Source organism: Eleutherodactylus coqui, chromosome 3 (genome assembly GCF_035609145.1).
Source record: "Eleutherodactylus coqui strain aEleCoq1 chromosome 3, aEleCoq1.hap1, whole genome shotgun sequence".
NCBI classification, from domain to species: domain Eukaryota; kingdom Metazoa; phylum Chordata; class Amphibia; order Anura; family Eleutherodactylidae; genus Eleutherodactylus; species Eleutherodactylus coqui.
In genome coordinates this window covers 43,345,765-43,489,943 of record NC_089839.1, presented here as the reverse complement: position 1 = coordinate 43,489,943, position 144,179 = coordinate 43,345,765, and the positions used below count along the sequence as shown (strand labels likewise).

General features: G+C 43.8%; 1 protein-coding gene across 1 annotated transcript; it reads right to left on the bottom strand.

The window, feature by feature from the left end:
* Positions 1-26,843: 26,843 nt before the first annotated feature.
* On the bottom strand, positions 26,844-137,998 carry KCNK12 (potassium two pore domain channel subfamily K member 12). Its single transcript, XM_066594487.1, has 2 exons — positions 137,444-137,998; positions 26,844-27,739 (listed from the first exon to the last, which is right to left on the bottom strand). Exons 1-2 carry the CDS (start codon positions 137,784-137,786, stop codon positions 26,844-26,846), a joined length of 1,239 nt encoding a protein of 412 aa, XP_066450584.1. The 5' UTR covers positions 137,787-137,998.
* Positions 137,999-144,179: the final 6,181 nt, after the last annotated feature.

Below are 144,179 nucleotides of genomic sequence, written 5' to 3'. Positions count from 1 at the left end.
GCCCGCTCGGAAGAAAAGATTCCGGTGCCGGAGGGGAACGGCGGGGGAGAGCAAGGGGGAATGGAGGGGAGATCTCTCTCTCCCTCTCTCCCCCCTGCTCCCCCCTGCTCACTGCCGCAACTCACCGCTCACCCGCGCTGGCACCCGAATCTTTTTCTCCGAGCGGGCAGGTACTCGCTAAGGACAATACTCGCTTGAGTAATTGTCCTCAGCGAGTATGCTCGCTCATCTCTAAAGGGAACCCATTGAAAACAGGGGCACATGATGAGAACATTGTACTTCCTCTTTACAAGTCACTGGTCAGATCACACATGGAGTATTGTGGACAGTTTGGGGCATCAGTACTCAAGAAGGACATATCAGAGCTTGAGCGGGTACAAGGGCGGGCAATTAAAGTAGTAAATGGAATGGGCAGACTACAATACCCACAGAGGTTATCAAAATTGGGGTCATTTAATTTAGAAAAAATACATCTGAGGAGCAACCTAATAACTATGTATAAATATATCAGGAGACAATAGAGAGATCTCTCCCATCATCTATTTGTATCCAGGACTGCAACAAGAGGGCGCTCTCTACATCCAGAAACTAGAAACATCTAGTTTCTTTACTGTAAGAGCAGTGAGACTATGGAACTCTCTGCCTGAGGACGTGGTGATTGTGAACTCGATAAAAGAGTACAAGACACCTTGAGCGTTACAATATTACATGTTATAGTCACTGATTACTTCAGAGGGGTCGTGGATCCAGGATTATTCTGACTGCCAAATGGGAGACGGGAAGGAATTTTTTTCCCTTAAATGAAGAAAATTGGCTTCTACCTCATTGGGTTGTTTTATTTTGCCTTCCTCTGGATCAACATTGGGGGGTAACGGGCTGAGCTGAATGGACATATACCTTTTTTGGGCCTTACATACTAAGTTACTATGTGACTTATATCTTGCTGTTGTCACATTGGCCGCTAAGCCTAATAATAGTCAGAGACTTCATGTTCTGTATAGAAAACATTTTGGTATCCTCACAGGCAGGATTACAATGAGAGGTAAAAAAATAAGAATAGACTTCTTTGCTCGTGCCACCAAAGAGTGTCCCAATTAAAAATACCTAAACATAGAGAGCAGACGTAAACCAAATAACCAGTAATCCATACTTTGATCCAATCTATGAATTCCATAATTACTTCAGAGCTCCAGTCCAACTTCTGTATTTTAGTGTTTCAAGTTTCTATTACCCCAGAGAGGTGTTGTCTTAGTATACCGCTTGATCCCACAAATACTCTTAAGCATTAGTCATATTCTTTTTGCATATAATATTTAGGAAAATGTATTACTAGAGATGAGCGAACGTACTCGTCCGAGCTTGATACTCGGGCGAATATTAGCGTGTTCGGGATGCTCGGTACTCGTAACGAGTACCACGCGATGTTCTGGTTACTTTCAGTTTCCTCTCTGAGCATTGCGCCCTGCAATAGGGACAGAAGTGGTGGTTAGGCAGGGAGAGTGTTAGCAGTGAGTGTAGGCTTCAAGAACCCCAACGGTCCATTCTAGGGCCACATCTATCCGTGTGCAGTACTGTCCAGGCTGCTGTTAGCAGTGTTGCATATTTTTTTTTTTTTCTCTCAAAACCGGCTGTGCAGACCATTGCACCCGGCATTAATACTACAGGGATAGAATTGTGTAGGCAGGGCCAGAAGACATACATTATTCATTGAATACACGCAGTGTGGCTTTTCCTTTGAAAAACAAGGGAAAAAATTGTATTTTGCCTGCCTCTGACAGTCCTCAGGGCTCTGGGTACGTGTGTGCTGCGTGCAGAACGTTAAAAAAAATCAGATGCAGCCAGCTACGTTTTACTGCAGGCTTGCGCCAATTTTTTTCCTGCATGGGAAATCCCTGATCTGCTGTAGCGAATAACTTTGCATCACTGCAGTTCTGTGACACATTTGCAGGGCCACAACACAGTTATTAAACTTAGTAGTATTCATTGAATACACGCAGTGTGGCTTTTCCTTTGAAAAACAAGGGAAAAAATTCTATTTCGCCTGCCTCTGACAGTCCTCAGGGCTCTGGGTACGTGTGTGCTGCGTGCAGAACGTTAAAAAAAATCAGACGCAGCCAGCTACGTTTTACTGCAGGCTTGCGCCAATTTTTTTCCTGCATGGGAAATCCCTGATCTGCTGGAGCGAATAACTTTGCATCACTGCAGTTCTCTGACACATTTGCAGGGCCACAACACAGTTATTAAACTTAGTAGTATTCATTGAATACACGCAGTGTGGCTTGTCCTTTGAAAAACAAGGGAAAAAATTCTATTTTGGCTGCAGGCTTGCGCCAATTTCTTTCCTGGCTTGGAAATCACTGGTAATACAGCATGCTGAGGGGTAGGGGTAGGCCTAGAGGACGTGGACGCGGCCGAGGACGCGTAGGCCCAAGTGAGGGTGTGGGCACAGGCCGAGCTCCTGATCCAGGTGTGTCGCAGCCGACTGCTGCGCGATTAGGAGAGAGGCACGTTTCTGGCGTCCCCACATTCATCGCCCAATTAATGGGTCCACGCGGGAGACCTTTATTAGAAAATGAGCAGTGTGAGCAGGTCCTGTCGTGGATGGCAGAAAGTGCTTCGAGCAAGCTATCATCCACCCAGAGTTCTGCGCCGTCCAGTGCTGCAAATCCGAATCCTCTGTCTGCTGCTCCTCCTTCCTCCCAGCCTACTCACTCCACTACAATGACACATGCTCAGGAGCGGGAAGACTCCCAGGAACTGTTCTCGGGCCCCTGCTCAGATTGGGCAGCAGTGGTTCCTCTCCCACCAGAGGAGTTTATCGTCACTGATGCACAACCATTGGAAAGTTCCCGGGGTCCGGGGGATGAGGCTGGGGACTTCCGGCAACTGTCTCAAGACCTTTCAGTGGGTGAGGAGGACGATGACGATGAGACACAGTTGTCTTGCAGTGAGGTAGTAGTAAGGGCAGTAAGTCCGAGGGAGGAGCGCACAGAGGATTCGGAGGAAGAGCAGCAGGACGATGAGGTGACTGACCCCACCTGGTGTGCAACGCCTACTCAGGACAGGTCTTCAGAGGGGCAGGCAAGGGCAGCAGCAGGGCAGGTTGCAAGAGGCAGTGCGGTGGCCAGGGGTGGAGGCAGGGCCAGACCGAATAATCCACCAACTGTTTCCCAAAGCGCACCCTCGCGCCATGCCACCCTGCAGAGGCCGAGGTGCTCTAAGGTCTGGCAGTTTTTCACAGAGACGCCTGACGACCGACGAACAGTGGTGTGCAACCTTTGTCGCGCCAAGATCAGCCGGGGAGCCACCACCAACAGCCTGACCACCACCAGCATGCGCAGACATATGATGGCCAAGCACCCCACAAGGTGGGACGAAGGCTGTTCACCGCCTCCGGTTTGCACCGCTGCCTCTCCCCCTGTGCCCCAACCTGCCACTGAGATCCAACCCCCCTCTCAGGACACAGGCACTACTGTCTCCTGGCCTGCACCCACACCCTCACCTCCGCTGTCCTCGGCCCCATCCACCAATGTCTCGCACCGCACAGTCCAGCCGTCGCTAGCGCAAGTGTTGGAGCGCAAGCGCAAGTACGCCGCCATGCACCCGCACGCTCAATCGTTAACCGTCCACATAGCCAAATTTATCAGCCTGGAGATGCTGCCGTATAGGGTTGTGGAAACGGAGGCTTTCAAAGCTATGATGGCGGCGGCGGCCCCGCGCTACTCAGTTCCCAGTCGCCACTACTTTTCCCGATGTGCCGTCCCAGCCCTGCATGACCACGTCTCCCGCAACATTGTACGCGCCCTCACCAATGCGGGTAGTGGCAAGGTCCACTTAACTACGGACACGTGGACAAGCACAGGCGGGCAGGGCCACTACATCTCCCTGACGGCACATTGGGTGAATTTAGTGGAGGCTGGGACAGAGTCAGAGCCTGGGACCGCTCACGTCCTACCCACCCCCAGAATTGCGGGCCCCAGCTCGGTGGTGGTATGTTCGGCGGTGTATGCTTCCTCTACTAAAGCACCCTCCTCCTCCTCAACCTCTGTCTCGCAATCTAGATGTGTCAGCAGCAGCAGGACGTCGCCAGCAGTCGGTGTCGCGCGGCGTGGCAGCACAGCGGTGGGCAAGCGTCAGCAGGCCGTGCTGAAACTACTCAGCTTAGGAGATAGGAGGCACACGGCCCACGAACTGCTGCAGGGTCTGACAGAGCAGACCGACCGTTGGCTTGCGCCGCTGAGCCTCCAACCGGGCATGGTCGTGTGTGACAACGGGTGTAACCTGGTGGCGGCTCTGCAGCTCGGCAGCCTCACACACGTGCCATGCCTGGCCCACGTCTTTAATTTGGTGGTTCAGCGCTTTCTGAAAAGCTACCCACGCTTGTCAGACCTGCTCGTAAAGGTGCGCCGTCTCTGCGCACATTTCCGCAAGTCCCACAAGGACGCTGCCACCCTGCGCACCCTGCAACATCGGTTTAATCTGCCAGTGCACCGACTGCTGTGCGACGTGCCCACACGGTGGAACTCTACGCTCCACATGTTGGCTAGGCTCTATGAGCAGCGTAGAGCTATAGTGGAATACCAACTCCAACATGGGCGGCGCAGTGGGAGTCAGCCTCCTCAATTCTTTTCAGAAGAGTGGGCCTGGTTGGCAGACATCTGCCAGGTCCTTCGAAACTTTGAGCAGTCTACCCAGGTGGTGAGCGGCGATGCTGCAATCATTAGCGTCACCATTCCTCTGCTATGCATCTTGAGAAGTTCCCTGCAAACTATAAAGGCAGCCGCTTTGCGCTCGGAAACAGAGCCGGGGGAAGACAGTATGTCGCTGGATAGTCAGAGCACCCTCCTGTCTATATCTCAGCGCGTTCAGGAGGAGGAGGAGGAGCATGAGGAGGATGAGGAGGAGGGGGAAGAGACAGCTTGGCCCACTGCTGACGGTACCCATGCTGCTTGCCTGTCATCATTTCAGCGTGTATGGCCTGAGGAGGAGGAGGAGGAGGAGGAGGAGGATCCTGAAAGTGATCTTCCTAGTGCGGACAGCCATGTGTTGCGTACAGGTACCCTGGCACACATGGCTGACTTCATGTTAGGATGCCTTTCTCGTGACCCTCGCGTTACACGCATTCTGGCCACTACGGATTACTGGGTGTACACACTGCTCGACCCACGCTATAAGGAGAACCTTCCCACTCTCATTCCCGAAGAGGAAAGGGGTTCGAGAGTGTTGCTATACTACAGGACCCTGGCGGACAAGCTGATGGTAAAATTCCCATCCGACAGCGCTAGTGGCAGAAGGCGCAGTTCCGAGGGCCAGGTAGCAGGGGAGGTGCGGAGATCGAGCAGCATGTACAGCCCAGGCAGTGCAACAGTCTTTAAGGGCCTGGACAGCTTTATGGCTCCCCAGCAAGACTGTGTCACCGCTCCCCAGTCAAGACTGAGTCGGCGGGAGCACTGTAAAAGGATGGTGAGGGAGTACGTAGCCGATCGCACGACCGTCCTCCGTGACGCCTCTGCCACCTACAACTACTGGGTGTCGAAGCTGGACAGTGGCCTGAACTAGCGCTGTATGCCCTGGAGGTGCTTGCTTGTCCTGCGGCTAGCGTCTTGTCGGAGAGGGTGTTTAGTGCGGCTGGGGGAATCATCACAGATAAGCGTACCCGCCTGTCAACCGACAGTGCCGACAGGCTAACACTCATCAAGATGAACAAAGCCTGGATTTCCCCAGACTTCTCTTCTCCACCAGCGGACAGCAGCGATACCTAAGCAATACGTAGGCTGCACCCGCGGATGGAAGCATAGTTTTCTCTCACCATCCAAAACGGGGACATTTCTGCTTCATCAATCTGTGTATAATATTCCTCCTCCTCCTCCTGCTCCTCCTCCTGAAACCTCACGTAATCACGCTGAACGGGCAATTTTTCTTAGGGCCACAAGGCTCACTCATATAATTTTTCTAAAAATTTTTTATACGTTTCAATGCTCTTAAAAGCGTTGGAACTTTAACTTGAACCAATTTTTCGTTAAACTGGGCTGCCTCCAGGCCTAGTTACCACTTAAGCCACATTAACCAAAGCGATTAATGGGTTTCACCTGCCATCTTGGTTGGGCATGGCCAATTTTTACTGAGGTACATTAGTACTGTTGGTACACCATTTTTTTGGGGCCCTCACCTACAGTGTAATCATAGCAATTTCTATGTTCTTCGCCTGCACTCATGGTACAGAAAGGTGTGTGGGGTTGGCCTACACTTTAGCTACATAAATGTAACTTGGGCCTTGGCTATACTGCAGCTACTGAAATGGAACTAAGACTGCGCTCCCACTATACTGCTGCTTCGGAATTGTTCCTGGGGCCTGTGTAGGCTGCTACTATTACTTAAATGGAACTTAGACTATGCTCCTCCTATACTGCTGCTTCGGAATTGTTACTGTGCTCCCCCTATAATGCTGCTAGTGATATGTTAGTGGGGCCTGTCCTAATGCTACGGCTGAAATGTTACGAATTCTGGGCTCTGCCTATACCGCTGCTAATGGTATGTCTCTGGGGTGTGGAAACAGAGGCTTCCCAAAGACATGATGGCGGCGAGGCCATTTCCCACCAACGCGGTTACTGTTAAGGTGCATATAACCACGGACACGTGGAGAGGACACGTAGTGCCTCAAAAACATCCCCCTCCTCCTCCAACAATGAAAACATTCTTGGCAAATGTCTTTGCATTGGTTCGTCTGGTGGCAGTCCAAGAATTTCACCTTTACCGACACAACAAGAGAGCCCCCCCACCATCCCCCCGCCACGGCCCACTTAATCCTGGCCACATTCCGAAAACCAACAAAATAAAACCGCGCTACTAGGTCCGCAGTCACCACCACATTACCACCAACGCGGTTACTGTTAATGTTTTTGAGGCACTACGTGGAGAGGACACGTAGTGCCTCAAAAACATCCCCCGCCACGGCCAACTTAATCCTGGCCACATTCCGAAAACCAACAAAATACAACCGCGCTACTAGGTCCGCAGTCACCACCACATTACCACCAACGCGGTTACTGTTAAGGTACATATTACCAGTCTGACTGGGGCATGCAGACACCTTGACAGAATGAATAGTGTGTGGCACATAGGTTCCCCATTGCTATGCCCACGTGTGCAGCTCCTGATGGCGGTGGCACAGGATTATATTTCTCATTGCTTCTGTACAGCATTGTGGGCTATCGCCCCACCACTTTTAAAGAGGGTCGCTGCCTAGCCGTGCCAACCCTCTGCAGTGTGTGCCTGCAGTTCCTCCTCATGGCAGACGCACTTATAAATAGACATGAGGGTGGTGTTGCATGAGGGCAGCTGAAGGCTGCGCAGGGACAGTTTGGTGTGCGCTGTGGACACTGGGTTGTGGTGGGGGGTGGTTGGTCAGCATGTAACCCAGGAGAAGTGGCAGCGGAGTGTCATGCAGGCAGTGATTGTGCTTTGTTGGAGGTAGTGTGGTGCTTTGCTAAGGTATGCCATGCTAATGAGGGCTTTTCAGAAGTAAAAGTTGTTGGGAGGGGGGGGCCCCACTCTTGCCGGTATTGTGGCTTAATAGTGGGACCTGTGAACTTGAGATGCAGCCCAACATGTAGCCCCTCGCCTGCCCTATCCGTTTCTGTGTCGTTCCCATCACTTTCTTGAATTGCCTAGATTTTCACACATGAAAACCTTAGCGAGCATCGGCGAAATACAAAAATGCTCCGGTCGCCCATTGACTTCAATGGGGTTCGTTACTCGAAACGAACCCTCGAGCATCGCGATAAATTCGTCCCGAGTAACGAGCACCCGAGCATTTTGGTGCTCGCTCATCTCTATGTATTACCATAGTCTAAAAAAAATAATCCCCTTTAACAGTAATTCAAACAAAGGCGTATTCCAATCTCAGATTTTTATGTCATAACTACAGGATACACCATAAAAGTCTGATAGGTATGAGTGCTACCTCTGGGACCCACAGCTATCTCAAGATGTAACTTCTTCGGCCCAGCTTCCTGTGTTGGCCAGGTGTGGTTGGAGGTACCAAAACAGCCAAGTTGACTGTCTGGCACTGTTTCTGTAACTCCTTTAGAAGCGAATAGGAGTTACGGAAACAGCATAGCAAAGTGAGATAGGCTGTTTTGCAGATCTAGAGTTATGGAAATAGTGTAGCTCACTGTTCCGTGCTGTTTCCGTAATCCCCGTTCTATAAGAGTTACAGAAACTATGTAAAACAGCCTTCTCAGCGGTTTCTGTATTCCTGATCATCCTAGCTGCCGTGTATAAAGAGGTATACCCATTGGACTACTTCTTTAAGATTAACCCCAATGTTGTAGAAATGTCAAACAAGGTGATGAACGATATTAATCTCCCAATGGACAAAATTTTTAAGGGTGGTTTCACATCTGCGCTCGGGGTTCCGCTTTCCTGCTCCGTTTGGGGAGCAGGAAAGGGGAATCCTCACGGTAGAACGGCTCCGTTTCAGGACGGAACTGAACCGTGCAGGATGGACCCCATTGACTACAATGGGGTCTGTTCAGTTTTGGCTCAGGTGCCTGATCGAATGAGCCAGATCTGTGACAGAACCTCTAGCCGGAAATTCCAACGCAGATGTGAAACTGGCCTAATTTATGTAGCCACATAATAATAAAACAAATTAGGAAGAGCAAATTCTCCCTTTTCTTTTGCATGTTGAAGATAGAATAACCCCATCCTCGGTCGATTCCCCTTCCAAATCAGTTGGAAAATCAAGGAATCCAGGAATTTATACATTTTAAATGGAGCCCAGATTGGACTACATTTGCAATAATAAATATCACCAGTGGCAAATGGACCCCATTGACTATAATCGGGTCCGTTCAGTTTTTGCTCAGGTGCCTGACTTTTGGACGGAAGAAAAGGTGCTGCATGGAGGATAAGTCATCAATGAAGAAAAGGGCAGACAATTCCTTTAAGTAAAGTACCTCAGGTACAGAATGCGGTGTCAGGAAAGGCAGCTAGGAGAAGTTGAGGACTGCTAGACAACCAAAGTTGATAAAGGGATGTGTGCTCTGCGTAGTCACGGTGTTGTGATGCAGTTCAAGGATGTGTGCTATGAGATAGAGAAGGAGCTCTCTGCAACATAAGGGCTGAGAATCATCTCCTGTTTCCGGTCCTGACTTGAAGAGTCACTTGGTACACAGTAGATTGCTACACTAGAAGGAGCACATGGTGCAACTTAGAACTCTTTGCAGAACTCTTTATGTTTGTGGAGGAGTACCGTGCTGCCTTACCCAACAGCCACGCTTTTTGTCTGCATAACTGTTGCTGTTGATTTATTCATCAAGAGGGTTTCCATACAAAATCTTACTGATGATCTATCCATAGGATACGTCATCAATAGTTGATTGGCTGGGGTCTGCTGCTTGGGATAGCTAATTGGGCACCAGCTGTCTTCCGCTCTGACCCCTGTGTATTGCAGTGCTGACGGTGGGCACCCGATGAGCTGATTAGCCGGGTTCCCAAATAACGGACCCCATCCGATCAACTATTTATCCTAAGGATAGGTCATCAATAGTATTTTGCCTGGAAACCCCTTTTACAAGGGGATCCTAGTCTACCACCTATATCGGATCCTAGTCTACCACCTATATCCCGCTAAGACCTCTCACTGTTCGATGACATACTGGGTAAAGACTATTCAAGATCCAAAGGCCTCCCTTGCGGTAAGGCAATGCCCCGATCTGCCCGAGGTCTCACCTGTCCCCGTGTTTCCTCCTTTCAGTAGTACAATCAAAGCGTAATGAAAGAAACATCAGCCAGTAAAACAATACACCTCTTTCTCATTGTTTTTTTTTTTATCTTTCTTTTTGTTTGTTTTTTTTACAAATTTCATTTGATCTTGTATCTCCTTAAATAGCACTTTTACAGCAATATGTTGTAATCATGCACGAAATAATAACCAATTATATGTGGAAAGCATTCTCTTAGTTGCATATTCATTCCATCAAGCACTTTGTGAATAGCAAACACAACAAAATAATAAATCAGATTTCATCTTTTGTACATCGTCAGATATCATAAATCCTATATGAACAAAATGAAGATGCTATAAGAAAAAAAAATATGTTTCCTTTACCCCAAGTAAATAGTATCTTTAAAAAATGTACAAAACAGCATTGCAGGTATTAAAAATGATATTTTGTGCTTTTGCATGCCGTTAGTAAGATAAGGACCTGATATTTAGAGTTCATGTCTTCCACACCTCTCTGCAGTAGTTGTGTTCTTTGTGACATCTGTAGTTATAGCAAAAAGAAAAAAATAGAAATACATCAAATATGAAATTCAATAAAATTGCATTCAGTTTCGAGTAGTAGGAAGTCCAAAGCACTGGTTCTTGCTGCTTGAATACCTGTTACACAAAGAAATATTATTGTCGTTTCATATTTGCGAACCAATTTTATTTCAATACTGAATATTTTACATTGTAACATCATTTTACTTTATCGTATGGAGATCTTAGATATTTCTTGTATTTAAGGTTTCACAGAAATAGATTTCTTGCAAAACAGCGCCACTCCTGTCCATAGTTTGTCCCTGGTATTGCAATTAAGCTCCACCGAAGTGAATGGGACTGAAATGTATTAATACTAGGGTTATAACTAGAGATCAGCGAGTATACTCGCTAAGGCACATTACTCGAGCGAGTAGTGCCTTAGCCGAGTATCTCCCCGCTCGTCTCTAAAGATTTGGGGGCCGGCGGGGGCGGAGAGTGGCGGGGGAGAGTGGGGAAGAACGGAGGGGAGATCTCTCTCTCCCTCTCTCTCCCTCTCTCCCCCGCCGCAACTCACCTGTCACCCGCGCCGGCCCCCGAATCTTTAGAGACGAGCGGGGAGATACTCGGCTAAGGCACTACTCGCTCGAGTAATGTGCCTTACGAGTATACTCGCTCATCTCTAGTTATAACTTTTTTACAACTTTTGATGCACTTTTGCTACTTCAATATCTTTTCAGAAAAGGTCACCCCAAAATCAAATTATTGGATATATGGATGTCTAATAGAGATGAGCGAGCACGCTCGGTAAGGTCAGTTACTTGAGCGAGCATCGCTCTTCTCGAGTAACTGCCTTCTCGTCCGAGCGTGCTCGGGGGGCAGCGGGGGGGGGGGGGGGGGGCGGCGGGGGAGAACTGGGGGAGGGACAGTGAGAGGGTTCTCTCTGTCTCCCCCCCGCTAACCACCGCCGCCCCCCGCTCACCCGAGCATGCTCGGATGAGAAGGCAGTTACTCGAGAAGAGTAAAATATTAAATAACAGTTAAATTCATTGTTTTTAGGCAAAAGTTCATCAAATTAGGATACAGGAATATGAGGTTGTAAAAAAGTTATAACCCTAATTATGACACATAGTAACATATTATGTCAGTTCAAAAAAAAGGCCTATGTCCAAACCCAGTTTAGCCTATTACCGCCCAATGTTGATCCAGAGGAAGGCAAAAAAACCCCAATGAAGTAGAAGCCAAGTTAAAGAAAAAAAATTCCTTCTTGACTCCACTCAGACATGACCTGTGGACGGGGGTGGCGCTGTTTGTAGGAAATGCAGCCATGTTTTTCTAAACTCATGCAACCTCTTTAACGGTTCTACTTTGCTAAATAGTGCCCAGCGTATTCCATACCATTCAATCGTGCGATATTATTTGAAAGGTAAAGATAATTCAGAATGCAACAATGTAAAACTAACATGCGCTTCATTAAAAAAGGAGCTGTAGACTTAAAGATCAACGCCAATTGCGTTTAGGGCACAGAGCCTTAAGGTGACATTTACAGGGGACCTATCACATCCACGTAGCATTATAAGTTAAGTTATAGTGCTGTTAGGAGGTGTTAAAGGGAGCCCGAAGATATTTTTATACTCGTCTGCTCCCACTATCCAGCAGTGTCCCCTTCCGAAGATCGTGCTGCGGTGGAAAATCGGACTCTTTTCAGAGTCCTGTGCATGTTCTCTCCTATAGACTTGTATAGGAGAGCGTGCGCAGGAGACTCTGAAAAGAGCCAGATTTTTGGGCGGCGTGCCAACGTCAGAAGGGGACACCGCTGGATTGCGGGAGACGGTGAGTATAAAAAATACATCACCTGGCCTCTTGCTACGTCCCTTAAAAACACCGTAACTTAGTTTATGCTGCTGTTGGGATGTGACAAGTTCCCTTTAAGAGTCCCTGCAGCTCTGCAGAAGGGTATTGTAGGCAGTCTATGTATGTCACTGATGGAATCCATCCCTAGAAGTAATGCTGTTATTGGACTATATCTCCATAATATGGCATCTAGTGGAATTCATACAGATGCAGCAAATTTTAAATTGGCTCCTAAAGCGACCCTCCAGCTGATCGCCTGCAGCGCTACATTCTTAAAGTAGTTGTACATCTTGGCACAACTGATTTAATAGCAGATAAAAAGCAACACAGCAGGCCCCTTATATGACTTGGCCCCTGAGGGCAGCAGTACCACCACTGTTGGCACACAGGAAAGCTAGGAGAGGCATGGATGGCAATCAATCAGCAGTGAGTAGCATGTAAGAGAGAGTCTGAAGTGGGTATTAGAGAAAAGCTGGTGTCATCTGCGTAATACTGGGTCAAGAACGCTGTCTTTTCTCCTTAGGGAGAGCACCTAGGAAGTGAGTAAGTAAGGAGACTTAAGGCCATTCATGCTCCTCTGGGTAATATGCAAATAAGGGAGATGGAACAATACCTCTACAGCATACCTACTGGAAGGCAGTATTCCTGCAAGTCAATGTTTGACTCTTTATATAAACCTTGCAACAATTCTCAGTCATTGTTACAAGGCTTGTATAAAGAGTCTAACATTGACTTGCAGGAATGCCGCCTTCCAGTAGGCGGCACTGCAGATGTATTGTTCCATCTTGCTTAGCTACATAATACTGGCAACACATATGTGATTTCTATAAACTAGGGTGGAATTTATGAAGGACACTAGAATTCTGCCATAAAAAAAAGTATATACTTTTGCGCAAATCCACAACTCAACTGATTTCATATAATTAATACCAGAAACTGTCCTAAAATATAATGCAAATCTACATTTGCTTTCCACCCATCCGGAGAATTGGGAGCTGCAGTGCTGGTTTAGCACTGCTTCTCGTTTGCTCATTTTTATCTGTATAGCAGCACTACTGGTCATCTGCTGTGCAAAGTAATGGTACATGGCCCTGTCAACTGCACAGCCAGTGAGCATGGGTGGAGCTGTGCAGGAAAAACCAGCGCAGTGGCCCCTTCATTCTCCTGTTTAAAGAGGTGTTCCCAGGATTAACTTTTATCACCTATCCTGTAGATACGTCATAAGTTTTATCATTGAGGGTATTACCACTGAGATCCCTACTGCAGTGGCATAGGAAGGGGGGTGCGGCAGGTGTGAGCCGTCCGGGGTGCTATCACTGAGGGTGGGGGAGGGGGGGCGAGAAAAAAAAAATTCCACACCAGGTACCATATGACCTTGCTACACCACAGCCCCACTTACTATAGACTCACTGCATCTCCTTGAACTGATGAGCTTGAATAGAGCCGAGCCGAACATGCGCAGCGCCACTCTATTGATTTCAGTAGGTTTATGGAAATAGCTGAGTGCTTGTACTCCCCTATCTGTGAAATCTTATTGAGACCGAATGGAGCAGCACTGCACATATTCGAGTGTCCATGTCATTCAAGCTCCTGGTAAGTGCAGGGAGGTTGCAGTGAGGAGGACAGGGGGAAACAAGACCACCATTCTCAGGATTGGTAGGGGTCTCAGTGGTGAAAACTCCATTGTTTAGACATTTATTGCCTATTCTTTGCATGTGTGATAAATGTTGATATTGGGAAAACCCCTTTAATAGTGTATAGGAGCTGAAAAAACCCTAGTCGAACCATCAGCCTGCACACTAATATGAAATATAAAGTAAGAAAAAAGTCTGCCACATACACGTGTTATAACTAGGGATGACCCGGTTGTTAAATATGATGCTGTAACTCTGGCTTTATGCAGAAGTGGAGATTTCTTAATGGAATTTTCTTTAATAACACATTAATTAGTGGAGGGGTGCAACAAATGGAGTAAGGCTAAGGTCACATGATCTAGCTAATCACGAACAGCAGTGACTGGTAAGACAATTTTGCTGGTAATGGGTGAGTGCAGCTTGACGACATGTGGTTAGCTGGACCATGTTACTTTAGCCATAAGATTCAGATGGGGAGGTGCTACTTTGAGTCTTTGACCCAGGTGCAGAAAAACCTAGCTACACCTCTGCCTCCACAGATCAGACATTTTATCAGTTATCCTATGGATAGGTGATAAAAGTCTATTTTGGTGCAACCTCTTTAAAATGACCCTCCACTTTTGGGACAGAATTCTGTATCTGGACCAGGGAAAATGGGATATATTTCCAACAGTTGTTCTTTTCTGCCGCCCCTCTGATCTGGGTGCTGTTTTTGGGCATCCAAGATCGCTGAAGCAATCGTCAGACTACTTAATCTCCACAGTGGATTGGCTTGTTAGCCAATAGCAAAAATACGGCAAGGGAATAAAGCCTCTGCTTCTGCAAACAAGCAGGAGCAGGTCGGGTCGTCGGCTGTCACACAGAACCGGAGGAGAGGGGAGAAGCCGTTTTTAACCATTTTGGCCTTTTCCTTCCTGGGTACATAGTGCTTAATGAATGCTGTGTACTGAAAAATGAAAACAGAAGTTTTAGTTCCACTATGCAACCTGGGGATCACGTTACCGCCAGGTGGCCCCTGGCACAACAGAGCTGCAGAATCCTAGTAGACCCTGATCAGCTTGTAAGTGAATACTGTCACTACAACAGGATGTTTTCCCCTGTGAATGGGGTCCTATGGATGTCCAATTTACAGTGGAAAAGTGTGAAATGAAAAAAAGAAAGACAATGCAAATGATCCCCAATGATGTCATGTGGGACATAGATGGCAAAAAATTAGTTACAAAAATAAGTAAAAAAAAAAAAAATACAGAATAAAATAAAGAAAAAATATATATAGAAAAAGAAAACAATGGCAACCAAAACCGTTACAATATGTGCCCTGTAATCCCAAACTACACAAATTATATATCAAAATGTCCAAAAGAAAACGAGGAACCCATTACTGTACTTTATTTTAGCACACATACTAATTTAAAAAACAAAACAAAACTATTAATTAAAAAAAACAACCGCTTTTTAAAACTTTTTCACCCCTAATTAAAACAAAAAAACTAAAAAAAAAAAAAAGATATACAAAATAGCACTATATGTCATGGGGAAAAAAACGCAGCAAAATTAGTTTCGGTAGCTGAAGAAAAAAAAAATAGGACAGTAAAACCACCACATTGGTAAAATCCCTAAAAACGATCTGGTCTTTAAGGGGTTAAAGTCCCAGTTAGTTAGTTATGGTCTCTTTTGTTCTAACTCAAACATACTCTTTAAATGTACACCGTGCAGTTTATTGACTCCCAGCATGCTTCAGTGCATGAGAAGTAAATAACAGGAGCCGGAGACATGAAATAATTATTTTAAGCCTTCGAAAATCACTCGGGCAAAAGTTGACACCCACCATGGAGGAGATCACCTGATCTGTCCCCGCCGCGGACTTAATCAGAGTATTGATGTGTAGTATAAATCTTTATGACAGGCCACAAATACAATTCATTTCCTCTTATGTTGCTGCTTTCTCCAACGAGTTATAAGCTGCATTTGCTCTGTGTCAACATTTTTGCTTGTTCGTATGCCTTAAATTAATATGTTAATGGAATTGATATTACATGCGATCCATTCGTCAAGCACCCGGCTTCATCATAATGCTTTTATCTCCTCTCCGTGACACAAGCGATAACATTAGTCTTTCAAGAGCCGTTGAAGAAAGCTGATGAAAACGGAAAATGGTCCAGAGGAAAAGCAGCTCTCAGCATTTCAAATGACCACGGTGGAATACTTAATGGGGCTCCGAACACGAAGGCGTTTATATCAAACATTTACTACATCGGAGAAAGGTTTTCTGTTACATTGTGTTCTTTTCTATCAATTTACACATACGATGTTTATATCTCCATAGATCAGAAGAAAATTGGTTGCTAGGATAAGTGAGGCATAGCAACATGTAGAAGAAGAATTGAAGGCCCCCATACATATTAGTGCTTAGTTGTCCAAACCAGCCACTAACGACAGGGCCAGTTGACTCTCTAATGTACATGGGGGCTGCTCAACTTTTTCCCAACAGCTGATATCGGGAGACAGAAGGATCGGGATATTTTATTTTCAGGAAGATAAGACAGTGCCAGAGTTGTCTGGCTGTGGCTTATCTCCCTAAATGCACAGGACTCGGCCGAGCCAAACATTCATCTGGAGAAGTTGGGGGAAACGGCCGTTGACCGAACGATCATTCAGCCAACAGTTGTTGAAGGTGTATGGGCAGCCTAGAGGGGTATTCTGGCGATGGAACTTTTTTCAGTTTTCAACTATTCACCGGATGAATAGTGATAACTAAATTGCTGGGGGTCCTACTGCCGGGACTCACACTGAATCCGAGAATGGGAGACCCGTTTACCCCTGTCTCACAGTTCAAGTTACAGTTTCGCATTACTGTAGTGGACAACGCTCACCTATCTCCCTGCGCAATTGAGGGGAATGCAGTGGATGTGTGAAAACTGAAAAAAGTCCCACTGCTGAAATATTCCTTAAATATTGGACCTACAGACAGACTTTCGTCCCACCATAGCTTCAGTTGATGCTTCTATATATTAACTCCTTCTGCTACCAGACATAATCTATCTATCTATCTATCTATCTATCTATCTATCTATCTATCTATCTCATATCTATCTATCTCATATCTATCTATCTATCTATCTCATATCTATCTATCTATCTATCTATCTATCTATCTATCTATCTATCTATCTATCTATCTATCTCATATCTATCTCCTATCTATCTACCTATCTCATATCTATCTATCTCATATCTGTCTATCTATCTATCTCATATCTATCTATCTATCTATCTATCTCATATCTATCTATCTATATCTATCTCATATCTATCTATCTATCTCATATCTATCTATCTATCTATCTATCTATCTATCTATCTATCTATCTATATCTATCTCATATCTATCTCATATCTATGTATCTATCTCATATCTATCTATCTATCTATCTATCTATCTATCTCATATCTATCTATCTATCTATCCCATATCTATCTATCTATCTATCTATCTATCTATCTATCTATCTATCTATCTATCTATCTATCTATCTATCTCATATCTATCTATCTACCTATCTCATATCTATCTATCTCATATCTATCTATCTATCTCATATCTATCTATCTATCTATCTATCTCATATCTATCTATCTATCTATCTCATATCTATCTATATCTATCTCATATCTATCTATCTATCTCATATCTATCTATCTATCTCATATCTATCTATCTATCTATCTATCTATATCTATCTCATATCTATCTATCTATCGCATATCTATCTATCTATCTATCTATCTATCTCATATCTATCTATCTATCTATCTCATATCTATCTATCTATCTATCTCATATCTATCTATCCCATATCTATCTATCTATCTATCTATCTCATATCTATCTATCCCATATCTATCTATCTATCTATCTATCTATCTATCTATCTATCTATCTATCTATCCAGGCCCAGGAGCTAAGCCGACTCCATCTACAGCAAGAGCTAGCTGTGATTGACAGCTGGCCTACTGCTGCAACAGCAGGGATTGGTGAGAACACCTTTTTCTGCTGCTAACCCATTTACATGCTGCAGTCAATGTTGATTGTGGCATCTATAAAGTTAACAAAGGAAGGATGCTCTCTATGTGGAATCATTGGCCCTCTGCCATAAAATCACAGAGGAACAATGGGTTGCCATGGCAACCAGGCACCAGTTAAAAATATGTGGGTCTGCCATGGCTTGTCATAAGCAGGAATAGTGATAATTCAATGTAATACAGAAGTTCTGCAGTGTATCAGAAGAACAACTTGAAATTGCAAATTCGAACCCCTTACAGGGAAAAAAAGATGTAAAAAAAAAAACACACCTAAAAAATAGTAAAAAAAAGCTTTTGCAGTTTCCCCATTAAAAAAATTAATAAAAAATTTAAAACACCACATTCCGTATCGTTGTATCCATAACAACTCCTACACTAAATTGAGCACAGTTTATTCCACATGGCAAACGCCATAAAAAAAGAAAAGAAACGGAGCCAAAATGTTTTGTTTGTTCATGTCACCTCCCAAAAACTGCATTAACAGTGATCAAAAAAGTTATATGTACCCCAAAATGTTACCAGTAATACTACAGCTTGTCATGGAAAAACCAGGCCCACACAGAGCTCCGTCTACAGAAAAATAAAGAAGTTATGGGTCTTTGAATGCAGCAATGCCCATATATATATATAATTTTTTTTTTCTTCAGAAAAAGACTTTCATTGTGAAAAAAATGAAAAAAAAAAGTAAAAAATATATAATTTTGATATTGTTGTAATTGTATCGACCGACAGAAAAAAGTTATCCTGTCATTTATACCGCATAAAAGTTATACATTATACTATATGTGCCCAAAAATGGTACCAATAAAAACTACAGCTCACTATACAAAAAAAGCCCTGGTGTTGATTGAAAGATAAAAAAGTTAAGACTTTTGAAAAGTGGAGATAAAAGTCCCCCAAATCATCGCTTCTTTAGGTTTAAAATAGGTTGAGCCCTTAAGGAGTTGAAGAAGTTGTTCCATGATCGCACAGCTTGGATTAGTTTTTTTTTACCCCAGGGATTAAAATCTCAATTTACTCCACAATGGAATGGTAAAATTTGATTCTATAAGGTAGGTACAGAAAAAAGGGTAATGCGTTTTGATTAGAGATGAGCGAGTATACTCGCTAAGGCACATTACTCGAGCCAGTAGTGCCTTAGCCGAGTATCTGCCCGCTTGTCTCTAAAGATTCGGGGGCCGGCGGGGGAGAGCGGGGAGAGGCGGGGGAGAGCGGGGAGGAACGGAGGGGAGATCTCTCTCCCTCTCTCCCCCCCGCTCCTTGCCGCAACTCACCTGTCACCCGCGCCGGGTGTATACTCACTCATCTCTAGTTTTGATCCCAAACTTAGCACCTTCTTCGGATGCCTGTTTCTGTACCTACCTTATGGAATAAACATGGGTTTTCCTGACTGGTGCCTACAGCTTCTACTTTGAGCAAATGGATATTGATATCTTCTAATGAGCCATCTAGAATGTAGGGGGCTTGAGTAAATTTGGATTTTAATGATACCCACTGAAGACAGCTCGGGTGAAGTCCTTGCCATAGTTGGAAAACGTACCATAAAGAACAATAGATTAGCGCCAATACACATGAACAACTACTACTGGCACTTCTTCAATATTGACTTCTACTACCTATTCATAGACCTACGAAGACATCTGTTGGCGGTGAATTGCTTTAATGAATGGTATTGCCATCCATAATGTCCATCTGACCAGATCTACGAAGAAGGACTGGTCACTTTACCTGCCATCAAACATCAGTAATGTATGGCCAGTTTCATTATCAGAGTGGTTGTTCTATAGGATCTGTATACAGACACGTATAGAACCCCTGATGGGGGTTAAATATCTGATTTTGTAAGAGCTGGCATGTCCCTCAGCTTTATACTGTTAGCACTGTCTGAACAATCACCCTTGTGCTATAGGCAGATGTGGCATGTTCATATTTGATAAACGGCACAATTTCCCACCTGTCACTTGGCATGATTGTCATTCCTAGTTCTTCTTCCTATACTTCGCTGCAGTTTACGCTCTGGCTTAGATTCATTTCATTACTGTGGAAGCTCACAGGCAAACGGGAACAAATCTCAGTATAAGCCCATACATCTGATCTGGAGTACCGCTGTGGGAATTTCTGTTTAGGGGCCCATTAACAGATGAAGGAAAGAGTTAGGGCGGATTCAGACGGGCGCCTAGGCAAATACAGGAAGATAGGTCCTGCCCTATTATTTTTTGCACATATAAAAACTACATGCGAAAAGGATAGGGCAAGTGCTATCTTTTTTCGCACATACGGTGTTTCCCTGTAAATAAGACAGTGTCTTATATTAATTTTTGTTCAAAAAGGTTTAACTTTTTTACATGTATAGCTGCCTGGACACTATTTAAATTGACTTTTTAAATTAACTGTTAGTAGGGCTTAATTTTGGAGTAGGGCTTATATTTCAAGCATCCTCAAAAAGCCTGATAAATCATTTTGCATCCTCAAAAATTCTGGAAAATCATGCTATGTCTTATTTTCAGGGTGTGTCTTATTTTCAGGGAAACAGGGTAGTATTAATGCACAAGAATCTTGCTAGCCAAAACAAAACCATTGAAATCATGTTTTGTGGCTGTGATTTTCATGGCCGCAAAACCTGACGAAATCACATTCGTCTGCCTTAGCACTAAGGGTGGCCATACATGCTAGATGCATTTCGGCTGGTCTGGCCGATCAGCTATGTATAAAGTTTTCCGACTTTCCTCAATGACAGATGTTGGCGAAGATAAGAATCGGGCAGTTTTATTCCAATTCCGTATGTTTTCTGGGGTTAAGCCACAACCGTAAGTATCTGTTATGGCTTTCTCTCCTCTCTGTATTTAGAACACACGTACGCTTGGCTGAGCCGAGTATATAAGTGTATGGCGGTGATGGGCGATATAAACTATATGGGCAGCCTAAGGGCAAAACACTTGGGAAAAATTAGCGCATGTACCGGGGATTTTTTACCCGGACTATTCAAACTGTGTTAAAGAGTGCGAGTTTTTTTTAAAAAGTGGGAAGATAGGACCTGAGCTATCTTTTTCGCATGTAGTATTAATGCATGAGAATCCCGATAGTGGAAATGGAACCATTGAAATCAATGGTTTCATTTTGTTCCTCGCGGCCGCATAACTAGACTAAGACATGCCAAGCTGTTTAACCCCCTTAGTCCTCCCTCACAAGTGCGTTATGGAAAGCGGCGCAATTTGAATCGCAGCGCTTTTCTGCATTTTACATTCAATTTTGGCAGCAGCATCGCTGGCATTTAGCATTCCTCATCATTGATGAGGAGCGCTACACACTCAAGAATAGGACAGACACCACTCGAAAATCATGGTGCTGAAAAGTGCCACGTTTGAGCGGCTGTCTACTGCTTTGTGAGAGGCTCCATTGAAAACAATGCGCTGAAAGCACAGCGCTAAGCTCTGTAAAAAGCGGTGTTTCTGACGGAGGCCTTAAAGGGGTTGTCCCGCGCCGAAACGTTTTTTGTTTTTTTTTTTGCAAGGGATGTGTTGAAATTAAAAAAAAAAATTTTACTTACCCGAATCCCCTCTCTGCAACTTCTTCCTTCTTTTCCTCCAAGATGGCCACCGGGATCTTCACCCACGATGCACCGCGGGTCTTCTCCCATGGTGCACCGTGGGCTCTGTGCGGTCCATTGCCGATTCCAGCCTCCTGATTGGCTGGAATCGGCACACGTGATGGGGTGGAGCTACGCGATGATACGTAGAAGGGGGCAGAGTCAGAAAGCCGCTCGTGCCCGGACCGACCAGAAGGGAGAAGACCTTTCTGCGCAAGCGCGTCTAATCGGGCGATTAGACGCTGAAATTAGACGGCACCATGGAGACGGGGATGCCAGCGATAGGGCGCAGGATTAAAGCCTCTGCTCCTGCAATCAAGCATGGGTAGGTCGGGTTCTCAGCTGTTAGTCACAGCCGAGGACCCGGAGGAGAAGGGAGAAGCCGTTCTTAACCACTTCTACCTTCTCCTTTCCTAGGTACATAGCGTTCAATGAGCGCTATGTACTAAAAAGAGAAAGTGGAAGTGTTTCTTCTACTACGCGACCCGCGGATCATGTGACGCCGGTTCCCCACTGTTACAGCCCAAAGCCGACGCCAACCAAAACTGTCACCATATACGACCTGTAATCCGAAACCATACATATTATATATCAAAACGTCCAAAACAAAATTAGGAACCCATTCCCATGCTTCATTTTAGTGTACATATACTAATTTTAAAAAACAACAACCATAAATGTTTAAAAAAAGCTTTTTACCGCCAATAGAATGGAAAAAACGAAAAAAAAAGTCAGTGAAAAAGATATTTAAAAAATAGACCTATATGTCATGGGAAAAAAACGCAGAAAAAATAATTTTGGTAGCTAAAGGAAAAATAAGGCAATAAAACCACCACATGGGTAAAATCCCTAAAAAGTGTCTGGTCCTGAAGGTACAAAATAGCCTGGTCCTTAAGGGCTCAAGCTTTAACCCCTTGAGTCATAAGAAAACCATGGAGCATGATACCTTGGTTGGAAATAAACTCAAGGTTAAAACATTACAAGCAGCCGTGTGGCCAGTCATAAGATAAATATTGGATCACCTACAGCTCCATTGCCCTACTAATCCATGAACTTGCTTTGGTAAGTCATTTCTTGGTTGGGACATGAGTGGCTATCCTATATGCCTGGCACTGCTTTAAGGAAAACAATAATGCTAGTTAGGTTAAAAGCTGACCTGTCTAAGCCTGTTGACCCTAAAGAATTGAGATGTTCTCATACATGTGATTGCCAGCATATCCCACCAACAAAATCCAATATTTAGAGTGAGCTTAAGGTCCCATTCACACGCCCATGTTATAGGTCTGTACAACCTGAAATACTGAAACCATAGAGGTCCATGGGACCACAATAAAACGGCTAAAGTGAGTCATGCACATTCGATTAATTTTGGTCAAACCTGTCAATTTTATCAGTACTGTCGGACCATCTACGCCTGGGTTCACACCAGGGCTATGACATTCTTTTGTTTTGCTCTATCCTATGAGTTGAACAACTAAAAAAAACAGGTACAGCATATTCACCGCTAGATGGACCCCATTCACTATAATGGATTCTGTCTAGCTTTCCGTATGCCTTCTAGTGTTTTACTGTGCAAAATAGTGCAGCATGCTGTGTCATCTTATCTGCCATTTTGTGCCAGATCTGTTTTGGAGGCTCTGAATGCAGATATAGCCTAATGTTTATGAAGGACTCCCAACAGCAGATATTGGTGGATCTTAGACTGTGCACTCACTACAGTGGGCCAGATGTTGAAGGCTCCATCTGCATTTGGGTTGGAGCCGCAATGGCTATAGAAGGCATAGCTTCCGTTGATCTCAATGGGAGAAAATCCTTTGATTACACTTCTGGCTCCGATCCAGTGCTATACCTTCAATAGCACTCCTGGCTCCAACCACAATGCAAGCTGAGATCAGGTGATTGCTTGGGGTCCAGAATGGCGGACCCCTGACAACCAACTACTGATAACCTATCTTGAAAATAGGTCTACCGTACTAAGAGGGATTGGATGCCCTGCATAACCCTTTGCTTTAGTGGCAACATGCATACCTGAGTGCTGCTCCATTCATATGGGAGGAATTGGGAACCTCATTCTCATCAGGGAATTCCAGTTGTTGAACTCCTACCAATCAGACATTTATCTCCTATCCTGGCAAAACCCCCTTTAAGTGTTGAGACACCCTTGGGCTTCAATCAGATAGAGACAATCAATCAGAGCTGCGATAAATGATACATTTTCTGAAGGTGACCCTCATACTCCATAGACTTTTATATATATAAATTTTGCAATTAAAACTATAAGAGAAGAGTAGCTTTCATGCCAGATGATAAAAGAATTATTCCTTTGAGATTTCTTTTCTCCAGCTGCACTGAAAATTGTTATTTTTAGCAAAATTAATTACAGAGTTGTGTTTTATGTTAAAACGATTGTGCTGACATGAATGTTACAAAGTGAATGTGACAAACATGTCATGAGTAGTTTGCAGATATTAGGTAGGAGGGAACAGCTTAATGATCAACAGGAACCTGTAACAGAAGCTAAAACTGCTGGTATTATTTCTGTAGTAATGCTATTTTATTTAGCAAATTTACCACGGTGGTGCACGCTGTGTGATAGATTCGGTGCATCCTGCTAGACACTTTTCTCATCCTTGTGCCACCTCTGGTTAGCTTATTTTAGACCAATATTTTGCGCCAGAATTTCGGTGCAAATTAGCATATTTTAGCCCTTTCCAATCCACTGTCTGACGTCTTCCTACATTCTGATTGAAGCTTGTACAGCTCCAAGGTCAGAAGATGTCCGACAGGGTATTCTTACCGTCTATTGCCAGCCACTCTGCTGTCGGAGCCTCGCTGGCTTACACACACTGGCTTTAGCCAGCAGATGGCACCGTTGTATAACAGCAAAAAGAGAAAGCCTTTTAGGAAACCCTGAATCCAAAATTGGATTGGAAAGGGTTAAAACTCCTCTAAGCTACGCCCCTTTTCTACAAACTTTTTAAAATAGACTAGTAAGCCACAAAAAGTGTCAAAACACATAATAAATCTGGCCAGTTCTTTGCTGTAAACTGGGTCAGAATCTTGGCTCTTAGCTTAGTAAATCTTTCCCGAAATATTTTTAAAATAGCCGTGCTATCATTGTTCAATCATATCAGGAAAATCAGACAAAGATAACCATGTACAGACTGTTTCAGGGTTTTTACCCCTCATCAGCCAATTGCTGGCTAAGTAAGAGGTCTATGATGTGGGTCAGGAGGAGTAAAGTTTCTCCTTAGGCAGAACACCTGGTAGGTGGGAGGCAACTTATAAGGCCATGCATGCTCCTCTGGAAAATTTATGCAAATTGTAAGTTCGAATAATGCCTCTACAGCGCCATTTATTAGGGCTTAGTCACACGGGCACATCGGCGCCCGTGTTACTGCAGGTAGAAGACGGTCGCACTTCAGGACGGACGTCTCTCTGCAGCACCGGAAGAAAGAACATGTGACCGGCTTCATTGCCGGTTATGTGTTCTTTCTTCAGCGCTGCGGGGATTCGTCCGTCCTGAAGTACAGCCGTCTTCTTCCTGCAGTAATGGCTCAGTCACAGGGACGCATCGGAGCCCATGTGACTAAGGTCTTAGAAGGCAGCATTCCTACAAGTCAATGTCCAACCTTTTAAGAAGCCTAGTAACATGACTTGGAACATAAGCCAAAAGTCTTCTCTAGAAGGTTACGATAACCATGTACAGACAGACTGTTTTGGGGGTTTTGCCCCTCATCAGTGTGCAGTTGGATGCTGGCTGGGTGAGAACCTATGATTTGCAGGAATGACACCTTTTAATAGGTGGCGCTGTAGAGGCATTGTTCCATTTTCTTATTTGCATAAATTTCCTATGCATGGCCTTGTAAGTCTCCTTACACCTGCTCAGTGCTCTCCCTAAGGACACACTTTATCCATTCTGACCCTTCTTTCTACTGATACATCCCCTATCAAATGGGTATTTTGCACATTTACTGCAAACATTTTTCAACATACATTCTATTGCAATGACATACTCAAGCAGAGATCTCTGTGACTCGTCTGTGTGAATGTGCATGAACTACAGTACTGAGATATGATAGGCACTTCTTTAGGAAACAGCATTACCCCCTTTAGGCACCAGAGCCAGTATGTGACTGTTGGCTCTCTACCTCTTGAGTGTTACGTCTCTAAGTGTGGCATTCAAATTAACGTATATCACTAGCAAATCTCTAATATACCTTAAAGTAAACACATCCCTTTACCCATAGGCCTTCAGAAGTTAAAATATACATTTTATAACTCAAGGCACATTGGTATCTTACCTTATTGTGTAATATTAGAAATGATGACTTATGCAAAAATTCTGATAAGTGTGGTGGGAACAATGGAAAAACTGATGTTGATGAATGGAAAGTATGCATTATATAAAAGGGAATGGTTGATACTTTTGGCCCAGAAATTAGGCACCTACCGTCCCAACTCCCTACTAGTGTGTCTTGATAAACTATTCCCTATATTCATGATATAGGAAAAATAATTAGGATTGGTTTAGTTCAGTTGAAAGTAAACTACCTTGTAGGTCAGGTTTTGGTTAAGGCTGGTGTCAACACCTGTAAGGTTTGGCAAATGCCGTGGCCAACCTCAAGACAAAGGCCACTCATTCTGCTTATACTCCCTCCTATGTATTCCTGCTACCTGCCAACTCAGTGGTCTTTAAGCTGTAGTTCTCCAACTGTTGAGAAACTACAACTTGAGCATATCTAGACAGCCACAGGTTAGAGATCAGTGGCCTACACCATGCAGTGCCAAGAAGTCTTTCGAAGCTCAAGTAGACTGCCATACATATACTAGTAGCAGATACATCTAAGTCAAAATATACACTACACACCGTCACAAGCTGTAAGTTGGCTTCATTGCATGTATTTATTTGTAGCGTAAAATATAATACTTTAGTCTAAACTTTCTTCTTGTATAAAAAGACACAACTTTGTATAATTCAGTCATAGGTTCTTTTTCATCTATGGCTTCAGAGGCACAACAATCACATTTTCAACAAAGCCTCTTTCATTGCACTCCAGCCATATCCTACATGTACAGCGGATATGAAGAATCTACAATGTGACTCGTCTTTCTTAAAGCTATGAGCAATTGCAAAAATAAAAAATAAAAAAAATAAAAAAAGATAGACATTCAATAGCAAGTGAGTATTTTTCACCTTCTCACAGTCAATTTAGCTAAACGACGTAAACATATCACGTTTTGCCTGAGAGGATAAGAATGATAGTTTCCTTTTTTATGCATGAGATGCCAGAAGATGTTGATGGAATGGGAAAAAAGAATTTTAGTACAAATAAATGGGTGTTTCAATGGTTTGGGGTCCAGGAAATTTTTTACCATTTTGAGCCATTTTTATTTAAAAAAAATGTTAATGAAAATATAGAAATTTGAAAAGACTCTACCTAGAATCACTCGTTTCTGCCAACCTATTGTTCATGATGGCTAAAGCTCCGACCCCTCCTGAGAAGCCGTTTTGTCTTGTGTTGATGCACACAGTTCTAGGGTAACCATTGGCTGTTTCAGATAACTGCTTCTGTAGTATGGCAAGAGAAACCTTATTGGATGCCGTAAGGTCTCTCATGGAGATCATCTCCCCAGACAACCTCCTTCCTTCTGTGTCACTATCATAGTTTCCTTCAGTCTCCATCGAGAACTTGTTCCTGCGAAAACGAGCTCCAGGGGTGATGGCATTTCGGCGTCCAAGACGCGGGTTGGATTTATGGCACTTATTACAGCAACGGCACCTTAATTTTTTTAAAATCCAGTTTAAAACTTGCTTGATTACAATCGATATGACGTTAAAAAGTGAGTAAATGCAACAAACTCCCAAAAGTATAAACATGAAATTTCCAAACCTGTATAATCCCTGATATTTGTATACAGCATTTTGGCTGCTTACCAAATCTCCAAATCCAATGGTGCTAAAAGTGACAAAACAATAATACAAAGAATCAATGTAATTCCACTCTTCCACTGGGGTATACATGGCTGATGCACAGCAAGAGAGGGTAATAGCAAAGATACCCAATATTAGCATAACATGGTAAACTGATGGCTTCCACCCAACAAGGCTGTCAACGTCTGATATCGATGAACCTCTTCGGACAGTTGGAGGTAGAAGCCCGTTTCTTCGTAGTCGTCTTTCGTGACAAGCTTTCATGACAAATGCCAGGAGCGATATTATCCTTTCCAAAAAGAGGTTGAAAAACAGTATTGTTCCAGCACATCCAAAGAGGCCGTAGAAGATGAGGAACACTTTTCCTAATACAGTGGCTGGCGTGGTCATTCCAAAACCTGTAATTGTAGTAAGAAAGAATTATATGTTAGAAAACTGTGAAGAATTTATTATCTTCACATGAATAAAACATTTATGTCAACCTGACTTTTGGACATTACTGGCATATCATGGCTCATGCTCTGAAGTATTAAAGTGATCCTCTAGTTTCAGGATGAAATTCTATCCTAGGACCGGAAAGGGTGGGGGTATATTAATGGTTGTTGTTCTTTGCCAGCCTTCTGATCCACCGGTTATGGGTATCATTTTTGGCTATCCAAGATGACCAGGCTCCTAATCCCCACATTGCATTGGATTACTACTGCACTTTACCTGACCTCTAATTGGCCATAACTGGTCATGTGACCAGTGCTGACTAATCGGACGGCAGTGCACATTGTGCATTAAGTAGTCAAAATATTGTTGTGGCCATCTTGGACGGACGAAAATGGAACCGGGAGATTGGAGGGACTGCCAAGAAGTTCAATTGTAGGCGATAGACTGTTCTTCCCCTCTAATACTGGGACAAACTTTTGAAGGTTCATTTTATTATTAGGTGGAGATGACATTTAAAGGGATCCTGTCACCAGATTCACGCTGAACGAACAATGCATGGAGTGAATCTGGACAGCTATGCTCATTACCCCCATTTATGTTTTATTCTGAAACACTGTGGCACTTCAGACTAAAAACACACTTTGAACTTTGACTTGGTTTTGAGCTCCAAATCATGGAGGCAGACTGCGCTGGCTTCGCCCTGCCCACAGCATGCAGACTGACAGCTCTGTTTTTGCTTGTATATAGGGAGAAAGCTGTCAATCTACAGAATGCAAGTAGGGAGAAGCCAGCATGGCCCGCCTCCATGACTCAGAGCTCATATCCGAGTCAAATTTCAAAGTGGTTTATTCTGAAAAGTCACAGCCTTTCAGAATAAAACATACACAGGGTAATGACCGTAGCTGTCCCAGATTCAGAACCTGGTGACAGAATCTCTGTAAAGTGAAGGCTTAACTTTTACATCTTCTAGGTCACTGACAGAACTCATAAGATTGGTGAGGGCTTGTTCCTCATGACCAAGGTCGAAAAGGTTCATAAAGTGTCAGAGGATCATCCAGCGAGTCCACACTCTAGCACAATAATGGGTCTCGAAGGTCCACCATAAGATAACTAGATTACAAGCTGACTTTGAAGACAATAACTTGCCACTTGGATCTTTTTCTTATTGGATGTTACCTAAATAACCTGTTAAACCTTACTGATGATTTGTCCTCTGTGTGCATGTGGATGTACACATATTGTAGATGGAGTCTTAGAATAATTTTCTTGGCTGGGTAAAGGAACTTCATCCCATCACTGCCTGTGACTCACACCCATGACTCTTTTGGAAACTATGGCCCTGATGGTAGCGTAGATAAAAGAATACAAGTTACCACTTTCAACATTTAAAAACGTTCCATTGAGTTGAATGAAGCAAAACTGCAACATCACGCACAACCCAAAACCAAGAGTTGTGCTTCTTCTGAAAAAAAATCTGCCATGTTTTTTATAATCTCATACCAAGGTATTTATCAAGATTGACTTTTATCACCTGTCCACAAGATGGATGTTTCAAGTCTGTTTTGTGGGGGTCTCGTTGCGTAGACCTCCACCAATCCCATGTTCCGCCCTCCTCCTCACTGCAGTCTTACTGCACCCTGTGCAATGAGGAGGGGGTTTTAATGGAATGGTGGTCGAGCATGCGAGTTGCCACTCTATTCATCTTCAATGTGACTGCCAGAGTTTGCTTGTACTTGGCTATTTTGATCAGCCCCATTGAAATGAATCGAGCAGTGCTGCACATGCTTGGTGGCTGCTCTATTCGGCTCCACATCGTGGGGGGGAGACAGTGAGCTTGCTGTGAGCAAAAGAGGAGGACATGGGATTAGAGATGAGTGAGCATACTCGGTAAGGACAGATACTCGAGTGAATATCGTTCTTACTGAGTACCTGCCTGCTCGCCCGCAAAGATTCGGGTGCCGGTGGGGAGCGGCGGAGGGGAACGGGAGGGAGATCTCTCTCCCCCCTGCTCACTTGTGCAACACAGCACTCACCCACGCCAGCACCCGAATGGGATCCTTCTTCTAGGGATCAGTAATGAGACCTCCAGTAATGAGACTTTTATCACCTATTCTTTGGATAGGTGATAAAATTCAATCTCGGGAATAACGCTTTAAGGCAGTATGAAACAAAGCGCAATAAGATTGGATACTCTGATATATGTGATATACGCAATGAACTCACATACAAATATGTCACTTAGTCTCTGATTGGTTAGAAAAACATCTCGTCTTGCAGATAAGTGGAAGGGATGATGATGACAGATCTGGTTAAGAACGTACATTCCAGTTTGTGTTGTTCTAGTTGAGGCCTGCACAACCTATGAGGAATAACCCCTCGGAACGGTTCCTTATGTTTCCGCTTACTCCTTTATAAATGCTCCATTCGTCTTTTACCGCTTTTTTTATTTTTCTACTTTACAGACAGAAGTGTAAACAGAATGAAAGTGACAGAGCTCGGCGGTCGCGGTAATGTGCCCGTACACTTTATTATTCATTGTGCCTTGAAATGCTGCTGTTGGCCTTGAAGGCGTAATGAGCTGGTTCTTCACCCAAATAATTTGCCTCCGCGAAGGACACACATCCATACAGAGGCCAAGAGTAATACTTGTTATTGTAATGTTCTCATAGTCCAGAGCCCATGGGAGCAGGCAGGTGACAGATTTTCATATTCTGGGGATTACACAAAACTCTATTGCACCTTTTAAAGGACACATATGGGTTCACGGGAAGAAAACGGCTACGAAAAACAGACCCATAAAAACGTAGAATGAAAATGACTAAAATAGAACCAAGTATTTTGTTAGTCATGAAGATAGAATTATACTTTATAAAATAGGAAAATAGAAGATAAGATCACACACACAAACTTCAGATCAGACTGGCTGTAAGGCACCTGACTGCAGCAGGAGCTCTCCCCCACTGCAGTGTCTGCTATGGGAGAACAGATAGGATAAACCCCACCCTCAGGTGTCTATAGCCAACAATCAAAAGGATCAGGAGAAAATAAGTACCTGTATGAGGCTGCTTTCACACCTGCGGCGGGGATTCTATTTTCCTGCTCTATTCAAAGAGCAGGAAAGGGGAATCCCCTGGCCGAATGGGTTTGTTTTATGACGGAAACCGAACAGCGCCGAACGGACCCCACTGAACATAATGGGGTTCGTTCGGTTTCCGCTCAGATGTGAAGACAGCCTTATCAAGAAATCCCTGCAGGACGTTTTTCGTGTAATCAGGGTTATGCGTCAATTCTGACTTTTTTGGGGGGAGATTTGCATTATGACATTTGTAGTATAAACGTGATGTTAAATGTAACTATCATTGTGGTTATGGCGATATTAAATTTACAGTATATAGTTTTTTGGCTTCACTGCTTTTGCACAATTAATACACCTTTTATAGACGATAATGGGCCACATGTATTAGAGTTTGTACGCCAGTTTTCTGACTTATAAAAAGTAACAATTTTGGTACACATGCCCAAATTATGACTTTTCAGGCATTTATGCCAGGCCATATTGAATGCTGCAGTAATTTCATTGTTTTCAATGAGGCCTCGTAGATATGCGTTCGATCACGGCGCTGGACGTCGCTTTCTAGCGCTGCGATTTTCGATCGCTGTCTGCTCTATTTTCCAGCGTTTAGCGCACCTCATCACCAATCACAATGATGGAATGTGTTAAAACACATTGTCGGGCCGAAAATAAAAGTAAAATAGCGGCAAAGCGTCGCAATCAAAATCGCGGCGTTTTGCCAAGTGCCTGTGTGAGAGTGGCCTAAGAGCGGCTTCAGACAAGCATATTCACAAATACGCACGTTTAGGCGCAATGTGATTGAAGTTGATTTGCGCGTGTCTGGGCATAGTCCTCTACTGCACATTCACATGCATATGCGGCACCTCCCCGCCCTGATTTAAGAGACTATTTAGCCTAATGAGGTCCAGCTTTGTTCTTTTCCCTGCGGTTTTGTGCAATCTTTCACACATCCCCTTGTCTATTGTGTGCACATTTGTGCACTTCTCATAGACTTCTATGGGGCTCTTTGGTGCGCACGTACACAGGAAAATAGAGCAAGAACTATTTTTTTGCGCACAACCAAATTGTACGCTAAAAAAATTGTTGACATCAATGGGTTCTATTCTATTCTATGATTGTGACAATGACTATTATTTTTTTTTTTAAGAATTAAACATTTTGTAAACTTTTGAAAAAAAGTTTTTTTTTTCCGCTAAACCATGGCAAGTTAAACGCCCAGGATCTGATTCATTTCTGATCCTGGCCTGCAGCATGGCGTAAGAAATACCCACTCCCCCGTCTGTGCTATTATTGCATAGTGCAGATATTGCATTTATTCAGTCCCGACGAACCCAGGTCCAAGTTGTGAGGAGCAACCAAGTTAAGATAAACCATGCTGTGTATTCAATAAGAAACATAGCGATTCATTCAATAGTGAATCATTCTAAAATGATTCATCTAAAAGCATCGTCCAGCAACATTTCATATGATTTTAATTGTGAATGACTTTGAGGAAATCGATGCCACCAAATGAATGCTAAGGCCAGGAGCTCGCTCCTCTTGCCTGATTCCCCCCCCCCCCCCCGGTTTTCTATATTTAGGTCACTGATTCCTTCTAATATTATGGAATGAATAATGTCTTAATTCACTGTCAGACATCCAGCGCTAATTGATCTATTATTTCTGGCTGCCTCGTTGATAGGAAATCTATAATATAGATGAAAAACTAAAATGTGGATGATTAAATTGCAGGCGAGGTTTGGAAAAGCCTTCTGTTAGATGGTGCAGGGCATTGTGATCTCATGTAATCACCTTTCTCATGCCGGATTTGTAAAGGATTTACTTACTGTATATTATGTTTTTCTTATAGTGTGATGTTTTGGGTTGGGTTACAAACATTTATAGCACCAGGTTATAAAAACTGGGCAATATGCAGGGGTGTACATAGAATAGAGGGGATATCTCATAGCTAAAATTAAAATGAGTCATATGATTCCACCCAGTTTTGCCACCCAAGACTGTTGGGTTTTGAGTTCTTCTTTCCTCTATGGACACTTCGCAACCCTTGGGTCATTTTTGTACCCACTTGTTTGCTAATATATGGAAGTGAAGGGTCGCAGGATGCAGCAAATAGAGGAACCAGAGTGTACAATATTTAACAACATGAAAATAAGCAATAAAATGATAATGGTTAAACAATCGAACTTGTATCTTCAATTTACAACATACTAACAGCTAATTGTTTGTGTCTCTACGGGGGTATACACCTAGCATTCTCATTGAAGCCGACCTCACTTACGGTTTGTTGTCTAGGGCAGTGTTCCCCAACTCCAGTCCTCAGGGACCGCCAACAGGTCATGTTGTCAGGATTTCCTCAGTGTTGCACAGGTGATGTAATTATCGTCAATGCCTCAGAGATTGCCACGGGTGTTCTTACCATAAGATATCCTGAAAACATGACCTGTTGGTGGTCCCTGAGGACTGGAGTTGGGAACCCCTGATCTAGGGGATGCAACTTCTGCCGACCACAGAGGTCTTACAGCATTGTCTTAAGGGGTTGGAAATGCTCCTCTGTGCCTCCACTCTCAGTCCTCTGGTTGGTACTGCTCTGGTACTTCCTCCCAGATGACTATGAATTTGCTCATCTGCCCTTTGTTCTTTGTGACCAGCAATCTCCTGGTTCCCCTAGTGTGATGCTGTCTCTCCTCTCAACCCCGCTGTCAGCAACTTCTCCAGCATACTCTGTCCTTGCACACAACAAGATGTCCAGGCATCATCCAGTCAACAAGCATCCATAGAGTATGTTCAGTTCTGCTGCACCAAAATTTAGTGCAAATTTTTGCACATGTGGTGATTTTGCGGCAATTTTTGGTTCATTCCTTCAGTCCACCTCTTTAGTAATATTACTCCTTAGGGGGAGTCCCTTACAAATTTGCAGTTGCTCTAGAGAGGGGTCCTGTACAAGTTTCTGCCAAGCCATTGCATATGGATGGAAATGACTAAGACTAGGCCCCATCTCTCCACATGGCCGCAATAAATCCCCTCAAGGCCGGTTTAGAATTTCTGCATCTGAAAATCTTTAACATTGAGCTAGTAAATAGTAGGTTTGCTAAGCAATAAGTCAACAAGCAATTTCATGTGTGAGATCACATTTTTTTGGGATTCTCATTAGTCAGAAAATCTAGAACTTGACCTTATGCTATGTTAGTCATAACCTGATCTATTTAGATTTAGTAGCCTGATTCATAGGTTTGGCTTCACATGCTATTTGCTGGAATATTTAGATACTACCGATACATTGATTGTGATAAAGGGAGAATTACAACCATAATGGAAGTTCTGATCTCAGGGCCATTGTAACCATAGAGCAAAGAATGCATCTGCTTTGGCTGCCTGGTAGTGGCACCACTTTCAACTGTATCCATGTCCTCGGGGAGTGGATACAGTTGAAAAATATTGAAAAGATTAAAAGGATTTTGTCATCAGGTTCATGCTGCCCGAACCACAGGCAACATAAACCCGGGGCAGGGATGCCCATTGGGCCCATGTGTGTTTTATTCTGAAATGCTGTAACTTTCCAAATACACGCACTTTGAAGTTTGACTCCGAGATGAGCTCTTGTCACAGGGGCAGGCTGGGCCGACCGCTCCCACCTGCCACAGGGGCAATGGCATACCTCGCCCAGGTTCATGCTGTCCGTGGTTCGGACAACATGAAACTGATGACAGAATCCTTATAAAAAAATAATAAACCACGATATACTCACCTTTTGTTTTTCTACTATCACTCCGGCCTTGCAGTCTCTGCTCACTTTTGGGTTGAGCGGCCATGTGACTGTTTAGACATGTGACTGCTGTGACCAATTACCAGTCTTAGCACTGTTGAAGCCTGTGATTGGGCACAGCAGTCATGTACGTAGTCACATGACTGCTTGAACTGAAAGTGAATGGAGACTGTGGGGAACCATATAGGGAAGTGCAACCTGCAGGGTTAGGTGGTATGAGTTGTTTTTTTTTGTAGGCACACAAAGTTTTGGGATGGAGGGCACAGGAAGACAGTGCAATGGGCGCTCATAATAACCAATGAACTGTGCCCACTAAGTATCAAAATGTATCTGTGATTTAACATAACCATGACATACTTAGATCTCACTACTGCCTCCAATCAAAAGGCCACAAGGGTCTATAGAGGACCCGATCCCACTCACTGCTATTTATCATGCTGAATGGTTATGAGACTCCACAGTGATTTAAGTTCCCTAACCGCTACTGTCGGTGTGAACGATGTGCAATATGATACTATAAAAAATATTCTAACTGGATTTCTCTTTAAGGATTGTTTTCCTACAGCATACATTTATGGCAAATAGACAGAATATGTGATAAATGTCTGATGGTTTGGGATTCATCTACAGCAATACTGCATAAGATCAGCTGCACCCAAAGGTTGCTGTAAATTTTGGTATGTTAAAAAAACAATATAAATCAATGTCCATGTGACATTTGCTTAAAGTGAATGCTCACCTTGTAACACTATGCTATTTTTTTTTCAATCATTTTCATTGGGTTTTATAATAAACAAAGAATAAAAGAAAGTTGACATATTTGTTGTGTTAGAATGGAATTTCTGTACATAAATATTTTAAACATGCGATGTGATGTTGAATAGTAATGTTCCTCCTTATAAAAGAAAAGAAAATAGTTGCCAGGTTAATGTAGTTCATCACTTGAGTACTAGAGATCAACTGTGAACCAGAAACTAGAAACTTATTTGTAGCACTTCAAGACTTTTATTTTATTTTAAAACATATCAGAATTTTAAGATGACTTTTCTGAATATGTTGCCTTGTATGCACATGCGTAATAACTCTATTTATGGCTATTCTGTGACTTGAAAATGGCATTTATCACCAGTTTTCCCAGGGTGCATACGTAATTTTCAGTTTTCCCTGAGCTGGTGGGTGGAGACTAGTTGCTCTAATGAATCCTTACACTGCACATGGAGATAACAGAATATCCTGCTCTCTAACTCTCTGTAGCACACACATAAATAACATCTTCATGGAGGGCAGTGTACAGCAGTGCTTAGTAATATAGATATGATTTCAGTCACTGTGCAGCAGTAATTCACTTATCATTCGCTGCAGCACATCCGTGTAAGTCTTTCCCTCCTCCCCCTCTCCTCTTTATAGACTTTTATAGGCAGTATGAGTCATCATTCTTCTTCACTCCTTCCCGTTATTCATCTTGTCATCTCTGTTATTACAGATAGACTTCACTTGATAACAGGCAGTGGATATCGTATTAGAAGGAAGGGAGAACCCCTAGTAGTCAGCACTTTAGAAGGATTTTTTTTTAGCACAGAAGCATAATTTTAGGCAAATACGGTGATTTGCACAGCTTGGGGCTTAGGCTGCATTCCCACGAACGTATATCGGCTCAGTTTTCACGCTGAGCCGATATACGTCGTCCTCATGTGCAGGGGGGGGGGGAGGATGGAAGAGCCAGGAGCAGGAACTGAGCTCCCACCCCCTCTCTGCCTCCTCTCCGCCCTTGTGCACTATTTGCAATGGGGAGAGGCGGAACAGGGGCAGGGCTAATTCTCGTAACTTAGCCCCGCCCCCGTCCTGCCTCCTTTCATTGCAAATAGCGCAGAGGGGCGGAGAGGAGGCTGAGAGGGGGCGGGAGCTCAGTTCCTGCTCCTTGCTCTTCCATCCTCCCCCCCCTGCAGATGAGGAGGACGTATATTGGCTCGGCGGGAAAACCGAGCCGATATACGTTCGTGGGAATGCAGCCTTAAGGACATGGCTACCTGAGGTCTGACAAATTTACTATAATTTATGCCTGAGATTGGACCCACATCTATTAGACATTTATGGCATATCCTATTGATATGCCATAAATATCTGCAATCGAAAAACCCCTTTAGGCACGACTAATATTTTCTTATTTGCCAAACCAACAAATTTTATCAGTACTTCTCAGTAACCAAAATAATAAATTATACCGCTGACACTAATTGTCTGTTGATTTATACCTACAAAACACATTGATGTATATTTGCGCCGCTTTCTGCCCTAGAAAAGTGAGAACTATGGTCACTATGGGCCAAAAATATTATCTCCATGAGACTATATTTTATAATCTCTTTAACCCTTTCCAATCCACTGTCTGACGTCTGAAGACATTATGATTTAAGGCTGTACAGCTCCGATGTTGGAAGACGTCCGTCGTGGTTCTCTTACTGTATATTGCCAGCCTCTCTGCCGTTGGAGTCTATCCAACGTGTCACCTGATGCAGTACTGGCTTCAGCCAGCAGATAGCGCTGTTGTATAATTGCAGAAAAAGAGTAAGCCCCCTAGGAAAACCAGGATATAAATTGGGTTGGAAAGGGTAATTTCCAGCCCTTTCCTGGGCTATAATCTGTAGGGCGAGAGGTGGCTGTAAACAGTAAATTACTATATTTGTAGCATTTTTGTTTTTTCATGGCTTATTGTTTGCGGTTTATGTCTCACATTGCTGAAAATGACTTAACACTTCTCTGCGCCACATATAAATACAGCCTGTTGGAATTATGACAAGAAAATTAGTATTATCACGTTTGGAAATGTCATAGACCAATGATGTGTCAATGATTCATAATTGAATCCAAACAAGTGTTCATAGAAACCCCTGAATGGTGTTAAGTACTTGCAACACAGCCTTTAATTAAGTTTTTATGTATATTTCCTTCCGACAACTAGAACAAAAGAGTAAAATCTATAAAATGTAGATTTTTTTTCCAGAATTTCTCTCTTGCTTTTAAGAGATTCCTTCTGAATCCAGAAATAAAACCAGTTATACAATTGCCATTATACTCTGCTGTGTTCAGCGAGATTTTAGATGTTGCATGAGAAGCGTAAACTTTTTCTCTGCTATCATATACCGGTCATGCCTAATATTGACAGCCAGAGTTTCTCCATAAATAGTCCCATAACTAGCCCAAAAATAGTACCGGGTGAAGGATTCCCACATGAATTTAGCCCCCAGTAACAGTTCCAGCTAGAGAGTGCACCCAAAAAATGTGACTAATAATGACTTGCCAGAGTGTGCCTGATATACAGTCCCAAGCAGAAAGTGCACCATATGGTCAACCAAAACACTATCCTACCAAAGGTAATTGGACAGCTGAGCAAAACATCTAAAGTAGCATTTATTTACATATGTTACTACTTAGTAGGGCCTCCTTTGGCCCTAATGACATTGAAAATGCTATAACATCTGATACACATCAGCTGATATTCCCCTCCATTCATCCTGGAAATATCTGGTGAGTTCTCTCAAAAAAGATGGACCTTGTTCAAATTTCCTGACCTGAAGTTCCAGTATGCCCCAAAGATGTTCAGTAGGGTTCAGGTCGGGACTCTGTGCAGTCGGTCCAATCGTGGAACATCCATATCCTCAAACCAAAGTAAAACAGCATTGGATTTGTGACAAGGTGCGTTGTCTGGTTGGTAGTATGGCTGACCATTCCCAGAGTATTGGTAGGAACCCAACTTTCCCAGGTTAAGATTTACCACCTGGTATTAGTGTTAGGACTAGAGATGAGCGAGCACCAAAATGCTCGGGTGCTCGTTACTCGGGACGAAAATTTTGCGATGCTCGAGGGTTCGTTTTGAATAACGAACCCTATTGAAGTCAAAGGGCGACCCGAGCATTTTTGTATATCGCCGATGCTCGCTAAGGTTTCCATTTGTGAAAATCTGGGCAATTCAAGAAAGTGATGGGAACGACACAGCAACGGATAGGGCAGGCGAGGGGCTACATGTTGGGCTGCATCTCAAGTTCCCAGGTCCCACTATTAAGCCACAATAGCGGCAAGAGTGGGCCCCCCCCTCCCAACAATTTTTACTTCTGAAAAGCCCTCATTAGCAATGCATACCTTAGCTAAGCACCACACTACCTCCAACAAAGCACAATCACTGCCTGCATGACACTCCGCTGCCACTTCTCCTGGGTTACTCCTGCCCAACCCCCCCCCCCGCACGACCCAGTGTCCACAGCACACACCAAAGTGTCCCTGCACAGCCTTCAGCTGCCCTCATGCCACACCATCCTCATGTCTATTTATAAGTGCGTCTGCCATGAGGAGGAACCGCAGGCACACACTGCAGAGGGTTGGCACGGCTAGGCAGCGACCCTCTTTAAAAGGGGCGGGGCGATAGCCCACAATGCTGTACAGAAGCAATGAGAAATCCAATCCTGTGCCACCTCCATCAGGAGCTGCACACGTGGGCATAGCAATGGGGAACCTATGTGCCACACACTATTCATTCTGTCAAGGTGTCTGCATGCCCCAGTCAGACCGCGTTTTTTTTATAAATAGTCACAGGCAGGTACAACTCCGCAATGGGAATTCCATGTGCACCCACAGCATGGGTGGCTCCCTGGAACCCACCGGCGGTACATAAATATATCCCATTGCAGTGCCCATCACAGCTGAGGTAATGTCATGTTAAATGCAGGTGGGCTTCGGCCCATACTGCATGCCCCAGTCAGACTGGGGTTCTTTAGAAGTGGACACATGCAGTTACAACTCTGTGTGGACCGACAGCATGGGTGGGTGCCAGGAAGCCACCGGCGGTACATAAATATATCCCATTGCATTGCCCATCACAGCTGAGGTAATGTCACGTTAAATGCAGGTGGGCTTCGGCCCACACTGCATGACCCAGTCAGACTGGGGTTCTTTAGAAGTGGACACATGCAGTTACAACTCCGTGTGGACCGACAGCATGGGTGGGTCCCAGGAAGCCACCGGTGGTACATAAATATATCCCATTGCATTGCCCATCACAGCTGAGGTAACGTCCGATTAAATGCAGGTGGTCTTCGGCCCACACTGCATGCCCCAGTCTGACCGGGGTTTTTAATACATAGACACTGGCAGGTACAAATCCCTAATGTGAAGTCCCTGTGGACACACAGCATGGGTGGCTCCCTGGTACATAAATATATCCCATTGCAGTGCCCATCACAGCTGAGGTAATGTCATGTTTAATGCAGGTGGGCTTCGGCGCACACTGCATGCCCCAGTCAGACTGGGGTTCTTTAGAAGTGGACACATGCAGTTACAACTCCATGTGGACCGACAGCATGGGTGGGTGCCAGGAAGCCACCGGCGGTACATAAATATATCCAATTGCATTGCCCTGCACAGCTGAGGTAACATCAGAAAAAATACAGGTGGGCTTCGGCCCACACTGCATGCCCCAGTCAGACCGGGGTTTTTAATACATAGACACAGGCAGGTACAACTTCCTAATGTGAGGTCCGTGTGGACCGACAGCATGGGTGGCTCCCTGGAACCCACTGGCGGTACAAAAATATATCCCATTGCAGTGCCCTGGACAGCAGAGCTAACGTCTGATTAAATACAGGTGGGCTTTGGCCCAAACTGCATGCCCCAGTCAGGCTCGAGTTTTTTATAAGTATACACAGGCACGTACATCTCCCTAATGGGAAGTCCATGTGGACCGACAGGATGGGTGGGTCCCAGGCAGCTACCGGCGGTACATAAATATATCCCATTGCAGTGCCCAGCACAGCTGATGTAACATTAGCTTTAATGCAGGTGGGCAAAAAATTAATTGGATTACACTGTAGGCGAGGGCCCCAAAAAATTGGTGTACCAACAGTACTAATGTACCTCAGAAAAATTGCCCATGCCCAACCAAGAGGGCAGGTGAAACCCATTAATCGCTTTGGTTAATGTGGCTTAATTTGTAACTAGGCCTGTAGGCAGCCCAGTTAAAATAAAAATTGGTTGAGATGCAAGTTTCAACACTTTAATGAGCATTGAAACGTATAAAAATTGTTTACAAAAATTATATGACTGAACCTTGTGGGCCTAAGAAAAATTGCCCCTTCGGCGTGATTACATGAGGTTTCAGGAGGAGGAGGATGAATAGAATACACAGATTGATGAAGCTAAAAGGTCCCCGTTTTTGATGGTGATAGAGAACGATGCTTCCATCCGCGGGTGCAGCCTACGTATTGTTTAGGTATCGCTGCTGTCCGCTGGTGGAGAAGAGAAGTCTGGGGAAATCCAGGCTTTGTTCATCTTGATGAGTGTAAGCCTGTCAGCACTGTCGGTTGACAGGCGGGTACGCTTATCCGTGATGATTCCCCCAGCCACACTAAACACCCTCTCTGACAAGACGCTAGCCGCAGGACAAGCAAGCACCTCCAGGGCATACAGCGCGAGTTCAGGCCACGTGTCCAGCTTCGACACCCAGTAGTTGTAGGGGGCAGAGGCGTCACGGAGGACGGTCGTGCGATCGGCTACGTACTCCCTCACCATCCTTTTACCGTGCTCCCCCCGACTCAGCCTTGACTGAGGAGCAGTGACACAGTCTTGCTGGGGAGCCAGAAAGCTGTCAAAGGCCTTAGAGAGTGTTCCCCTGCCTGTGCTGTACATGCTGCCAGATCTCCGCGCCTCCCCTGCTACATGGCCCTCGGAACTGCGCCTTCGGCCACTAGCGCTGTCGGATGGGAATTTTACCATCAGTTTGTCCGCCAGGGTCCTGTGGTATAGCATCACTCTCGAACCCCTTTCCTCTTCGGGTATGAGAGTGGAAAGGTTCTCCTTATACCGTGGGTCGAGCAGTGTGTACACCCAGTAATCCGTAGTGGCCAGAATGCGTGTAACGCGAGGGTCACGAGAAAGGCATCTTAATATGAAGTCAGCCATGTGTGCCAGGGTACCTGTACGCAACACATGGCTGTCCTCACTAGGAAGATCACTTTCAGGATCCTCCTCCTCCTCCTCCTCCTCCTCAGGCCATACACGCTGAAAGGATGACAGGCAAGCAGCATGGGTACCCTCAGCAGTGGGCCAAGCTGTCTCTTCCCCCTCCTCCTCATCCTCCTCATGCTCCTCCTCCTCCTCAACGCGCTGAGATATAGACAGGAGGGTGCTCTGACTATCCAGCGACATACTGTCTTTCCCCGCCTCCGTTTCCGAGCGCAAAGCGTCTGCCTTTATGCTTTGCAGGGAACTTCTCAAGAGGCATAGCAGAGGAATGGTGACGCTAATGATTGCAGCATCGCCGCTCACTATCTGGGTAGACTCCTCAAAGTTTCCAAGGACCTGGCAGATGTCTGCCAACCAGGCCCACTCTTCTGTAAAGAATTGAGGAGGCTGACTCCCACTGCGCCGCCCATGTTGGAGTTGGTATTCCACTATAGCTCTACGCTGCTCATAGAGCCTGGCCAACATGTGGAGCGTAGAGTTCCACCGTGTGGGTGCGTCGCACAGCAGTCGGTGCACTGGCAGATTAAACCGATGTTGCAGGGTGCGCATGGTGGCAGTGTCCGTGTGGGACTTGCGGAAATGTGCGCAGAGCCGGCGCACCTTTCCGAGCAGGTCTTACAAGCGTGGGTAGCTTTTCAGAAAGCGCTGAACCACCAAATTAAAGACGTGGGCCAGGCATGGCACGTGCGTGAGGCTGCCGAGCTGCAGAGCCGCCACCAGGTTACGGCCGTTGTCACACACGACCATGCCCAGTTGAAGGCTCAGCGGCGCAAGCCAGCGGTCGGTCTGCTCTGTCAGACCCTGCAGCAGTTCGTGGGCCATGTGCCTGAGTAGTTTCAGCACGGCCTGCTGACGCTTGCCCACCGCTGTGCTGCCGTGCCGCGCGACACCGACTGCTGGCGACGTGCTGCTGCTGACACATCTTGATTGCGAGACAGAGTTTGCATAGGAGGAGGAGGGTGGTTTAGTGGAGGAAGCATACACCGCCGCAGATACCACCACCGAGCTGGGGCCCGCAATTCTGGGGGTGGGTAGGACGTGAGCAGTCTTATCTCCTAAGCTGAGTAGTTTCAACACGGCCTGCTGACGCTTGCCCACCGCTGTGATGCCACGCCGCGCGACACCGACTGCTGGCGACGTGCTGCTGCTGCTGAGACATCTTGATTGCGAGACAGAGGTTGCGTTGGAGGAGGAGGAGGAGGGTGGTTTAGTGGAGGAAGCATACACCGCCGCAGATACCAGCACCGAGCTGGGGCCCACAATTCTGGGGGTGGGTAGGACGTGAGCGGTCCCAGGCTCTGACTCTGTCCCAGCCTCCACTAAATTCACCTAATGTGCCGTCAGGGAGATATAGTGGCCCTGCCCGCCTGTGCTTGTCCACGTGTCCGTTGTTAAGTGGACCTTGGCAGTAACCGCGTTGGTGAGGGCGCGTACAATGTTGCAGGAGACGTGGTCGTGCAGGGCTGGGACGGCACATCGGGAAAAGTAGTGGCGACTGGGAACTGAGTAGCGCGGGGCCGCCGCCGCCATCATATTTTTGAAAGCCTCCGTTTCCACAACCCTATACGGCAGCATCTCCAGGCTGATAAATTTGGCTATGTGCACGTTTAACGCTTGAGCGTGCGGGTGCGTGGCGGCGTACTTGCGCTTGCGCTCAAACACTTGCGCTAGAGACGGCTGGACGGTGCGCTGACAGACATTGGTGGATGGGGCCGAGGACAGCGGAGGTGAGGGTGTGGGTGCAGGCCAGGAGACGGTAGTGCCTGTGTCCTCAGAGGGCGGTTGGATCTCAGTGGCAGGTTGGGGCACAGGGGGAGAGGCAGCGGTGCAAACCAGAGGCGGTGAACAGCCTTCGTCCCACCTTGTGGGGTGCTTGGCCATCATATGTCTGCGCATGCTGGTGGTGCTGAGGCTGGTGGTGGTGGCTTGGTGGCTCCCTGGCTGATCTTGGCGCGACAAAGGTTGCACACCACTTTTCGTCGGTCGTCTGCACTCTCAGTGAAAAATTGCCAGACCTTTGAGCACCTTGGCCTCTGCAGGGTGGCATGGCGCGAGGGGGCGCTTTGGGAAACAGTTGGTGGATTATTCGGTCTGGCCCTGCCTCTACCCCTGGCCACCGCACTGCCTCTTCCAACCTGCCCTGCTGCTGCACTTGCCTCCCCCTCTGAAGACCTGTCCTCAGTAGGCGTAGCAAACCAGGTGGGGTCAGTCACCTCATCGTCCTGCTGCTCTTCCTCCGAATCCTCTGTGCGCTCCTCCCTCGGACTTACTCCAATTACTACTACCTGAGTGATAGACAACTGTGTCTCATCGTCATCGCCCTCCTCACCCACTGAAAGCTCTTGAGACAGTTGCCGGAAGTCCCCAGCCTCATCCCCCGGACCCCGGGAACTTTCCAAAGGTTGGGCATCGGTCACGACAAACTCCTCCAGTGGGAGAGGATTCGGAACCATTGCTGCCCATTCTGGGCAGGGGCCCGAGAACAGTTCTTGGGAGTCTGCCTGCTCCTCAGAATGTGTCATTGTAATGGAGTGAGGAGGCTGGGAGGAAGGAGGAGCAGCAGCCAGAGGATTCAGAGTTGCAGCAGTGGACGGGGCAGAACTCTGGGTGGTCGATAGATTGCTGGATGCACTTTCTGCCATCCACGACAGGACCTGCTCACACTGCTCATTTTCTAATAAAGGTCTACCGCGTGGACCCATTAATTGTGAGATGAATGTGGGGACGCCAGAAATGTGCCTCTCTCCTAATCCCGCAGCAGTCGGCTGCGATACACCTGGATCAGGAGCTCGGCCTGTGCCCACACCCTGACTTGGGCCTCCGCGTCCTCGCCCGCGTCCACGTCCACGTCCTCTAGGCCTACCCCTACCCCTCAGCATGGTGTATTACCAGTAGTGCAGAAACAGAACGCTGTAATTAAATGTGCCGCTTATTGGCCTGTGGTTGGAGGCTGACTTCGCTTACGGAACGCACAGCAGAGCCAGGAAAGAATTTTGCACAAGCCTGCTGTAACACTTAGCTGGCTGCGTATTAATTAGGACTACTACCCCCAGCACAGACGCAGTACACTGAGGACGGTCACAGGCAGCCCAAATAGAAAGTTTTTTCCCAAATTTTTTGGGAAAAGCCCACTGCCTATATAGACAGTATATCTCTTTCACTGTCCCTGCCTCACCACTACTGGCCCTGGACTATGTAAAATTACTGCAGACTGTTTCCCTCTGGACAGGATGACAGCGGTGATGTAACGTCCAATGCAGAGCCAGGAAAGAATTTTGCACAAGCCTGCTATAACACTTAGCTGGCTGCGTATTAATTAGGACTACTACCCCCAGCAGAGACGCAGTACACTCAGGACGGTCACAGGCAGCCCAAATAGAATGTTTTTTCCCAAATTTTTTTGGAAAAGCCCACTGCCTATATAGACAGTATATGTCTTTCACCTTTTTCACTGTCCCTGCCTCAGCACTACTGGCCCTATACTATGTAAAATTACTGCAGACTGAGGACGCAATGCTCTGCACGGCCGATATACAAAAAAAAAATGTGCAACACTGCAAAAAGCAGCCTCAGCAGTACTGCACACGGTCAGATGTGGCCCTAAGAAGGACCGTTGGGGTTCTTGAAGCCTAAAATAACTCCTAACACTCTCCCTATAGCAACTCCAGCAAGACAGCACTTTCCCTGAACTATGTCAGAATGCATCTGTGGCGAGCCGTGGGAGGGGCCGATTTATATACTCGGGTGACACCTGATCTCGCCAGCCACTCACTGCAGGGGGGTGGTATAGGGCTTGAACGTCACAGGGGGAAGTTGTAATGCCTTCCCTGTCTTTCTATTGGCCAGAAAAGCGCGCTAACGTCTCAGAGATGAAAGTGAAAGTAACTCGAACATCGCGTGGTGCTCGCCTCTAGTAACGAGCATCTCGAACACGCTAATATTCGAACGAGTATCAAGCTCGGACGAGTACGTTCGCTCATCTCTAGTTAGGACCCATCTGAGAGCTTGGTCACCTGGACGTTGGTATATGGGCCAATGTACTTCGATTGAATTATATACCAAGAACCTTGCATTATTTAACGTGGTTAGAGTATTGATTATAGGTGTGTATACCTCTGATAGTAAATTTATTTTGCGTGCTGCTGCCATTTTTGGTTTCTGCTTCTCTTGTATGTTGCAGCCATGGTTTAACGTGGACCTATATATTTCTATTGAGATATATTTCCATTTGGTAGTGCTGACCTATTTTACCTTTTTTTTCATTCCCAGAGTTATACCACATTGTCGGCAGCACATTATTGTCTAGAATATCAGGGTACACCTCCATGTTCATGGTTCTTGTCACTACAACCAACGAACTTAGACCATGCCACATACAATATGCCCAAACCATAACAGAACCTTTGCTGTATGCAACAGTTGGCACAACACAGGTAAAAGCCATTCCCCAGGCGTCCATCTAATTTAAAGATGGAGGAACATGATTTGCTACTCCACAGAACGTTCTTTCATAGCTCAACTTTCCAATGACAATGTTCCTTGCACCATTTCAGATGGGCCAATGTATTGCACTTCGTGATGGATGGCATAACCCATATATCCAATAGCATGCAGTTCCCGTCACAAACTATGGCTGACAGCTCCAAGGGTTTGCATCTTATGTAGCATGCTTAAGAGAGGTGACATGTTAATAAGACTTGATCCATTCTACTGATATGGGTGTCTAAATACTTTGGAAATGATAATGTATAGTCCTATTGGTTCTGTTGGAGATATACCTCCCCCTTTTCATCCCTTTAGGGCAATCCAGGAGGGCTGACAAGTATGTTTTAACATGTACTACAATGAGGTCCTAAACCAAAGGAAATACTGCTACAGTGCATATAGGGACATATGTGTAGGGTGTGCAGAGATAGCAGTCACACCCAGAACCTGGGAGCACTAGAGCTCCCTCTACCACACAAGAAGCCACCATCATTATAAATGATAGATGGGTGACTATTTGTATTGGGGCCAAGAAGCTTTACGTTAGACTTCTGGTGATATATATAATATCTACAAGGAAAAGTGAATGGAGAACAGGTTCTTGATGTGTCACCAGCTACGAAGAAATGGGTAGAGTGCCCGAAATTTGAATGTAATTAGCAAAGAATATGCCACTGAATATCAGGACCAGAAATTGCAAATAAAATTAAACCTGAGATAATGGACACAAGATTATGTGGACCACATATATCCCTGACCACCAAACAATAGCATGACTATATAGACTCATGGTGGCTATACACAGGCCTGCTGCTCTGCACCACATGCAGAAGGGCTCTTTGGTGCTAAATACAATTATTCCCCACTGACCACCTTCTCTTTCCTCCACCTAATTTGCCTACCTATTGGTCCCTACCTACGCAGGGCCACAACAACGCAACACTTAGTGCCATCACACGGCACACTACAGCCAACGGAAGATATGTTCTCTCTCTTTGTCCTATTTCAGTATGCTCTGTTTTTGTCTGAGTTTAAATATGGCTTTTGACCAGGCCGTAGAGCAACCAATCCTTATTACATTGCAGAACTTGTTTGGGACTAATTACAATGCTCTGGTCACATAGCTACTGGCTACCTCTCACTGAGACTTACCAGCCTCTGAAGCTCTCGCTTTCCTTCATGCGACCCTCTGAGAACGTCTGGCTTTAGCACCATTCCCACCACCTCTCTTTCCATCACACACGGCATGTCTCAGGCTTCGCTCCCTGTCAATCTTCAATCACTCTATCTCTGCCTCTGTTTCAGCCAACAGGTGTGCTCCTCGGTGGCTGACTAGACCCAGGCCTTCACTTAGTATAAAAACACATATAGGCACACATAAGGCATTACCCAAATAAAATAAAATGTAAGGTGGCTGTAGAGTTGTGCTAACCAGGTTGTGTTGAGCTGAGAGGTAGTTAGTTAGTCCATCTGGGATCAGTAGTTGCCTAGATATCGAATGTCAAAGAGCACAAGAAAAGTTGAACTCATGTAGTACTTGTCAGGGTGGGGATTCCATTGTTGGGTGTTTTCAAGGAGTGAAAGCCAAATATTCTGGGCAGACTAGGTACATGTACCATCCCCTAATTTCTAGTTCTTTCCATCCTTATGCTGTGGTGACCATGCAGACAACCAGAAAGCCAAACACTGTCCAGCAACCTTCTGAGATGGTGAGACTCTGTTCACAAAAATGGAAACAAATGTTTTCTTTTTGTTTTTTCTCTTTACATTGTTATTAATAGAGATTGAATGCAAATGCAAAGCTTTCCATTTGTATCTGTTATTTGCACCATTAACGGATCCATATTTTCTTTTGCACCTGCCCATCAGAAAACTAGAAAAAAATATTTACACTAAAAAATGGATCCATTTAAAATAGATGCAAATGGATGCCAAATTGATACAAGTGGAGGCTGATGTTTGCATTTTTGGACAGATCCATCCATTAAAAAAACTTAGACTGAACCTCTTTTTGTTTCAGGTTGGCATACGTTTTGGGATGTGTTACGGAATTGTAGAGAAATCCGTCAAAAGACAGAATCTGTATACAGATGTTAACAGAGCCTAAGGCTATGTTCACATGGGGAGGATTTGCAGCAGATTTTCCATCCAGGCTTTTCGCATGGAAAATCCATGACATTTACAATAGCAGAAATATGGATGATATTTTCAAAATTTTAGAGACACTTAAAAATATGCGTGGTGGAACTAGAATACAAATAAGAATATGTAAGACCTGAGAGCATGCATATACAAAAATATACAGAATGATATAAAGCAAATCGGTTAAAAAAACCCTGGGGAATTATCTTGTTCTGTTTCATCATTTCAAATATATGGATTTATTGAGTTTATGAGTCATGAATTAATGCATGGAACAAGCATGAGACAATCACTCATCACCATTCAGTCTGTGAAAGCAATAATAGAGATAGGGTGCTTGAAGAAATACATTAGATCTCAAGCATGAGTTTCCCCGGCACCCCCAAATCTCATATGTAACTTGCAGACAGCATAGTAACTCCATGTAGATGTTTATCTGATCTTCCAATCCTGGAAGACATCAGGGCTAACCATGGAGATGGCGCACTGTCCATGTAGCAGTTACTTCAATCCAAGAATAATTCATTCATCTCTTTTACCATCATTGAAAATCTTACATTCATCTTGCACAGCGTAGTGTAAGTTGGAATAATGCATCATATCACCATCTAGCATAGAGTGTTTAAACTTTATATTGACCTTTAAAAAAAATCTAAAGATTTTTACACATTCCAAGATAAGGTCTTCTAAAACTTTTCCTTGTAGTCTTCACCAGCCAAAGCATGATGGTCTTTGGACCTCATGAGTGATTAATAGCCATATAGAATGGAGAACACGCAAATGTGATATGAATAATGTGCTATGTCAAATTCTTAGCACCTGCCGTGACACCCCAGAGTCTACTAAGCACATCTGATGCAACTAATCAAGAGCTTCAGGTGTGTTTGAGATAAAACACATCAAATACCTGGGCTTGCTAGGACATTATTTACTGTAACGTTTGACTGCATGTTAGAAATATGGCTAAGCTAACAGAGTGGTCCAAAACACCAAGAGAATGTATGATTGCCTTGCACAAACAAAGAAAAGGATGCAAAAAGATAGCAAACGAACTGATTATTCTAAGAGATATAGGTGGAAGAATGTTTCGCCAATTCAAAATGAAAGAATCACCGGCTACACTAGCTGGATGTGGCAGAAAGAGGAAGCCATCATCGTCTGCCACCACATTCCTGAGGAGGCAGATGGTCAAAAACCCTCAAGTGACTGCAAAAAACCCGCAGCCAGTTTTGGTGGTAACAGGCATTGAGGTTTCTGTTTGCACAGTAAGGTGTCTGCTAAATGCTGAATGTCTCCATGACCAAACTGCAAGACGTACACTTCTAATGATGGAAAACCACAAAAAAAAATTGATTCCAATATGCCCAAATCCGTATAAATAAGCCCAGAGTTGACCATAGTACTGCCACTAAAAGCTATAGACTCCCCAGTAACAGTCCCAGTGGCCCCTGTAGGTACCATACTTCTACCTCTTCCGGTGCAAGAGCCCCTAAATTTGCATAGGAGAATATAATATGAAGTGATCAGTTCTAGATTTTGTCTGCAAAACCTGTGAAATTATCCAACTGGATACAAGCCATTTGAGAAGTGTAACTTGACTTAAGAAGAGCTGCAATATGCCTCACCAGTGAAGCCCACCTCATAGTTCAAAGGCCCATTTACACGGGATGAATGAACGATGCCCGACACTCGTCCCTGTGTGTACTCGCTCCTGTGCTATTGCACAGGAGCGAGTATCGCTGGCTCTCTGACAGAGCGACCAGCAGGGGGCTGGGACAGCAGTGGGAGATTTCAAACCCCGCTCTCCTGCCACTCTCCATTCACTTTAGACAGCGGCCGTTCAGTACTGAATGGCTGTAGTTCACACTGAACGATCATCTTTCAAGATTTTATGCAGCTTAAACAATGAAAGATGAGCTGAACAAAGACTGTTCAGTAAAAAAAGCAGCCATTCAGTACTGATTGGCCGCTGTGTTAGCGAATGGAGAGGTGCGGGGGAGAGCGAGGAGTGAAATCTCCTCCAGCCACTCTGCTGCGAGCCAATGATACTCGCTCCTGTGCAGCAGCACAAGAGCGAGTACATGCGGGGACGAGGGCCGGGCATCGTTTGCCCGAAATTCATCCCATGTAAATGGGCTTAAGAAGCACTGATATCAAAGACAATACAGTCACAATCCTCCTCTATTCAATTCTTGAGGGCATCAAGTTCAGGAAATAGTCTGAGAAAAGTGCATGTCTACAAATTGTGGGAATAGAATTAAGATATTGGAAAATTGGAGATCAACCTTATATTTTTTTAATCTAAAATAGGGATTTTCAAACTCTAAGGTTGGCCTCACTGGTGAGGCGCCACCCGGTTATTGATGAAGCGTGGCATTGCTCCCAAGTATCCTGGATTTATTAAAACATTTCTACTGTCTTAGGACATTATACTGCTGTTACAGCAAAAGTAATCTATCACACTTGCTTCATCGAAGAAGACAATCTCCTGTGCAGATTGGCACAGAAACAAGATGTTACAATAAAACTTCCTTTTTATGGGAATGCCATGTCAGAAAAGGTATTGCAATCAGGGGCGCAACTATAGAGGATGCAGGGGATGCGGTTGCACCCAGGCCCAGGAACTTTGGGGGGCCCATAAGGCCTCTCTTCTCCATATAGGGAGCCCAGTACTATGAATAAAGCATTATAGTTGAGGGCCCCGTTCCAGGTTTTGCATTGGGGCCCAGAAGCTTCAAGTTACTCCTCTGACTGCAATGATTGTAGCTGTTAATTAAGACTGGAGAAATTTATCAATTGATTTGCGCCAGTATTATTGAGAAAAGTTACAACTTATGGTGTAGCCATTGTAGCATCATTTAATGACCTTTCTTGACACTCATCAGTTTTGAAAAGTGGTGGAAAAAATTGTTCAACCAATGACTGTAAGCCCTAATTTGGGGAATATGGGGGACTTTTTGTGTTTAAAACTCAGCGCTCTATCTTCTGGAAGAGAGTTGTTTTGCATACTCTTTTTGCCCATGGGAAATTGCCCATAAGACTCCATATGTCAGCTGGATCTCCTCAATAAGAACCAGCACCCACAGAGCTGGGCAAAAGGCATCCCATCTAGTCAACCAGTAACTTGCTCTTCACTGACAAGGAGCAAGAATCCTAATACAGGTTCAACAAATAAGTTTCCGATTTGGCTTATAGCCCTAGTTATGTTTTAAGGCTCTGTTAAGACTGAGACATTGACTTAGTTTAGTTAGTTAGTTATCACGCTTGGACGACAAGGGCCCATAGTGCCGATCTAGAATGACCACGAACAAGAGCATTGTTCCATTTGGTGTTGATGTCAGAGGAGGTACCGTTGCCCATCTGTTGCACCCACGAGTGCCGCAGACGACCAGGGGGCCTCCGCCATCCGGCAGGGGGTCGTCGTTCCATTTTCCTAGCAATTGCTGCGGTTAGAGCCCCGTGGGCCTGAACAGCTTCTGACAAGCGTGCAACATGGCCAAAAAGTGCGAGTCGTCTCCTTGTTATTGTTTTTGTGATTGACTCAAGTCCTGTGCAAACCTGTGTCTCGCTGTTTCTGATGAAGTCAGACCAATGGAGACGGAGAATCTGGCGTTGGAATCGCATGTGAAAGGACTCCAGACGCTCGGTGGTTTGTGACAGCAAGGTCCAGGTCTCTGAGCCGTACCATAATATATGCATAACGCAGGTCTGGTAGAATCGAATCTTAGCCCTGAGTGTTATGTTCTGCCTCTGCCAGAGTTTATCCAGGGGCCTCATCGCTGAGGCTGCCAGCGCTATTCTCTGCAGGATGTCTGAAAGCACCCTCCCATCTGTATGCTGAACGGTGCTGAGGTACAAGAACTCACTGACAGCGTTGACTCTCTGGCCGTTTACGTATAGGTCCGGAGGGATTGCGTCAGCTCCTAGATTCTGCAGCTTGGTTTTTTGCCAGGAGATGTGAAGCCCAAGACAGGATGCCTCAAAATCGAACTGTTCCAATGAGTGTCTCAGATTATTAGATGTGACATCTAAAAGTGCAACATGGTCAGCGTAGTCCAGGTCGGTAAAGTGGTACTCTGGAAGAGTGACCCCATTACGTTGGAGAATACGCTGAAGAATCCAGTCCATGGCCCTGCAGAAGAGTGCAGGAGCTAAGACACAACCTTGTCGAACACCAGACAAGGTCTCAAAAACTAGCAGAGGTTGAACCGTTGATACGGACTTTGGTGGATGTGCCCTGATGAATGTCATTGACTTACAGGTACTTAAATTGTACCCTCTTCTCAGTGGTGCCCAGAATGTGCTGCCAAAGTAGGCAGACAATGCAACTGCTATGGGGCCCATGGGCCAGGGGCTGAATAGCCTCCCACTTTCCCTGAATTTCCAGCAGCACAAGTTTTACTACATCCTAGCTGCTCGCTCAGTCAGTGCAGGTTGCTTCTCCCTCCTCTCTCAGCAGTACTACACCGAGATCAGGAAGGAGAAGGAGGAGCAGCCTGCACTGACTGAGAGAGCAGCTTCCTTAACAGCTGGAATGTAAACGACACTTGTGCTGCTGGATATTCAGGACAGGGGGAGACACTGAGGGGATTGCATTATCTTGTGGGTCCACAAAGAGAAGACTCCATTACTTTGTTTGGCCACAGAGTGGGGACACCATATCTTCATGGAGCCACGGAGGCGACACTAGTCCTATGGAGGAAAGGGGGAAACAATAGTCCTATGTGGAGGCCACGGGTGGAAGTAGTCCTATGAGGGTCCACAGAGGGAACACTAGTCCTATGGGGGGACCACAGTTGCGACACTAGTACTATGGAGGAACCACAGAGGGGGCACTAGTACTATGGAGGCCATAGAGGTTGCACAAGTACTATGAGGAGGGTTACTGAGGGGTTCATTGGGGATAGTGGCAGGATAGTTATAGTGTGCAGAGACGAGTCACTGCTTGAGGAAATCTTCATGGTCATCTAGGTCCAGATAAAGAACAAAAACAGGCATCACCAATCAGAGAAGACACCGCCTGGAGATAACTGCACTGTAATCACTGTGTAGAGCTGGTAATTGACTATTATATGCATTATATAGAGGTACATTAGAGCTGAGCTACCCATCAGGTTATGAATATGCTGCATCAATTTTTTTTAAATTGGCGGGAGGCCCATTTGCAATGGGGTCCCATGTCTTCTATGTACACCCCTGGTAGTGCCCTAGCTAGCCACCTACTGGATATCCCTGCCATGTTTATAGGAATCTATATTATGCCATTCTTTGTATTGAGAAAAAGGTGTGCGTCTAAAGAAAACAGTAATGGAGACTCCTCAACACAAGAGTACGACACCTTATCTCCCGGGTTAATGTATGTAGCCGTTTTACTTTACTTGCTCAGAAAGGCTATAAAGGTACAGAAAGTACTCAACGCTTCCTTTATGCTCATACTGCATCACATTTCCTGTGAATCAGAGCTGATGTGCACAAATTGGCTTCAAATAAATTTCTACCCATCACTTAAGGGTCTCGGTAACCTTATCTTACCCAGCGGTTTATGTGCACGATGGATAAATGTCAGGGATGAAGCAATAGTTACACTTACAGCTGAGCTCAACCAATGTGTGACCTTGAGTAACACATTTATACTGCTTCACAGACTCTGATATGACTATGGTGTGAAGGATACAGGCAGCTGCTGCAAACAGCGCACGGAAATAGACATTTGCTAATTGGTTGCAAAAATCTAAATTTGTCTTGCTTTATGGCTTGCTTAATAATAAGCTCCTAAATCTACTTTATGTAAAAAGAGCTCCTCAATTACAGGTTGAGACGGAGGATAACATGGAGCGATGGTTGATCCTTTCCTGCCAGCACAGTATCAATGCAGCTCTGAGCAAAGACAGACTGGTTGCTAGGGAAATACAGATCTTGTAATTGTCAGGCAGCATCCATAGCAACCAGTAAGTTTTAGATTACTTTTTAGCTCAAGACTGGATTGGAAAAAAGCTTTTAAAAGTCTTGCCAGTGCTAAAGGCAGAGACATATTAGCTGCATCTGCTTCTGATGCCTTAGGGGACCAAAGGCCCCTTGTCACATCAAAACAGGACGCTCTGGATCCATAACCCTGCAATACTCACGGGCTTTGAACAAACAGACCGCAAGTGCACACAAAACAGTAGTAATCAATAAAGAAAACAGACACCAGAAACACTGTCCCTATAAACCCTTTACCTAGGGAAGGGACCTGACTATATGCAGATAACCCACCCTAACAAGGGCGAACCTGACCACACACCTTGGCCACTAGCAGGCCCTACGTGGGAGAGAAGAAAACCGCATAAAGCAAGATATAAACGACCGTAACTACAGTATTCAGCTTTGTGAAGCAAACAGTAGATCCAGAACGAATCTCTTACTTCTACCAAAGTCAAAGGAAGACTGAAAATAAACAGCAATGAGCAAAGCGCAAGGCCAGGCTAAAAAGACATCACTAATTACCCCCAGCTGAAACCAAGCAAGTCTCACCTAATATCACTCCCAGCAGAGCCAGAAGACAAAGAGAAACACGTACAAAACCTGTACCAGATTACTAGGAAGGAACAGATCCCAGAACCACTGCAACCCCCCACTGCTACGTTAGAAGCACTATAAATGGCATATGGTACAAGCGGGCCCTGTTACGGATTTTGCATTTAGGGTCCAATGACTTCAACCACCCAATCTGACTTTGAGCATGAAGAGACCTAAGTGCTGCACTGGGCAATACAGTGCGAGATGACTGTATGATGCCTGGAGGATATTGTGCATGAGTCCTATTCTAATTAATAGTCAGAAAATGTTTTCATCCTATTGCTTCTAGTCTTTGCTTGTACAAATAAGAATAGGGCTAATCCCTCTGCACTGTGACAGCCCTTCAGATATTTGTAGACAGCTATTACGTCTCCTCTCAGCCTTCTTTTCTGCAAGCTAAACATTCCCAGATCCTTTAACCATTCCTCATAAGAACTGATTTGCAGCCCGCTCACCGTCCTGGTAACTCTCCTGTGAACTTGCTCCAGTTTGTCATGTCTTTTTTGAATAGGGGTGCCCACAACTGGACACAGTATTCTAGTTGAGGTCTGACTAAGGAAGAGTAGAGGGGGATAATGACCTCACGTGATCTAGACTCTATGCTTCTCTTAACACATCCCAGAATTGTGTTTGCCCTTTTTCTGCTGCATCACACTGCTGACTCATGTTCAGTCAGGGATCTATTAATATATCCAAATCTTTTTTACATGTGCAGCTGTTTAGCCCAACTCTTCCCATTCTGTATGTGCTTTTTTCATTTTTCTTGCCCAGATGTAGGACTTTGCACATCTCCTTGTTAAATACCATTCTGTTAGTCAAGCTTTCAAGGCTGCTAGGCCTCTTCATCCAGTTTTATCATAAAGCCTGATGAAGAGGCTTAGTAGTCTTAAAGGTTTGCATATATAATTTATTGCCTTTTCATACAAGAGTATTCAGCATTACATAGATTGTTTCTAAGTAATACAGTACCACACTGTTTTTATATACATGTTTTATATAGTGCTGCGGTATAGCAAACACGACCTAATGTGACCGGTATCCTAATAAAACGAGAGCAGTAGTTCACCTGTACATCCGCTACTGTTCCACAGGACAATAAATAAGACCTAGAGGCATATTTTCCAATTACCGAAGGAAATCCCCCTGACCCCAGTGATACAACTTAAAATGTCTCTTCCAGTCAAAGTAATTGGCACATCTGCCAGTCTTACCATTCAGTGCAGATGTCTGTTGTAGGGCTGCAGACTCAATGTACTCCGGAGTTAGTGCAGGCAACATACCGCACTTATTACTGTATTGCTGTCTAAATCATTTATACTCAGGAATTGAAAACTATAACATAATACTTCCGCTTATAGCGCGATGCATAATACATCGTGTTCGGATCCCTTACTCAGCTTATCCTTGGTTATTCTCCAAGAAAAATTCAACCAAGTATTCTTTCTATAGATCCATCACTCTCGCATACCAATTATATTCTAGTAACAGCTATTTAATTACCTAATTACAGCTATTAATTATGAGAAGCACACTCGTTTTCATAATAATTAATTTGCTTACACAACACAATAATCATGTAGGTAAAGGATTCAAGCACACAGCAGAGCAAGGCGGCCGGCAATGGCAAACAGCGTTCTTCTGGATCTGTAGGCACACTGTGTACCGCCATATAGTGTCTCTGCGAGTACAGCAGTATTACATAAGAGATCTAAGCAGGCTATGGGTTCTATGTTATGGATCCTTACGGCTCAGATCTGTAATATAGTCATATGCATGATGCCTTACTTATGTGATGCAGTAGATAGACACCATTCATACCGACTCGTACAATGCAGATCTGTAATATGGCCATGTGCATGATGCCTTACTTATATTATGTGCTGGATGCATGCTACATTTGTACTACCCACGAGCTGCTCATGCGCCACAGATGCGCTGGACCCAGGCTGCCGGCTGCGCATGTACAACTGATATAGGAAACTTGCTGTGCATGTAAGATTCACACATAGGACATTGGCATCTATGGGATTTAGAGAGGGAGGGGGTTCTCATCTTTACCCCATCAGTACCCAGCTATCTGATTGAAGGGTGCCAATTATTGCCATGGCAGCCAAAGGCCAAATCATGTCTTCTGGGTCTGCTATGTACGCTGACCTAGTGTTGTCAGTTTCATCCCTGACAGTAATAGGCCTTACTGTCAGTGATGAAAGTGACAGTTCCAGATAATACACTGCACTATACAAGTAGTGCAGTGTATTAACTAAACGATTAAACAATCATATCTTCAAGTTGCCTCATGAAATGAGTAAATTGGGGTTAAAAACAATCAATAATAAGAAATATTATCACGTGCAAAAGCCCTACCCCAAAAAATGCATACAAAAATTGTCATTTTTCCGTCATTGAAGCGTTTGCAACTACCAGTGCTTTAGAATTATTATGTTACTCATTCCATACGGTCAATGCTGTTATAAAAAAAAAAGAAAACAAAGCCAGCGTTGCTGCTTTTCACCATCCTGCCTCACAAAAAAAAAAAAAAATAAATAAATAAAAAGCAATCAAAAAGTCCTATAGTATCCAAAATGATATTAATGCAAACGTCAACTCATCCCACAAAATACAAGCCTCACACGGCTCTGCAGACAGAATAATTAAAAACTTATGGCTCACTGAATATGGCGAGGCAGAAAATATTTTTTTTTCCTATGAAAAATGCTTTTATTGTGCAGAAGTAGTCAAATCTTAAAAAAACAACAAAAAAGAAATAAAACGATATAAATTTGGTAATTAGATTGATCCATAGAATAAGCTGAACCTACCAAATATATAGCGTGGTGATCGTCACGCAAAAAAATAACTAACTATTTCACAGTTGCAGGAAGGTAAATCATCAGCTCTGGTTTTGGAACGAGCCGCAGCCCAGGACAGCGCGGCATGAAGGGCTTAGACACACGGGCGCATCGGCGCCCGTGTTACTGCAGGTAGAAGACGTCCGCACTTCAGGATGGACGTCTCTCTGTAGTGCTGGAAGAAAGAACATGTGACCGGCTTCATTGCCGGTTATGTGTTCTTTCTTCGGCGCTGCGGGGAGTCGTCCGTCCTGAAGTGCGGCCGTCTTCTTCCCGCAGTAAGGGCTCAGTCACACGGGCGCATCGGTGTCCCGATGGCCCCATAAGCCCGTGTGACTAAGCCCGAAAGAAGACTTCAGCACCGCCGGCTCCAACGAAAACCCAACTTGATTTAGAAACTAAAACAAGACACATAGTCACTTCATTGGGCTGCACACGAAGGGCTCAGTCACACGGGCATTGTTACGCGCATAAAAACGTTCACACTGCGTGCGTAAAAAAAAAGCCTGGCCACAGTCATTTCCACCCATATGTTCTATCTTTTGTAGGTGCAAATTTTTGGATGCACGCAGTGTGAAAAGTTTTACGCGTGACTAAACGCGTGAAAAAACACCTGTGTGACTGAGCCCTAATGAAGTTTCTAAGGCCGGATTCACATGGGTGTATTTGCTCATTCACATGCACGTATTCATGCGCAATTCTGTTGCACCATAAAATAGGCAGCATGTTCTATTTTTCGTCGCATTGACGCAGGTAAATGAAAAATATATGAAACCGATTATGCTAATTAACCTTTTTAATGTACGGGATAGGGCCTGCTGAAGTTTTTTCTTGTGCGCACAAATGTGCATGATTTGCACTTGCAAGTGCACTTACAATAAAAAATGTAGAAAAACAGAACCTCTGATGCTCAAAAACGCATCTCAAAGGCACGTGCAAATACGTATATGCTCATCTGAATGCAGCCTAAGGGCTCCTTCACACGGGGGCTGAAATTTTCGGCCGCGCATGCCACGGCCACATCGTCCCCGAAAATTGCATGAACGAGAGGCAGCGGCGACTAAGCTGGCGGTGCAGAAGTCTTCTTTCAACTATGCCGGAGTTGCATTATTGTGTAAACCTTCGCTCCCAAAACACGCAATAAAAAGCGATCCCAAAAGTATAAATTTGATATTAACACAAATGTATCGACACGGAGAATAGGGCTAACAGATCATTTATGCTGCACAATGAACAGCGACAAAAGAAGAAAAAACAATGTCGGAGTGGCGGTTTTATGCATAGCTCAGCTTCTTTTTATTTTTGGAACATAGTCAACCAAAAGCCTATGTACTGCAAATTCGGTTTCACCTTAAGCGCTCAGTCACACGGGCGTTTTTACTTGCGTTTGCGGTCCACATCTATATAGAACCAATGCTTTTCAATGGCAACGGTCACATGTGCGAATTTTACATGCGTATAAAATTCGCACCTACAAAAGAGAGAACATATGGGTGGCAATGGACGTGGTCCCACACTTTTTATACGCGCGCAATGCGATCTTTTTTACGTGCGTAAAAACACCCATGTGACTGAGCTCTAATACTGATTGGCAGAACAAAGTTAACAAGTAGAGATGAGCGAGCATACTTGCTAAGGGCAAATACTCGAGCGAGTATTGTCCTTAGCGAGTACCTGCCCGCTCGTGAGAAAAGATTCGGGTGCCGGCGGGGGTGAGCGGTGAGTTGCGGCAGTGAGCAGGAGGAAGCAGTGGGGGGGTAGAGAGAGAGAGAGATCTCCCCCCTGTTCCCCCCCTGTTCTCCCCTGCCGTTCCCCGCCCTCCGTCGGCACCCGAATCTTTTCTTCCGAGCAGGCAGGTACTCGCTAAGGGCAATGCTCGCTCGAGTATTTGCTTTTAGCGAGTATGCTCGCTCATCTCTATTAACAAGTCATTTATACTAGGTGGGTAATGCAATACAAATGATGGAATGATGGAATTATTATGCATAAGCATCCGTTGTAACGGCGCCACAGTAGCGTAAAAGAATAGAAAGGCGCCCCGAGCTGGTAAAATAATGATGAAAGCAATTATAACAAAACTAAAGAGGAGAAGTGAAATGCAAAGCAATAGTATCAATATATATTGTGTCAACAGTGATGAAGTGAAAACCATCATTCAGCTGCAGCAGCGGGGTAATTGATGTCTTCGTACGGATACCTTTATGATTGTTTTATTAGTAACGGAGTTAGTGATTTTCCCATTCTTTCCCCAAAAAGTGACGAAGCCCGACTGTACTCCGCACATCTTACATACACCCCCACATTATAAATTGACATACCAGTAAGCCCCAGGGGCGTAAGTAAAGGCTCAGAGGCCCTGATGCAAAAGGTGAGCTGGGCCCCCCCCCCCCCCTCTATCTGTATCTGTACCCATACCTAAACCATGCTGCACAGAGACATAACTTGAAGCTTCAGGGCCCCAATGCAAAACCTGTAACAGGGTCCCCAACTATAATGCTTTATTCATAGTACTGGGCTCCCTATATGGAGAAGAGAGGCCTTATGGGCTCCCTAACGCTCCTGGGCCGGGGTGTAACCCCATCCCTCACCCTCTATAGTTACGCCCATGGTAAGACCCCAAACAATACAACTTCTTATACCCCTAGAGAATACCCTCAAGAGTGTTGTTTCTAAACTGAGCTCACTTTTGAGAGGTTCCACATCAGTTATACATGAAGGGACCTGTAAATGCAAGATGAACAAGAGGAGAAGCGGTGCCTCTGGTGTAGTCCACCAACACTGTGTAATTGTGTACTGATGATAAATCTACTTATCTTCTCTTGCTGTGACCTGCACAGCACTAAATCAGCAAATAATGAACTGACGGCAGCCGGCTACTCCACTCAACACACTGTGGTTGGTGTCAGGCAGTCAGAAGATATACAGTAGAACAGGAGCGAAGATTGGCGCACAACCAGGAAGGTAGGTATAAGCGTTTTTTTGTTTTCACCATGAAGATAAGCAGTGTATTTTAGGTTTGAACAGAACTCTTCTTCAAGTCAGTCATCAGTTGATGGAGAACTGACCCGACAAAAAGTTCTGTTTGAACATGAAACGCGTTGTTTGGCTTCTTGCTGAAAATAAAAATCAGCTTACACTTACCCTCCTGGTTTCCTTCTTGTGCGCCGATTGTAGTGTCTATAAATACAACATGGCGTCTAAAAAATATTCAAGCACAGTCTGCGCTCATTCCCTTCTGCATTACATCCATGCAGCGGTTTACATCCACATATAGGACACTTCTGTACTGAGGAGAAATCAGCTAACACATTTTATGGTGCTTTTTCTTATATCACGCCTTATGAAAATAAAAAACTTTTGGGCTAAATTTATGTGTTTTTGAAAAAGAGTTGTAATTTTCTATTTTCATGCCCCAAAATAAACAATTACCACTGACATCTGTAGGGTCAAATTGCTCATTACACTCCTTAATGATTTTTAAGGGATCTAGTTTCCAATATAGGAGTCACTTTTTGGCGGGGTCTACTGTTCCGGATACTTCAGGGACTCTGAAAATGAAACACGGCCTCCAAAATTATACCAGCAAAATTTGCTTTCCAAAAGCCAAATACTCTCCTTTCCTTTTGAGTGTACCCATGCAGTGGTTTATATCAAAATATGGGGCATTTTCATACTTGGGAGGAATTAAAGGGTGATCCTTCTCCTATTGCCCCTTGTTTAAAAAATGGGGCCAATCCTATGTGTTTTGGGAAAAATTGTAGTTATTTATTTTTTAAAGTCCAATTCTAAAACACCCTTATGGTCAGAACACTCACTATACCACAATTCTTTGAAGGGTGTAGCTTTCAAAATAGGGACTTTTTAAGAGATGTTTTTTTATGTTTTGGAAGATCAAGGGCTCCATAAACCTGAAACGGTGTACGGAAACTGTCCAAATAAAGGGGAACCCCAAAATACGCAAGATGCTCCTTCATTTCAGAGGCCCGAGTTTGAGTCATGGTTCATATTAAAGACACATGGGATATTTCTGAAAATTACAGATATTTAGTTTTGCTTATCTGCTAAATCTTGCTGTTACAGAAAAAAATGTATGAAACCTTGAAAATCTAAAAAAAAGAAATTTTCTAATTTCCTCTCTTTTTTGCTTTAATCCCTTTGAAACACCTAAAGAGTTAACAGACTTTGTAAATGCCATGTTGAAAACTTTGAGGCCTTCAGTTTTTGGAATGGGGTGATTTACATACAGGCTTCTCAAAGTCACTTTAGAGCTAACTTGGTCCCTTAAGAAATAGGTTTAGAAAATGTTCTTCAGAATTGGAAAAAGAAATCGCCCCTACGCTCAAAAGGCCGGATGGGTTTTCCATGTGCTGAACTATGTGAGTTGCACTGGAGAATCATCGGCGCAACTCATTCTCTGTCGCGCGAATATGGTCTCACATTTCTGATGTTCCAAAAAAAAAATAAAAGGATGCTTACAAAATGAGGCCACCAAAAAGTGGAGATATAGTAAATATTATTTGTGAACTATTTTGTGTGGCAGGAAGATCTGCCCAACAAGCAGAAAAATTCAGTTTGAACATTGCTAAGTTTTCAAAACTTTCTGTAATTTTAGAACTTTAAAAAAAAAACAAAAAAAACCCATATCAACCAAAATGTAGCGCTAATATAAAGTAGAAAGTGTCTTAAAAATAATTTCAGAATCACTTGGATAAGAAAAGCATTCCAAAGTTACTACCACATAAAGTGACCTGTCAGAATCGGTGTGCTGTTATATGAATATGGGAATGCAACAATTTGTTTTAGCTGAAGTGATTTAATAAAAAAAAAAAAAAAGAAAAATTGGGCTGTGTCCAAGAGGCAAAAACTGGCTGCGAGGGGTCATAAGTGTGCTTGATCTATAGAAGAGCATGTGCACACATCCAACTCCAAAGAGTCCTTCTGCATGCGCACAGCAACTTCATGGGAGCACAGTGCTGGAACGGGCTCCCAGTGAGTATGAAACATTGCTCTCCAGACTCCCATTTCCCTTACCTTTAAGCCCCATAATGTAGTTTAGGGGGCTCAGAGGGGATGACAGGTTCCCATTAAGTTCAATGTACAAACAATATGCTGTAAACTCTGAAGATTTCCCTAATCGTGGATGCTCACAGCCATAAATTTGCCATTTAACTCTAATATATATCTACTGTATGCCTCGGATTTGGAGCTCCATATCTGAAAAAAATGACTGCCATAAGGCCTAATTTCCACGGGCGGATTTCCGCCACTATTACGCGTCGAAAATCTGCTGCGTTGGCCCGCAGCTATTAGGTTCTATTGAACCTAATAGCGCAATGCTCATGGTGCGGAATTCCACCGTGGAATTCTGCCCCATGAAAGCTCCCGCAATCACCCGTGGCATGTTCTATTTGCCGCGGGCATGAGCGCAGATGGCTTCCATTGCAGTCAGTAGAAGCCGTCCGTCACGCTATCTTCCGCTTTAGCACAGCGGAAGATAGCGTGAAAACGCTTCCCCGCCCACCACCGGCTGTGCCATGTGACGCTATGGGCATATCATTTGACGTGGCCGGCGCGTCACATGACACTGCTGGCGCGTCATGCGGGACCTTGGGCGACGGATCCGGAGGTAAGTATGGGGTCTCTCTGGGGGCGCCGTGACGGACTGCACTGCGATATTCCGCTTGCGGAGCCCGTCACGGCCATGGGCACTAGGCTTAAAGGTCTAATATGTATAAAGAAACTAATCAGTACCGAATATTGAAACAATGTGAGTGCTAAACAGCGGACATTCACTTTAAATAACAAGACGGTGGAGCCCCTTTTACAGAGTGTGAGAACAAGCTCGAACATACAAGGGCTCAAAATAGGCACAAAAACCCTGAATACGGCAGCTTTCGCAGACGACATTATGTTCGTGATACCAGAACCGGAAACGAGCATCCCGAACCTAACGTCGCTATTAGAATACTTTGGCTCCGTATCTAATTTTAAAATCAACTATGCAAAATCCACCGTCTTAAATATCTCGTTGACCCAAGCAAGATATGACGCTCTCAGCTCCGGCTCACCCTTCGTTTGGTCTAATACATCAGTAGAGTACCTAGGGGTTATAATTACAAAAAAGACCGAAGACCTATACCATCAAAATTTTACCCCACTAATATCTCAGATTAAACATCTACTCCAGACATGCGATCTACCTTCCATTTCATGGATCGGCAGAAAAAACATCCTAAACTCCTACATTCTTCCAAAGATCCTTTATAAACTCAGAATGCTTCCAGTCGCCCTCCCCCAGGCTTTCTTTAAGGCTCTCCGGTCAGCATTCAGCGGTTTCACCTGGAGGCAGAGAAGACCCCGCCTGGCGTACAGCCTCATGATTAGGAGGAGAGAGGAGGGAGGGATCGGCTTGCCATGTGTCCACGACTACTACTTAGCTACACAACTAAATTATTGGCTAGAACTTAATTCCCCAGAGAAAGACGAGATTCTACATCTACTGGCACTGAACTCACATGGAGACACCCTACAAGAAGATCTGTGGTACCCTGACAAAAACCACTACAGGTCAAAAAAATTCAATCCCCTACTAAAAGGGCCATGCGAGGTATGGGATAAAATGAAAGCAACTCTGGCACCAGACCCTTCCCCAGTAGCCCCGCTGAGCACCATCAATAAATTGCTAGGGAGATCGACTCACGGTCCAATGAGAAGCCTATGGAAGACATTCGACCAGCTAAAAATAAAAGACCTCCAGTTACACACCCACAAAAAAGCCCCTGACATCATCCAATCGCTGGCCCCCAAGAAAACAATGTCATTCCTACAAGAAGCACATATAACCAATACATTTGAAGACTTTAAGAAAAGGTATAGATCCACTAGACCCGAAACCCTATTCGAAAAACTACTCAGCCAAGACCCCCCAAAAACCAAAACCAAAAGCAAATCAATTACTTACCTATGCAAAAAGATCATAACACCACCCGATGATTATAAACCCACTTTCATTAGGTCCTGGGAGGACGAGCTAAACGTGGCTCTCTCTTCCTCCGACATCAAGACAATTCTACAAACCGCCTTCGGCCACTCTCAGTGCATACTGCTACAAGAAAGCCACTACAAGCTTCTCGTAAGGTGGTATAAAACCCCACAGTGGCTTTACGCCTACAAGCTCTCACCACACGACAGATGCTGGAGGTGTAACCTTGGAGTAGGCTCCTACAGACATATATGGTGGGACTGCCCACAAATAGCATCCTTCTGGTCGGAGGTCGAGGGAGTCATAAGGCAACTAAAACCAGGACTTAAGGTAACAGAGGAAATGATATTCCTTTGGAAACCCTCCCCTAACTTCCACCCATTAAAAGACAAACTGATTGCTTTTTTGATAGACGCAGCAAAAGCCCTTATACCTTTCTTCTGGCTCCAAAAAACATCACCTACCCTAACCCAATGGAAAGCGAAGGTAGATTCAATATGTAATATGGAGGAGCTCTCAAGTTGGAACAAAGGAACACACGATAAATTTGCTGAAGTGTGGACCCCTTGGAGGCGGATTGCCTAGATTGGTAAGATATGGAGACCCCAGGACACACCAATATCCCGGGAACAACCCAAATTGTAATGGCGTCCTCCCCCCCACCTCCCGGACCCTACACTGGCCGGCTGGGTTGGAGGAGGCCCCAGACATTGAATTAAACATCAAACACTAACTCTAAGACCAACCATCCACCAAATCACGGAGCAGGAGATGGACACAGACCAACAACGAGGACTTGGATGGACCGGGGTGCCGGTGGAGTGGAGCTGACGCGGCGGAGACCGGTAGTACACGACTCAGTATACCCTCTCACTGTACCCCCCCACCCCTGCACTCCCCCATCTCCAAGCCTAATCCCACCCCCCTCCCCAACCTTCCCCTATCTCCCCCTCCCCCCCAGTGCTTAAGTTTATTCTCAGTGTTATTGCGTGATCAACCTCGCAGGGCATTCATTCGATGGAGACCCACCAGAAACGCGGATATAAAAAGAACTTACAAGAAGAGCTCCAGAGCTAATGCTGTTTAAATGATCCTCGAAAGTAGATGAGGTTCTGGCACCTACTTCCTGCGAGGAGGTTGATCCTGCAATTTGTTTACATTGGTTTATATCTGTTTACATTTGTTTACACGTGTGTTCAAGTGATAATAACCTGTTACATCTTGAAAAACTAATAAAAACTAGATTAAAAATAAATAAATAAATAATAATAAGACGGATTCATATAAAGTTTTGGCCTGCATGTTTTTTCATTGAAAAGAGGTCGAAAAAAATCTTCATCAATTCTTAAAGGGCCACTCCAGTGAAAACAAATGTTTCCATTCCTGCGCCCCTCACCTGATTGCCTGTCACACTCTGGAGGTCTCCTTTGTATATTTCCCTGTCACTTCCATCCAATATAGCCCTCTGTCTGATCAGTCACCATCTTGAGGCTGAGATTTTTTTACTTCCAGGTTTACATCAATCCGATCATGCGTCAGCACAGCATTAGCTGACTCAATACCATTTTTGCCTACTGGGGGACCGTTTAATTATCATTACTTTCTATATTCACCTAAACAAGCTACAGATCATAAGTATACAGTCAGGAGGATGAGCTGTGATCTCCTCTATTATATCTGTGTGACAGAAGCTGTGTGGTCATCATCAGTAACTATAACAGTAGTGCCTGTATCCCTTTGAAGGCCGTTTCAGTGGTAGGTGCATATAACAGCATCACACAGACTGAGAATCTGACTAGAAACTCAAAACCTAAGTATTGAGTTGGTGAGAACTGAAATCACATGACCATTTAAGGAAAAAGAGGCCAGGAGTTTTAACCCTTTCCAATCCACTGTCTGACGTCTAAAGACATTCTGATTGAAGGCTGTACAGCTCTAATGTCAGAAGACGTCCGGCAGGGTATTCTTATTGTAGATTACTGGCTGCTCTGTTGTCAGAGGGCCTCTCCAGCATGTCCCATAGTGCAGTACTGGCTCTAGCCAGCAGATGGCACCATTGTATAATGGCAGAAAGAGAGAGCCCCCTAGTAAACCCTGAATCCAAAATTGGATTGCAAAGGGTTAAACAGAAAGAAATAACTAACCAAGGTGACACCAGCTCACTTATATATACAGGGGGGGGGGGAGCTACATAATGAATGAATGAAAAAAGTCACCGGAGTGGCCCTTTAATGGGGTCTGAACGTGCAATCAACATGTTCAGTCATTGGGAAACTTTAATAGTTCTTAAAGTCAAATCAAATTAAAATTCAAAGAGCCGATTCAGGAAAAAAAAAATGAAATGATTGATCAAGCAATTACATTTAAATTACATTTAAATAAAACATTGTGAAATTAAAGTGCAGATAGAGTTCGGCAATCTGAAATGTTTCAATTTTTTTTTAGATAATTTTGAATATGTTCTATTTTCCAGACGCCATTTCCAAGTGACAGGAAAGCTCCGACTGAAGAGTTTAGGCATTTTATTTGATTTATTATTTATGATTGTTACTCTTCAGACTAGATAGTATGCAATCTATGCAGAGCAAAGAGGCTCCAAAGGGATAGTCAATTTAACTGTGACTGATGAAAAACCCACTCATATGCTGAACATAAAAAGTAATTGTGAATACACTTAATCAGTCAGGAAGGTTTTAGTAAGAAAACACCAAGATGTCATGAGTTATTTTTCTGGATATACATATGTTTAATTCATTGTTACATATGTAGTACATTCTGCTAAATTAAAACAATGGGGGGGATTTATCATCAGGGGAATTTGGATGCCATTTTCTGGAAGTTTTTCTTCCCTCCTACAGTTTAAATATGTGACAAATGTATCAAATGTTGATAAATTTGTTGAATATTTAATAAAGCATACCTAAGCTTTCAACTGTTTTCTAAAATACATCAGGTTCTCCTTACCCTCTCATTTGATGTTGTTTGTTCCCTGTTTCATGTCTATAGGTTCCGATTTTCAGGTGGTCTTCCTCATTTTTCTGCTATTCTGCTGTTTGCAATCCACTTTGGGGGTGTATAGCAAGTCTACTATTCTGCCAGTACTTCACTGTCTTGCAGTTACTTGCCCTAACGTCTCATGCTGTATTGCACTGTCTTTAGTCCAATCAGCAGGGAGGCAGTATCTGAATGTCCACCACTCTGCGTTCCCAGGATGACTCAGACATTCAGAGACAGTCTGGCCAAATAACTATTAAACCTACTATAATGTATGCTTCACAGAGTAGACGTAATTAAAATTAAAATTTTTATTTATTCGATTAAAAATAGGGCTCACAACAGACAAACAACATAGGTTTTCACGTAGATTTGTGACACCAATAGGAGGGGAAAAAGAAAAAAGGGGGGAGGGGGGTAGAGAAGGGGGGTACTGTATTTCAGAATCCTAAAGTATCCCCTATAATGAGGAAATAATATGCCCATCATGAACGGCGAAACGCGTTGAACCACGTACCACGAATTCAGTATCGCCAAATGAACCTTGAATTAATTTTTACCCAACCGTGACTTATAGTAACACTCCAGGTGGACAAAAATTGGTTCCCTCCTGGATGTTCGTTTAAAAACTCCTTCTAAAGTCCTCTGATCAGAAAACATTCATTGGGGAATTATAAGGGGGCATATTATTTTCCTCATTATAGGTCATACTTTAGGATTCTGAAATACAGTACCCCCCTTCTCTACCCCCCTCTCCCCCCTTTTCTCTTTTTTCCCTTCTATTGGTGTCACAAATCTACGTGACAACCTCTGTTGTTTGTCTGTTGTGAGCCCTATTTTTAATCGAATAAATAAAAAATTTAATTTTAATTACATCTACTCTGTGAAGGGCTCGAAATTTCAGTAGATTTGCCTGCCTCTGTGAAACTACTATAATGTATGGACACACACACACATATGCTGTAACAGCAGGAGAGGCAAAAATTTGTGAAGATCGTTATCATACTCTCTGCAGATCTGTCACTCTGCAGCCTCTGAGAGGAAGCAACCACCTATGAAGATAGCGCCTCCCCTTGTTGCTAATGAAACATTCCTGTGTCTTTGTTACTACAGAAGCTTTGTACCTAATGATAGAGAATGGATTGCAGAGAAGTTGGAAGGGAGACCCATAGTGGCAGCTACTTCAAATGTGATTTACAGTAGTACAGCAAAAAAACGTTTAAAGGGGTTGTCCCGCGAAACACAGTGGGGTTATACACTTCTGTATGGCCATATTAATGCACTTTGTAATATACATCATGCATTAATTATGAGCCATACAGAGGTTATTCACTTACCTGTTCCGTTGCTGGCGTCCCCGTCTCCATGGTGCCGTCTAATCTTCAGCGTCTAATCGCCCGATTAGACGCGCTTGCGCAGTCCGGTCTTCTCCTTTGCTGAATGGGGCCGCTCGTGCCGGAGAGCGGCTCCTCGTAGCTCCGCCCCGTCACGTGTGCCGATTCCAGCCAATCAGGAGGCTGGAATCGGCAATGGACCGCACAGAAGCCCTGTGGTCCACCGAGGGTGAAGATCCCGGCGGCCATCTTCACAAGGTAAGTATGAAGACGCCGGACCGTGGGGATTCGGGTAAGTACTATCTGTTTTTTTTTTTTTTATCCCTGCATCGGGTTTGTCTCGCGCCGAACGGGGGGGGCTATTGAAAAAAAAACAAACACGTTTCGGCGCGGGACAACCCCTTTAATGCAAGCATATTACAGAAATGATGAGTCTAACACAAGCTGGTAGATGAGCAGAAGTTGTCTGAAACGTTAGTGCCCCTTTAAATATGTCTAGTGATGTAAAGCCACTTTGTACACCACCCAGCTACTGCAATGAAATTATGACAAATTATGTCACATTTCATAAATTTCTCTAAAAAGCTTATTCCACTTAAACCCCGCCCCTTTTCTAGAACTTTTAAAATGTGGTGCATATCAATAATAAATTTATGTAAATGGATTTGCACTAAAATAAACCGCAAATTATACGAGAATTCTGTCATTACACCAGTAATAAATGTATCGCAATGCGTTATTGAGAGTCTCGTTGTGTTAGTTGATCTCTGAATATTTTACTTTTTTACTTTATGCTAGTTTTGTATAATTGGAACATTTTTTGTGTGTTTTCCAGCCTTAATAAAGGGAATGTATATGGCCTTATTGAGATGGCCATATTTCCCGTCTGTGTGGTCTCGGTGTATTTCGGACCCATTTTAGCCAATTAGGCTATTTACATGAGCGCTTTTTTACTTGGACCAGTGAGCCTTGACTTCTATGACTCCTATAATATTCTGCGAGATGCATTACAAATCTGTATGAAAAGATAACATATTTGGCTGGTCCGGTGTTTTTGAGAACAGTAGTTCTCTCCCCTCACAAGACTGTAGAAATAGTGAGATACTTTCTCCAGAAAACATCTTACATCTAAACGTATTTGCATAGAACAAGACAGCTCTGCCCCGTATCTACATATCACCATGTCAGTACTCCATTTGTAGGCGAGGCGATAATTATGATTCAATGGACACCTCGTTAAATTCAGCAGAACAAGCTGCCAAGATAAATCATGTATCTCACAAGGGCAAGCAGAAAACATGCTTCCATCAGCAACAGCGTGTTTTATATATTGAATCACAAGATACTGATTCTCCTTGCAGAGATCCAGCTGGTACAGAGTCTTGAGGGTAATTCCACCTGGGAAAACTTGCAAAACAGCTCTCCTACAAAGAAAACTGGAAGACTGCCTCTGTAGTGCAACCTATATTGTAGTTCAGTGTTTGACCCCTTAAAGAGAAGGAGGTCATTAAAAGACTAGAGATTACGTGCGGGAAAGTATGGGGATATTAGGTCACAGATGTATGGACGGGACAGGTTGTGGACAGCCTTGGAAGTTATTAAAGGGGTTGTCCAAGATTAAAAAAGAGTTTAGAAAGGGGTCCTCCAGTGTGAAAATACAATAAAGAGCTCATATTCACCTCTTCCCGCTCATCCCCCGCTGCCGGATCCGGTCTCCCTAGGGACATCTTTTCAGGCTCTAGTCAGCCTGTCCAATCTCCAAAAAAGCTGCTGCAGCCAATATGTCATTGGCTGCAGTGGCAGGTCTACAGACTGTCACAGGCTGACTGCAGCCGGTAAACAAACAAAGTAGCAGAGACTTAAGCTGTCGTTGGGGGATAAGCAGGGAGCTCTTTATTATGTTTCCACACTGGGGGACCTTTTTCCATAAAATATATTTTTTTAATCACTGACAACCCTTTAGTAACATCTCAAATTGGATTCTCTGGACAATGAGTAGTCATGGAAGGGGTTGGCAGAGGGGAGAGGCAGGAGAGTAATGGGGGGAGAGTTGAATTAGCTAGGCAACGGAGTTAAGGATGGATTGGAGGGGTGCAAGAGCATTGGAAGTGAGGCTGCAGAGCATGATGTTGCACCATTCTAGACAGGAAGTGATAATAGCAATTTTGTAGACTCAGGGTTGAGTAAAGATTGTATCCGAGAGATGTTTTTGACCAGTAGGTGGCAAAGGCTTGTATATGTGGTTTGAAGGAGACGTTAGAGTCAAATACAACTGTGGACCTGTTAGACTGGTGATTGTGCCCTCCATTTCCCCGTTCATTCATAAATTACACATCTACTACAGTGCAGTGTTTTCATCTATTGAGTAACACTGCACTGTAGTAGATGTGTAGTTTATGAATGAACGGGGAAATGGAACGCACAATGCATTCCACTCAGAGGAAATGGTGACGTATGTGGTCACGGGAACCAAGCCCTCTGACGGCGGGGAGTTGGACATGGAACTAGCGTCTGCCACAAGCTGGGGAAAGTACAAGTGTGCTTTTATTTGTGTATATATATAATTGTAATCTATATACTATATGTTTTATATACTTGAGAAAGGCAAATGGAAATTGCCGAAACGCGTTGCATTAAAAATTTTAACCCTACATAATACAGGTCTATGGCTGCTTCACTCTGTACTCTGGAGCGCAGGGATCTTTTTACTACAACGAGTGGATCTTTCTTGGCCCTGAGTGGGTACATTCCCCAAGACGTCTCTCCCAGAAGTTGGATTGTGAGTCAGAGATGTATATTTAAGGAGATCCTAGATTTGGGTGTCGTGGTTTCTCTTGCCAGAGAAGTCCACCGGGCACAAGGTGAGTGCATAAAGACCAGGTTTCTGGTTGAAACGTTGCGTATGGGAAAATAAACGTATTGGATGTTTTTTGCACCACTGGATGCTGCCACTTTACTTCTATTTCTGCTGTCTCTGGGATCTGATCCACATCCTGGTGGCTGTTGCATCACGGACTGTGTCGCAGTCTTATGGCTAGAGGAATGCTGCCTCTGCGCAAACACTTGTTCCAGGTGAATGCATACCGTTCATCCGCTCCAGGCTATCCTTTTCTTCTGGTTTATGTTTTGTGATAGCAAGGCGCTTATCTAATGTTGTTTGTTTAAGTCAGAAGCCAGATTGCATTATTGATTGTACCACACCTCCTCCATTCATCTAGGCTTCTGAATAGCAGTCCAGTATAAGATGGCCACATACAGAGGGGCATGGGACCCACACATCATCATGCTGCAGTATGCCTGACATCAACACACGTACCGATACTGGCCATAGGCAGTGAGCGCACTGTGCTTTAATGGTGAAGGAAGGATGATGTATGGGTCACATGCCCCTCAAGATGCGACCATAGTATGAATGCCCAGAGGAGGCAAAAGTCTGGCTGAGCAGAGGCACATAACTTCAGCAATAATGACACAGAGCACATTTTCAAAAATTCTGTATGAGTTAGGGTCCCCTTAAATGAGCCAATTATATCGTTTGAACAAGTGAGTGACATCATCGCTAGCTCATTTGCTCTCGTGCAATCAGTGTATACAAGCAGATACAGCGTTGGCTTGGTCAAATGAGAATCGTTCAGACTTTCACATTCGATGTATAAGCCAATGAGAAGGACTGAATGAGCGCTGTTTAAACTGAACGATAAGGGAATGAGCCAACGATCACTTTTATGGCTGCACAAAATGAACAAAAAGTGAACTATTATCATTTGCCGTTTGGTCATTGGCCGCGTTTAGACTCAACTAATATAATTCGCTTTTACTCATTTGAATGATTTTTTTGAACGATAATCGTTCCTTCTGAAAGCACCTTCAGTGCCAAAACGTAGCAGTTAACACTTATTTATAAAGACGCCAATAAAAGCGGCTAACCTCTTTAACTCATTCGCGCTATATGACGCACATTTATGTCATGCAGCATCGGGGTATGTATCAATAGAGATCGTGGGATGACCACTTCATACAGAGCGGGCATGAGCTGTTTATTACAGGAGACACCCGCGGGCAATAACTGCAATCGGCCACGCGGCCAATCGCGGCTATTGACCCTTTAACTGCCATGAATGATATTCAGGAGTCCCGTACGGCCCCCCGATGTAAGATCGCAGAGAGCCGTGCGGGTGTCATGACAGCCGGGGAAGGCCCCAGGGCTGCCTTAGCAGACTGCCTATCAAGCCGTCCCCGTGGGGTGACTTGATAGACTGCCTGTCAGATTGCAGTATGATGTAATGCTATGGCAATACATCATACTGCAGGAGTGTTCAAAGCATCGCTAGTTGTGGTCCCCCAGGGGGGTCTAAAAAATAAAAGTAAAAATCAGATCAATAAAATTTTACTAATTGTAAAAAAAAAGTATTAAGTTTAAATCACCCCCCTTTTGCCACGTCTATAATAACAAAATCTAAATCATAAAACAAAAATACATATTTGGTATCGCCGCATCCATAAAAGTTTAATCTATCAAAGTAGCACATTATTTACCCCGCACGGTGAACGTCATCAGAAAAGAAAAGAACACCAGGAATGCACTTTTTCAGTCACCCTGTCTCCCAGAAAAAATGCAATAAAAAGCGATCAAAAATTTTTATGTATCCCGAAATGGTACCAACATAAACTAAAGGATATCCCGCAAAAAATGACCCCTCTCTCAACTGCATCGACAGAACGATAAAAAAGTTATTGCGCGCACAAAATGACCTCAGAAAATAATTTAAATAAATTAAATGTCTTTGAAAAAAATAAAAGTAGTACAGCAAAAAAAATAAACTATGCAAGTTTGGTATCGTAGTAATCGTACTGACCCATCGAATAAAGTTATCATGTCATTTTTGTTGCAGTTTGTGCGCCGTAGAAACAAGACGCACTGAAAGATGGCGGAATGTTGTTTTTTTTTCATTTTACTCTACTTAGAATTTTTTAAAAGTTTTTCGGTACATTATATGGTACAGTAAATAGCTCCATTGAAAACTACAACTCGTCCCGCAAAAAACAACAAGCCCTCATACAGCGACGTTGATGGATAAATAAAGGAGTTTTGATTTTTTTAAAGGGGGGAGGAAAAAACGAAAATGGAAAAAAAAGGGCCGCGTCATTATGTGGGTAATGCCATGTTACAAGGCGCCATAGATGTTAAATGGTAGCCCAAAGGTACCTTTACATGGGGCGATTATTGTAAAAGTAGCCCCTTTATTTACAAGTGATGAATCTAGAATTGTCATGATTGTGCTTTATGTTGCATTTGTCGAATACTCTAATGATTGTAAGCCTATGATTGTGTCCCCTCCGCCCCCAGGTCAAGGGCTCAGTGCAATGACAGATGTCTTCCAGTTGAGTTATCTGCTGTATTTGTGATTTTTCGGCACCTTCCTAACCTTGTTTCTGACAGATTATTATGTATTTAGCTTAGTATAATGCCCTGTAATAAAATCCACGTGATTTATGTGTCAGGTTCTTAAATTCTGCATGGCACACTGAACGGAATGCAAATATACCTCTGCGAACAGCTAATACAGAACTCAGGAAAAGCCAACAGGTGTCTATGCTGTGCAGCGTAATACCGCTGAATGTAGGCTCTTGGAGGGGATTTACACATGTTTAATCTTCTAAAGCTGTCATTTAATATTTTACATAACATATCAATGGAACACTTCAAAGGAAGTACAAATCCTAATCTATGCGTTAATCCAGAAACGGCTTTTCCTGACATGAGGGGAGTCCAACAACTACTGCCTTTTATCAAGCTTTTTATTTGTGGATTATGGTAAATGCGTCTATCAAAAAAAGTTACATTTGTTTACAGGAGACTTTTAATGAAATATCAGCTGTCGGTCCATCCATCTGTCACTCAGTTTTCTAAGACAGCATCTCAGTTCATGCAAAGTTTAAAAGTTGGCATCACGATAGGGATCTGAAGACTACTAGAGCGGATTAGGTCTGCGGAACCCAAAAATATCATTTTTAGCATTGAGAGGAGTAAGCTATACAGAATGAATGGCCGCTTGATTAGAGAAACCCATCACGTTGGAGCTCCTTGGCCTTCGGAACTGCAGCTATTTGTCTTAGTGTTCATCTACAGGTATCAGAAGACGCAGGATGTGCTAAGAAAACCTTTCTCACACCATTACTCCGCCACCAACAAACTGAGCTGGTGTCACCTGATAGAAAGGGGTCATCGATTCATGATGCTTACATCAAATGCTGACCTCCTATGAAAATGGCAAAACAGAAATCTCAAATCATCTGACCGGACTATGTTTTTCCACTGCTCAATAATCCATTTTTTTGCGCTCTTTTGCCCACTGGAGTCTCACCCTTCTGTTTCTCTTATACAGCAATAGTGCTAGAACTGTTTGGCTGCTGCTATAACCCATTCGTGCTAAGGAAAGATCAGTTGTTTTTCAGGCGCTTTAGTTGTAGCACCGGCATTATATTTAACTGCAATTTGCTTTACTGTGTACCACCACCTGTTCATCAGAACAATTCTTGACATCCTCCTCTGACCCCTTTCATTGCAATTTACCTCCACAGGATCTCCTTTCACTGGGTGTTTTTCCTCAATCACACCAATCTCTGTATACTCTCCACACCGCTGCACGAGAAAACTCCACAAAGTTGGCAGTGAAATCCTGGATCGGCTAGTCTAGCACCGATAGCCCTTGATTTTATAGTGCACTTTAGGGTCAAGGGTTTAATTTCTATACAGGGAAGCTCATAGTAACATAATATGTAAGGTTGAAAAAAGACGTATGTTCATCCAATTCAGCCTATTACTCTCCAATCTTGAGCTCCCGCTCACGAACTGCAGGTTGCAAGTTCAATCCCTGCTTGGTTCAGGTAGCCGGCTGAAGATTGACTCAGCCTTCCATCCTTCCTAGGTTGGTAAAATAGGTACCCAGCTCGGTGGGGGTGGTAATTAAAAAATGTCCTGCTGAAGGCGCTGCAGAATAAGTTGGTGCTATACAAATAACAAGATTTCTTGTAATTTTTCATTGATCCAGAGGAAGCATAAAAAATCCCCAATGAGGTGGAAACCAATTTTCCTTATTTAAGGGGGAAAAATGTCCTTCCCGACTTCAATCTGGCAATTGGAATAATCCCTAGATCAGCTCCAATTCTGAAAGGGCAGGTGTTTTTAATAAACTGGGCATTCGATGTATAAACCTCTAAAACACACATGCAAGATGTTGTATATTTGTAGATGCTTAACCCTTTCCAATCCACTGCCTGACATTTTCCTACATTCTGATTGAAGCTTGTACGGCTCCAATATCAGAAGATGTCCAACAGGGTATTCTTACCGTCTATTTCCAGCCATTCTGCTGTTGGAGCCTCTCTGGCGCACACACACTGGCTTTAGCCAGCAGATGGCAACGTTGTATAACAGCAAAAAGAGAAAGCCTTTTAGGAAACCCTGAATCCAAAATTGGATTGGAAAGGGTTAAACATCACCTCCAGTATGTCCTGTCTTATGTGTTGGCCTTTAGACTTCTCAATGGTGTATTCAATATGTTAAGGTCAGGCTCACATGACCGTGTGAGCCGGCGTGCTGCACATGAGAGTCTTGCGCACTAGCATACTTCTTGCATGAGGATTGGCGGCATGCAGCATCTTGGCGTGTATGTGCACATAATACGCACCAGGATAGTACATGTTGTGTATTACATGTGCAAAAAAAAAAACGCTGGTGTAAGTGGCCTAATAGAAATCAATGGTCTGTTGGCATTGCGTGTCATCGCTTTGTACTCTTTTCCCTTTGACTCTTCCAATCATAAGTATCTTTTCTGAAATGCTATATCTTTATATGATATGTCTAAGACAGGATAAACCTTCGTTCTACTGACTGGTGCTTCACAGAAAAGGTCTGGATAGAGTTTTCTCAAAAGTCTTCAGAATGCTCCCCTGGGTCCAGGCTCTGATGCAATAAAGAGCCTAAAAGGACTAGCAGAAGACAATACAATTTGGAATTGACTTTGGACCAGTTACTTGAATTGGAGCAAGTTCAGAGAAGAGTTACCAGGATGGTGAGTGGTCTGCAAATCATGTCCTATGAGAAACGGTTAAAGGATCTGGGAATGCTTAGCATGCCAAAAAAAAGGCTGAGAGGAGACTTAATAACGATCTACAAATATCTGAAGGGCTGTCACAGTGCAGAGGGATCAGCCCTATTCTCATCTGCACAAGGAAAGACTAGAAGCAATGGAATGAAACTGATATTAGACAGTGAGGGTGATCAATGAGTGGAACAGGTTACCATGGGAGGTGGTGAATTCTCCTTCAATGGGAGTCTTCAAACAGAGGCTGGACAGACATCTGTCTGGGATGATTTAGTGAATCCTGCACTAAGCAGGGGGTTGGAACCGATGACCCTGGAGGTCCCTTCCAACTCTACAATTCTATGGCTCTATGACTTGAAGGAAATTCAAGTCCAACACTGGTAAAAACCAAAGTTCAAAGTCTTGAATTTTTATTGTATCAATTTCGGGTCTGTAAAGAGTCACACAGTCACAGCCCGGGCAGTTTAGATCTTGGTTTTTATAACATCACCATTACAAAATAGTCATATGCTTGTAATTCCCAGAACTTGATATTACATTCGTAATACTGAGGTTTGATATAAAGAGAACATAAAATCTGAAAGAATAGTTAGAGAATGTTGTCTATAAACTGGGCATTATATAATGAAATATTCATGAAGCTAAAGCAAGCAGTAAACAGCCGTGTTCCACATTCTACACGTCCTACAAGCACGGACAATAGTGTGCTGCGGTGCCATTAATGACAATAGCCATAGGGATATATATAAATGATAAACAGAAGTCCCTTTCTTTTCACAAAGTCTAGAATTCCAAATCATTTAAATGTTTCCGAGGAAATGCTTTAGTGGTTTTTCTCATGTTTTTATAACTTTTAAAGCCACGAGAGAAAAAAAAGACCATCTGGCAGGTTTGGTAATTGAAGGAATAAATTATAGCTATTGTATGGGAAATCTGCTGCGGAGTTTCAATAGTACCGCATACATTTCCTATGTTGGTTGCTGCTTGAACTGATATTGTCCACCACAATGTAACAGTTTTGCTGGAGTGTCGGGAAGAAATATATAGATATGATACATGGAAGTGAGGCTTTGATTCTCAGTCATTCAATCTTCTATTGATTCTCAGTCATTCAATCCACAGTACTAAGAGCCTACTCTTACAATTTCTATATATATATATCAAGTAGAGGCAAGAATTTGAATTTCCTAGACCCTAATGCAAAACGTCTTACAGAGCCGCCATCTTTAAAGTACATCTTCCCACTTTCTTTTTTTGCTTGTACCCAATAGCACGGAGTTTGGAATGTAAATAAAAAATAACTTTTCACTAGTTTAGGCACAAATACACTTCGTAGTGGCAAGAGTATTTGTGCATACGCCAGTGTGGAGAAGCCCTAAGGGTTAGTACTGCTAGACCCTTCTAAGAAACAGATAATATAATTGACTTCAAAGGGATTGTCCAGTTGTAATCTACCGATGGCTTATCCTCAGGATAGGTCATCAATAGTAGATCAGTTGGGGTCTGCCACTCAGGACCCCCACTGACTAGTTGTTTGCCAGGTCATTGTGCTCATACACTGAGCTGATATCTGCAGGAAGTAGACAGCTCTGTTACTACTGCAGTGGCCAGGCTTGGTATTGCAGGCATTGATTTCAATGGAAACTTGGCCTGTAATACCAAGCCTAGCCTAGCATAAGCACACCAGCCCAGAGTACAGCTGATCGTCAAGGGACCCTGGTGATGGACCACTACTGATCTACTATGGGTCTTTCCTCCCCACTTTCAAAAAATCAAAACTCTTAATTATCCATCAACCTGGCTGTCTGACGTCTTGTTTTTGCAGGACAAGTTGTAATTTTTAAGGGTACTATTTAATGTACCATGTAATATACTTAAAAAAAAATGTAAGTGGAGTGAAATGGAAAAAAAGCTCAATTTTGTCATCTTTGGATGGGAGGTTTTGCTTCTACGGTGTACACACTGCAGCAAAAATGATATGATATCTATGGGTCAGTACGATTACTGGGATACCAAATTTATATACGCAATCTGGCATGCAATGTATCAAGATACACTACAGGCATGGCTTGATAGGCAATCTCAAATGTCAGCCCTGGGGGCTTTTAGAAGGGGGGCCGTATAAAGGTTTAACAGCTGCTATCAGCATACGTGCTGATCACAGCTGTTGTGGATGGGTGTCACCTGTAAGAAACAGCTGGCACCAGCATTGTATATTGCAGGATTGGCTCCCAATCCCCCTCTATGCAAACCCTAAACCTCAGAGATTTAACTAAATGTATAAAATTAAACCAGTATATCCTGGTTCCAGGCATTACGCACATAGGGTCTAGGCTCTTACATCTTACAAGTTATGGAACATGAGCATAAAATATACAGAATCACAAGTAGGCTCAGACTGGCCCACAATGGAACAGGTGAATCCCCCGATGGGCCCTGAGCCAAGGTGGGCCACCAGACCCCCTCCCCTTTTGCCCGCACAAGATCTACACATATTGGGTGAATGGGAATCTACCAATTCCTGGTTGCTGCATTCTCCATTAGAGATGAACGAGCATACTCGTTAAGGACAAATACTCGAGCGAGTATTGTCCTTTTCGAGTACCTGCCCACTCGTGAGAAAAGATTCGGGGGCCGGTGGGGGTGAGCGCTGTGTTGGGGGAGTGAGCAGGAGGGAGCGGGGGGGAGAGAGAGAGATCTACCCCCGTTCCCCCCCGCTCTCCCACACCGCCCCCCCGCCGGCACCCGAATCTTTTCTCACGAGTGGGCAGGTACTCGAAAAGGACAATACTCGCTCAAGTATTTGTCCTTAACGAGTATGCTCGCTCCTCTCTATTCTCCATACTTCAATGCAGAGAGGGCCACACACAACGGCAGCCATATTTCTATTGAAGTATATGGAGAATACAGTGGAGAAGAATTTGTGAATGGGGATCAGGTAGTAATTGCATGTAGCAGCATAGTGGGTCCCCAGAATGAATTTTACTGGTGGGCCCGAGATAACCCAGTGCGACACTGATCACCAGATTAAGGACCTTGCTATCATTACTCCCACGTAGCTAACCTGACTCACCACTGGCAATACACGCAGTTCTAGCGTACGGCAGAAAATGTTCAGTAATGTCCTTTGAATTGAGTCACTCAAGCTGATTAGGATCTATGGCGGTAAAAGTCCGCAGTCCATCCAGGCAGGTAATGGTCCACTTGTAATCCTCCCTCGATGTTTCTGTGATTCAACTCATAGCTTCTAATTTAGTTTTACTGTTCTGTTGCTGGCAGACTCTCAGCTTTTATAGACAATATAAGTCAATATCCCTTCTACGGACAACAGAAATGCCGGTTCATAGGACAGAGTGTTAATGTACAAGTATCCCGAGCTTCTCCTATACTGTAAATCTTATCTAATAGACTCAATACAAGGACAAAAGAGAATGTATCACCTGAGTTATTGTACTTATTAAAACCAGATTCTGATAACTGTACTTTTTTTCTAATTTTTTCTGATTGTAGATTTTCTGTACATGACTATGGGGGCGCCCATATTGCCTGAGCTGCTGTTAACAGTCGTTAGAGATATGCTTTACAGCAGCCTCATGGGCCACAGGAAACTGTAATTGCAGAAACAGTGTAGTGCAACCCACTCATCTGTTTCCATAGCTTGGGTGACTTTGGCCGTCATGTATAAAGGAGTATTGCCATCTTTTTGGGACTGCTGAGTCCGGGATCTGATTTTAAGGACTCCTTCACACGGATATATGCATTTTTGCAGATGCCTCAGTGCAGCATATTTGCACTATGAACGATGCTTTTTTGCACGCATATCGGTGTATTTTACTGTACTTTTGGTGCTTTCAGGGCATGGATTTTTGCGCACAGGACACATTCACGTCCCGATTTAAATGGCTATTTAGCCTAATGAGTTCCTGATGTGTTCCTTTTTCCGTGGAATTGCGTAATGTATTGTGCATCCCGTTGTGTATTGCATACCTCCCTATAGACTTCTATGGGGACCCTTGGTGCACAACTGCGCACAAAAGTAGAGCATGCTGCCTTTTTTTCTACACATACAAAATGCAATTGCAAAAATGTGATGTGAGCAAACCTGCTGAAATCGGTGGGTTTTATTCTTTGCGTATTGCGCGCAAATACCATGCATGCAAAAATACGCTTGTGTGGAATAGCCCTTACACTCACTTGCCTCCCTTTTCTTTTGCTGTCCGCCTAGAAAGCCGACACTCAGCAGGTGCATCGGACTCATCTCTTCATCAATTGTACTATATGTGACCCTTTGGTGCGCAAATGTCCACAAAATAGAGCCTGTTCTATTTTTTGCCCACGTGAGAAATGCAGACGCAAAAAAAGAGAATTGAGAATGAACCCATTGATATCATTGGGTTTTATTCTCTGCGTATGGCGCATGCAAATAGGTCTGCGTGAAGCCACCCTTGCAGCTAGCTAACAAGTACCATGAAAACATGACAGCAATCTGATTTTCCACTCCATGTTCAATCTCTAAGCTCTCCGAAAGAAAGGACAATCATACATGAGGAACATGGTGAATAACTGTGAGATTACTATAGAGGACCTGTAGGGTATAAAGTCAGAGGGGCTGCTTGCCTACTAACAAAGTTGCATCCTGCTGACTCTTTACCATTTCCCCCCCAAACTTACCTCCCTTTACCCGGATGTTTTTTCTTAGGTCCAGCTGTGAATCTGTCATGTTGACAGTCTCCATCGCCATCATTGGCTGATGTCGGACTCTCAGTCAAATCCAAGGTCACCCATTAAACATGAGCGGTGGAGACTACCCATTTGACAGATTCACAGTGTCGGGAGCTGGACCTCAGAAGAATCCATCCGAAGGGAGGGAGAAGAGGGTATGAAGAAACTTCACTTACTTTACACCATGAGAGGTGTAGTCTTTAAGGTGACTAATTAAATTGCCAGCTATCAATAAGATAGTAATTTACTCAGATAGATAGTGTTTCTAGTCAGATGTGAAGATGATGTGGTGGAATATGATGAGTAAATGATTTTTTAATTTCAGGCATTTTAATGATATGACTTTCAGTTCAAAAATATGTAAGATCGTAAATGCTTTTCTGAGCTATCTGCCATAATATGTCTGTCCAATTAATGCGTGTCTTGGCTCATATCTTCCTGTGCTGAGACTTTCCGGCCATTAACCAGCTATATTGCTGCAAATACTGCAATTAAAGGCACTTTTATTTAAGTCTATATATGCAATACGATACAAAGTAATAAGGTGTTCCATTAAATGGTGTAATCAATAGGCAGGATAGCAGGTATAAAAGCTGCTCTGTGGTCCGGCATTTGGGACGGACCGACTCACCTGCAAAACAGGTGTTGGTGGTGAGGGGAAGTTCCAAAGTAGACTTTTATCAGCTATCCACAGGATAGGTGCTAAAAGTCTGATTGGTGGGGGTCTCAATTCTACCCCAGAATGGGGATCCTATGTCCTGCTCTCCTCCTCACAGAATACTCACTACACCCCCAACCCCCAGAGTGAGTAAGAAAATGAATGGTCGCAATCTTCAATGGAACTGCTGGAGATAGCTGAGTGCCAGTCAGCTCCATTGAAATGAGTTGAAAGGCACCACTGGTGGGCAACTGCCTCTCCATTCAATCTCCATGTCACTACAGGTGGGTGCAGCAACTTTGCAGTCATAAGAAGAGGAAGGATGTGGTACACTCCGAATCAGTGGGGGTCTTAGTAGTGAGACCCGCACTGAACAGACTATTTTATCTATCCCGTCGATAGGTGATAAAAGTCTATTTTGGTACAACCCCTTTAACGACCATTATGCATGATGTAGAAGAAAGAAATGAAGTGTGCACGAAAAGTCGAGAAAGTTCATAGTTGGCTAGCACCTTTTTGTGTGGTGTAATAATGCAGCTAAATGTGGGGAAAGTGAGTCCCCGTCAACTGGGGTAGAGGGTGGCAGAACAAATGACCCTTCTGACAAGTGCTACAGAGAGACAAAGTGAAGAGTCCAGTCTATTTTGAAGAAACGTAGAACCATTTGGTCTAATCCCAACAGGTTCCCAAGGAACGCTCACTAATTGCTGACTCTGCCAGACTACGTTGTCCCAGTTGGTGCAACATCAACCTTCCAACAGGAAGTTCTTCCACAATAATATCAGCGAGTACTGATAGCGGCCATATGGGGTTCTGGTGCCTGTTACTTACAAAGTAGAACTTGCACTACAAATAGAGAGTGCTCTGGACAATTCTGCAAAACAGGTCAAATCTCACCTTAGCCTATTCTTGATCCAAGTAGGGTTACCGCTGTTGACCACTCTGCTTCTCTAGCAGTAATAGTTTGGAACCCTTAAAATTAGTTTTGACCAATGACCTCCGCCAACCTTGATGGTTTTCGGTCATAAGAATTAGATCTATAGGTTAAAAGTACGTCACAGAAGGGGAAACAAAAAATTAAAAACAATCACAGAAAATGGCCGTTACTTCCCCTTCTGTGACGCATTTGTATTAGTGTAGGGACCCACTACAACGCAAGGAACCGTGAAGTAGTTAGTGGGCTCATGGATCTTGGCCAGCATTCAACTAATGCCTTGCATTTATTATCTATCATTCACATGCAGTGTGGCTTTAGGACTCCAGGGGAAGCCCAGGGTGGCAGTACCAATGTGGTTCACTGTTTGAAATGCAGGGCAACCCGCCAAATTATCATGGCGTCATTAATAGGTTGTTGGTCTGCATGGTGAACTACATATATCAGAATGGTCTGGCACCCTGTATCCACTATGTGTGGGAGTATACACCAAGCATCCACCCCCCTCATTATCAGGAGGCAGTGTGAGTGGCTGTCTCATCGGTGCCCTCACAGGTGTTATTGGCTCCTCCATTTGGTAGTCAGCTACCTGCATGGTGAGAGGATGCATCTATATGCACTCCTCAGTCAGTAAGTAACGGACATTTTCTGTGATTGTATAGGTTAAAAGTAGAAGCAAGTCAACTTTTATTTCAATTTAATAGAAGTTCAGTTCTTCTGCACCGTTTTACCAACGAGGTTCTGAATTGTAAATTCATCCTTTTCTACAGTACTTAAAGTTATTATAATGAGGCATATATGAAATGATGGAGTCGGTATCTACATCTGCCTACACACTGAATGCGCTGTATATTTTTGTTGAACTGGAAACTGAAGATTCATACAAGAAACATTACTTCTTGAGCTGATCTTGCAGATAATGTAGCTTCGCTTTCCTTACTTATCCCTTTCTATAATAGATAAAACAAATGGAAGATTTTTCTGAATTGCTGCTAGTGTAGGGAAAATTGTGTCACGATTATACACTAAAAGACACAGGTCCTGAGGCGAGACTTGATGTGTCTTCGTCTCCAATACTTAACCTCCCAATGTTGAAGGGGAGCACAAGATAGACAGAAAGATAATTACATTTATAGAGAACCGTGTAGAACTAGAAATGAACTAGCTACTGCATTTCCATCTATTTGACTTATTAAGGTCAGATTTGGCTTACACACAACAAATGTGTGGGCTGAACTGATATATATGGCCTCTATACACTGGCCACTTTATTCGAGCTTCTGGACTTATCACAATTGGAGCTTCCCTTATGGAAGGTATGTGACCCTGGAGTGCAACATAAAATCACAAGACTAATTCTGTGTGGATCCATTTCAGTATGAATCCATATTGGAACGGGGAAATTGAGAGATCTGACTAACTTCCATAGTGGCCAGGTCATCGATGCTAGACTAGCCAGGGCAAGGGTTTCAAAAACTGCTAACTTTGTGAGATTTTCTTGTGAAACAGTGTTGCAAGTCTTTCGAGAATGGTGTGATGAAGAAAAAACATCTATCAAAAGGGGATCCTATGGAGGAAAGCAGTTTATTGTTGAAAGGGGTCAGAGGGAGATGTCAGGATTGTTCTGATGTACAGGTGCCGCACATCAAGGAATACAATGTTGGTGCCCCAAGTCATCATATCTTAGATTATACCAGTAGATGACCAGTTTAATTGCTGTCTAAGCGAAACAGAAAAGCAAGGCTCCAGAGGGCAAAAAAAGCACAAAAATTGGATCACTGAGCAGTGGAAAAATATCACCTGGTCAGATGAATCCAGATTTCTGTTGCACTGTGCTGATGGGAGGGTAAGAATTTGGCACAAGCAGCATGAATTGGTGAACCCTTCCTGTCAGCTGTTCAGAGCATGTCTGTACATTAGTCTTATGTAGGAAGCTCCTTGTCTGCATGGACCGATATTCCTGCAGAATGATTACAGTTAAGTGAAATCTATGCCACAACGAATTGCTGTGGTTCTGAAGGTTAAAAGAGGTCCAACACGCTACTAGATGTGGGTCTATAAAAGGCGGCTATTCAGTATATTTACAGTTTCTGTTTTTCTACACTTCAGTCCGACTGCTGCTTCAACTCAGACTCCTTCATGCGTGACTAGTATAATAATTAAAAAGAACACATTTGCTGTAGTAAATTGATAACATCATGTTTACCGTATATTAATATATAATATTTTTATTCTGAAGGTGGAGTTGAGGTCAGTACATTTTTTACTAACTCTACTCCACCCAAACCTAACTCTGACTCCACAGCCCTGAGTGCAAATTATAACCCAATCATCATAAGAAATTCCAAGCTGCATTGTCACTCTTACTGATTGTGTTCACTTTTGGTTATTTTCTGGAAGCAGTATGAGTGGGACAACATTCCTGGCTTGTTAAATTAATGTTGAGGTAATACTGAGATGCTGCAAAGTACTACCCCTTTAGCTAATGAAGAAAACCTGGCCCTTCCTGGTTTATCCATTTGGAGATGAGAAGGCTGTCTCATATTTTTATTGTCCATGAGGAAGCAGGATGGATCTAACCTGTTCCGGGGCATATCTTTCTTTAGGCGCCCATTGGAGAGTCTATAGTGGGAGTGAAAGAAAAATGGCTCAAGGTGCAAACGACTCTAAAGAATGGTGATGATTAGAGATGAGCGAGTATACTCGCTAAGGCACATTACTCGAGCGAGTAGTGCCTTAACCGGGGAGATCTCTCTCTCCCTCCCCCCCCCCTCCCCGCTCCCCGCCGCAACTCACCTGTCACCCGCGCCGGTCCCCGAATCTTTAGAGAAGAGCGGGGAGATACTCGGCTAAGGCACTACTCGCTCGAGGAATGTGCCTTAGCGAGTAAACTCGCTCATCTCTAGTGATGATGGTAAGATATGAAGATTTTATTATATGAGGTGTAAAAGCAGCAGACAAATGCATTTTGAGGAAAAAAACTCTTTTTCAGTAATTGCTGGGTTATAACATGCTGGATGGCTACGGTGAGTACTTAGGATGCCATGCCAGCATAGCCAATAGGCAAACTATAGGGAGAGAACCAGGCTGTAGGTGTGGCTCCTGGTATCTGAAGTATCAAGTGTTCACATGTCAGTTTTTTACAGGTGCAAAATACTCGCACCTGCAAAAGATAAGACATGCGTGCGCGGGTAAGGACCGTGCTACGCGTAACATTGTGTGATGTTACATGGAGTCCCCTCATCACTGAACCCTGTGACAGCACTAAAAATCCCTGCCTCCTGGAACTACTGCTTCTGATTGGCTGAGCGCTGTGACCAATCAGAGGCAGAGCTCAGCTGTCATTCAATGACAGCTGTTGCAGGGGATTCTTTTGTCCCCGCTGCAGTCCCCTTATTACTGAACACTGTGACAGTGCTTTCACAGTGTTCAATGATGAGGGGACCTTTCTGGAGCAGCTGCTCCAGAACCACAGAGCTTCTCAACTCTCCATAACCACACTTGTCACACTCTTTGTCCAACGCTTTTCCTACCTTACACCACTTTTTTTAGGGCAATACGCTCATAGCAAGAGTGTAAACTCAACAATGGCACCAGTTAACCCTTTTGGCTAACTGCATCACATTCCCATCTTGTCTTGTCAACTTCGCACTTTCTAGTCAACAATCTAACTTATTGGCAGGAAAATTAATGCTCTATAAACAGTAGACTAGCTACAGGCTGTAGAGGTGCACTACAGAGAATGGCCTGTAGGGAGCAACAGACAGGCATTCTGGTGCCTGAGAAGAGGGAGAACGCGCATAGGTGTGGTCAAGAAGTTGGATATAAGGGTACATTCCTGCTACACCCAGGGAGATTTTGGCTGAGAGAGCCAGAGAAGACCTGTGCAGCAGAGCTAAGCTGCTGCAGGCCAATGGCCTAGGAAAGGCCAGAGTCCAACAGGGGTGACCACCCTAACCTCAACACCCAACTCTGTTTATGTTGGTTGTACTGTGAATAAAGACTGGCAGGAGCCAGGTTTAAAGGAAATCCGTGTCTCCAGAGAGTACTTCTACATGGTTGGTGCCCATTCCGGTCTGAGAGTTGGCGATCCGCAGGCAAGTGCACCCCGCTTGCTTACAAGGCCGTCATGGCATGTTATTGCCCTTGTATTCTCATCTTGGGTGAAGCCAACTACCGTCTGGATCACCATCAATAATGGCATCAGGGGCCTTTACTCCCCAGCATTATATTGGTTAGGGTATAGTCTAAGTAAATCTCTGAAAATCACATTATCACACAACAGGATCCCTGTTGCCCAAAGCATTGTGCCACACTCTATTAACCAATGAGGGCTCCTCCACTCCTTACACACATGCAGGGGACTCTAATTACATTTTTTCTGGTCGCGGCAGATTTTAATGGCCTTTTCTTTCAAGGTCGAAAGTTGGTTGGCACACAGTACTTTTCACTACAAAATGAATTACAAAACCATCCACCTTAACATAAAGTGGAAGAACAATCAATACATTCTGTTTAGGACAAATAAGTTACTTACTTAAAGATATTTTTTGTCTTGCTCACCTCGCCAAGACAGTCCCCAGATAATACACCTTGAACATCTATTTTTCTTGATTGTAGATAAAGACTGTTATCTAGACATTCGCAAGCCAAATGCAATTCTTAAAGCCTCAATCCTCTCAAAACCTTCAAATTCAAGCATTTCTCGGATTAACCCTATTACTCCATTCCCTCTATATGTTATATTTTAGTAATCTGCCCAGGAAGCTAAGGTAGAATTCAATCAGAGAATCAATGTAAGTGAAGTGTGGCACTTTCTGGGCATTATGCATGCAACTTTTAGATCTATACGGGCATCACTATGCTATGTTGGCCTTATATGGTTTTATTTAGACATATGATGACAGTAAGTGGGGAAGTTGGCCATATTTGGGTTAATATAGCATATATGTGAACATTCAATGGCCCTGATATCTACTATGTCTGAGCAATGTTGATACACCTAGCTATGGTACAATTTAATATCTTTGATTATCTTGGTAATAATTGGAAACTGTCCAACACTGACTGACTGAGAGCTATTTGCATAATTGAGCATATTTACTCAGACTGGCATTTATATGCCAGTCTAAGCATAGCCTGTGCCCTTCAAGCAGCAACAAATGTAGTAAGATCCGCATGCCTCATAATACATTTGTTTCATCTGGTAGCACCTCTGTGCTCCACATGGGAACCTAATCCAGCTAGTTTTTTTGGTACCTACTCCGGTTTCTGGCATAGATCATAGTAAAAGTGATTGGCCATGTGTGGCAACACCCTCCAAATCCTGTGCCCACCCACACAGTATGTACTTCACTTTATTCTTTCTAATTGGTTAACACTTGGAGTGCTGAGGTCTTTTATGATCAGACCAGTGACCATTTTCCCCTTTCTAGATAGGTATTTTTATGAACATTACTAATTCTCTTTTAAGTTATGTTTTTTTTCAAACTGAACAAGTCTGTTACATAATGGGTGAGGACCTACTCTGCCACTACAGATTTGACTTGTGTCTACTGTTGAGGGCTGCACCTCAGAGTCTCCTGGTTTTCACCATCTAAACACTTTTTGAAGGCTCTGGTCTGCAGGGCCCCCAGGCTATTACCCAAAGAGTAGTTTTGGTGCAGTGGACTGGAGGGACAGGCAGAGATGTAGTTGATAAACAATCCAAGGTATGGACAGATGGAGTCCATGAGAGACAGGTAGAGGATTGGGGCAGGTGGTAATCAGGCAAATCTTTGATCGGGGGCACTGGATGATGGAAGGCTGAGTGGTCATTTTAAGGAGTTTATGGACAAATATTGTTATTGTCGTAAAAGACATCTCTTTAAAGGAGATGTCCCGCGCCGAAACGGGTTTTTTTTTTTTTAAACCCCCCCCCCGTTCGGCGCGAGACAACCCCGATGCAGGGGTTAAAAAAACCACCCGCACAGCGCTTACCTGAATCCCGGCGCTCCGGTGACTTCTCTACTCACCGCTGAAGATGGCCTCTTCCTCCGTGGACCGCAGCTCTTCTGTGCGGTCCACTGCCGATTCCAGCCTCCTGATTGGCTGGAATCGGCACGTGACGGGGCGGAGCTACACGGAGCTACACGGAGCCCCATAGAGAACAGCAGAAGACCCGGACTGCGCAAGCGCGGCTAATTTGGCCATCGGAGGCCAAAAATTAGTCGGCACCATGGAGACCAGGACGCTAGCAACGGAGCAGGTAAGTAAAAAACTTTTTATAACTTCTGTATGGCTCATAATTAATGCACAATGTATATTACAAAGTGCATTATTATGGCCATACAGAAGTGTATAACCCCACTTGCTGCCTCGGGACATCTCCTTTAATACTTGATGGAAGAGAGACGATACAATAACAGCATTCCATGCAGTGACCTTTCTGCTACAACGTAGTCTGGATATAAAGCTGTACCAGAAAATAAGCTGCATTTACAATTTTAGCTGACATACTAATGATAATGGGAGAAGCAAAGACAATGTTGTGCCCGAGTCTCTGCTCTTTTATGCTCTTGTCTTTTACTTCCTCTAGAAATTAGAACTGACTGAAGTAAATAACACCACATGATGTAACTTCAAACACTGAAACTGTTCCCTAATGTTGTAAAATACTGAGAATCTCAGCAGAAAAATGTTTACCAAGTGAGACAAGTCAAGGATTAGTAAAAAAAATGTTGACTCTTGTACTTCCAGAAACAGCGCCACTCATGTCTATGGTCTTTGTTTGGTATTGCAGCTTAGCCTAATTCAAATAAATACCGGACACATCCCATGGGCAAGAATAGTGCTGTTTCTTGGAAATAAGATCCCTCTAATCCTATTCTAATCCTGGCCACCCAATTCATCCATGATAATATAATTTCACAGTTAATGGCTCTATGATTTCCCCAGTCTTACAAATTTTCTGATATAGATAACATTTGTTTCCAAGCCCTTACCACTTTCTATCACCTCAATAACATTTCTCAAATATGTTTTTTCCTAAATCTTGTGTCAACAAAAATACTAGTACATTCTCCCATCTTGACTAATGCAATGGCCTTCTGTTACCTCTAGTTCTTACATAAACTCAAGAACTAGGTTGGGACTTGTGAGCAGACATAACCCAACGACTGACAGACCTTCAAAACACTCACCTACCATACCTGCATGCATAAACAGATAGAGTTGCTACAGTACGTAAGAGGTATTGGTTTGTATTTTGGCTAATATAGTTAAGCCCACGAGCCTGCGACAAGGGTCCTCGTTATCTCGTGGGTCCTTACTCTCACAAGACAACTCCCTCCATGAATCCTGCCTGCAAGCTGTGTGATCCTTCCAATAGGTATGGCCCCATGCCAAAGTCTAAGGACCTGACTCGCCCTAGATGGTAAACGATCCAAGCAGAACATGGCACAGTTCCCGCCAACACACAAGGGAATGCATACCACATGGAACAGGACTGTTCACATCACATGTCCAGCCATCTGCAAAGACACACAGACATGTCACTGTTCACACCAATACACCCTGAACAGGACTGTTCACCTCATGTCTGGGCACCTGCACAGACATGCAGAACACATCACTGTTCACACCTACGAAACAACATGCATGAATGCAAAAACAAGGGTATTGTGAGGGAACTGAGCAAACCATTACCCTCAAGCCAGAGGGGCTAGTATTTATATGCAGCAGACTGGTGGAGATTGGCTGGCTAGAGAACTTCACACCCAGCCAACTCAAACGTCCCACACCTGTGGCAGTGCACTCTTGGAAACCCATAGAACTATAGGTCCCAGGAGCACAACCTAACACTTTCACTTTGCATTTCAACTAGCACTCTTGCACTCTTCCAATCCATCCTCAACTCTGCTGCCCAACAAATCCACCTCTCCCTTCATTAGTCTTCTGCAAACCTGTTTGTAAGGACTCACACCAGTATGTAGTTTTGCCATAGAGAGGTATTGGGAGAGATCACACGAAATCATATTATAGGCCAATATTTGGTACAACCGAACTGAGCATGCTCATTGAACATTCAGTGATTGATGCTGTGATATAAAAAAGACATTTTTTCCTGTGTAGTAGCTGCGCTGCTGTCAGAATGAAGACTGGGTTACGTAACTGTGTTAAGTTAATATATAGTGTCTAGACAATCGAAGGTGAAAATCCAGTTGTTTGCTCTTAGTTCTGTGTTCTTAAATAAATATTGTATATTTTGATTACTCCATCTGTTGCATCATATCCTGGGCTTTGCACCGCCATACCCCAATCCATAACACTTTCACTGGCTGTCCATTGGCCAATTAATTTAGTTCAAACAATTATTAATGTAATAGAAGGCTGTCCACAATCTGCCCCCTCCACACACCTATAACCACAACCTGTCCACTCCATACATCTATGACCACAATCTTCCCCCTCCATACATCTATGACCACAATCTGCCCCCTCCATACATCTATGACCACAATCTGCCCCCTCCATACATCTATGACCACAATCTGCCCCCTCCATACATCTATGACCACAATCTGCCCCCTCCATACATCTATGACCACAATCTGCCCCCTCCATACATCTATGACCACAATCTGTCCTCTCCATACATCTATGACCACAATCTGTCCTCTCCATACATCTATGACCACAATCTGCCCCCTCCATACACCTATAACCACAATCTGCCCCCTCCATACATCTATGACCACTATCTGCCCCCTCCATACATCTATGACCACAACCTGTCCACTCCATACATTTCTAACCTAATATCTCCCCATGCTTTATCTTTAATTCTCAGAAGACTTCCTTCTCTGCTCTCTTTTTATCTACCCCTCACACAATTGTCTCCAGGATTTCTTCTGTGCACCCCTATACTCCCTAACTCACTACCCTAAATTATTAGACTCCCCCACCTTTGAAACCTTTAAAAGCAACCTGAAAAAGCACATCTTCAGAAAAGCTTACTGCACAATCCATAATAACTCTGCTGCCAGAATTACACTAATTTATTTTCATTGTTCTTGTTTTTTGTCTAAGGTTATGTATTTAACCCTTTCATATGTACAGCACTGGAATTAATGGTGCTTTAAAGTAGATACGAATTAATAATAATGTACAGATGTAGCAAATAACTTGACACTTTCTGCATTGAATACACAGTTGCTGCAAACGTTAAATTGTCACTCAACATAATGAAAGCCACTGAAACCACCAGATTAACCCCTTAACAATCGCCTATACACCTTTTGATGGCGGTTGTTAAGGGGGCTTTTCTGATGCATGTGCCTTTTACAGCGCTGCGAGTCCTTAAGCACTGACTGGCGAATAGTTGTGTCGGAATTTTGACTATTTTTGTACGAACAGCACAAATATGTAGATTGTCGGGACAAATGCCATTGTCAATACTTAATGTTGTAAACAATAGTGGCTCTATTGCAAAATCAAATTGTTAATATTAATGCTGCAGCTTGTGTAATGGGAAATCTTGCCCGTAAGCGCCATTTCTCATAATATACATCTGTTTTGAGCCCCATCTTGCAGTTGGAATTTAGAGGTAAAACCTTACCCTAACATTACTATTAGCAGATATAACAAATTGGGAAGGTGTCTTTCTCTGTACCTGCCACTTTATTTTTTGCCATATCTCTATGTGCCACGCTACTCCTGGGGCCTTTTCTAAGTTGAATGCTGCCCGATGATATAAGTTGTTCTGCAGGCCTAACCTTAGCATAATTACTTTAAGTAAGCTACTTATACTTAAGGCCCATTTAGACACAACGATTATCGCTCAAAAGCCATTTTTTCAGTGATAATCGTTGTCTCTAATTTGCCCATCTTTCACCTTTCAGCCAAACAACGATTTTCGGTTCTGCTTAAAAACCGTCCCTCAGCAGAACAGCTGATAAGCAGGACCGCACACTGAGTCTGCTGTCCATGGTGCTGAAGTCACTGGCTGGACAATGGAGCTAATTACAGAGCTCAGACTTCCTGCTGAGTTTTGTAACAGCTACCAGGAGCTCATTTGCATGAAAATGAAGCTAATAAAGTACTAATGGCAATTAGTGCCTATTAGTACTTTATGCAAAACGATTGCTGATCTTTCAACCTTTTGAAAGATATCTGTGTGTGTAAAGGGGCCTTTACTATAAAGATTCTGTGCACTGCTGACTAATATGAATATAATGATAGTCACATGACCAGACCCATGCTGCGCAGTATAGCCAGTCACATGACTGTCATACACTGTTTTTGCCCTTTGACTCTAAGGCCAGATTCACACAAGTGTATGCTTTTTTTGCATACCTGGCGTTGCATATTTGCATGTGCAACTGCATTTTTTTTGTACATTTTGTGTGCAAATTGTGCACATTTGCATGCACAAAAGAACCCACCACCACGGTCACCGTACTATAAAGTGGCTAATTAGCCTAATTAGCTTCAAATATTCTATCTCTCTACGCAAATGCGCAGGAAAATAGCACAAACTGCATATTTTTTGCACGACGGAATTGCGCATGTGAAATATGTGCTTGTGAACAAACCCATTGAAATCAATGAATTTTATTTAGTGCATACTTGCACAGGCAAATACGGTCCTGTGAGTCCAGCCTAAGGCTATGTTCACATGGGGCGGATTTACTGTGGAATGTCCGCAGCACATCCACAGCTGAAAGACCGCACTATTTGGGGCCGCAAGACATGTTTATTTGCGCGCGGCAAACAAAGACTCATGGATTGAAATGGTTAATTAGTCTTAATAAGTTCCAGTTGCCTTCTTTTTCCTGCGCAGTTATGCAGTGTTTCACATATCTCCTTGCGTATTGTGCCCACATTTGCACATCCCCATTGACTTTCATGGGGACCTTTAGTGCGCAAATATACAGAAAGATAGAACATGCTGTTTTTTGGGGGGGGGTTTTGCACGACTGAAATGTGCGCTCAAAAATACACCCGCGTGAAGCCAGACAAATAATTGCAAATTGCACGGAAGACGCCGTATGTCAGAATGATGGAAAAGCAAGTAGAATGTGTTCAGACAAAAGGCGAACACGTTTTTGTTCTGCAGTCGCTGTGTTATTTCGCCAATAGTCATCCCTGCGGCACAGAAGGAATGAGATTCAGTGTTAAACGACACCATTTTGCCAGGGTCAGATGTCGGTCAGCGAGACGTACTGATTCAGTGATAGATAGACAGAGATTCCTGTGCGGCCGCGGTGCGAGTCGCGTCCTTGTCTCTCTGGAGCAGGCCTGACAATCTCGACTGACATGGAGGTGGAGATTAATCCACATATGAGTGGATTAAATCTGGAAGGGTCAGATGCAATTCACTGGAAGAAATCCGGCATTTCCTTCGGGGTTATATAACCTCTTCTCCTTTTCTTAGTCTTTTTGTAGATGAACGTTTTATCTTCATAAGCACATTTGTAATTCATATTATATCCTTTTCCTTTGTAATGCAATATTTTAACCCGTTAGAGACCGCCATACGCCTTTTTACACTTTTTCACTAATTGGCTTTAAACCTGCACATACAGGCAATGGCTTAGCTGACTACTGACAGCCAGGCTCCTGCTCTAACAGCCAGTAGCAGATTAACCTCAGACCCTGGCAGCTGAACCCCTTACTTGCCACAATCAATAGCAATTGCAATATGTAAGCAGATGACAGGGGGAGCGGACTCCTTCTGTCACCAAATCGGCACCCTGCAATGTGATCGCAAAGTACCAATGGGATCCCATAGCAGCCAGAAGCCTGATAAAGGCCTTCATTTCTGCCATGTAACCCAGCCTATTAGACTCCGTCCTCTGCAGAGTCTAATAGGCTGCTGTCATAAGCTTAGTAGTATGCAATACATAAGTAATGCAGTGTACTATCCAAGCGATCAAACAATCGCATCACCTTCAGGGACTAAAAATTAATGACTAAATAATTTGATAAAGTTTAATTTAAATTTTAAAAAAAACTAGTTAAAATATCAGCTTTCAGCCACAAAAAATTTTTTAAAATGGATAAAATACCAAAAAATGTTTATTAACAAAAAAGCAACATAAACTAGGTATTACAGTGTCCATAACGACCTACAGAATGAAAATATTCTGGTATTATTTATCTCACTTGATAAATTCCAGAAAAATAGTTTTCAAAATGTTATGTCAGAATTGTTATTTTTCTTTTGTTAAGATAATAAAAAATGCAATAATAAGCAGCCCAAAAGTCATATGTACCTTAGGGCTTATTCAGATGACCGTATATTGGCCGCGTATTCATGCCGGCCAATATACAGCGTCTCTCTCTGCAGGGTGAGAAGGCCGGAAGAGCCGGGAGCAGTGCTCTGAGCTCCCGCACCCTCTCCGCCAACTCTCCACCTCCTCTCTGCCCCTCTGCACTATTTGCAATGAGGGGAGGCAGGATGGGGGCGGAGCTAATTTCCGGAACCTATTGTGAAAATCACTTGGTCCGTCAGGCACAAAATAGGCTGGCCTCTAAGGGGTTAATATAAAATGAAGTCTCAAATAAAATTATGTCGACGGCAAAAAGCAAGTAATGGACGCCCCTTTAGAGATGTGGTGGGTCTTCAGGTGAACTCATAAAAAATTTGCTTTTCTAAGATTTATGTAGGTATGTCATCCCAGCATTCAAGGATATTTCCACCTCAACAATTAGGAATGGGAACAGATTATTAATCATCTCTTAAATGGGTATTGCAGCACTAAACTACTGATGACCTATTCTCAGGATACCATAAGTCATCAATTGTTGACCGGTAGGGGCCCGCTGATCGGGATCCCTGCCAATCAGCAGATTGAAGTGGCTACGGCACTTGAGTGAGCGCTGCTGTCACTTCAACCCATACTAGGCACAGCGCTTTACATTGTATAGTGGCTGTGCCTGGTATTGCAGTTCAGTACCATTCACTTGAGAGTCCATGTGACCAATGAATATAATGTTTCTTGAATGAGAAGAGGCTGCCGCAGTCGAGTGTCGTGCCCACTTCAACTGGTGTTCGATGCAAGTTGAACCCAAACCTCTTGGGCACAACTCACAGGTACCACAAGTGTGTGCCCAGCTTTAGCCATTTCAGAGCCTGTTTGTTGCATTTTTTGGCATTGAAAGACCATGAACGTTCTTATATTTCCGTGAACTAAATAACCTGTGTCGTTCTTAGTTTTTCATTGACATGCTCCAGTTTTTATAGGTATCATCCTGGTGTAATACGTCGATTTTTATCACTTTGAGGGCTTAAATAAATGAGCGCATGTGCTATAATGCTCGCCACTATGGAGCGTATTAGCACCAACCGGTCTATAGTGCACGAGTTTGAGAAAAAAAGCGAGAAGATGGGTCCAGCCCCTCTATCTTACACGTAGCAAAGCTACGTGCAAGAAAGATATGGCAAGTTCTCTCTCTTCTAGTACATAGTATTAACACGAGAATGCCAATACTGAAAACAAAACCATTGAAATAACGGGACAAATATACACCCATCTGTTTAAGACCATACTACAGTTTTTTTTAGGTAAATTGAAAAAAACAGCATTTTTCTTTTCCGCATGTAGTTAGTACTATGTGTGAGAAAGATAGAGCAGGACCTATCTTCCAGCTTTTTTTTTCCCAAACTCGCGCGGAATAGCGCAGAGATTGAAAGGTAAAAAAAAACAAAACAGATTTCCATCTTGTTCATGTGAAACTACGTAGCAGCGAGCCCTCACTTGGATATTATGTTTTTTTCAACACAATTTTTTTATGTGCTCCTATGGCCACTCAGATAATACTCTGCAATACTTCTGTATTGCAGTGTATTATCTCTATTCTTTTACACAAACAGCCATGGCAACCCATTGGCCATCTCCCATTATTTTTTTGGGTATTCACTATGCAATATAAATGCCATAGTAATTTTTTAAAGAGAGCCAATGATGTGACAGAAGGAGCTCCCTACCTGGGTTAACCGCTTAAAGGCATTGCCAGACCTTGCCATCTAAGGAGTTAACAGCTCCAATTCCAACTATTGCAGCAGGATAGCGGTTCAGCTCCTGACTCATACAACCAGTATGCCGTAAGCATGTGGAACTTTGCCTTAAAGGGGTTTTCAGTGCAAAAACTATTAATGACCTTTCCACAGGATACGTCATCAATAGTTTATGATCTGGGACCCGCTGCTCAGAATACCCATTGATCACCTTACCCTCTTGCAGTGCATCGAGCCGGATGTGCATCATAGGGGTTGGGAGCGGAAATACCCTAGCTGTCTTAACTAACTCCAATTACATTCAATGGGAGCTGAAGCAGATATTACACTTTCAGCACTTCTGCCTCCAACACAGGGGACGGATGCAGAAGTGTAGAAGCTGCTTCAATTTCCATGGTTTTAAATGGAAATAAAGCCAGTTAGAGTGTTTCCGCTCCTGTTCCCTATAACGCACGTCTTCAGGCGATTGCTGAGGATCCCAAGCCGCAGGTCCTCACTGATTAACTACTGACCTATCCTGAAACTAGGTCAGCAATAGTTTTTGTCCTGAAAACTCCTGTAAAGCTTTCCTGCTTATGATATAACTATATATCACAGTGCAGGGAGGAGTTAAAGGGCTTTTCAAGGAATATGCAATGATGTAATTCTTAGGCCATCCATGTGTGATCAGTGAATGTCTGATCCAAGGGACTACCACTGATCACTTATTAGAGTACTACAGGTCCATTACTACTTTTCCATACCCAGTGATGCATACATTTCTATGGATGTGCCTGGTATTGCAGCTCAGCTACATTTTCAGATGTACATTTTTAGCCATGTTTAACTTGACTATGATAACTTTCTGTGACAAGTTAGCTGAATCCATTGAAAAGCTATTGACTGTCTTATATTGACACAACAAAAGTCATTAAAAAGCAATAGAAAGGGCAAATAAACTATGATATAGAAAGTTATTGTAATGCATTTTTGTTAGTCAAGTTAAACTCGGCTACATCTATAGCAAACCTGACATTTCACGCAATACATACCATCATGCAGCTAATTAGAATTTGACATTTTTAATGGCTTGTCATGTGCTAAATGTCAGTTTAAAGTTTCCTGAATCATGGGACATAACGTGCTAAATGCCATGTTATACCTCAGTGGTGCGACGCAATGAGTGATCATTGGTTAAAGGAGATGTCCCGCGCCGAAACGGGTTTTTTTTTTTTTAACCCCCCCCCCCGTTCGGCGCGAGACAACCCCGATGCAGGGGTTAAAAAAACCACCCGCACAGCGCTTACCTGAATCCCGGCGGTCCGGTGACTTCAATACTTACCGCTGAAGATGGCCGCCGGGATCTTCTACCTTCGTGGACCGCAGGGCTTCTGTGCGGTCCACTGCCGATTCCAGCCTCCTGATTGGCTGGAATCGGCACGTGACGGGGCGGAGCTACACGGAGCCCCTCTCTGGCACGAGCGGCTCCATAGAAGAAAGCTGAAGACCCGGACTGCGCAAGCGCGGCTAATTTGGCCATCGGAGGCCAAAAATTAGTCGGCTCCATGGAGACGAGGACGCCAGCAACGGAGCAGGTAAGTATAAAACTTTTTATAACTTCTGTATGGCTCATAATTAATGCACAATGTACATTACAAAGTGCATTATTATGGCCATACAGAAGTGTATAGACCCACTTGCTGCCTCGGGACATCTCCTTTAAGTTATGGAGAATAAGTGATGGGAAACAAAATTGAGATCAGAATTATCAAAAGCTGTCATAACCTGGACTCTCTTGCTACTGAATGCTGTCAGGGTGAGTTGGTCCACTTTCCATGGTTTTTATGGATCTACATGATTATTTGTTAAACCTGTTATGGAGCCATTTAATCCCTTGGCGACATGTGATGTGCATGTTTGTCACATGTGTGTATAGGTACTATGGACCGGGCTCAGCACCCACCATTATATGGTGGGTGTTGGCTGTGTTCTGCAGCAGATTCTTGTCTGCAACAGCCAAGATCAGAGATCAATCTAGATGTTATCCGTCAGCTGCTGTCGTCTCCTGACTGGTTAGACTGAGGGAGGGGGGTTTACTCTGGGACACAATAATGGAGTGCTAAATGTTTGTCATGGCAGATGGAGACCACGTGAAGACCGCCAGGCCTGTCATTGTCATATAGCTATGATACCTTGTCTATGGCAGTGCACAATAGGATGACAGAACAGGTGAGGAAGCAAAGTAAAATGTTAAAAAAAAGTTTTTAAAAAGTTGGGAAAATAAAGCAAAACAATATTCAATAACATTATACAACTGAGATCCTTTCCTGGTATGTTCTGCATGTCTCCACATGTTGAGACTGCCTTATGTTGATTAAACCACTCCCACATATGGGAAGAGGCAGGGTTTTCAAATAGGCTTTCTAATTGGCTATAGTATTTTACCAACTTTACCTGCAAAAGTGAATGGCCAATAACATAATTGTGTTAAAGTAATCACTTAATTTAGGTGATGCTCAAGGGGTATTTTAGCCTTATCAATCAGGTATGCTTAATTATTATTCGATGCATCAGAGAAGAGAACAATGAGAAACACTTAAGTAATGTTTCCAAGCTGTATTATTGTTTCAATGCCAGAGGTTATATAGTGTGACAACTCCCCTCAGTCAACAATTGAAATTCTACAGTAAGTGTGATACTTTTCTCTTAGTAAAACTTTACAAAGGTTAATTATGACAAAGCTGCATGCTCAGTGTCTGACACCCTGTTAGTCAAACAATGTGTCTTTTGTACACCTACTTCTTGCTATGCACAAATATTATTTGTTTCTCTACTCATCCTGTCCTAGTATTTTTTTAAGATCAAATTAATCACACCCATGTCTGTGCCTTGTTATATGTATGTGTGTGTATATATATATATATATATATATATATATATATGTATATATATATATATATATTCATGCCTCTTCTGATCTATTTAATTAGGCCTAAAGAAGAACCCTGAGTAGGTTCGAAAGCTCACTATAAGATCATGTATTTTTGTTAGCCATTAAAAGACATCACATCTACAAGATTACTTGGTTTCCCTTGCTGAGAACAATCACATCAACCAAAGAGTAACAGTGTAACAGCGAGTACTCACACAAGGATTCCCCAGAAGTATTTGTGTGTTTTTGGAAGGGTTCAGTTGGCGTGGAAAATGTGGTGAAACATCAAAAGCTAATCAGCGCTTGTTGAAAGGTGCCCGCTGAACAAGTGCACACCTCCTGCAAAGTTGGTGGCTAGTTGTTGAAATACTGTTCACACCACACAATAATTAGGTCCCCTTTACACGGGCATTTGTGTTGTTGTGCACTCCTTAATACAACGTATTTGCGCTATGTACAAGGCTTTCTTGAGCACGCCTCAGCATATTATACTGTACTTTTTGCACACACAGAGCATGTTCATTTGCATACATCCCATAAATGCACCTATTTAATCTGCTTATTTCTATAATTTTTTGTCGCTGTAGTCACAATAATAGCGCAGGAGTTTTGTATGTGCCGTATGTTGATAAATCTTCCCACAATATACTAGAATACAGAACGAAAATGTCTTCAACACTCCATTCACATTCAAACGACTTCACCAGCTGATAGGTTGTAGCGCTGTCCCACTGACCTAATGAGGAAAGACATCTAAATAGATTTGCTTTACTGAGGAGCAATTTGGACAGTTGCCATAACCATTTTGTATAAATACATTCACAGCCCATTAAATAAAATCCCTCTGGTAACCTACTAATTATCAGGTCCCCACAGAGGTCATGAGGTTTACCGGCCGCAGCTGGCAGAGGACACTTCATCTAATGTATGATTAGGCGGAGGTTTATTTAGAGGAAGTATAACAGACTTGTGTAATGTTCAGCAAAAATAGTATATGGAAATGATTGGAATACACTAAAGCTGCCAAAAAAGTGAAGTAAACCTGAAGTTCACAGTTTCACCTTGCGCCAGCTACGTGAACCACGTGGGGATTGAACCTGCAACCTTTAGGTCGTGAGTGAGAGCTTAGGACTGCATTTCTGCTGCCTTAGCACTCTGCACCACATGAAGCTCTTTTTGTACACAGACACACATGCAAATCATCCTCGTTCATAGCACATATATGCTGTGCTAAAACGTGTGCATTTGCGCTAATGTGAAGGAACACTAACAGTAGAGTTTAAAGAAACCTCCATTCTCCATCATTGAGGGTATGTTTACACATAGTTGATTTTCATATGGACCCTTACCAAAATCTGCAGCATGATTTGCACTGCGGATTTTAGTGAGGATTCGTACCAAAGGGTGCAGATTTCTACACATTTTTTATGCAGATCCACAGCTGATTTCACCCTTTTAATTGAAGGAAGGAAGTCTGCTGTGGCTTTGTGTCAAAATCCACATGAAAAAGGGAAAATCTGCACTAATTCTGCTACATGTAAACATACACTTAAAGGAATTTTTCAGGTATTTACTATTGATGACCTATCTGCAGGACCGATCATCAATAGTGGAATGGCAGGGGTCAACCGCTTGGGATTCCCACCAATCCACTGATACTCCATTATTATTATGTATACAGGGTGTCAGTGCAACTGAGCTGGATATCTGCATTGAGGACCAGGAAAGAGGAGTTAGATACGCCCAGCGCAGTATTGGGGCAGTCAACCCACCGACTCCATATCTTGGTGAACTTGGCAGGGCATTCCCTAGCCATATATGTCAATTTATATAGATGGACAACACTGTTTAACTCACACAGCCAGGCAGCCCTAGTGGGTTTTTTGGGATGTTTCCAAATAAGTAATATTATCTTTTTAGCATATAAAAAAAGCAATTTGAATAGGGTGCGTGCTGCCGCATCAACCGGAATGTCTTCCACAAGGCCAAAGAGACAGATCTTAAGGTGTAGGATACGTGGCGCTCCCAGATGTGTCTCCATGAACTCAAGAACATCCCTCCAATAAGCTTGTAAAACATGGCACTGCCAGAACATTTGCATAGTTGTGCCTGTATCCATCAAACACCTTTGGCAGTCTGAACTAGGAGATAAGCCCATGGTGTTTAGATGGCTAGGAGTATAATAGACACTATGGAGGAACTTGATTAGCCTGTCTCTGGTACTTATTAAGGGAGGCCCAGAGCCTGCCAAAAGGCCTCTCCGGACATCTGAGTCCATGTCTGGTATATCCAAGCACCATTTTTCAAGAGCCCTGTCTCCCAGTGAAGCAAGACTATGCGTCAGCTGTCTATAGAAATAGGAGATCAGCTTCAGAATATTAGCCATCTGTACCAACTCCTCCAGTCGAGTCAAGACAAGGGGGATACTCGGGCCCTCAAATTGGGCTCTCAGGGCATGACGAAGTTGGATATACCTAAATAGGGAGCTACTAGGGAGGCCAACACGTGTCTGCAATTGTAAAAAGGTACAGAAAATGCTACCTTCAACAACATCTGTGAGGGTAGTGATCCCATGCTGTCTCCAGAAGACTATATCGGGCATACATTGCAAGTATGGGAGGTTGGGGTTACACCATAGAGGTGTATGAGGAGACCACTTGGCTGCCTCATCAGGTATCAAATGAAGGGCGGCATTCCAGATTTTGAGAGTCACCCATATGGGCGCAGGTAGGGCACTTACACGTGAGGTCGGGACCCTTAGTAATAAGCCTCTCAAACTTTGTTCTATGCCCACCACTCTGTGCTCGAGTCCCACTGGGTTATAGTCGGTAGACGACAGCCACCACCCCAGACATACCAATTGACTAGCCAGGTAGTTATAGTAGAAATGGGGAAGGTCCAACCCCTCTCCATCCGTGGGCAGGCAGAGAGTTTTCAACTTGATTCTTGGGGTGGAGCACCGCCGTAATATGTGAATGAGTATTTTATGGACAGCTGTAAAGAATCTTTTAGTTATCATGGTAGTGGTGTTCTGAAATATATATAAAAATTTGCGTAATAACTTCATTTTAATAAGGTTTATAGAGCCAACGAGGGTCAATGGGAGTGAAGCTCATCGCGTTGCCATGTCTCTTGCCCAGTCCAAAAGTGGAGCAAGATTATCTGTGTAAAAATGGTCAGTAGATCTCCAGACCACTATTCCCAAATAGGTGACGCTATCTGTCAACTCCATGGGGCAGGGGGGGCTAGTGATACTGCAGGGGGATCGACCGCCAACAGCCCAGTTTTATCCCAGTTAACCTTTACTCTGGAGAACTCTCCATAAATGTTAAAAATTGAGAGCACTGAGGCTAAGGAGGATTCTTTGTCTTGCAGAAATAGAAGAGTATCATCCGCGTACAATGCCACACGCTCTTCATGAGTTCTCAATTGGAACCCCATGACTGCCGTTGACACTTGAATCTGTATTGGAAGCAGCTCAATTGTGATAGCAAAGAGGGTAGGGGACAGAGGACAGCCCTGACGCATCCCTAATTTGTTGCATCTTTAAAAGGGAAGAATGGTCGCCAGAAACATAAATAAGATGGATGCTGTTCAAATCTCCTGACCCGATGCTCCAGTTTGTCCAAAAGATGTTCAGTAGGTTCAGGTCGGGACTCTGTGCAGCCAGACCAATCGAGAAACATCCATATACAAGTTGTCTTGTTGGAAGCATGGCTGACCATTCCCAGAGTATTACCACATTGACGGCAGCACATTATTGTCTGCATCTTCATGTTCATGGTTTTTGTCACTACAACCAACAGACTGAGACCGTGAAACAACCCCAGATCTCCGCTGTACTCAACTGTTGGCACAACACACGCATTCTCCAGGCTCCTCCACACCCAGGAACTTCCCTCTGATTTGAAGATGGAGCAGTGTAATTCATCACTCCATAGAACTTTCTTCCATTCCTCAACTGTCCAATGATGATCCTCCTTACACCCTTGTAGACGGGTTGATGCATTGCGCTTTCGAATGAACGGCTTGTGTGCAGCGGCATAACCCATATATCCAACAGCATGCAGTTCCCGTCAATCCATGGATACAATCCATTCAACTGATAGGGGTGTCCAAATACTTTTAGCAGCATAGTGTAGTTCCAGCACTGCTTGAAAGCATCATCATCCGAGAACTAAATGGAAACTTACAGATTATTTCATTTTCTTAGAGATGAGCGAGTATACTCGGTAAGGCCCATTACTCGAGCGAGCAGTGCCTTAGCCGAGTATCTCCCCGCTCGTCTCTAAAGATTCGGGGACCGGTGTGGGTGACAGGTGAGTTGCGGCGGGGAGCGGGGGGGAGAGAGGGAGAGAGAGATCTCCCCTCCGTTCCTCCCCGCTCTCCCCCGCCTCTCCCCGCCCCCAGCCGGCACCCAAATCTTTAGAGACGAGCGAGGAGATACTCGGCTAAGACACTACTCACTCGAGTAATGTGCCTTAGTGAGTATACTCGCTCATCTCTAAATTTTCTCTATGGCTGTATATTAATTTCAACTTTGCATAAAGAATATGTATGTATTACTCAAGTTCCAAGGTTTACTACGGCAAAATCAGTATTTCCCTCCCTTTATCTTCAAACTGCCCTACTTGGCTAGACATTTCAAAGAAAAATTTATGCAGACACAATTTGGACTCATTTAATATTCAAAATATGATAGTTTCTTGGCACAAATGACACCAGAAAACTGTCTTACATGCTTGCACCACATTTATCATGTGTTTTTGGACATTTTTGGACAGTTTTTCCAACTTGTCCGAAAAAGCGACTTGGCCTAAATTGCACCAAAAATTATGCCAAAAATTTTGGTGCAATTTTTGGCATAAACCAGGCCAAGTAATAGTCTAAACTTAGACTAGACAGTCTTAAAATTGGGGAGATTTATCATTCAATGTTAGTAAATACCCCCCAGTATATCTTTTTTCCAAGCTGAATGGCTAAGTAACAATCTGTTTTACACGATGAAACAATTTTCTTTTTATGTGTCTGAGGTAAAAATAGATTCTAGGTCACATCGGCGCGTAGCAGTGGCAAGTTAATGTGCTTTATTCAAAACAATAATATCATCCACAGCGGCGGATGATCTCCTCTAGAGGGATCTTCATCAAAGCAATCTACACACTAGTTACAGTCGTACTGAAACCTGGCACTTCTGTGCTGTCAGATTACTTTGTGCTGAGTCCTCTACCAGAGAGATGGATGGTAGGTGTACAGAAGAACGCAAGCGCTACTCTACATCAATCATAACGCTTCTCGAAATCTTTCACTCATGGAGAGCTTTTTTATCAATCAAATGGGGTTGAAATGCAAAGTTGGTACGGAGCAAACAAGAGAAGAACAGTCATAGGAAAAGAAGGCTAGAATATACGATAGCAGGACAAAACTTTTCTCAGTTTTTTTTTTTTAAACTCGTTTTATTGAAAACATTGTATTTTGTACAACAACTGAATAAAGAAAACTTTTGGTTACATCATTAGCTCATTATATTCCTAACAAGTGTTTTAGTACATTCTATTGACATATTCCTTTGTTACATTTTCCTCTGGTAATATAATTTCTTTGTGGTGTCGGCGGAGGGTGTGTTCCTTTGTTAGCCCATCTAAGTGTTTCTAGGCATCACTGTTCTCAGCAAATTATGGAACTGGTTCTGTGTGTACACCGTACTTGATGACCCACACCATCTTTCCCACACTTTATCGAATTTTTCAGGGCATTTTCTATTTTTATATACCATTTTTTCATATGGCAGAACGGCGTTGACAATGCTCTGCCACTTTGTGAGTGTCGGGGGGCGCCTGTCCATCCAGCGTAAGGCTATTGCCTTCCGGGCGTAAAATAGAACCTTTGTAAGAAATATCCTGTCATGATATTGCCATTGTTCTTCGTCTAAGATCCCCAACAGGCACACTGCAGGATCGTGTGGTACTGGTATTCCCAATATTTGTGTTAGAAACTCTATAATCTCTCTCCAGTATGTCTGAATATCTACGCAGTTCCATATCAAATGGTTGAAGTTTGCATTGGGCATTCCACATCGGTGGCAGCGGTTGGTGGTTATCCGATTCATTTTATGAAGTCTGCTCGGTGTTAGATAACACTGATGTAAGATATATAGTTGTGTTAGTTTGTTATTTGCCGCCGGTGATACTGTGGTGTATATGGACATGGCCATTTCCCAATCCTCACTAGTGAGGGTGGGAATAAGTTCTCTCCATCTCTGCATTACTGTCATTGGTATGTCAGGGATTTTAGCATGTAGTAGATGGGTATACAGCACTGAAATCAGGCCTTTGGGTCCTTGTGTTCGCAGTACCCCTATCAATGGATACTGTGAAAATATTTGTCTAGGTCCTGGAAACTGTGCGGTCAGTGCGTGTCGGAGTTGCAAATATCTAAAAAATCCCGCCCTTGGGATCTGGTATAGCTCTTGCATTTGTTCAAAGGAAACCAGTGTTTGGTCCCTATAAACATGCTCTAGTGTGGTAACTCCTGAGTTTATCCAGAATTGTTTACCTGGCAAATTCACCAAGTGTGGTAATGCCCTGTTGTCCCACAGGGGAGTCTCCAAGGGGGTGTTCTCTTGTCTTGTTAGTGATTTGCATATCTGCCACACGTTCACTGCCAGTCTGTGGACTGGCAGCATTTGTTTGGTTATCAATTTTGGTTTTTCCAGGAGGATCCACAACGAAGTCTCCTCGAGGAAGTACATGAGATGGCGCTCGGAGTTAGGGAGAAGCGCACCCGACAGCCAATGACGGAGATACCTGACCTGTCCCGCCAGATAATATAGTTTAAAATCTGGTAACGCCATACCTGCAATTTCTTTAGGGCGTTGTAGGGTATCCAGTCGTAGTTTGGCTCTAGAGTTTCCCCATATGAATGACGTTATTAATGAGTTAGTTTTTTTAAAGAATTTCTGTGGTATAATTGTTTCTGTATGTTCTAGGCAATATAAGTATTTAGGGAGTATTATCATTTTTATGAGGTTTATTCTGCCTGCTACAGATAGTGGTAGGGTGCTCCAGCCTTTCAACTTTTGCTGCAGAGTTGTCAGCAGGGGGGCAATATTTAACTCGAGGCTCTGGGTGTGTTCTCTGGTGATATATATACCAAGGTACTTAAATCTGGGAGTGATTTGTAAGTTACAAAATACATCCCCCGTCTGCCATCCCTCTGATCTTAGGGGCATGAAAGCGGATTTTTGCCAGTTAATGCATAGGCCTGAAAAAATTCCAAACCTGTCTATTAGAGATACGGTCAGTGGTAGGGTGTTTCTAGGGTCTGACATATACAATATTATATCGTCCGCATACAAGCCTATTCTATCCTCTCTGGGTCCGATTTGAACGCCTTTGTATGAGTTGTGTTGTCGAATTCTCAGGGCTAGGGGTTCGATTGCAATTGCAAATAGAAGGGGGGAAAGTGGGCATCCCTGTCGTGTCCCCCTGTGTAGTGGGAAGGAAGTGGAGACCAGGCCGTTTACCGTTACCCTTGCGGTCGGGGCTTTGTACAGGATGGTGACCCATTTTATAAACGTTTCTCCAAACCTGAATTTACGCAGCACCTCTATCAGGTACTGCCACTCGACGGAGTCGAACGCTTTAGCCGCGTCTAGTGAGGCCAGGGCCCAGTCTGCTCTCCACCTCCACCCCACCTGTGTGATTACCTGTGTTCTTCTGATATTGTCCGATGTCGATTTACCCGGGATAAAGCCAGATTGGTCCGGGTGTATAATTTTCCCTATTATTTGGTTTAGTCGGGTCGCTAGTATTTTAGTAAGGATTTTATAGTCCGTGTTTAATAGGGAAATCGGCCTATACGAGCCGCACTCCTCTGGGTTTTTGTCTGGTTTAAGTATGAGAACTATGTTGGCCTCTAGCATCGATTCTGGTAGGTGATGTTTATCCAGGATGTATTTGTATAGGGTAAACAATTGTGGTATTATTTCTTTTTTGTAATGTTGATATATTTCCACTGGCAACCCATCCATTCCCGGAGTTTTGTTTTTAGCCATCTCATTTATTGCTTCTTCAATCTCTTCCACTGTTATGGGGGAGTCAAGTAGGGACCTATAGTCGTCTTGTATTTCTGGAAATATTATGTCATTTAAGTAGGTCTCTAGTTCTGCCGCTGTGTAATTTACCCTTGATTGGTATAAGTCTTTGTAGAATTGCTGAAATCTATCTAGGATTTCTTTCGGGTCTGTAAGCACTACTTCCTCGGTTGATTTAACTCGCAGTATGGTTGGGGGAGCGGTTTCCTGTCTCGCCATATAAGCAAGTAGTTTACTGGATTGGTTTCCTTGTTCAAAAAAGGACTGTCGGGTAAAGAATAGATTCCTTTGGGCTTTCTCTTTCAGGTATAATAAGTAGTCTCTGCCTGTCTGAAGCCATTTATCTCTTTTAGTGTCTATAGGGTCAGCTATATAATCTCTTTCTAGTTGTTGGCATTGCTCTGCTAAAAGTTCACCTTCACGTGCCGTGGCTCTTTTGACAAATGAAATTGAGGACCTTAAACAGCCTCTAAGGTATGATTTAAATGCCTCCCATACTAGATTTATGTCTCCATGCGTCTCATGTGCCTCATAGTATATTTGGATCTGATCCGGTATGCGGTCATTAGGTCCAAATAATGAAAGCCAGAATGGGTGCACCCTTGGTCTCTTGATTGTGATTGGGCCTGGGTTTTTAAGGGTCATACGTATTGGCGAGTGGTCTGAGATACCTCGAGGTAGGAACTCTATTGAGTCTATTTTAGGGAATAGTGAAGGGGACCCGAATATATAGTCTATTCGGCTGAGAGCGTGGTTGTGGGCTGCATGGCAGGTATACTCTTTTTGCTGCGGGTGAAATGTTCGCCATAAGTCTAGCCAACCCGTTACCGAGATAATAGAGGCCAGGCGAGTCTTGCTCGCATCTCCCTCCCCCCGAGCACCACCCCCAAATCTATCCAAGGCGGGATCCATCACCATGTTCATATCTCCCATACAGACAACTGTTGCGTCTGGAGAGAATGATGCAAATTGGATGCCGTCTGCTAGAATGGTTGTTGTTGCCGGCGGCGGGTTATAGTAACATAGTAGGACATATGGGTCATTGTTAATTTTAGCTCTTACAAAAATATATCTGCCCTCTGTGTCCTTCTTAATCTGTTCCACCTCCCATCTAAGTGTTCTTCTTATTAGTAGAGACACCCCCCTGGAGTATGATGTGTGGTATACATGCGCGGACCATTGTACCCATGGCTTCAGTAAGACTTTTGTGGTTTCAGGTGTAAGGTGGGTCTCCTGTAAGCACAGGATGTGTGGTCGCCAGGAGCGCAGCAACGTGTTCATCGCTGCCCGTTTCCTAGTAGACCCCATGCCCCTGACGTTCCAGGATACAAAGACTATCTCCGCCATTGGCTAAGAGATGTTAATCTGATCCGGATACTATTCCCCATGTTATTCTGCCCGCCAGGCGACCCCCCCCGACACTCAATTGCATTTTTATCATCTATCATGTAACAGTACTTCAGCACATTTTCAATATCATCATAGAGCACTTGATGCATACAACTTAAAAACATTTTGATAAACTACTATCAACTGTAACTCTCAATCAACCTGTAATTAACCAGATTCGAAGATTATCTTCTTTATCACATACGTATTCGTGGCAACCTGTATTTAGGGGGTACCTACATAGTATAGCTTATTACAAGACTATACTTGTGGTATTGTTGTGTTGTTAAATCAGTTATGTGGACCGGCATTGGTTAGGCTGTCATTTTCTGGGTGGGTCCCCTTAAGGATAGGAAGCATATGGGGAGGGGGTTCTAAATCACCCCGCAAGACATCGACGAGGGGAATCGGCGGAGGAGGAGGATGGGGGGGGGGGTTAAAACAGGTGAATCTCGCCGGGGCCGTAGAAAGGGAAGGTTTGTCATCTTCTCCTGGGAATCGTAGATTACTTGTCTGCCACAGATAAAGAAAGTCTCGGTTCTGTGCCATTTGGCTAGAGTGTTCTTGTGGCGTGTTTAGAGGATAGTCACTAGTGTGCAGTTAGGAACTGTAAGGGAAATGTTCATCTTTGTGTATTGGTCTCTGCACCTAGAGAGGGGAAAATAAATGGTTATGTATACATTACGGCCCTTCTGGTCGTCGTCTGGTGTTCAGCCAATTTCCTGCTTCCGTTGGTGTGGAGAAGAAGCGGGCACGGTCCCCGTCGATCACCCGCAGTCGAGCCGGATACACCATCGAGTACGGGAGCTGCAGATCTCTTAGTTGCTTTTTGACTCCGAAGAATGTTGCTCGCTGCTTTTGGAGATCAGCTGAGAAATCCGGAAAAATGGACACTGTGGCGTTGTCATGTCGCAGGGGCCCTCCCTTTCTGGCAGCTTGTAGGATTATATCCCTGTCACGGGAGTTGAGCAGCTTTGCTAGTAGGGGTCTGGGTGGGGCTCCTGGTATTGGTGGCTTCATGGGCACTCGATGCGCACGTTCAATAACAAAGACTTGCGATAGTCCAGCATTGGGAAAGAGTTCTCGAAGCCAGCGTTCTATAAATTCTTCAGGTCTTTGCCCCTCGGCCCGCTCTGGTAGCCCCACTATGCGCAAATTATTTCTTCGCGACCGATTTTCCAGATCGTCTGCTTTTTGTCTCCAGTATTCAGCTTTCTGCGTAAGATCTCGTATTGCATCTGTCATTGGGGCGACAGTATCATCTAGGGTAGATATTCTGTTCTCTGTGCTGGCAACACGTTCTCTTAGGTTTTGGAGATCTTGTCTCAGCAGACTCACATCCACTTTAACTTCATCAATTTTGCTGGTGAGCGTGGCTGTAGATGTTTGTATTGCGGTCAGAAGCTGTTCAGACAGTTGTTGCAGCGTTTGCACAGTTCCCTCAGTTGGATCTGGGTTGGTATGCTTTGTTGCTGCAGCTCCCGCCGCAGCGGGCGCAGCGGGTTCAGGGCTGGGCTCCTTCCGGGTTTCTCCTCTTGCGAAGACTTTAAGTTTGTCTGCAGATGAGCTTTGTCTAGTGGGGCCCATGTCGCGGTTGTTTGGTTTTCCGTTATAGAAATTGAATGTTCTATAGGGGTCTGCTGCTGCCCCTGTTTTGCCCCTTCTCCTGGTTCTCCGAATTGTATGGTGTTTAGTCCTCTTGTAAGTGGAGGGGGGGGGGGGGGGAGGGCCTCCCTCTATGTCCCCTTAAATGTGTCTTCTCACTGCTTTGCTTGCTAGCTGCGCTTGTTCGCTTGATGGTCACTTCGCTGCGGGTCTGAGGTCGTTGTGCGCTGCGCTGCCTGTGCCTTCTGTGTAATTCTAATGTCTCTGTCCTCTTCCCTTTCCCTGCAGCGGTGCTATATTGGGCCCGGGGGTAGCTTTCGGCCCTGTTTTAAGGGCCTTTCTGTTCCGGCGCCACACGCAAGATGGCCGCCGCAGCCGCGTTTTCGCGGTCTTTTCCCGCCAGCAGCTTTTTCTATGTCCACCTCTCGGTTATACCTTCCGGATCTCGACCTTCTCTTCCCCCTCTCCGCACAACTCCTTACCGCGCCCGGGAGCAGTGCACTCTGGTGTTCAGGGCCCTGCACCTCCGCCTCTGCCCCTCACAAGATGGCCGCCGGAGTCGCTGCCTCTCGGACTTTTCTCCCGCCGGCGGTGCCCGCTATGTCGGTGTCACAGACGTCCCTCCGGGGGGTCTATCCGCCTCCTCTCTCCCCCCTCTCGGAGCAAAGTCTGGCTCGGAGTCCCCGCCGCTCACCGGTGTCCTCCGCAGTACGTCCGTGGCGGCTATGGGTCTCCGCTCTCCCCGCTGCCGGTACCTCAGCTGCGGCCGTCCGGGAGCGCCGTCAGGGGCTCTATCCTCTCCTCCCTCCGCCGGTGCTATTCTGGGTCAGGGGACCCTCAGGATGTCTTCAGGATTAGGGTTTTTTTGCCGGTATGTGGAGGAGCGCTCCTCACATGCGGCCGGTCAGATTAGCTGCTTGGCCACGCCCCACTTTTCTCAGTTTTTAATTTGGAAGTTTTACCTTTTTTTACTTTTTCATGTTTTTTTTTTTTTGTAGAACTGATCTTATTTTTGTGTACACAGGATGTCAACAAAAATACCTTTCCAGGGGCAAATACGACCCTTCCAGCATTGCATGAGGGTATGTGTGTCGAGCTGTTTGTTCCATGGCTAAAATAACCAAAGGGAATCAGTTTAACACCTTAAAGACTAGAGTGTTTCCGTCCTAAATAACTAGACACTTTTTAGTGATTTTACACATACGGTGGTTTATGGCCTTATTTTTTTAAACTAGCCTGCTAAAATCATTTTCACTGTGTTTTTTTGGTCACATACAGGGCTATTTTTTAGTACCTTTTTTACATTTACATTAAAATAATGTATAGGAATAGGATCGCCAATTAGTTTTGGATGTTTTGATATTTAAAGGGGTTGTCCCGAGGCAGCAAGTGGGTCAATACACTTCTGCATGGCCATAATAATGCACTTTGTAATGTACATTGTGCATTAATTATGAGCCATACAGAAGTTATAAAAAGTTTTATACTTACCTGCTCCGTTGCTGGCGTCCTCGTCTCCATGGTGCCGACTAATTTTCGCCCTCCGATGGCCAAATTAGCCGCGCTTACGCAGTCCGGGTCTTCTCCTCTTCTCTATGGGGCTCCGTGTAGCTCCGTGTAGCTCCGCCCCGTCACGTGCCGATTCCAGCCAATCAGGAGGCTGGAATCGGCAATGGACCGCACAGAAGCCCTGCGGTCCATGAAGACAGAGGATCCCGGCGGCCATCTTCAGCAGGTGAGTATGAAGACGCCGGACCGCCGGGATTCAGGTAAGCGCTGTGCGGGTGGTTTTTTTAACCCCTGCATCGGGGTTGTCTCGCGCCGAACGGGGGGGGGGGTTTAAAAAAAAAAAAACCCGTTTCGGCGCGGGACATCTCCTTTAACTTGTATGATCTCGAATTACAGGACAGATATGGTGACGATTTAGGTAGGTGCGGGGTTTGGGTCGTTTTCTTTCTTTATATATATATATATAGATATAGATAGATAGATAGATAGATAGATAGATAGATAGATAGATAGATAGATAGATAGATAGATTATATATATATTTATTTATTTTTTCTTGTTAATTTTAATTTGTAAGTTTTTTTTTTCACTTATTTTTGTAACTTTTTTTAACATCAGTTATCTCCCATGATGTCATATAAGACCTCTGGGGGTCATTTACACAGTGTCTTTTTTTCACATTTTCCCCCTGTAACTGGGACATCCATAGGAGCTCCAGTTACAAGGAAAAACATAGTGTGATATTAGTCAGTGTCAAAGCTGTTCAGGGGTCTAAGGCCCTGCAGCTCTGACATGCTAGGGGTGAAGTGATCAAGTAATCTCCAGGTCCCATGCAGGAAACAGCAGTGTAACTTCCTGCACTCTCTACATTGCACTCATTGAGCGCTATGTAACCTGTAAAAGAAAAAGTAGAAATGGTCAAAAAATGCTCCTGTCCTCTACTCTGGGTCCTTGGCTTTGTCTGGCAGCCAAGAACTCAACCTGCTTTTGCTAGATTTGCAGGAGCCTAAATCCTGCGCATTTTTACTATCAGCTGGGATTAAAGTCCAGGACCAAACACTATATTAATATTTAGGCCTTAGTCAGACGGGCGTTTTTTCGCGCATTTGCTCATGCACATGCGATTCGCGCATATATAGAACCAATGATTCGCTATGGGATCGGTCACATGTCCGCTTATGCGATAAATTATAGGACACGACGAATCGCAGATCGCGCCTATCTGCGTTCTGCGTTTAATGTGCGCACCAAAATCATTTACTGCAGCTAGCTGCGTTTTTTCGCTGGCGAGCACGCCGCACTGTACTACCGTCATCTGGCGAGTGCATAGTCTTGTAGGATGTGAGAACTTGAATGAAATGGCAAAGGCTGACAAGGTGCTCGTAATATGGAGGCAACATCTTATCCATGCATGGCGAAAATGGTGCAAAAAAGTCCCGCAAAACTAAGTTCCGGCCAGTCCAAGTTTCATGCGCATTTTGATGCGCACGGCGATTTTACTCCGGTCAGACAGGCATTTTGCTGCAACGATAAACGCGGCTAGGTGCAGATTTTTCCCGCGATTTTCGGGCCCCGGTCACGCGATTTGCAGATGCGCATCCGTCATGCGATCCGCAAATCGCACAAAAAAACGCCCGTCTGACTAAGCCCTTAGAGCGCTTAGTCCTTAATGGGTTAAGACGAATCTGCATTATATTGTGTTTATTCATTGGTGGCAATTAAAGGTTGCGACAAATTAATTAATGTAATCAGAGAAATAAATTGGTCAACTAAAGAGTGATATTTGCAGTGTAAGGCCTCCTGTCCACCGGCGGAGAGATACTCTACGGCAGATCTCGCTCCTGCTCTCTGCGGGAGCTGTCGCCGGGAAGCAGGGGAGAGCTGACGGCTCTCTGCACTGAGCCTATCTGACAGATGGGCTCACCGCGGAGAATCGCGGCAAATCGCAGCATGCTGTGATTTAAATTCCGCGAGCGGAGAATCGCTATGATTTTCCGCTCATGGATAGCAGGGCTGCGCTTTCCATAGTAAGTCTATGAAAAGCGTTTACTGCATTCCCCACAGTCGGATTATCGCCACAGGAAAGGCAGTGAAAAATCGTCTGTGGACAGGAGGCCTAAGTCAGCGGCAATAGATATATTTTTCTAATATCATGCACCCAATGCTACCTCCCACATGCTCAACATGCAGAAGATGCCGCATGGTGATTTGACTGGTACATTTTATGGACCAATTAGGCTTTATTCACCCACGATGGATTGTGTACCCATTACAATGTGCACCACTGGGTAGAGCATGCTCCAAATAGTACATTTGTACTATAGACTTCAAGAGAAATAGCCACATAAATGCTTGGCCACCTGTTCTTGACTGGATAGGATCAAAAGACCTAAGGCCTTCAGGGAGGACAGGTGGTAGAGAGGACTGATGACCAAAGGCATGTGCCCTCCATATAACCAGACCCTTTCTATCCATCAATTGGAAATTAAGCTTTAGCCATACGTGCAGCAATAGGCTAATAGAAATCTTGACCCAAATGATATATTCTCTCAAGGAGCTCTCAGGGGTAGTGCTTCTCCTTGTGGAGACTGCCAACTAGTGTAGGGACTCTTACAAGCAATACTGCTTGGGAAAAGATATGCAAATTAGCTTTCACCTAGAGACAAAATTGACTCAGTAGAGCTACATATAGATAATCACCCAGTCTTTCAACGAGCCCCGATTGGGGATGATTTTGTATCTTAGCCAGGGCAGTGTGTCCTCTAAAAACCATCTTCCGTTTTCTTCCTTCTGGAAGTAAGTTCATTTGCATATTTCAAGGAGATATTCTTTGTTGCAAGTCACTTGGAAAATGGCTTTATGCTACTAAAAGATAAACACTTTCCTGATGTCTGTACGGTTATTTATTTAAGCTTTTTCAGAATACATGTGTGATATTACAAGGCAAGGTTAAGTAATTAACTTACTGATCTCACATAGTGCTTTATTATCACCCATCAATAAACACTCATTTCTTCTTTGTGAACTTTTTTCCTGTCTAGTGGGTTGTGTAAGGAAGATACAGAGCTATTATGCTGAGAAGTGCAGGGAATTAACAAGGTAATGAATATTCCCATGAATAATCATTGTGAGGATCCATTATGCACAATGCCTTAATGTGTATTACAGAAGAACCCAGAGCCCTGGGTCTATGAGTGGGTGGTTTACAGAGACATAGAAGATGAACTTACTTGGATGAGGAGTTCGTAGGCAACAGCAACCCTCAATTATCCAGGTTCGCTTATAAAGTATAACACCTTATTCAGGTTTCTTGGAAGAGTAGGAACACCTCCGTTTTTTATTCCATGGTTACAGGAAAAAACAGAACAGGAATCATAGAGCTCTGCAACGCGTTTCGGAGGGCTTCTAAACAGATTTGCCTCAAGCATGGAACATAGTGATATAAAGACATATTATCAGTAAGTAATGATACTTACAGCTGAACAACAGTGCGTGCATCCATGCCCACAACCAGACGAATGCACGCGCCAACACATGACTGGCCGATAGTGCATGACTGCCAACAGTGTTCTTGTGCACGAGCTCTAGAAGTGGTGGATCAAATGCGATCGCAAGTTCATGCGCATGCTCTGTTATGCAAGCACACTGAATGGCTATTGTGTGTGTGCTTTCCTATTGAACCTGCATCAATATTGACCCTTTAATGCTATAGGACGTACAGTTACGTCCTGCAGGTTCGGGGTGTGTATGAATGGGGGATTTCAGGTTGATTCACTCCATACAATGTGAATGCCCACTGTCGCTTAGGCCTCATTCAGACGAGCGTGTTTATGTGCGTACATAGGTGCGCACAAAACTGCGCGTTCACGTATGTGTCAAAACACGTGAATGCAGGTCTGTGCTCATTGCTTTCATTGCGGTGGAGAGGTGAGTGTATATATATATATATATATATATATATATATATATATATATATATTTGTTTGTTTGTTTTTTTTAATTTCTTTTTACACATACCAGGGATGATTTTCAGGGAAGGGCTTATATTTAAAGCCCTTCCCCGAAAAATCACTGCAGTGGTTGCCTGCATCCCATTGTTTTCAATGGGGCCGTCGGGAGCAGCGGCGGCCCCATTGAAAGCAATGATTGAACATCGTGATCCTCTGTCACACCTGTGACAGCTGTGGCAGGGGATTCTTTACTCCCCGCTGGGAGTGCCATCATTACTGAACACTGTGATAGTGCTGTCACAGTGTTCAGTGACAAGGGGACTCCCCGCAGGGAATATTTACATGTACCACAGACCTATGTTGCATGCATGTCCTATCTTTTGCAGGTGCGTGCATTTGCATGCCTGTAAAACACGGACATGTGAACACACCATAGGAAACCAATGGTTTTAAATAGAAGCGCGGTTTTGTACGCACATAAACTTGCTCATCTGAATGAGCCCTTACAGCAGATACCCGCCAGCAACAGCTCCAATAAGCAGCGCCGCCTATGGTATTGCATCATATTGCAGGAACAATCAATTTATTAATTATTAAAAAAAATAAAAGGTAATAAAAGATCACCCCCCTCCTCCCCAGTTGAAACTGAAAACCTCCAGGACTTTTGTCTGGTTCACTGAGGACGTACCTGGATCTAGAGGAGTCCGTGTTCTTATAGGGCTCCTCTTCGAAGTAAGTCTCACTGTCACTACCATCAATAGATCTAGATTTTCTGTGCTATCCAAACTGCTAAGGAACGCAGGGTTTTTTCTACCTTCATGAAATCATGCTGGTCTGTCCGTGGGCCATCCTATATAACTAGAATGTCATCAATGAACAGTATGTAGAGGATTACATGTGGGCTAGTAAATTTGTATTCTTCAAATGCGCCCATATAAAGATGTCATTTTCTTATACAATGAGTGTATATTTCTCTAATTCCCATATTTTATGATCAAAATCAAGTTCACGCTTATAACAGCCTGATTTTAATACATCACTGCAACCATATATATTTATCTTAAATTTCACGACCATTTTTAGTCTTAATTTTCAGTTTGACTAGTTTTATATAAAAAAAAATTATAAAAATTTGTCTTATATATTTTTTAGTTAAATTCTGTATTTTATCATTTTATATTTTTTATTCACTTTTATGTTTACTATGTATTTTATACATATTTTATATACACATCTTTTATATTTTCTATGTCATTATTTCATTTTATCTTGTTCTACTATGTATTTTTAATAATTTTCCACTTTTTTTTATCTTTAAGTTTTACCATTACTTTATTCTTATGAAATGTACCGTACTTTAGATCACCTCCCCTCTTTCTTGACATGTTTTAAAAACTTGAGTAATTCAAAACGAGAGAGATGTATATGTGCGTGTGTGTGTTTTGCTCTGATTTAGGCCGCCTGCAGACAGGCGGGTCAGAGGATTCTCGCCGCAGGACCCGACCCGAGCGCTTGCAGGGACCAGCATGTACTCACCCGCGCCCGCCGGCTCCGGCTGTTTGATGTGCGGACTTGCCGGGCAGCCAGCGCATGCGCAGACCAGAGCCGGCGGCGAGTGAGTGACATTTCTGCGAGCCCCGCACAGAAATACAGCATGCCGTGATTTGTTTGTCGTACGATATTTCGCACAGCCAAATCGCGGCCATCTGCATAGGATTGCGTTTGTTAACGCAATCCTATGCAGACTTCCAGCAGCGGAAATTCCGTGGGAAATCCCGCTGCGGAATTTCCGCTCGTGTGCAGGCGGCCTTCAGAGCAAAAACTTGGGTGAAGAGCCTTGCTCTCAATGGGGCCGCTGCTACCGCCGGTGGCCCCATTGACAGCAATGGCCTGCCAGAAACCCCTGCAGTGATTTTTGGAGAAGAGCTTTAAATATAAGCCCCTCCCTGAAAATCATCCCTAGCTCTAGTAAAAAATATATACTCACCTGTCCTCCGGGGCTCAGGCGTGTCTAGTCGTGGTTTGTTCTCCCTGCATTTTTAATCCCCACCTGCTGAAAAGCCTCAGAGCTGTGCAGGGAGAACAAATGGCGGCTAGACGGCCCTGAGCCCCAGGAGACAGGTGAGTATATATATTTTTTTATTTTTTTACTATAGCTAGGGATGATTTTTAGGGAGGGGCTTATATCTAAAGCCCTTCCCCGAAAAATCACTGCAGGAGTGCCGGCATCCTATTGCTTTCAATGGCGCAACGCCATTCCCATTGAAATCAGTGGGAGAGCTTCACGATTCGGAGCGAATTATTGGCTTTTCCATTCATTTCAATGGGGAAAATTGATTTGACTTACGAGTGTTTTGGGTTAAGAGTAGAGATGAGCGAGTATACTCGCTAAAGACAATTGCTCGAGCGAGCATTGCCTTTAGCGAGTACCTGCCCGCTCGAGACAAAAGGTTCGGGTGCCCGTGACGGCGGGCAGGGAGCTGCGGGGGAGAGCGGGGTGGAACGGAGGGGAGATCTCTCTCTCCCTCTCTCCCCCCTGCTCCTTCCTGCTGACTGCCGCTACTCCCCCGCGCCGGCACCCGAACCTTTCGTCTTGAGCGGGCAGGTACTCGCTAAAGGCAATGCTCGCTCGAGCAATTACCTTTAGCGAGTATACTCGCTCATCTCTAGTTAAGAGCTCTGTCACGGAACAAATTAAACTTGACCCAAGACACCACTGTATACTCTATATAGGTATATATTACATATGTATTACTATTATTGTGTGCGGTTCAAAAAATATAACATCACAAACAAATTAAGCCTTATATATTACTATTGGTGCTGGTTCCATAGAAAAGGATTTATGCAATAGCCATCTAGTGTGTGTAATAGAGCATGCTCACGAACTTGCAATTGTACATGATCCACCACTTCCAGATCATGTGCACACAAACACGGATTGCAGCCATGCTCTTCTGGCAGCAGACCCTTTGGAGTGAGTGGGCTTGCGTGTATATGTCTGGTCATGGATACGGATGCACACGCTTCCGGTCATTCAGCTCTAAGTGTCACTTATAACATATCACTATGCTTCATGTTTGAAAAAGGAGGCAAATCTGTTTATGACCCCTCCGAAACATTTTACATTTAGTTATTCCTCTATTGTTTGCCTTGTATTCATGGAATACAAATCAGAGATGTTCCTACTGTCCCAGCAAACGCCTCATCCAAGTAAATGCATCCTGTATTTCTCTGTAAGCCACCCACTCATAGACCCAGATTGTTGGATTCTTTTGTAATTTGTTTCTTCCTATTGAATGACAGCTGAGAGCTGCCCCTGATTGGTCCCTGCGCTGAGCCAATCAGAGGCAGCACTCATTCCCCCATTCATGAATTCATGAATGGGTGAGTGAGAGCTGCCTCTGATTGGTGAGGGCTGTGACCAATCAGAGGCAGCCCATTCAGCAGGCGGGGATTTTAAATCCCCGGCTGCTGAATACTACACAGAGCAGTTCAGGAGAACGGCCGGCCGGCCGCGGCTGAACTCCAGCTGCAGGGACAAGGTGAGTATATATATTTTTTATTTTTACACATTTTAGGATGCTTTTCAGGGAAGGGCTTATATTTTTAAGCCCTTCCCGAAAATTCATCCCGCGCTCGCCGGCAGCCCATTGCTTTCAATGGAGCCGGCTGTATTGCCGGCTCCATTGAATTTTAATGGGTTGGACAGCGCTCCTTTGATCGGGCCCGTTCTACCTAGCTGTAGATTTTTTGGCAAATCGTCGGCCCCAGTCACGCGATTTGCGGATGCGCATCCATCATGCGATCCGCAAATCGCAGCAAAAAACGGTCGTCTGACCAAGGCCTAACAGCGCTGTTCTAAATTTCTTTTGTGTAGTTGCCATTCAAGGCAGTAAATGCAATGGAATGACTCAGATCTACGGCTGGCTTCTTGAATGCAAGCCCCCAAGGGGTGTTACTTTTTCACATGTGTGTCGCAAACATATAGTAGTATGGAGTAGGACCAGGTCTAAAATTATAATCGCTAGTCCAAACTGTTACCACAACCTGTCCCAATTACTCAAAATTATACCTACAGCTTCAATCAAAATTATTCAACTTCCATCTTTGGTGGGTTGTGAAGAAGGCAATTGTGGCACGCAAACCCAATAATATGAGGCCACTGCTCACGAGGAATGGGCTAAGATTCCTCAGGAATGCCGACAGAACCTGGTGTCTGCCTATGTATCACTTTTATAGCAGGTCATAACAGCAAAACATGCTCTACTAAGTACTAGAGATGAGCGAACGTGCTCGGCCACGCCCCTTTTTCGCCCGAATACTGCGATTTTCGAGTACTTCACTACTCGGGTGAAAAGTACTCGGGTGCGCCGGGGGGCGAGGAGAGGCGTGGCGGCGTGGGGGGTAGCAGCGGGGAACAGGGGGGAGCCCTCTCTCTCTCCCTCTCCCCCCCACTCCCCGCTGCAACCCCCCGCGCCGCCACGGCGACCCCCGAATTTTTTCGCCCGAGTACGGAAGTACTCGAAAATCGCGGTATTCGGGCGAAAAAGGGGCGTGGCCGAGCACGTTCGCTCATCTCTACTAAGTACTAAAGATGCTTGTCATGAAGGGTGTGAATCAGGGGTGTAGGTAAAGGCTCATGGGCCTGGGTGCAAAGGTTTATTTTGGAAGTGTAACTTAAAGCTCCTGGGCCCCAATTCAAAATCTGTAACAGGGCACCCAACTATAACGATTTATTCATAGTACTAGGCTGCCTATATGGAGAGGACTTATGGGCCCCCTAAGGCTCCTGGGCCGGGGTGCAACCGCATCCCCTGCTTCCCCTATAGTTACGCCAGTGGTGTGAATCATTCTGAAACAACATTAGACCTTAAAGGAGGTATTATGTGTTAAATTACATAATTTAGGCTGCCTGTCCACGGGCTTTGTGGTATCCCGCGGCGGAGATCTGCCGCGGGATACCGCCGCCCGGGAGTAGGAGCCGGCAGATGGATCTCCGCTGTGAGCCTATCTGACAGATGGGCTGACTGCGGAGAATCGCGACAAATCCCAGCATGCCGCGAATTGCCGCCCACGAGCGGAGAATCGCAGTGATTCTCCGCTGGTGGATAGGGGGGAAGCGCTCTCCATAGCAATGCTATGGAGAGCTTTCACTGCATTCCCCATGGCCAGATTATCACCGCGGGGAATGCAATTCAAACCCGCCTGTAGACAGGCAGCCTTAAACTTGTTGCACAATATTTCCCTAATAAACCTAAAACTGAAAAACAGGATTCATATGAAAATATATAAAACAGCTCAAAAAGTCACATAAAAAACTTTGCAAGATAAACAAAAACTTTTAGTCCAAAAAATGTCTGGTGCTCAATGCATGGCATACAGTTCCATGACTTTGAAGCATGACGGCATCTTCCTAATCTAAAGTATGATTAATGGGATCTGACCACTAAAGCCTTACCGATCATATTAATGAAGGGGCCTGTTCAGACCTCTATAGGATATAGCGAGATCCTCGTTCATGCACTGTGTCAGGCAATGAGCTCAGATGAATCTCAGCGCCATTTTTCTTTAATGGGTTTGGACTGCAATACCGGATATCATTGCATGGACAAGATTGGCTGTGTCGTCCATAACTTCAGTGAGCGCTGCAGCCTCTTTGTTCTTGTGATTAGTTGGGATCCACCCTCTGGGATATACCATCAATTTTTCAAAGGACAGATACTCTTTAAATCACTTGAAGAAAAGGCACTTGTGCAAAAGGAACCCTTAGATAATCCTGGTTCAGGAAAGGCAAAAAAAACATTAAAAAAAGTCATTGTTGAACTTAGCGGAGATCAGCCTGGATGAGCGATCACATAAGTAGTTCTAAAATTGTAAATAGCTTGTTATATAATGTTTTCTTCTCTGAAGACAGCAGCGTGTTCAATGGCTTCATAGCTCTTCCAGCAAAGAAATACTTTCACTCTTGCTCCTCCTTTTGCTGTGATCTTACAATAATTATTTAATATACATGAATCAATTGTGTCCTTTCTTAACCCCTTGAGTGGCACGCCCGGAAAATTTCCGGGGACGAGCTCCACTGCTCATAGCAACATAGCCCGGAAGATTTCCGGGCTATGTATCACTATGGGAGCTGCAGAGCACACTGCCACAAGCTGTGACAGTGTGCTCTGCCTGCACAGACCCACAGAGAACAAAGCAAGGGCTTTGAAAAACCAGCAGAAGATATTGCCGACATGTCGGCAACCTCCTGCTTTGTTTACAGGTTGCCATAGAGATCATCGGCTTGTCAGAAGCAAGCGGATGGTCTCTGTGGCAGGGAGAGCTGGTTGTTAGCTGTCAGAGGACAGCTAGGTACCAGCTCTTACAGCAGAGATCAGAGAAAACCTCCGATCTCTGCTGTGTTAACCCTTTACATGCGGCAGTCTATGTGACTGCAGCATGTAAAGGGCTGTCACTGCAGCATGTAAAGGGCTGTCACCATCGGACCCCCGGAATGTGATCAGGGGTCCTGATGGGTCCCTGTGGAAGTCCCCTAAAGGGACAAAAAAAAATAAAAATTAAAAAAAAATTAAAAAAAACAAAAAGGAAAAAAATTATTAAAAAAAACAAAAAAAAACACTTGACTCCCTTTACTTTGTAAAAAATCAAAAATACAATCACACATGTGGTATCCGTGCGTCGTAATGACCCAGAGAAGGAAGTTAATACGTTATTTAACCCCTTAATGACATGGCCCCTTTTTTTCTTTTTTCCCCATTTCTTTTTTTCCTCCCCCCTGTTTAAAAAATCACAACTTGTCCCGCAAAAAACAAGCCCTCATATGGCCATGTCAATGGAAAAATGAAAAAGGTATGGCTCTTGAGACGCAACTGCAAAACTTGTTGAAATTCAATGATTAGACCATTTTAAAAAACCTGCCCTGGTGGGCACGACAGGGTGGTAGGAAACCTGCCACTCAAGGGGTTAAAGGGCTATTCCAATTGTTAACATTCATTGCCTATACACAGGTCATAAATTATAGACCATGGGGCTGACCATTATGAAACCCGCTAATTACTAGACTAGGAGACCACAGTCCTTCTGTTTTCCTTACCAGCACATCTGCAATGTGGAGTCAGGGTAGTTGAGGGTCAAGCAGGAGTCAAAACCAGAATGTAAATAAATGGAGGCTTTGTCACAAAAGGCTACAGGAGACCCAATTGCTTAGGCATTCCCTATTAGAAAAAGATGCCTAATAAAGGAGGAAGTGGCTGGGGATTGGTGGGGGACCTAATAGGAGTGCATACACTGTCGCTATTATAAGAGGGACTAGTAATTATTAGGAAATTATAGTACCAGTGTTTCTGGTGGTGCATTATGATCCCCACACATCACACACACAGCTCTACTACATGCATCCTGATGCACATACATTACACACACAGATTGGCTCCTCCCACAGCAGTGATGTAATCGCAGGTCCTACAGCCCACCAGATCTCTGTGGTGGCAGTAGGTCAGTGTCTTCTGTCAGGACCGCTGAGTTGTGTCTGAGATAATAACGGCTTACCGTATATACCGGCGTATAAGGCGACGGGGCGTATAAGACGACCCCCCAACTGTCACCTTATACGCCAGTATTCAGTGGAGAAAAAAAAATAAATTTTATTACTCACCTCCCACGGCGTTCTGTCGCGCTCCGGCAGGATGTCGCTCGCTCCGGCAGGCTGTCGCTCGCTCCTCGTCCCCGCCGCAGCATAGCTTTCTGAATGTGGGGCTTGAAATCCCCGCTTCCAGAAAGCTAATACACACGCCGGCAGCCATGACATCATTGAATGGCTGTGATTGGCTAAAGCACACGTGGCTTCAGCCAATCACACTATTCAATGACATCATTGAATGGGTGTGATTGCTAACACGTGCGCCTTCAGCCAATCACAGCCATTCAATGATGTCATTGAATAGTGTGATTGGCTGAAGCCACGTGTGCTTTAGCCAATCACAGCCATTCAATGCTGTCATGGCTGCCGGCGTGTGTATTAGCTTTCTGGAAGCGGGGATTTCAAGCCCCGCATTCAGAAAGCTATGCTGCGGCGGGGACGAGGAGCGAGCGACAGCCTGCCGGAGCGAGCGACATCCTGCCGGAGCGCGACAGAACGCCGTGGGAGGTGAGTAATAAAATTTTTTTTTTTTACACTTTTTTTTTTTTTGTATTACCGGCGCATAAGACGACCCCCGACTGCAGAGCAGATTTTTCGGGGTTCAAAAGTCGTCTTATACGCCGGTATATACGGTAGTTGTATTCTCATTTTGTTATTTTTTTCCTCCCCTTTTCAAGAGCCCTAACTGTGTTGTTCTTCTGTCGGTCAGGCTCTGTGTTTTATGTATCCTATAAGAACTGCGACTAGTCTGCGGCTTTGGTGGCAGGTGAACCATGGCAGTAGCGTGCCATGACAGTATGTAACAGCTTGTACACTGTTACTCCATGCAAAAATTGCGCAAAAGGTACAGTATAGAGACAGCTGAGCACTATCACTTGCCCTATCTATTTTTCCCACAGGGGTTATGAAGCAGCAGTCACCATGCTTTGCCATGGCTTCATACTATTCCTCCCTACTTCAGATGTACTAGTGGGGAGTGAAAGGGTATGGAAAGGGGATAAATGTTAACATCTGGAATATTCCTTTAATTTTTTGCAAGGCCGATTGATTTCCACTATGTCTTTTCTCATAATTGAGGCTTGCCATGTCCCTTATCAATTTTGCTGCCCTTGGCAACTTGGCATACTTTATATCAGATGGTGCCCAGAACACTCAAAATATGAGCACACTCATGCTCTATAGCATAATGGCATAGTCTCTACTAGTCTTCTACCAATTTGAGAAGCAGCAAAATAAAGTATCGCAGTGAGTTGATACAAATTATAAACTCAGCTGTACTACCTAAAATAAACTTAGCTGTGGTACATCTGCATAGACATCAATCTATGGTTTGCTATGAAAGCATTCATTCAAGCGAATTTACAATATTTCTGATGGACAAGTCTAATAAAATGGAAACATTGCATACAAAATTCCTTGAATAATGTGCAATGAGATATAAATAAAACGTGTGATTTGCATTGAGACTTGAATACAAGGCAGTTCATAAGTGTATTCATCTACTAATATTGCAATGCAAGGGGCACATGTACAGTATAGACCATTCAGCTGCTGTGGGGCCCCTGTTGAGTGGAAGACTCATTAATCTCATCCTCTTAGTTAATGGATGACAAGATCCTATGGAGGATTCCCTTCTCCAGAGGAACTGCATAATTAATAGGGAAAAGGTTAGGGCATTGATCGAAGCAGGGCCAGTTCCAGCTTTATGTGGGGCCCTTAGTCATTTATAGGTCCTACTGAGCCCCTGAGACATTTAGAGCCTTTGCTGTACCCCGAACCATTAACTTCCTACTGTTTCCCAACTCATTTTAGGAACATCTGTAGTGCCACTGTAATAGTCAATTGTATTGGCATACAACCAATTTCAAAGAACAAGGACTGGATTGATGCCATCCCTGAGTGAACCACCTCAGGCGCAGTGTGCCCCAGCATCTTCCCGGGTTTGCTAGTTTACACCAGCCCTGGGACGCAGGGTCATGAAAAAGATGCAGAATAGTCTATTCTATCTTGGCCAGCACCACAATAGGGGGCCTAGTTTGATCTTCACTATGGGGCCACCCATTATGATCTGCATATTTTTGAGGTACCCTTCAAACAAAAAGACATTGCAAAAAGTTGACAGCCCTTTTCAAGCCCCGCAGCTTTTTACTTAATGCATGATGTTGCATCATCTTATCCATGTCTTGTGTCTATTAAAGAAATAGAGGAACAGATTAAACAGAAGACTACATCAGAGGATTGGGGTCTGGTTATAAAGAAGATAGAGACCTCGCTTTCACAATACAGAGAGGATATTGAGTCAGTGAAGCGGACTAAATGGTTCAGAGACCTGGACGATTATGAGAGAGGCAAAGTATATGGCTGGCATTTCACGAAGGGCAATTCGGAGACACGTAGATTTTAAACGCAACAGGAGACTGATAAAAAGGAGACAGGACCCGGACACAGCCAATTTTGGCTTTACATCTGCTGGGTCTGAATCCACCGATGATGCCATGAGTGATGTTAACAAACAAGTTGTTTTTTTAGGTCAAGGAGCAGCGGGTCGTGGAAAGAAGAAAGAACACGCAATAAGCCCCTACGGAGAGGGGGCAGCAAACATCACAGGAGAAGGAAGAGGCCTGATCAACAGAACGACACGCTCCAACAACAGATGGACACAGTTGGATCCCAAGTAAATCTAGTTGTGAACATTTCCTCTCGACAGTTAACAGAGGTAGAACATGATGTATTGTGTAAGGGATTGTCATTTTGTCCGACCCCAAGGATTGATTGGTTTGACCTGGATTTGGACCTCAGGCGCTTTTTTAGACGTCTGAGACTCAAATCCTTTTTTGCACATCGGACATCAGAGCCGATAGGGTCTTCTCCTGATGCGTCGCCCCCCTCCTCTGAAACTTTTCGGTTGGTGGAGGTGGGACTACGCAACAGAAGCCGGTTCACACCTCCATCCACGAATTTTGCGGTGGAGACATTTGTGGAATTAGTTAACCGTGATGTCCAGAAATAATGCCAGTATGGGTCTAAAACTGTATGTAAACAGAATTTGAAAAAGAGGGAACGTGAGGCCCTGCGGGCCCTGTCTGTGGATGAGTCCATCACCATCAAGCCAGCGGACAAGGGCGGGGCGGTGGTGGTGATGGACTCATCCACATATGAAAATGAACTTCTTAGGCAATTAAGTGATACTCAAATATATGAGTTGCTACCCGGGGACCCTACTGCACAATATCAAGCATCCTTGTGATCTATTTTGATGGACGCCCTAGCGGAGGGCAATATCGACCAGGCACTCTATAATTTTCTGTATATGGAGTTCCCCAGTGTCCCTACATTCTATGTACTGCCAAAGATACACAAAACCCTGATTAATCCCCCAGGACGACCGATTGTGTCGGGACGGGGGTCTATGTTTTCTAATATTTCAATATTTTTGGATAAAATCTTAAATAAATTTGCAATATCTGGCAGGTCATACATTAGGGACACTGGGGACTTCCTGTCCAAATTGGACAACATAAAGGTGACAGGACATGTTATTTTGGCCTCACTAGATGTATGCTCATTGTACACTTGTATAACACACGAACGAGGTATAGATGCAGTACGACATAAAATTTTGCATGTAGGCTTTTCAGTAGAGAGTGAGTATCTCATTTTGACATTGCTAGAGTTTCTTCTATCTAGGAGTTACTTCGTGTTCCTGGACCGATTCTACAGACAGTGCCAGGGGACCGCTATGGGGTCGAATGTGGCGCCGACATATGCAAACATATACATGGACATGTTTGAAGAACAACATGTGTATACGTCGGCCCACTGGCCCCTGGTGGTCTCCTGGCACCGTTATATAGATGACATCTTCTTAATCTGGAGGGGCTCAGAATCGAAGTTGTCCTCATTTCATGATGAATTGAATCAGGTTCGTCCGGAACTCAATTTTACGATAAAGCACTCTTTGGAACATATTGAATTTTTGGATGTCCTTGTAACCAGAAAGGATTAAATCAAATGTGATAAATATCTGATGAGGGGATATCCCGCGGAGTTGGTAAAGGATGCGGCAGACAAGGCAAGGACAGTAGATAGGCAGACATTATTTACATCCAAGGATAGAAGGGGACAGCTTGAAAGGATACCTTTTGTATCCACGTATAGTCCGATTAGTAGGAGGATACAATTTATCCTCAAGAAACATTGGCCTATTGTGGGTTTGGACAATACTTTGGAGGAATTCCTCAATCCTCCGCTAATGTCATATAAAAGGAGTCAGAATTTGAAGGACAAGCTTGTCCATTCTCTACATAAAAAAACTCAGACTAACACACAGCCCATATTTGCCCCCCTTAAACCTGGGAATTATCCATGTCTCAATTGTGTTGCATGTAGCAACATGGTGAAGGGAGATCGCTTAAAATTTTAGATCGCTATACATGTCTTTCTTCTTATGTAATATTTTTAATTACATGCCCTTGCGGGCTACAATATGTAGGAGAAACGATCCAAGAAATAAGATGCAGGATCGGACAACATAAAAGTACTATACGCACTAACAAAGTTGATCTGCCCATCCCGCGCCATTTCCACGATGTCGGTCATTCTGTATCACAATTGAAATTTGGTGTAATCGATGGAGTGCCTCCATCAATTAGAGGTGGTGACCAGGTTAGTGCACTGAAGAAAAAAGAATGACGCTGGATTCATTTATTAGATACATTACCCCTAAGGGTCTGAACCAAGAATATGACTGTGGCCCATTCTTGTAACCAGCTATATCCTGTATCAGCATCTTTCTCCTGTTATATATATATTTTTTTTAAATGTGGATTTTAATTGTTTTTTTGTCTTTTCATAGATATAACGTGGTCTCTCCGACATGGCGACCTCCGTGCCTACCTCACGTCTCATCAATTTATCTACATATATGCATTGTATGCTGTTTGATATTTGATATATAAATTGCATTTAGTCATTTTTATTTTTGCATATCTGTATAGTATCTAATGGATAATGTGTGAGCATATATGCTTTTATGAATATCTATATGTCTTACTACTGATTTGGACATGTGTGGCAGTACTTTGGAGCGATCTCCTAGTAGATTTTCTAAATACAGTGGTTCCTTGTTGTAATGATGAGGTAATATTGCCTTTTGGAGGCTCTGTTGTCTGCCGTCCATGTACAATAAAGTTTGTTGAAAGTCCCTGGACAATAAAGTTTGTTGAAAGTTCCTGGATCAATAGGAACTATCTCTGATGCTGCACAGCTGCAGTGAAGTGAATGGAGACGCTGGACTGACACGGAGGCGCGCCATGGCAGTAATTACATACAACATGTGCAGGAGGAGGAGAGATCATGGCAAGACAGGCTGTGATTGGATATGTGATTAAATGTTTTGGTATATATATGTGCAGTGTATGGGGGGGAGTGCATACTTGAAAAAGACGCAAGTCGAAACATTGTATTACCATCTGTGAAGGAAATAAAAGGAAAAACCATCTTGAAATCACCGTGTATGCTGCCATCGCTTTAGATTTCACCTTGGAACTTTTGGATCTGATCGGGTCAGGATTAGAGATGAGCGAGCGTACTCGGAAAAGCACTACTTGCTCGAGTAATTTGCTTTATCCGAGTATCGCTGTGCTCGTCCCTGAAGATTCGGGTGCCGCTGCGGCTGACAGGTGAGTCGCAGCGGGGAGCAGGGGAGAGCGGGCGGGAGAGAGGGAGAGAAAGATCTCCCCTCCATTCCTCCCCGCTCTCCCCTGCAGCTCCCTGCTCCGTGCCGGCACCCGAATCTTCAGACCCGAGCACAGCGATACTCGGATAAAGCAAATTACTCGAGCAAGTAGTGCTTTTCCGAGTACGCTCGCTCATCTCTAGTCAGGATCTGTAAGGTGGCTCTTGCATTTGTGTGTCCATCCCTTGCGGGTGTTTAAAAGTGTGCTGCTGACATCCATCTACATACTAGACATCAATCTATGGTTTGCTATGAAAGCATTCATTCAAGCGAATTTACAATATTTCTGATGGACAAGTCTAATAAAATGGAAACATTGCACACAAAATTCCTTGAATAATGTGCAATGAGATATAAGTAAGACGTGTGATTTGCATTGAGACTAGAATACAAGGCAGTTCAGGCTATCAGGAAACATTACTTCATAAGTGTATTCATCTACTAATATTGCAATGCAAGGGGCACATGTACAGTATAGACCATTCAGCTGCTGTGGGGCCCCTGTTGAGTGAAAGACTCAATCCTGATTAATCTCATCCTCTTAGTTAATGGATGACAAGATCCTATGGAGGATTCCCTTCTCCAGAGGAACTGCATAATTAGTAGGGAAAAGGTTACGGCATTGATCGAAGCAGGGCCAGTTCCAGCTTTATGTGGGGCCCTTAGTCATTTATAGGTCCCACTGTGCCCCTGAGTCATTTAGAGCCTTTGCTGTACCCCAAACCATTAAGTTCCTACTGTTCCCCAACTCATTTTAGGAACATCTGTAGTGCCACTGTAATAGTCAATTGTATTGGCATACAATCAATTTCAAAGAACAAGGACTGGATTGATGCCATCCCTGAGTGAACCACCTCAGGCTTAGTGTGCTCCAGCATCTTCCCGGGTTTGCTAGTTTACACCAGCCCTGGGACGCAGGGTCATGAAAAAGATGCAGAATAGTCTATTCTATCTTGGGCAGCACCGCAATAGGGGGCCTAGTTTGATCTTCACTATGGGGCCACCTATTATGATCTGCATATTTTTGAGGTACCCTTCAAACAAAAAGACATTGCAAAAAGTTGACAGCCCTTTTCAGGCCCCACAGCTTTTTCAATAATGCTTGATGTTGCATCATGTTATCCAATTTCAAAAGATTTTTCGGATTTCTATTTGTTATGTCTGAACCGGACATATAGGTTTCATCCAAATTGGACACATACATACACCCGCAATATAATTATGGATAACACAAATGTATAATAAGGAAACGCCAAAAGAAAATCTAACCCTAAACTTTCTAATATAGGAAGACTCTGCCTATAAGCATGACCATGACTTTCCCTAGAGGGTGACAAGGTATAGTGGCAAAAGTAAGATGACACTTAAAATCTATATAGTCACTTGTGCAGGAAAAAAAGATATACAAAAGCCCCAGATAATAAGCAGGACAAAAGCAGATTTATCTTAACATAGACACAGATCCAACCCAGGAGCTAAGGATGAGACCAAAAATACCCTCTGACAGAGTACAACCAGCACCTTCAGTTCAGAAGACGTGGTTCAAATAACCAAACAATACCAACCACCTACCTCAGCCAGTCAATTAACCACTTAATAGCAAGGAATAATTACCGGATCTTTTGCTTTATAGAATGCCCGTTTTTCCAACCAAAATAGGGTGGGGGTGGCAGAGGAGTCACTGCGCCTTATAAAGCGAATGCACCAAAATTCAGACCTGGATGGCAACTGTATATAAGATCCTTTATAAGGATCACACGTACTTATCACACAGCTGCTGTCCGAGTCTGCTCCACAGCAGTGGAGGAGAGCCGCCCGTATGTATAACTGCTTGATGGAGGTGGGGGAGCAGCAGCAGTTCCTGCCAGTACTCACCAATCAGCTGTACCTACAGGGGCTCTCCTCCCAGGCTATGCGGCGGAAGTGCAATCCTTATCACACAGCTGCTGGCTCCATAGAAGGAGAGGAGAACTGCCCATAGACATAGCTGATTGGTGAGTGTTGGTGGGAACTGCTGCTGCTCCCCTGTCTCCACCAATCAGCTATACATATGAGCTTCTCTTGTCTGCTCCATAAAAGGGAATCAATGCTGCCTGCACGTACAGCTGATTGGTGAGCGCCGGTGGGAACTGCTGCTGCTCCCCTGCCTCCACCAATCAGCTATACATATGAGCTTCTCTTGTCTGCTCCATAAAAGGGAAGCAGAGCTTCTCCCTGCTGCTCCCCTGCTTCCACCAAGCAGCTGGAAAACAAAGTGACAACCAATAGGACCACCATTAAGTTGTTAGTCACCTCTCCTAGGATCTTGAAATCCTGAATAGCAGATTTACCTAGTTGTGCTGATATGTATACCCCATACATCACCATAATAGACAGGGTTGCTGGAAAGTTGAGTGACAACTAATGGAATCATCATTACATTGTCACTCAGTTCTTCCAGGATCCTGAGTGACAACTGCACAGTTGTGCAAGCATTGATACCACATACATTGCTATAACTAGTAAAACATGGCATACTGGGCTCCTGGAAAGCTGGGTGACAATTAATAAGACCACCATTGCTGTCCCTGGATCCTGAATGGCAGGTTGACTTAGTGGTATATACTTTATTCCGAGGCGGTACGACTGCTCTTTATTCCTCCTGTAATATCTCCCTCCCTGCCTGGTCTTTGGGAATTCAAAATACTTTTTTCCTATTTTCCTCCTCCTCAGACCTAGGTGCATCTTATAGAGCAAAAATATGGTAACTCCTTGCCTACCAGAGCTGCCAGAAAATGAACATTCACCAGCATGGTACATCATGTGGGCTGGGGCCGATGTCGTGACGCCACCCTGAACCCACGATTGTCTGCCAGCCATACCATGGCGCTGTTGTTACAAATCTAGTTGTATAAGTCAAGGGAGGATGTTTGAAAGACTGCCCCATCAGGACTGTCATGCAGAAGACATGTCACAGGTTGCAACAGAGCAGTTGATGATCTGTGATCCATCTGTCTGCCATGGAAAAAAAATGTATATACTCCTGAAAAGTAGAGGAAACATCACAATGTGGTCATCTGAATGTCAACAACACATCAAGCTCAATCAAAGGCAACCACCTACCATAAAATGTTTATGTCAACTGTATGGGGAGTTAAAGAGGTTGTCTTAAAGGGGTTATCCAGTTGTAAACTATCAATAGTCTATCTTCATGATAGATCATAAATAGTGGATCATCGGTGGATTGCTGCCCATGAAACATGCTGATCAGCTGTTCTCTGAGTCGGTGTGTTCATGCACTGAGCTGATGTGTGCAAGAAGCAGACAGCTCAGTTCTCACTGCTGTGGCCAAGCTTGATATTGCAGGCAAAGTTTCCATTCATATCAATAAATATAAAGCCTGGCTACTGCAGTGGGAACTGAGCTGTCTGCTTCTTGCACACATCAGCTCAGTGCACAAGCACTGACAGTTTGAGCGACAGTTTTGAGCGTTCACCTTTGAGCTAATTAGCTACTTAATAGCTTATTAGTGTGTAAATAAAGGCTCCCGCTGTATATAGAAGACAGCTGAAGCACCTTCTTCTGTATATAACTGCTCTGTTATCTGAGCTCTCAGCTGGTAAACAGCTGAGCGCTCCTAGCGCGGTATGCAGAAGACAGCTGGAGAGCTGTCTTCTGTATACAGCTCCTTTTTTTCTCCATGCTTTCAGCTGGTGTCCCACTGAGAACTGCCAGTGGGATACCAGCTGAGAGAATCTTATCAGCGCCGCCAACTGAGATATCAGCCTACGCCGCTGATAAGTCATCGCTCATTTCTAGAAAACTAGAAGTGAGCGATGAACGAACAGTGCATGATAGTTATTGCTCAAAAGACATTTTTTGAGTAAATTTTGAGCAATAATCATTGTGTTTAAATGGTAAGGATAAGCCATCAATATTTTAGAACTGGATAGCCCCTCTAAGTAAACAATTTCTTTTAGAAAGAAGTATGCATGAGCTATTAGCAAGGAGAATGTAGTAAGATATGCTGCCAATTCAAATGCATGGGTGACTATACAACACATGGTCACAATGCATCTGCAAGAGTGGGAGTTGCTCTTTCCACCTCATAAGGAAATCCCAAGTGGCGGATCTAAAATGTCTATACAACCTAATGGCTCTATGGTTATATAAAAAGTCTCAGGGATCAGTCACAGTGTCATTAAAGGGACAACCCCTTTCCAAATGTCCAATGAGCTGTTTTCAAACTAAAGGAATTATGATAAGAATGCCTGCTGTATTCGAGTACAATAGGTGACTATTAAAATGGATGGACACTCTTTTTTTATTGATGCAATGTGTTTTTTACCAAGAAAACAAGCACTTTCATTAGAGTTCCCCTAGTAGTACTGGTGAGTCTCGAGGTCCACCGTGAAGAGTGTTCACCACAAAAACACAGCCCCTGTGTAAGGGCTACTATTGTGATAGAAGTGGTGTGGATCCAATAAACTTCTGACCATAGCAGAATTATGCATCGTAGATGTCATTACTTTGTAGTCCTTTAGATAACTTCCCTGTGATACGACAAGCCATGCGAATGTTCATTTTCCCATATTTCCTGTTGTTTACCCTCGTGAAATGAATCACTGCAATTTCTGTGATTTAGTTCCTATTCATGCATGAATCATAAGATTCTTATTGCCTGGACTGCAAAATCTTATTAACGAGCTTTGTGCATTGCAAGGATATTTTACATCTTGGCTGTACCTAGAACAGGTCTATGTCCTCAGTACAAGGGCATATTGTAATACCTGGTGATATTGATTGGTGTTGAAGCCGACACAGATATAGTCAACTGTTATACTGAATTAAATGCAAAGACTGGGGCATATTTAATGGCTGCTCCTTGTCAATTTCTCCTTGGGCCTGAATTCCACTGAGATATTTGTTGGACATTAAAGGGGTCATCCACAGGATAGGGGATAAATTGCTGATCTATGGGGTTCTTATTGCTGTGCAATCTCCTGCTTGCTGCACCCACGCAGTGAGGAGAAGATTGAATGGAGTGCTAGTCGTGCTAGTGCACTGCCGCTCCATTAACTTTTAATGGGACTGCCAGAGATAGCCGAGTGGAAAGCGCTCAGGTATTTCCATCAGCCCCATTGAAATGAATGGAGACCCGGCTATGCACATGCAGCCATTCAATCTGATATCACTGCAGGGGTGCGAGAAGCATCCTCACAGTGAAAAGAAGAAGGGGACATGGGATCCCCCATTCTCATGATCAGTGGAGATCTCAGCAAAGAGAACCTCACTGGTCAGCAAGTCAGCGGATAAGTTGTAATACAACCCCTTTTATGCTCTCTGCAGAGTTGAAGAGGACCAGTCATGTCCTCTATATATCAGTAAGGCCAACTGCATAATTTTGCAGCCAAGGCACCAGTGACTCCATTGGTGCCTTCCTCCTGTTTATACCAAGCCCTGTTCACCTGTATAGGCTTCTCTCAGTATCAGCTCCTGGCACTGTGAATCTGTCAAGTGGGCAATCCCTTCAACACACTGTCAATGGGAGACATCAGAGTTGATCAGCAATGAGTAGTGGAAACTGCCCATTTGACACTTTCACAATGTGCAGTGCCAAATCTATGAAGAACCTGTAATCGGAAACGGGGTTGAGTGTCAATGAAATAAACATATCAATGAAGTCATCAGGGCTATGTCTACAAAGCTTTGCAACTAACCTTACTGACACGAGGACATGACAGGTCCTCTTTAATACTACTGACTGGCTTATAAGGAAGCAATTTCAGTAATAGTTGACTGTACTTTTTATATCAGCCAAAATGAAGACTTTAATATAGTCGTGTGTATAATTGTGCATCATGCAAAAAAATTAAACTGTGTTGCCAATCATTTTATATAAAGGTGTAGTCACAAAGACTATATCTCAATACTGGTGTCCTATATTCAAAAAACAATAGCGTACTTGAATAGGAAGTCATGGATACGCTACATGATTGAATGACGAACGGACCCTTGGAGCCCCCAGAACATGGATTTCAATTTTGTGTTGTGGCCTCTGTAAGAGAGAGAGACTAAAACCCTATTGCTACGTTGAAGAACAACATGTGAGAAGCAGAAATCTTCTTTCCACATCTCTCTAAGTACTGTGAGCCCATTGCAATGACTAAAGCAAGTAAAGCATACTTGAAGTTGACTCCTGCTATGATGGGGTAGATCATCCAGGAAATCATTCAAAGCCATCTGGAGATTCAGATACAGATCCGCGTGGAGAGTCCCTCGAATGAACACATGTCCAATGACGGCTCCATACATGTATCATAGCAGAAGGAGACTTCAGTCATAGCAGCAGTCCCATTGGGACTTAGAGAGATGTGTGAAGTGGATTTCTGATTCTCATGTACTACTATTCAACATTGCAATTGGGTTTTATTCTTTCGCTCTCACAGAGGCCATAACACAAAATGGAAATCCATGTTTTGGGGCCCCTAGGGGCCCATGTACCATGCCATCATGTAGCACATCCATGACTTCCTATTCAAGTACGCTATTGTTATTTTAATATAGGACATCATTATTGAGATATTGCGCTGGAGTAGTCTCTCTGACTACACCCTCTATATAAAATACTATTTGTGCTCAAACAATGCAGAAAATCTGTAGCTCAAATGGTACACACAAATACTGCATGCTGTAGATCCTGCAGAATAGAAAATCTATATAAAGCCTATAGAGGGCACTATTGTATTTTGTTTTTTTACTTTAGTTGCCATAACAACATACATTAAAACAAGCATTATTTTTGCTGAATTGTAACTTTTCATGTGATGCACCAGTTGGTAAATTACTAAAGTGCCATTTAATGTATTAACATCTCATGAAGAAAATGATATACATGAGATAGATAGATAGATAGATAGATAGATAGATAGATAGATATGAGATAGATAGATAGATATGAGATAGATAGATATGAAATAGATAGATAGATAGATAGATAGATAGATAGATAGATAGATAGATAGATAGATATGAGACAGATAGATAGATAGATAGATAGATAGATATGAGAGATAGATAGATATGAGAGATAGATAGATAGATAGATAGATAGATAGATAGATAGATAGATAGATAGGCTGCCCCTAAAATGGATTATTTAATGTGGAATATAAAAGTTCCACTTGCACCTTGGTATAAGCACATCAAAGACATCAAATATGCAATCTTACCTATAGTTGAAACTACTGTCCCTACAAAGTAGAACGCTCCAGTGAAGTCCCACCTTGGTCTGAGGGCATCTGCCCTGATCCCTGTTGCCATTGCTGCTTCATAATCTTTAAGGAATGACCGAATGTCTAGAAGACTGATATTAAAGGACTCGCTGAAGTTCTTCAAGATCCTGTCCCAGCGGTTATGAGCGATAGTTTCAGATGGACTTTCTATGGTGGAAAAAATTGTGGCTCCTGCTATTAGATACAGTACAATGAAAATGGCTAAGAGAAGGAATCTCCCGTTGTCTTCATTCAGTGGCAGTAAGCAACAGCAGCTTTTAGTTCTCCTGCTAGACATCATCCAAATTTCAGCACCACTGGGCAGCTGGACAGCAACCAACACCTCATTGGATAGAGAGGCATTTGACCACACTTCATAAGGAGACAATCCACAAGTGTAATTCGCCTTTTATTCTGCAAGTTCCAGAGTCTGGATGGAAAACTGTGACTTGTCCTTAATTTCTAATTTTACATAGTATCTATGTTTGTGTGACATTGAGAGGTGTCAACATAAAGCCCTTTCGGATCCTCAGCCTGTGGTTCTTTTGTGCATTTCTTAACACAGTAGTTAGTGATACAACACATGGCATCTGAGAGCTTCAGTATCCCTTTGTTCACTGACCATGCATCATATAGTTTTATGGCACTTGGTAATGTTGCATACTCTAATGATATTGTTATATAATATAGCTCAGTCCTGTCCAATACTATATTCAACGGTTACAAATTCATATGCCTCCAATGTAGAATATTTCATCCAGCCATGACCTTCAATGCAAATCCTTAAGCAAATTTGTATCCATTTTGTCCTCATCCATTTGTAATAGGGAATTTTATACATTGCAAAACATATCCATTAATCGTATCTGCATTACAGCCCAGTCCTGTGACCTTTGCAGTGCAGATATAGGTATATATTTTCTTCTTGCTGTCCCTTAAATGACAAATAATAATTGGGCTTGTAAACTTTTGCATTGTGTCATTCCAAAGACAAGATGAGAAAGGTGTGCCAAACTTTCACATCCCTTCAATAATTCAACACTTTCACTTAAAATTCCTCATATATAATGACTGTAAGAACCACACAAAGGTTATACTAAGGGTACAGCTACATAGGAACAAAGCAGCAATAAAATCCAGTGCAACGCAAGTCAATAATGCTGTCACCCTATATTGAGCATATACAGTATGGGAACAATAGCATCAATAATGAAATAGTTAAAACTGATCTAATGGTTTTTGTAAGGTTATATTGTATGCTGTATAGGAGTTATTGGTACAAGCCACATACCTTGAGCTTTGGGTGATCTTCTATCTGAGCAGGTTCCTGACTGCAGCCATAGAATATAATGTATCAATAGAGGGGGATAGATTAAGGCGTTTTCTCTTAGTTGAAGAAATACTTGTGTCTTCCTGCAGACAGAGCTGTGTTTTCTCCCATTTGTCGGCTCTAGGTTGCATAATCAGCTTAGTGTAGTGTAGTTTGCTGTGCAGTTTGTGGGCTGCCTGGCTTCCTCACTTCAGCACCTTGGAGAGCTCACTGTTCTACTGAGGTCAGCAGTCATCTCCAGCAGTGAGAGGAGGGAAGGGGCTGCTGCAGGCTATATCATCCCTGGATCCTCCACTCCTCTACTACACACAGCACTCAGTGCATTTCAAGGGCTGCACTACTTCTCCAGGAACAGGAAGCAAATGCATAAGGATGCATTGAGGAGAGGAGGGTATTTTAATTGTATGTTAATGGGGCTGTGGAGCAACTGAAGGGAGAGTATATCAAAGATATACTGAATACTGTATATATAGAGATGCAGCAGAGCTGAACTGCTTTCTGAGATAGGGATGTAGATTTACCTGTAGTCCTATGGAAAAAAGAAACTAATGATGGCACATTCTATGTGAAGTGACAAACACACCAAGCACTATCTATCTATTTATTTATCTATCTATCTATTTATTTATCTATCTATCTAATCTCATATCTATCTATCTATCTATCTATCTATCTATCTATAATCTATCTAATCTCATATCTATCTAATCTCATATCTATCTATCTATCTATCTATCTATCTATCTATCTATCTATCTATCTATCTATCTATCTATCTATCTATCTATCTATCTATCTATCTATCTAGCTCCCTATCTTATTTCTCTATGTATTCATTTTGACATGATTATGGATCTATAGTTTTATTGCAGAGCTGTAAGATGTTGTATTCTATAGTATGTAATATTTTACCAGATTAGGGTTAAATGCACTTCTAACTTCCTGGATGGGAGAAGAAATAGTCAAGGGCAGATTTCACCCATGCAAAGTCCTCGATGGTGCATGTGATGCAGTCATTCCAGGAAGCATGTTTACAAATAGTGGTTTGTTTTATGCAAAGCTTAGATTAGTACAATGTAACAATTATTCAGGGTGTAGTCAAAAAGGCTACATCTCAGTACTGGTGTGCTATAGTGAAGTAAGAGCATACTATAATAGGAAGGCTTGAAATTACTACATGATGTATGGGCCCCTGGGAGCCCCAGAACAGGGATTTCAATTTTGTGTTATGGCCCCAGGAAGAGATAGAGAGCAAAACTCAATAACAAAGTTGAAGAGTAGATTGTGATCTCTTTAAGTCCACTGGAACCGCTGCTATGACTGAAGTACTGTAAATAAAACATTTGCAGAACTATGGTGCAGTTTCATTCCCTGCTCTTACCATTTAAATCAGGAAAAGTTTGTAGTTTGCAGTCCACTGCCAGAGTGCAGGAGATTGTCATAAGCCAAGCAATGGCAAGAAGTTTCAAATTCCCATCATGACTGCATATTTTATCACAATGCTACCATTGCTAAATGAAGGGATTTTTATAGGAACCAAAAAGGGAATTGCTATTGGATGTGCTGTGGTAGATTCAGTAATGAGGAATTTGCAAGGTACTAGGGCTTAAACAGATGGGTGTGATTTCATCCTGTTTTGTGGCCGGGATAGCGGTATTCTCGCCCATTAATGCTATGTGCGACAAAGATAGGGCAGAACCTATCTTCCTGCTTTTCTTTCAAACTTGTGTAGAATAGTGCGGAGTTTGAAAGGTAAAAACCACTGCAGTTTTTCATGGCATAGGTATTACTAGGTGTTTACATTGTTTTGGAGGAATATTGTACCCAGGGTGTGCATAAAAACATTATCTACACCACTATTCCACCCCCATCACGCTCTACTATTGACATCTAACAGTAAGGGTTTTCCGATTCATGATGCTTGTGCAAAGTTCTGAGCCTCCCATCAGCATGGTGCAATTCCCTCTATGAGGAAAGAAGGTTTCTACACCGACATAGAAGGAGATTCTTTACTGTAAGAGCAGTGAAACTATGGAACTCTCTACGTGAGGACATGGTGCTGGTGAACTCGATAAAGCAGTACAAGAGGGGCCTGGATGCCTTTCTTCAGAGATATAATATTATATGTTTTAATGATTAGTAACTTCAGAATAGTCGGTGATCATAGAGAAACTATTCTAATCACCAGACGGGAGTCAGGAAAGATTTTTTATCCACACACACACACACACACACACATATATATATATATATATATATATATATATATATATATATATATATGTGTGTGTGTGTGTTAATTACACAGATGGATACTGAAATCTCACTATAGTCCCCAGAAAATAAAGGTGTAGAAGAAGCAAAGAAGCCAGCATGCTATTGAAATGTTTATATATACAGTTCCAATCCAAATTATTCAACACCCTTTGCAAATCAGGTTTATTTGCCAAATTTACAAACCTTTTGACTGTCTGCCAAAAAAACAATCAAACAAGAACAATTTAAATAGCTTAACTCAATAAAATAACAAGTGGTTTCTCCAAATTCATTACAAAATGCCACTTTTAATGACTACTGCAGTCTCCATTATTCAGCCTCCTCCTGACAAGTGTCTTTAGTACTTTGTACAACACCTTTTGACCTGCTGCAACATGATACATAGCCAGACACCAGTTTCTAACAGCATTCTTGACTAACACTCTTGTGTTTGTCTGCTGAAACTACATTCTTCACACCAAAGATTTTCTATGGAATTGAAGTCAGGTGACTGTGATGACCACTCTAGGCTCTTCCAGCACTTCTTTTGAAACCAAGCCCTGGTGGACTGTGAGGTATCACTGGGATCATTGTCTTGCTGGAAGGCCCAATAACAGCCAAGCTTCAGCTTCCTCACAGAAGGCATGACATTTTCTCCTAGGATTTTCTGATACTTGATTGAATACATTTGTCTTCCACACTGCATGTCTCCAGTGCCAGAAGAAGCAAAGCAGCACCAGAGCATCACCGAGCCACCGCCATGCTTCACTGTAGGGAGGATGCTCTTTTCAATGTATGCTTCATTTTTCCTTGACCAGACATACTTCTGATCCAGAGGGCCAGACAGTTACAGTTTTGTTTCATCGCACCACAGAACAGAATGCCAAAACTTCTGTGGCTTATTTATATGGTTTTGAGCATATTGGAGCCGACTTTTCTTTTACATTTGGGTCAGTAAAGGTGTATTTCTTAGAGTTTGAGCATGAACACCTTCAGAGTTTAGTATGGACCTTGCTGTGAAAAAGGAAACCTCAGTGCCTGTTACCACCAAATCTTGCTGCGGGTCTTTTGCAGTCACCCGATGCTTTTTGACCACCTGCCTCCTCGGGAATCTGGTGGCAGCCAGTGATGGCTTCATCTATAACAAGTGTTGCTTTAATTTTGAACTTGAGAATGGCTTCCAACTGTATCTCTAGGAGCATTCAGTGTCTTTGTTATCTTTTTATGTCCTTTTGCTTGTTTGTGCAGCCCAATGATCTCTCCAATTAACGTTTTGCACCATTCTTAATTTAGTGATATTTTTAATATGCAATTAACCCTTTCCAATCCAATTTGTATTCTGGTTTTCCTAGGGGGCTTACTCTTTTTCTGCTGTTATACAATGGCGCTATCTGCTGGCTAAAGCCAGTACTGCATGAGGTGACACATTGAATAGGCTCCGACAGCAGAGAGGCTGGCAATATACAGTAAGAGAACCCCGACGGACGTTTTCCAAAATCGGAGCTGTACAGTCTTAAATCATAATGTCTTTAGACGTCAGACAGTGGATTGGAGAGGGTTAAACATCACAATCAAGAAACTCCTATGCAGTCCAGGTATTTGCTGTGTTTTATCTCAAGCACACATAATTCCCTTGATTAGTTGCATACTATGTGTTTGAGACAACACCTGATTTGCAAATGTGTGCTCTTATGAGTTCTTTTCAGGAGGGGGGGGGGTGAGACTGCGGTAGTTAATAAACATCCTATTGTTTCCAGATGTGTGTAAAAGCAGACAGCCGTAATGCGCACCGTATGGGCTATCTTTTCCAACTGGCTGATTTTACGCGCCAGAAAATCTCCCATCTGAATGAATGCATTGGAATCCAATGCTTCAGATAGTCTCAATTTTCAGCCTGCATTTTATTGCGGCAAAATAGCCACAATAAAATGCTTATGTGAAAGAGGCCTCAGAATGCAGATCAGGTTGAAAACCAAGTCAGTGCAAAGAGCCAATGGCTCCCTACCCTACCATTTACCTGTTTTATAACTCAGTAGCATGAAGTTGTCAGAATCCCAGGTGACTCAGGCAATACAATGACATCACTACATTACACCACCTAATCCAGGCTGCAGGCAGCAGTGAAGAAGAACTGTCCTAGTACCATGTATGGGTGAGATTCAGTTTTTTTCAAATTGGTGCAAAGGGGATACTATTATTGTGTGAGAGAAAAAAGGGGGCATTATTATTTTGTGGTAGAACAAAGAAGGCACTATTACTATGTTGTAGAACAAAGGGGGCACTATTATAGTGATGTGCTACAAAGGGGACACTATTACTGTGTGGGAGGAAAAAGGAGCATTATTACTGTGTGGGAGAACAAAGGTTGCACTATTATTGCGTGATGACACTGTCAGGGAACTAGGGTCCGGGAGTCCCTGAAAACAGACCACAACCCCTGTCGTTACCTACTTGCCCCATTAGGCTAAGCCCTAGGGTGACACTGAGCGGCAATCCCTAGCCTAGCTAGGAAAGCGGGGCAGGACCAAACAAAAAGACAATACCAGGACAAATTAACACAGAATCAAGTCAGGCAATCTGCTTCGGCAACTGCAGGGGATGCGGCACAAAAGGGTCAGGCAAAGGCAAGTCAAGTCCGAAGCAGGAGGGTCAAAAGCAAGGAGATCAGTCAGAAAACGTGGGTGTAGCCTGGAGACAAACATACACTGGCATCCTGGAAGGATACAGACACGTTTAAATGCTGTCAGGACTCCCACCTCAGCAGCTGATTGGGGTGGGGAGCCTGACAGCAGCAGAGCCCAATCACAGAGGCACTGGGAAAAACTGCCCCCAGCCATGCAGCACAGACAGAGACCAAGGATACGCTCTCGGTAGTCATGGCAGTGAGGACGCAGCGTGGGACGGCACCTGCTGCGTCCCTAGCAACCCGGCGGCAACCAGAATTTCGGCAGCCAGGGGAGATCACCTGAACCGGGGCTTCCCTGCGCGGCACTCCTGCAGCCCGGGTGATGGGACCAGTGGTGCGGGCATGGAGGCCCCAAGAGCCGCTGGTCCTGACAGACACAAAGGGAGCAGTATTACTTATGGGAGAACAAAGGAGGCATGATT

Coding starts and splice junctions, on each gene's coding strand:
- KCNK12 (XM_066594487.1), bottom strand. CDS start 137,786: ATGATGTCTAGCAGGAGAACTAAAAGCTGCTGTTGCTTACTGCCACTG. Junction 27,740..137,443: donor GACAGTAGTTTCAACTATAG/GTAAGATTGCAT, acceptor CTACAATTACAG/GTTTTGGAATGACCACGCCA.